Source organism: Anastrepha obliqua, chromosome 1, assembly GCF_027943255.1.
Source record: "Anastrepha obliqua isolate idAnaObli1 chromosome 1, idAnaObli1_1.0, whole genome shotgun sequence".
Lineage (NCBI taxonomy): Eukaryota > Metazoa > Arthropoda > Insecta > Diptera > Tephritidae > Anastrepha > Anastrepha obliqua.
In genome coordinates, this window is record NC_072892.1 from 20,843,222 (window position 1) to 20,979,228 (window position 136,007).

At 37.0% G+C, this 136,007-nt stretch overlaps 10 protein-coding genes across 19 annotated transcripts in view; 3 read left to right on the forward strand and 7 right to left on the reverse strand.

The window, feature by feature from the left end:
* LOC129243128 (probable serine/threonine-protein kinase clkA) overlaps positions 1-1,527 on the reverse strand; it is a 5,461-nt gene extending 3,934 nt beyond the window's left edge. The window contains exon 1 of the mRNA XM_054880318.1: positions 1,003-1,527. Within this exon, the coding sequence (XP_054736293.1) occupies positions 1,003-1,527 (525 nt within the window). The remainder of the gene's footprint in view (positions 1-1,002) is intronic.
* Positions 1,528-20,280: 18,753 nt separating this feature from the next.
* On the reverse strand, positions 20,281-83,435 carry LOC129253464 (HEAT repeat-containing protein 5B). Of its 7 annotated transcripts, none has more exons than XM_054891847.1 (12): positions 53,883-54,007; positions 53,041-53,320; positions 41,344-41,766; positions 41,104-41,251; positions 39,547-41,021; positions 39,197-39,470; positions 34,163-34,195; positions 30,699-31,574; positions 29,647-30,618; positions 27,612-29,577; positions 27,138-27,152; positions 20,281-21,427 (listed from the first exon to the last, which is right to left on the reverse strand). In XM_054891847.1, exons 2-12 carry the CDS (start codon positions 53,106-53,108, stop codon positions 21,099-21,101), a joined length of 6,579 nt encoding a protein of 2,192 aa, XP_054747822.1. In that variant the 5' UTR covers positions 53,109-53,320; positions 53,883-54,007; the 3' UTR covers positions 20,281-21,098. The 7 variants fall into 7 exon arrangements, with proteins under 7 accessions (XP_054747822.1, XP_054747819.1, XP_054747821.1 ...); XM_054891844.1 differs by having other exon boundaries at positions 53,041-53,661; XM_054891846.1 differs by having other exon boundaries at positions 53,406-54,007.
* On the reverse strand, positions 69,654-70,721 carry LOC129243242 (uncharacterized). Its single transcript, XM_054880344.1, has one exon. It carries the CDS (start codon positions 70,719-70,721, stop codon positions 69,654-69,656), a length of 1,068 nt encoding a protein of 355 aa, XP_054736319.1.
* A 4,139-nt stretch (positions 83,436-87,574) lies between the features above and the next one.
* LOC129241209 (vacuolar protein sorting-associated protein 45) lies at positions 87,575-90,336 on the forward strand. Its single transcript, XM_054877433.1, has 4 exons — positions 87,575-87,774; positions 87,851-88,049; positions 88,100-89,181; positions 89,239-90,336. The coding sequence occupies exons 1-4, from the start codon at positions 87,682-87,684 to the stop codon at positions 89,590-89,592; spliced, it is 1,728 nt and encodes a 575-aa protein (XP_054733408.1). The 5' UTR covers positions 87,575-87,681; the 3' UTR covers positions 89,593-90,336.
* On the reverse strand, positions 90,124-95,392 carry LOC129241195 (mucin-5AC). 2 transcript variants are annotated; one of them, XM_054877420.1, is made up of 6 exons: positions 95,014-95,392; positions 94,798-94,950; positions 94,302-94,504; positions 94,036-94,235; positions 91,365-93,969; positions 90,124-91,331 (listed from the first exon to the last, which is right to left on the reverse strand). In XM_054877420.1, the coding sequence occupies exons 1-6, from the start codon at positions 95,142-95,144 to the stop codon at positions 90,397-90,399; spliced, it is 4,227 nt and encodes a 1,408-aa protein (XP_054733395.1). In that variant the 5' UTR covers positions 95,145-95,392; the 3' UTR covers positions 90,124-90,396. The 2 variants fall into 2 exon arrangements, with proteins under 2 accessions (XP_054733395.1, XP_054733387.1); XM_054877412.1 differs by having other exon boundaries at positions 90,124-93,969.
* A 1,455-nt stretch (positions 95,393-96,847) lies between these two features.
* On the reverse strand, positions 96,848-98,642 carry LOC129235662 (3-ketodihydrosphingosine reductase). 2 transcript variants are annotated; one of them, XM_054869624.1, is made up of 4 exons: positions 98,458-98,642; positions 98,100-98,321; positions 97,459-98,027; positions 96,848-97,393 (listed from the first exon to the last, which is right to left on the reverse strand). In XM_054869624.1, exons 2-4 carry the CDS (start codon positions 98,314-98,316, stop codon positions 97,196-97,198), a joined length of 984 nt encoding a protein of 327 aa, XP_054725599.1. In that variant the 5' UTR covers positions 98,317-98,321; positions 98,458-98,642; the 3' UTR covers positions 96,848-97,195. The 2 variants fall into 2 exon arrangements, with proteins under 2 accessions (XP_054725599.1, XP_054725598.1); XM_054869623.1 differs by having other exon boundaries at positions 98,424-98,642.
* A 9,369-nt stretch (positions 98,643-108,011) lies between these two features.
* LOC129235771 (methyl-CpG-binding domain protein 2) lies at positions 108,012-111,472 on the forward strand. Of its 2 annotated transcripts, none has more exons than XM_054869803.1 (2): positions 108,012-108,243; positions 110,820-111,472. In XM_054869803.1, exons 1-2 carry the CDS (start codon positions 108,116-108,118, stop codon positions 111,307-111,309), a joined length of 618 nt encoding a protein of 205 aa, XP_054725778.1. In that variant the 5' UTR covers positions 108,012-108,115; the 3' UTR covers positions 111,310-111,472. The 2 variants fall into 2 exon arrangements, with proteins under 2 accessions (XP_054725778.1, XP_054725777.1); XM_054869802.1 differs by lacking the exon at positions 108,012-108,243 and adding an exon at positions 108,250-109,027.
* Positions 111,473-112,041: 569 nt separating this feature from the next.
* LOC129235487 (metaxin-1 homolog) lies at positions 112,042-114,862 on the reverse strand. The gene is made up of 5 exons (XM_054869354.1): positions 114,611-114,862; positions 114,248-114,394; positions 113,304-113,579; positions 112,833-113,228; positions 112,042-112,328 (listed from the first exon to the last, which is right to left on the reverse strand). The coding sequence occupies exons 1-5, from the start codon at positions 114,689-114,691 to the stop codon at positions 112,251-112,253; spliced, it is 978 nt and encodes a 325-aa protein (XP_054725329.1). The 5' UTR covers positions 114,692-114,862; the 3' UTR covers positions 112,042-112,250.
* Positions 114,863-115,882: 1,020 nt separating this feature from the next.
* On the forward strand, positions 115,883-117,275 carry LOC129248073 (U6 snRNA phosphodiesterase 1). Its single transcript, XM_054887509.1, has 6 exons — positions 115,883-116,082; positions 116,141-116,290; positions 116,347-116,498; positions 116,559-116,739; positions 116,820-116,982; positions 117,044-117,275. The coding sequence occupies exons 2-6, from the start codon at positions 116,142-116,144 to the stop codon at positions 117,227-117,229; spliced, it is 831 nt and encodes a 276-aa protein (XP_054743484.1). The 5' UTR covers positions 115,883-116,082; position 116,141; the 3' UTR covers positions 117,230-117,275.
* LOC129248066 (dynein regulatory complex protein 11) lies at positions 117,271-120,601 on the reverse strand. Its single transcript, XM_054887497.1, has 7 exons — positions 119,777-120,601; positions 119,484-119,700; positions 119,218-119,401; positions 118,626-118,779; positions 117,745-118,499; positions 117,512-117,682; positions 117,271-117,443 (listed from the first exon to the last, which is right to left on the reverse strand). The coding sequence occupies exons 1-7, from the start codon at positions 120,599-120,601 to the stop codon at positions 117,278-117,280; spliced, it is 2,472 nt and encodes an 823-aa protein (XP_054743472.1). The 3' UTR covers positions 117,271-117,277.
* Between the last annotated feature and the right edge of the window lie 15,406 nt (positions 120,602-136,007).

Below are 136,007 nucleotides of genomic sequence, written 5' to 3' on the forward strand. Positions count from 1 at the left end.
TTTTTTAGTCCGAACGGCATTCTGACTCATAGTGACCTGACGGTGTTGAAAATGCCGTTTTTGGTCTGTCTTCCTCTCTTACGAGAATTTGGTGAAAACCCTTCGCCAGATCGAGGGTTGTGAAATATTGGGATCTACCTAATTTTTCCAATAGAGAGTTTAGATTAGGGATTGGAAATCTGTCATCGACCGTGAATTCGTTTAATTTACGGTAATCGATGACGATTCTGAACTTTTTTGACCCTGAATTATCGAGTTTTTTCTCGACGATCCATAAGGGACTGTTGTAGGGTGAGTTACTCTTTTTTATTATGTTCTGCTCAAGCATTTCCTTTATCTGTCTATTTATTTCTTTTTCATGTATTTGGGGATATCTATATATTTTAGAATATAAAGGCCTATCCACTGTGGTAATTATTTCGTGGGAAATCTGGTTTGTTGCTGACAAAACGTCCCCCTCTTGAAAAAATAAGTCGTCAGATTCCGCGAATAGGGTTTCGACGGCTCGACGTTCCTCGTCATTTAAATGAGCGAGGTTGAAGCGATCTCGTATTTCTTCTCTGTTCACGGGTTGCAGAGCACAAGCATTGTTCATTGCTTCTGGGTATTCGTAATCCAAAAAATAAAATTTTCTATCGAGTAATTGTACATATCGCTCTGTGTTGTTGATTTGAGCATTGAAGGCTTTTAAGAAATTTTGGCGTATTATTGCCGAGAAATTTTTGTTTGAGAAATCTATAAGTTTCCACTGTAGTGTCCCCGAGTAGGGTATCTCTTTTGGAAGTGGTGTTGTTACGGTGTATTTCACGACATTAATGCCGTTAAGAGTTTTATAAGAGCATGGTTTGGTGAGTTCTGTTTTGGGGTATTGAAATTCGAGAATTCTTGATTTTAAGATGCTTGTCGTCGCACCAGTGTCGACTAAGCATTTAATTTTTTCTTTTCCTATTGTCCACACTATTATGGGTAAGGTTGCTCTAGGCAAGGAATCAAAAAATTTACCTGTTCTTTCTCTTCTTCTTCTGCCTGATTTTCTTCTAAAGTCCCAATCTCCATGGGTGTGGGATCATTCTTTTGAGTGTCAACGCTCATATGAGACATTCTTGTCTGTTTTGAGCTGTTACCCTTGTTGTTATAGTTAGGTTTAAAATTTGGGTTTTGGGTGGGTTGTGACCTATTATACGACTGTTGGTTGACTTGGTCACTCTGAGGTGGGCCGGCGTTATTATTGGTGTTTGGCCGGCCACCCTGATTCTGTTTGGTATTGTTATTATTACTAGCAAACTGATTATTCTGGGTTGCGTTTTTATGAGTGGTGCTAGTGTTAGTGTTAGCGTTAGTGTTGGTGTTAGCGTTAGTGTTACCCTGTTTGTTATAGGTATTGTTCGAATTTTTTCTATACCTCTGTAAAATAGCTCTGGGGTCGTCCAGTGCTTTAATATTTGAATATTTCGTTTGTAAAGCATGCATAGATATGCCCTGATCGACATGAATCCTGAATGGAGTGTCTATTTTATTCGTTAGCATGTTTAACAAATCTCTATCTACTTTATCATTTTCATACATGACTGGTTTGGATTCGTCGAACATATATATTTTATTTATTTCGCACTTTGCTTTCTCAAACTCCTGGAACAAATCTCTTAAACTACTCACTTTGATGAATCTGCATCTATCGAATACGTCCTCGTAGGTCATCCTGGGTCGCATTTGCTCCATCAGTTTGGTCTTCATTTGGTCCCAGCTAGGCTCCATCCCCAATTGTCTGATGAAATTTGCTGCTGTTCCCGACACCTTTTCATTAGCGACGATGCTAGTGCCAAACTGGATCAGCAATGCGTTTCCCTGGCATAATGTCATGAGGAACTCCACAGATTTTATAAAAGCTAACACATCATGTTGGTCGTCGAGCTGCCTTAGCTGGCGAAACTGCTGGATGATATCTTTGTTTGACAGCCACTGGATTGGTTGTTGTTGTTGTTGCTCTTGATATTGTGGTTGTTGTTGTTGCTGCTGTTGTTGTTGCAGTTGTTGTTGTTGATTTTGTTGCCTTAATAGGTTCAACTCTCCTTCCTGTTGAAGCAATACTGCTCTTAATTTATCCATCTCTGCTTCCATTGTGGTTTAAATTAAAAATTTTCTCGCGGATTAACTTTGGTTAATTCTGAACGTATTTGTCCGATTTCGACTGCGCCAATTATATTTTGTTGAAAGAACGAATTTTATTCACTAGATATCTTTAGATATCGTGAGTTTCTTTATTAGTTTTAGAACTTGGACTTCTGTCCGGTTACAATTGAATCTTAAGACTAAAAATATAATTTGCTTTGGCATAGGCAAATGCCCATTTCGTTTTTTCCATAAATTGTTGATCGAGCAACGGGAGCGACGGCGACGCTTCCGTTGTTAATGCTTTTGAAATTTGATCTTGGTTCAAGTACCTCTGCATGATTATGCTGATCTCGTCGTTATCAACATTTCCATGCATAAGCTTATTTATTTGTCCAGCTTTGGCTTTTTGTACAATTATGTTATTTGTTTGTGCGACTTTAATTGGTTGCATAACTCGCGCGATGGCGGATGGACTCATTCGGGTCTTCTTCGATACTCTGCTCCACAGCAGCAATACCGTCTTCGGTGCGCACTGTACGACGTCTCTGAGGATGCGTATTATCCACTAGAGCAAACGTGGTGCGAAACCGATCCATGGTTAATCGAATTAGTGACTCTGATGGACGATTATGTCGACCGAATATTGGACGCAGCGCGCGATGCGTCGCGCGAACCGAACCATTATTTTCGTAATAAATTTGCACGATTTGCAAACGTTGTTCAGGTGTAAGTCTATTCATTATGAAATGGCAAACCAAACTGAGCATAAATCAAGTGACAGCTGTCAAAAAGACCATCTACGAAAAAAGTAGTGCCAACTTGAAAACCTAACCTCTAAAAAAAACACGCTGTATGTAACTCAGTTGATTTGAAAATCTATGTTGAATGACGCCTGTTGCTTTTTTGTTTTTTTTTTTTAATCACTGCTTTCGTTGATGCCAAAAATCCTCATCAGTTTGGGCCATTCGGACGACAAAATTGGCATATTCCAAGCGACGAGGCTTATCGGCCGGCAACAGTGGTTGATTTAGTTGTATTTTGTACGGGAATATCCCCAAATCCAAACGAATGATACGTCGTAGAGTGGTCCGAGGGATGTCCAACTGAGCAGAACGACGATTACCTGACGTTCGCGGCGATGACTCGATACTGGCTCGTACGGCCGCGATATTTTCGTTAGATCGTCTTGGCCGCTTTTTATTTGGACGTCGGGTATTAGCCACAGTGCCGGAAGACAAAAATCTTTTGTGCATTTGCTTGATTGCGTTCTTTGACGGCGCACTTTTCACTTTATTTTTTTTTTCTCCACGCACGTTGCGTTTTTACAATCGAGAAGGAATTTTGAATGTACAGCTGAACAATTTCAGCGCGTTCTATTGGGGTGTACTGTTTCATGGTATAAATCTCCTTCGACTGACGCTTCCAACGCGGTATGTCATTAGCTGATCTGAAATTACAGTAAAAAGTTATAGGGTTACTCAATGGGTCAGTTTAATATGGCCAACCGTGTACATATATATACTATATGTTCTCCGATGTTGTTGTTGCTGCTTTCTCGCTGTTTTGTTGGTTTTGGAGTTGTAGTTGCCTTTGTTATTTCCTTTAAGCGTTGGTTTTGTTAGTACTGGAAAGAAGTTTTTTCACTTATTTCAAGGTGACCTGGTTCTAATTGGCTCGAGAGTAATTGTTGTTGTAAATTCTTTACTTCTGTCTACTGCTAGTAATTGGCATTATTTTAGTACACATGGACTTCCAGTCTCTCAGTTTGAATTGACTTCAAGGTGACCTTTAATTGACTTGAAGGTTATTTGAGCTTTGGAATTCAAAATGTTTTTTTTTTTTTTATTTTTTATGAATTTCTCATTTTTGTCAAATTTCTTCACACTTTGTATTCGAGTTTTCCTCGATTTCTTTTTTTTTATAAAACTGTTCCTTCAATTAATTTCGCGTTCAAAAATTTTCTTCTCCAACTGTTGTTTTATTTTTCCCCAACTGGTTTTGTTGTTTTTATTTTTTTGTAAAAATGTTCTTTCTGAACAATGTTTTTCCTTGTTTTTAATCCGGTTTGCAAAAAGAATTTGTAAAAATGCCCTTTTCGAACTATTTTCCCATTTTCTTTTAAATTCTGAATTAATTTTTAATTTTGCCGTGCCTTTTAGGCTTTTGACCGACTGCGCCAATAATGATCCGTTCCTTTTGACGGTAACTTTATTAATTAATTCAAATATTGCACAATTCTTACAACTAAGTTAACAAGGAAGAGCTTTAAAACTAATGGTGGGAGAGGGTGCGAAATGTTGTTGTTGTTACGTAAGAAGAGATTGGTTTAGATAATGTTAAAGATCAGTTAATAAGGGAGCAAATTAAGAAACGTGAAGAAGAGATGTGAGAATATAAGTACGAGAGGTAAGGAGAGAATGAGTAAAGAAGTGTGTGTTGTTGGTAGTGGGAGCATTAGTAAGTAACTATATGATATCTCTCAAATGGCCGCCTTGAGCCTGTACGGCGATTGTGGTGCGAGTTGTGTGTGGTGGAGCGCCGTCTTGTTGAAACCAGAATTGCCTCATACACTTTCGACGAATAATTGGCATCGCAAAAGTGGTTATCATATCGCATAACGCTCCTGATTGACGGTAACAGCTTGACCATCTTCATTTTCGGAGAAAAACGGCCCAATAATCGTTTTCGCACTAACGCCGCACCAAACAGTGACTTTTTCGTCGTAAAGAGGTACCTCTTGAATTTCGTGAGGATTTTCAGTGGCGTAAATACGGCAATTTTGCTTGCTTACCGTCCCATTCAATAAGAAAAGAGCTTCATCGGACATGATGATTTCGTTCTTCTTCTTCTTTTGACTTCTTTTGTTGAATGTAAATTTCAACAATTTGGGTGCGCTCGCGTGGCGTGTACTGCTCCATGGTAAAAATCTGCTTGGACTGACGCTTCCAACGCGGTATGTCATTAAGCGATCTGACGTCTCTGTCAAAAGATACAGCGTTGCCAGATGGGTCCGTCGAATATGGACAACCCGGTATATGTTCTTGGCTCGATTGTCTCGATATAGCGAGAAAATACGGCATCTATCGTTGTTCCTGATTTTGTTGTTGAAATATATAGCGGTCATTACTCATTTGTAAATTCAGTTGATGTTCTAAAAATTCTATTAATTTCATGGAAGTGTCCGATGCAAAATTTACATTGAAATCTCCAGTTAATGTGAGAGGTTTCAGATCGTCGCGTTGAGCAAGAAGTTGGCCACCATCATGACTGTGTCTTAATAACAAACCATGTACAAATGCGATAATGTCATTTATATGTGAATTCGGAGTTATGTAGACACCCCCAATTACTACGGTTTTTCTTGTTTCGACAATTTTTTCCGAGCTCTGTATTCTCGTGCACGTTCAGCAGGCGTTTTTGGCATATTGAAGTCTATAACAAATAGTAATACTTTTTATGGTCATCCATTACAATAATATAACTATTATAAAATTATACTTAGAAATACTCAAATTAGTGATATCAAATCGGGTTTAGTAAGGCACAGCATTTTTTCCTCAACAGTACCTGTAAACTGTGTAAGATAGATCTTTCATAATCACAATATACTGATATTTAATTTCTTCGTATAGATACTAAATTTGACATAGTACAGTGTATTAGTGGATTGCTTTGTATAGCTGCAGCTACAGCAGCGATCGTTTCCTCCGTCCGAACTGGTGGGTTTCGATGATAAGGCCTTCTTGCGACTGTTCCTTGCTCAGCAAAATTATTCACCAGTCTCATTATAGTCCATCTGCTCGGGGGATCGCCGCCAAACATCCGCCTGTACTCTCTCTGTAGCAAATCTACGGACTCCAGTGCGTGATAGCGGCGGACTATCCAAATTCTTGTTTGCGTGTCCCAGTTATCCATTTTAATAAATTTTAAAGATCAATCTGCAAATTAAAACAAAAATGGAACAGATAACTTAAAAAGAAAAAAAAGTTATTCAATTTTTTTTTGGTAGCGGCTTTCATCAGCCACCCTGTATATTTATAAAAATTTATCAATATATACCTGTTCTAACTGGAAATTAATTTGCAAATTTTAACTTCACTTTCACTGAATATATATTTAAATATTAAATATTATTTAATAATAATTTTGATGAACACGTGGACTACTCAAATCCGCGTCGTTTTCTACGTGTCTAGGTGTTTGCGTTTCCTCGCCTCTGTAATATCACGCGAAATATGTGTGTCCTTAGGGAGCACATTAAAAAAATGCAAATAAGGTTTTCGCAAATCCAAAGAACAATCTCATACATTATTTTAAAGTACTTATATTTATAGTTCCTTATTGCTGATGCATAATTATTTTCTACTACGGCATCGCCAACGTTCTCACATATCAGAATACTTATTGCCAAAGTGTTATCGCAATACTTGCTAAGTGTCGTTGCACTCATATTGAGTTACTTCGACAATGCATTGCGATGATACTTTGATGAGTAGGGTAAATTTATGCTGACCAATTAACTTCGACTTTGTCGATTAAATGTTTTCGGCGGAATGGTTGAGTGACGTAACTCGCGCATGCGCGTTTATCCGGATGTAACCATATGACATAGGCCGTAGGCTTCAGTAATTGGCATAAAATTAGTGTATATTGTCTGTGTATACTCTGTAATACGTATCTACAGAGTGGGGAGACTACGAAGCACCGCACAAAGCGGCGAAAGAGAATAGCTTGTATAGGCTTATATCAGGTCAGTCCATAAGTTCGTGCGTTTTTTAAAGGTGGCTTTAAAATTAATAAAAAAGATGTTTAAAGTATTTATTAATCAATAATATATTTTCCTTCATTATTAACAATGTCTTCCCAACGTTTAGGTAAATTTTTAACTAACTGCTCAAAAAAATTTTTGTCTTTGGAGCCAAAATACGCTTCGATATCCCTTTTTACAGCTTCTTTTGAGGAGTAGTTCTTGTTACTCATATGGGATTGAAGTCCACGGAAAAGGTGATAATCACAAGGTGCAATATCCGGAGAGTATGGTGGATGCGGCATTAGCTCCCATCCGAGCTAATGAGGTCGTGGTGAAACAAAACTTTGCGTCTATTCACTAAAGATGGTCGATTTTTGTTAAGTGCCTCATTAAGGTTTGATAGATGATGGGAATAATAATTATTAATGATTATAATCAGCAGTTATCGTCTGGTTTGGTTCCAGAAGTTCATAATAAACAATAGCGGTCATATCCCAAATAGACAGGAGAATCTTCTTGGGGCGAAGGCCATCTCTAGGGGTCGGTTCTGGTGTTTCTTCTTAATCTAACCATTGGCGTTTGCGAGCAGGATTATTGTAAAGACCCATTTTTCATCATCAGTAACGATACGGTTGAAAAAACTTTCATTTTCAAGCCGTTGCAGCAGCTGAGAACACACATTCACTCTCTGCTGAAGGTTGGCGACAAAAAGTCTATGCGGAACCCATTTTCCTAGCTTTGAAACCTTTCCCAACTGAACCAGGTGCCTGTGAACTGTTCCATGCAATGAATTTAACTTCTGAGCTATCATATCGACTGTCAAATTTGTCTCAGCTTCCACGAGTTCGAGCAAGGCGTCGGAGTTAAAAACTTGAGGACGAACAGCGCGCGACAAACGGAATATGTTTTAAATATTCCGCACAAAGTATACTTAAAAAAAAAAGTATTTTTTTTTATATTCGATTAATTATTACACGTCTTTATTAGTCGCTAATAAAACCAACTGTTTTAACAGATGTGTCTACTAAAACTAAAAACTTAAGAGCTAATATTTCAATTTTGATGTTACAAATTAACACACTTACAGCTAGAGTAATCTTTAAGCTTAACAGCGGAAGTTCTCTTAATAATGCTCTTACTCTTAGAAGTAAGAGAGTATGTAACTCGCGGGGCATCCTCTACGTCGCAGTTACCACTTCGACATTTTGAAAACCACTTTTACCCAGTCCTTACACTCACGGTATCCTCTCCGTGAACAGTATTTCTTTCTGCAGCAACAGTTGTTGCATTTTTACCACTTTTATAAAAGAAATACAAAAGGTGCCTCTTATATGCGTTCGAAGATTCCATTTTATTTTTTAACAACACGTGCTTCTATCCGCGATTAAAATCACTTGTTGAATGCACAATAATCAAAGAAAATATAAATAGTTCCATTATATTCCACGAATAATTTACATTAATACATTTACTTAATACATTTCGTGACGGTTTTTCGTAACGGTAGCTCGTGTGTCGCGGCCTTAAAATTATATTCTGACGCGCGAGTTATGGTTGTTTACCGACTGCGCCAGTTATGGTTTCTTATTTAGGAAACCTTGAGTTGCGGTTATTCCTTTTGGAGTTCCTCTCCTTTATTGATTAATAACAATTTTTTTTGACTTGTTGTTTTTCAAAATTTTTATTTATTTTAAATTAATAAAGGAGTTTCAGCGACTACTGCTAGTCGCCCTCGCTGTTCGGCCACAACTGCCTTTACTTAAATTTTTAGGTCTTAAATATAGCCTCAGAACATACATATTTAGATCGTAAATATGTGTGTTCGTGATGCTACTCAGCACCATCCAAATAATCTACTTTTTGTTTAGACTTGCAGCATAGTTGCAATTGTTTTACTGTGTTCTCTTATTTCACTCAAGTATGTTTTGCATATTTGAGTGTTGACACCAGTATGTTTGTTTATCTGCATATATGTATGACTTCACGTCATTCGTATATGCAATGAACGGATTACACTTAAGCATATACATACATATGTATATTTATTGGGAGGTTGAATTAGTTTTAAAGGTATTTTTCGAAGATTTGGGGCTTTATTGTGAAAAAACGGTACAAAATATTTTATTCGAAGTATTGGCCATCGCTAGCTACAACTTTCGCCCATCTTTCGGGCAATTTCCGGATGCCGTTTCTCCAAAATTCTGGCCGCTGCTTGGCTATCCATGACTCAACCCATATTTTGGTAGCCTCGTACGAGGAGAACCGCTGGTCCGCCAAATCGAGACTCATATGCCGGAATAAATGATAATCGGAGGGAGCTATGTCTGGACTATACGGCGGGTGGGGTAACACTTCCCAACCAAGCGTTCCAAGGTATTTTTTGACAGGTTGAGCAACATGCGGCCGAGCGTTGTCATGTTGCAAAATAACCTTGTCGTGCCTTTTTACCGTTTCCGGCCGTTTTTCTTTCAATGCCCGGCTTAAACGCATCAATTGCAGTCGGTAACGATCCCCCGTGATTGTTTCGCCCGGTTGGAGCAGCTCAAAATATACGACGCCGACCTGATCCCACCAAATGCAGAGCATGATTTTCTTGCCGTGAATATTCTGCTTGGCCGTCGACGTTGATGCGTGGCCGGGCAAACCCCATGATTTTTTGCGTTTTGGTTTATCGTAGTGGATCCATTTTTCGTCGCCAGTCACCACCCGATGCAAAAAACCCTTCCGATTTTGTCGCTCGATCAGCAATTCGCACGTAAAAAATCGCCGTTCGACGTCGCGCAGCTTCAACTCGTACGGGATCCAATGTCCTTGCTTTTGGATCATTCCCATCGCTTTTAGACGCTTGCAAACGGTTGATTTATCAACGCCCAATGATTCAGCAAGCTCTTCTTGGGTTTGGCACGAGTCCTCGTTTACCAATTCCCCCAATTCCGCGTCCTCGAACTTTTTGGGCTGGCCAAGACGCCCCTTGTCTTCGGTGTGAAAATCACCACTTTTGAATCGTCGAAACCAGTACTCACATGTTGAAATCGACGGAGTATGGTCTGGGTAGGCCTCCTGCAGCAATTCACGGGCTTGGGCTGTATTTTTTTTTCAAATTGAAGCAGAAAAGCAAAACTTCCCGCAAATTGCGTTTCGACGGCACGAAAGTTGACATACTCGGAGCACGAAAACACTGCGTTGTTTATACTTCAGCGAAATGACAGATACTGATAAACAAAGCCTAGGGATGAGGCTTTGTCATGAATATATATTCAGTATTGCCAACGCGATAAAGTGATAAATAGCGCCGTCTGTGTGTCACCTTTAAAACTAATTCAACCTCCCAATATATTTCTAACTCTAAAGTGCTGAGTGGCATTCCTAAGGTTCATTTTACAATCATAAATTTCTATTAAAATATGGTTGTTTTCTTTTTCATAATTTTATGTGTGGGAGCGGGGCCATTCCACATAACTCCCCCATCGTTAGAGTTAGAACTCTCCTAAGTTCTTTCATTTACAAGTACATTTTGTTTGGGGTTAGTTTCCACTAACATAATTCCCCCTTCATTATAATTTCTTTTATTAACAATTTTTACTTTTATATTCTTCCTTTTCCAATATACAAATATTATAATCAATAAGAGCAATAAACATATTGCTACTGTTACATTCATACCATATGAAACATTTTTATGGTATTTTAATTCTTTAATTTCTTTAATGTTTTCCATTTTTTTTTTCTTCAATCATTTCTATACTATCATTAAAATGATTATTTATTGCTATTTGCTTATTAACAGTTTCAATAATATTATGGTCATTTTCTTTTTCAAAATTCGATTCTTTATTATTATTTTCATTTATATCCTTAGATGCCATTAAAATTTGGTAACCTTTTGCAAGATCAATAGTGCTAAAGTATTGTGCTTTGCCCAACTTGTCTAAGATTCCATGAATATTTGGCAAGGGATACTTATCGTCAATGGTTATTTGATTAAGCCTACGATAATCAACCACTAAACGAAACTTTTTATTTCTTGATTTTTCTTCTTTTTTTTTGTTTTTTGAAACTGTTATAATAGGAGAGCTATACCTACTCCTGCTTTTTTGAATTATTTCATGGACCACTGATTTTGTATTACTCAGTGTGTCCCCATCTTTAAAAAATTATTTTTTCATATTTTTTTTAGCAATTTTTCAACTCCTTTACGATCATCTGATTTTTAGATGATCGAGTTGAATATTTTGCAATTTCCCAGACTCCAATGCATAAACCTGCTCTTGGATGGTATTTTTACACCATTAAGGAGTTCAATTTCCTCCTTTTCTATATTTATCTTTTTTTTTTTTTTTTTGACACTGTTATAATAGGAGAGCTATACCTACTCCTGCTTTTTTTTGATTACCTTTATTATGTGTGGGACAGTTACGTCTGCACCAGTTATGTTTGGATCAGTTACGTCTGAGCCAGTTATGTTTGGGTCAGTTACGTCTGAGCCAGTTATGTTTGGGTCAGTAACGTCTGAGCCAATTATGTTTCTTATGGTGCAAGCAAACGTACCTGCTTGATTTATTTTATTCTTTGAATGAGCATTCCCGTGAATATCTCCTTCATCGCATCACCATTTTCACTTAAAACACTAAATTCGGTGATATTATCAATTATATCCCTAGCTTTTCTATTAAGTTCACTTAAACTTCCTATTTTTAAATGTGTAATGTCGTTCGTTATCGACATTTGGCCTTTAGTTGACCGAAAATGTTGCTTTAACTTTGTTTTACACTCCTCCCAATTTTCTAGTGGGGTCAGAGAAAGAAAATTTTTTGCTGATCCTGATATCTTAAGATCGAAAACTACTCTATACACCAGATCCTGTTGCTCTGGATAGTCCCTCAAAATCCTATCAATTGTTTGAATAAAATAGGGCAACTTCTTTGTGTTGCCTTCAAAAGGATGTAGATATTTTAAGTCTTTCTCCACCTTTTGTCTTAAGGTGGTTCTTTGATATATAGCATTTTGCTGCAATAGTTGCGTTATCGTTACTAAACAAGCTTCCATATTTTGGGCCATTTTCTTTTCGAATCAACAAAGGAGCGAGAAAAAATATATATTTTATAATTCAATTTTTTATTATTAGCGATTTGCTTTTACCGAACTGGCATACATCACATGCCTGATTATTAGTTTTTGCTTACTTGCTTCGAGAAAATTTCTTAATTGAGCTCTAGGCTAAGTGTACTTAGTGTGCCCAAGCATTAAGTACACTTGCTCTGTTTTTCCCCTGCATCGGGGTTCTTTCCACATTATTAAAAACGTTAAACCTATTTCTATTTATACGAAGGTTATAGCCCGCATATCGATTCATCATACAAAATATTTAATAACTTGTAAGTTAAAACAAAATGAATTTCAATACTAAGGAAAAGTTACTAGACATCAGATAATATACGTACTTGAGAGCTCGTCTAGAGACATTGTACGACACATCATTAATATACTAATACTATTGTTTATTGTAGTACTTAATAATATTAATTGATAATAAATAAACAAATATAAAAAAAAATCGATTCATCATCATCCTGAATCTTGTGGCACTAGGATCTACCTCCGTGAGGGTTGGATATTGAATCATACTCTTATCTTGGCGTAAATTACTGTATGTCATTTTTTTTTTTAATTAATTATAAAACTCTTTTTTTTCACATTTTCTTCAAATTTGCCACATTTTTCTATACTTTCTTCATATATCTCGTATTTCCCAATTTTTTGTTTCTTTTCCTTTTACTTCTGCATTTTCTTCGTATTTCTTATATGTTTCATATTTTCTCCTTATATTAAATTAATTTTTTCACAAAATTTTTTTTTTTCACTGTCATTTTCAATTAAAGTATCATAACTTTTTGCAAAATGTTAAGAATAACTTATTATATTCTATATATGTATAACCAGCTACTTACACCGACTACGAATACCTTTTCGTCAATGGATGGATCAAAACTTCCGGAATCTCCGCTCTGCTTGGTTTTCACTTATTTGCTGTGGTTTGGTAAATGTTTCCGGAGTGCTCACTGGTGCTTGTTGAAATAGTTATTCTGCTGCTGTTGTTTTGCTGCTGATGTTGCTGCTGTAGCTTCCTGTATTGGTTTTTCTTGGCCTCACTAACGTATTCTTTAATTGTTGCTTTCTGCTTCTTTCACTGCTATTTCATTTACAGTGCAGCTTAGATGGTTTCTTATTTAGGAAACCTTGAGTTGCGGCTATTCCTTTTGGAGTTCCTCTCCTTTATTGATTAATAACAATTTTTTTTTGACTTGATGTTTTTCAAAATTTTTATTTATTTTAAATTAATAAAGGAGTTTCAGCGACTACTGCTAGTCGCCCTCGCTGTTCGGCCACAACTGCCTTTACTTAAATTTTTAGGTCTTAAATATAGCCTCAGAACATACATATTTAGATCGTAAATATGTGTGTTCGTGATGCTACTCAGCACCATCCAAATAATCTACTTTTTGTTTAGACTTGCAGCATAGTTGCAATTGTTTTACTGTGTTCTCTTATTTCACTCAAATATGTTTTGCATACTTGAGTGTTGACACCAGTATGTTTGTTTATCTGCATATATGTATGACTTCACGTCATTCGTATATGCAATGAACGGATTACACTTAAGCATATACATACATATGTATATTTATATTTCTAACTCTAAAGTGCTGAGTGGCATTCCTAAGGTTCATTTTACAATCATAAATTTCTATTGAAATATGATTGTTTTCTTTTTCATAACTTTATACTCATTTTACAATCATAAATTTCTATTAAAATATGATTGTTTTCTTTTTCATAATTTTATGTGTGGGAGCGGGGCCATTCCACATAACTCGCGCGTAAAAAAGTATAACATTTTTTCTCGAACACACTTGGAAGTAACTTTCCTAATGAATTCATAAACATAAATAAGCTGATAATTGATCACACTTGATGTATACATTCTGTCAAAAGAGTATTGTTCAATAAAACGCAAAATAATTGTTCAATCATCTAAATTTATTTTGTCGCCTTCAAAATAGGCTCCATTCGAAGCAAGACACATATGCCAATGATTAGTCCAGCCATCAAATCACCTTTTAAGCGCGTTTGAAGAGATCTTCTTCAGCTCCTTCAGCGAATTCTCCTTAATGGTCGATGTTATTTTTCGAGTTTTTGGTCAAAAATATCCAAATGGACTTAGAGTTTCTGTTGATAGTATTAATATGTGAAACACAGAAACTTTGAAATATTTGAATTACGTCAATAGATGCTTTTTCGATCATTTTTGATGCCTCAAGTATCTATTCTATCCAGATCCATGAGTTTTCTTTCCACAAATTGGGCCGTTTCCTACGCACATTATCTCTTAAACGTGACATAACTTCCAAATAATATTCTTTATTTACCGTATAATCATTTGGAACGAATTCCGAGTGCACAACACCATCAACATCAAAGAAAAGGAGTAGCGTGACTTTCACTTTTGGCCGACATTGGCGTGGTTTTTTGAATTTCGGCTCATGCGGATAGCGCCATTCAGCCGCCTGTTGACTGGTTTGCATGTCAAACTCATATACCCACGTCTCATCACCTGTTATGATGCGCTGGATAAACGTTGGGTCCGAATTCACTTGCTCAAGCATGTCTTGTTCTTCTGATGAATTTTTTTAAAGAAATTCAAATCTCTTGGAACGAGTCGAGCAGCACCGCGTCTCATGCCCAATTGATGGTGTAAAATGTTGCGAATTGATTCGTGAGAGAAGCTAAGGTCAAGAGGTATCTAACTCAAACTTAAATGATTGTTTTCCAGCACCATATCCCTGACTTTGTCGAAGTTTTCATCCGTTGGATTTGGCACACGAAATCCCTTTCAAAACACAAAATTTAAGACAAATTCTTTGTTCGCTATTTTTATCCATAGTGAAAATCGCAGAGCACACCTGCGGTTGACTCATATAATTAAAAGCTAAAAACAGGCTAATTGACAGATCACGCTCAAAATTATAATCTCAGATGATAAATGGATCTAAAAGTAGCATGAACATATTTAGATAACACAACAGAAGAAATATTAACAATTTGAAAAGTCAGAAATTTCATAACAAAAGAATTAAACGGTCATCAATCTAAGTATCGCTGCGAAAAAGAAAATTCTCTTCGCCGGTTCCCAAGAAGTTTCTCAGCGTTTGCATAGATGGCACTCAAACAGGTGCATCGCTAGAGAGCGCTTTACAGAAATTTTCTCGCGCCTCGGAAAGCTAAGAATGTTTTTTTTTTTTTTATTTTTTTTTTTGCGCAAGCAATGTGTGATGACTTGGCATGTTGGAGTAGAAGCCTGCATTACTTAAGCACAATTAGTCATTGTTGCGACTAAACAAGAGCAATCGATTTGAGAAAATGCTCCCTTCTTCTTAGCGGAGGTGAACTTGGCCATAATCGGAGCGTCACTCTTTGTTTTGGTAGATTTTCGCATTCGGAAAATGCTCTTGACCCGACGTAGAAGTAGGGACCTTAAATCTTCACGCTTTTGTGTTTTTAATTAAGCATTCTTATTACAGAAAAAAACGTGTGTCCAAAGACGCTTTGGCCTATTATAGGGGGATTCTGCTGTTTCCGTGACGCCGCAATCTGATGACGGATTCTTATAGAACTCGACAAAAGAAAACGAAATGAAGGAGTAAAATTTTTTGATATCTCGCTTAGTTTTCGAGGTATTGAATAAAAAAGGTCTCAAAATGCCCTTTGGAACTTCACTATAATTTGTCACATTACACTATATATTTTTTAACACCTCACTAAAATTCACGAAATATACACTCACACGCGTGTTTGTACTTATTTTTATCCTTATATTCGAATTATTTTTATTAAAATAAAATGCAAATGCATTTGTCCTGTCCATACAGTCACTTTCCAATTTTAAACGCGAATAAGAAGAAGATTGGAATGACAACAGTATGGTGTTGCCGGATGCCTGCAAATGAAACGAAAATATGAACAAAAATTAAGTATTTAAGTTTATTGTTAATGTTGGGGATGGGGGTTATTGTGCCTCCTTACTATATACACGCACATGATGTTTTAATTTTGGGTTCAATGGTTTTAACACGGAAAGAAGTTCTACGCAAAAATACTGTGGATTGCGTAGCCGGAGTTGGACTGATGAGGGTTATTGTTTTGAAGCGCCCACGCGATAAGGAATTCTACGCAAAAATACTGTGTTAATTCATTTAATTTTAATTACTTTATTATTTTTTGAGATAGCCTTAATTAAATTAGAGAACTTTAACATTAAATTACTTAAAAACTAAGCGATATATAAAAAAATTTTACTCTTTCATTTCGTTTTCTTTTGTCAAGTTCTATAAGAATCCGCCATTAAATTGTGGCGCCACGGAAACAGCAGTATTGCCTATTATAGCTTAAAATGTAATATCGAACTCCGCATGCCTATTGTTGCTACCCACCTTGGTAACCCGCAAAGGAGTAGAGGTCGCAGTCGCCCAAAAAACACTTGGAGAAGGTCGATGCTGCGCGAACTAGCAGATGCCGACATCTCGTGGGACGGTGCAAAAACAACAGTACAGAACCGTGTGCGATGGAAAAGTCTTGTCGAGGCCCTATGCTCCCGACAGGAGTGAACAAGGGAAAAAAATAAAAAATTGTTGCTATAATTTTTTGGTAACTCAGTAAACGTCGTGTATGGATTTGCTCCAACTATCTCTTACTAGCAGACCTTCACCCACCCTTTCCTCTTTCAGCAAATTGCGCAATTAAATTAGCTATTGCGCTTCTCTTTGCCCTTTCTTCATATCTATACTAATATTATAAAGAGGAAAACTTTGTTTGTTTGTTTGTTACGAATAGGCTCAAAAACTACTGGACCGATTTTAAAAATTCTTTCACCATTCGAAAGCTACATCATCCACGAGTAACATGGATCATATTTTATTTTGGAAATAGGGCTCGAGATATAGGTCAAAACGTGGACCCGGGTAACCTTCGGATGTGTATGTACAATATGGGTATCAAATGGAAGCTGTTTTTGAATGCATTAGTCCAGAGTATCTTTCATGCCGCTCCGTGACTAGGGTCTCGAGATAGAGACCAAAACGTGGACCCTAGAATGTGTTTGTACAATATGGATATCAAATTGAAGCTGTTGGTGAATGCTTTAGTACAGAGTATTTTTCATGCCGCTCCGTGACTAGGGTCTCGAGATATAGGTCAAAACGTGGACCCGGGTAACCTTTGGTTGTGTATGTACAATATGGGTATCAAATGAAAGCTGTTGATAAGTGCTTTATTACGCGGTAATTTTCATACCTATTGATGACTAGGGTCTCGAAATATATGCCAAAACGTGGACCCGCCGTGTCTTTGCACCGAATTAAACCAAATTTACACACATTGTTAAGGAGGTATTGAAGATGGTTTCCGTATAGTTTGGATACCTATTGGTAGATAGGGTCTCGAGATATAGGTCAAAACGTGGTCCCGGGTAACCTTCGGATGTGTATGTACAATATGGGTATCAAATGGAAGCTGTTGGTGAATGCTTTAGTTCAGAGTATTTCCATCCGCTCCGTGACTAGGGTCTCGAGATAGAGACCAAAACGTGGACCCTAGAATGTGTTTGTACAATATGGATATCAAATGAAAGCTGTTGATAAGTGCTTTAATACGGGGTAATTTTCATACCTATTGATGACTAGGGTCTCGAAATATATGCCAAAACGTGGACCCGCCGTGTCTTTGCACCGAATTAAACCAAACTTACACACATTGTTAAGTAAGTATTGAAAATGGGTTTCGTAAAGTTTGGTTGTAATTCGGAGCAGTGGCAACGGGTACATCGTTCTTTTGAGCCAGCCATAATGTCGCTTACTTTTCTAACGCTTGGGGCGGAACTGAACTGTCAAATTGACAGTGTGAGTTACAATGTGTCAATATTTCTTTCTGATTTGGATGCCATAAGGAAAAAACGTAAGTGCAACATGTAAAAATTGTTTGTGAATTTTTTTGGAGTGGATTTTGGAACAGTGAATAATTTCTTATGAAATTTGAGAATTTAATGTGAAATCCGAATGAAATTATGTGTTCGTGGAAAAAACAATTTTTTTCGTTTTTTTTTGTTGAAAAATATAAATGGTTAATGGTTAAAAAAGCTCCAATGCTTAATAAAACATATAAATTGAAACGAAAAATTCATGGATGATCAGGAAAAAAGACGATTGTTTATTCATATGCGTTGATTTGAAATTTAAAAACAATCTTCTTTTTTCCTGATTTTCAATTTATATTTTATATTTACTCAAAAACAAATAGAAAAACAAAAAATATTGTTTATGCCAAAGCGCTTGAATAAAGAATAAAGAAATAAATAATATGAAAACCGTATATTTTCTGTTCTAAACCATATCTATTCTATTTTAGTGTGCCCAGCGAAGGGGGCCGGGTTTGCTAGTCGTTAATAATAATTAAACAAACAAAAAATATCGCACCAAACCAATTTCTGTGAAGAAAACCCTCTCCAAACAATCTTGACAGCTGATTGTCAATTTTGCAGCTAATTTGCCATATGTGAACGGATAGATTAATTTTTTTGAATTTATTGCTCATCACTGCATATGTGAACACACTTTTATATTAGTTCCTTTTTCTTAAGTTCCAGTAACTACAGAGTGCGATTCTGTTCGAACAGCTTTAAAATTACTTGCTCCCAAGGTGATAGCGGTAGTACCGTCTTTTTTCCGAAAATAAGACACTTACTTACTTTCTTTTTTGGCCCAAATACGCGCTAGGGTTTATTTCCGGGGGAGGGTAAAAATAAATTTATATTTATATATTTTTATTCAATATTTATTTTTACACTGAATTTTATTCTGATTTTCTTCCAAATCCATTTCCTGTTGAATCATTGATCCGAATCTCTCATGTGTTGCGATATAGCAAACCTTAAATGAATACTTCTTGTCTAAGTGGCCTGTTCGTAGTGCATTGTAAGCCTGGCTTTACAAAATTATCTCGATGATTTCTCACCATTCTGTTTTCAATATATTTATTGATTTCCATCCGCAAATGATCCTTGAATGGCGATAGGGCTTATTTTCGGAGGATGTCTTACTTTCGGAAAAAGGCGGTACGAAATCAAAAGGAAAAAACTCGAACTAGCTGTTCTACTGGCATCCTTATGTATGAATTCGCTTTAATTTGTCGTACGAAGTATGTAGATGCGGCGTTTGAATCCCTTCAGTTCTTTATTTTTTTTATACCATCCATTGTTTTTGTGTAAAATTTTTGCGCAAATGGTTTAACACCGTTTTATGGCGGATCTTTTGCTTCTGGGCGATGCTACGACCACTAACCGGTCAACTTGGATTATTTCTGTGATTTTATCGACATTTTCTCTAACATCAAAAATGCCTGAACGGAATCGAAGAAATCAAAATTGCCGGTGATTTTCTAGGCTTTTTTGAGCTTCAATCACAACCGCAGTGTTGCATGATTTGTGAAAGTATCACGTTCGATGTAAAATTCTGGCAACATTGTCAAAAGCATTACGTTCTAAGCAAGGCGAATTTATTACAGGTGACAGCAAACACATATAAGTATGTATGGTATCGCCTACATGTATGGTATTTGTTGTTGCGTTTGGTGCAACCATCACGTCAAAATCAGCAAGCAAATGTAAACATACGAATGTAAACATACCAATACATACAAACAAAGCATATCATTTTGACGTAAGCCATACCTACGGTGAAAAATTCAGCTGGGTGAATGCTGTCACCTTAATAAATCCACCTTGGTTCTAAGTGTCAAAAATTCGGCAAATGCTGCGCGCGAATACAAATAAATCGGCATCAAAAATTTTTTGCTTGCCAAACATCAGAAAAGTATCAGTTGAGCAATTGCAACAGTGTTGCAAATTGTCATCAGTGCAGCAGTATTGCCGTTTTATTACGTGCCTCGAACAAGCCCTCTGTTAGAGTATCGGCACAATAAACACCATTTACAATTTCAGCGGCCTGGCTTGCATTTTCGCCTTTGTTATATGTACCGAATTTTCTCTTTGTTGACTTCCATTCCTAACACCCTGCAGCTCACAACTAAATGGAACAAACAAAAATAATATTTTTAGTGTAAAATGTCACCTTGACAACAGCCATAATCTCTAAATTGTTTGATCGATGCTTTACGAGATATCGAATTATAGCCATCTACTGAGAAAATATTGGATTTCTTCTTCCCCAACTTAATATTTAAACATTCACTGCAAGTATACATTTTAACATTTAAATGAACCTTTGAATCGACGCATTCACTCATTTCGAGTCTATTCTTCCAAAATGCAAACAAAAAAGTAAACCAATTTAAGTCATTGTATATTTAAATATGTGTATATAGGTCGCGTAATGCGCTTTATTTAATTGTTCACTTGTTAATAATGGTTAATTAAATACTCAAATACATACATACCTACACTTTGAATTTGTAATTCTAAATGCTTTGCCTTCCTTAATGACCCATAACGTACGTGGGTTCTTTCCCATTTCTCTTTATACAATAATTTTCCGTTATTTGATTTAATATTAATTAAAGATTATTGAATTTTAAACAAAAACAAAAAACACAAATTAAAATCATTAAAAATAGTAAGTAATTACTTATTTGGTATTGTATACTTCAGGGCACACATACATACATATCTTTCGAACGAATATTTGTCTAGTACATTTTAAGTGCATATTTCTTCATGTATTGTAAGTTAGGATTGTAAAACTTTTTTATTAGGTCATCAAGTGTACATACATATTTAAAATTAATATCTTTTAGGTTGACGATGTGGCATAACGTCCAAATGATGATAAATAGATTGCTAAGATAAATCAATAAATGCATTTTGCAAAATTATAAGGAAGTCAAAATATGCCGTTGTTTTATTTCATTATGTGCTATTTTTTTATCGTGCTAATGCAAATGCCTATAAAAAAATTATATATTTCAACATTTAATAGTTAAATCTTTTTAGTATATTTTTACAGTTGAATTGTGAGCTCCGTTATAATATGCATACGTATTTCTCCGACAGTATTTAATTTCGTTGGAAGATGCGTGAAATGTACTTATCATAGCAATTCCATGTAGACCCACTTGCATTACCATGACAAATCATTCAATCCATCAATCAATCAATCAGTGATTCATTCTTTTACTGGAAATTGCTGAAGTCCGTCTTCAATTTAATGGTTGGCTTCTGCGGCTTGGCCATACCGCCGCGTGCCTGTAATTCGCTTGCTTTATTGGCGATATTAATTGACTGCTGTTGATTGCGTATGGCCGTTTCGAGTTTCTGACGCAGCTCCAGCGTTTGGCCCATTAATGCCTTGAACTCTTGCGGATATTTGGGACCGATCTTCATTAACCACTGGAGGGATTGCTCATGCAACTGGCGCTGGTATTTCGGTAATGTTCGCAGCTTTGTTGGTTCGGCCAAATAGTTTATGAGTACAGGAACAAGTAGTGTTAACATTTGTATGCCTGTAAAATGGGATGATAAAGGATTAAAAGAGCATAAAAAAACAAAACAAAAAAAAAACACATATACCATAAGTGCATAAGTAAGTATTTTGTACAAAATGAATTGCGATATTACTTCAGGTGAGTTGTGTAAAGTTACGAAGTGTATACACGCATGCGCAGAAAATGTGGGGTGCGGAAGTAGGTTAATATGCTATCAGGTGCACAGGTGCTAAGTATTTCCCATACTAGTATATAAAATACAAATACAAAATACGATTGAAATACAAGGATGATAGATTTACTAGGTGTGGCCAATAACTATGGTGAAAAACAAAATTGTGAGGGGAACTTTGGCTGCCACGTCACTTTGGAGATTCTGTAGCCGCATCCTGCTCCAGCATTTCACATGCATTCGGACACTCATTCAATCAGTCGTTGTTCGTTCTTTTTCGTATATCACTAACACAATCTTACATAAGTAATTGTATGGGAGTACCTCTCGCAACTTGTAAGCTTCTTATTAAGGACACACTAATCAGTTTGGTGAAGTTGCTAGGCAAACATGGCCAAGTCTAAGTCTACGTCTGTCCAAGTAAATATATTATAGCGTTTTTCAATAGGTGCGCTTCAACTTTTTTCCGATAGGGACGGCGAACGACGCAATATTTTTTATTTTTCGCTTGTCATTTGTAAACTTCATTAGTATACATTTCATCATGGAACGCTACACACTTGAGCAACGATTACAAATCGTGCAAATTTTTTATGAAAATAATCGTTCTGTTGCTGCTACTTTAATCCAGATTTTTTCCAAAAAATCATCTTCAGTGATGAAGCTCACTTTTGGCTCAATGGCTTTGTCAACAAGCAAAATATGCGTTACTTGGCAGAAAGCAATCCACACGTGATTCATGAGGCACCGTTGCATCCCGAAAAAATCACTGTTTGGTGCAGTTTACATGCCGGCGGCGTAATTGGCCCATATTTTTTCGTTGACGAGAACGATCGCCACGTTACTGTGAATGGAAATCGATACCGCGACATAATAAACGATTATTTTTGGCCGCAATTGAATGGTATGGACTTAGACGACATGTGGTTTCAACAGGACGTGGCCACAAGCCACACAGCACACGCTACAATTGATTTGTTGAAGAGTAAGTTCGATGAGCGCATTATTTCCAGAAATGGACCGGTCGAATGGCCGCCGCGCTCGTGTGATTTGACGCCTCTAGACTATTTTCTTTGGGGTTATGTGAAGTCATTGGTCTGCAGTAACAAGCCGGCGACGATTTGTGAGCTCAGAGCCAATATTGAACGCAAAATTGCTGGAATTTTGGCCGATTTATGCAAAAGAGTGGTCGAAAATTGGGTTCAACGATTGGACTTCGTAAACGTGCACGCAGTGGTCATGCAAAAGAAATCGAATTTCATACTTAAATGTATATGTTCAAACTCGATAATAAAAAAAAATTAGTTAAAAAAATCAAACCGTTTGTGTTTTATTCAACAAAAAAGTTGAAGCGCTCTTACTGAAAAACGCTTTATAAAATTGAGTTGACTTCAAATTAGGACCTTAGTAGGGGCCCTCACAGGACATTGAAAATTATGCAAGAAGATTAGGCGTTTACATGCATGATTTCTGTCGTAGCTGCAGGAATGAGGAGGAGTTGGAAACAATTCAACACTTTTTTTTTGCACATGCCCGGCTCTAGCCAGAAGTAGGATATTTAAGATATATTTAAGATCCTACTTCTTAATGAATATAGATAATCTATACACTTTAGGTATCAACAACCTTTTACGCTTTGTCAAAAATTCAGGATGGTTCAATATGGAAAGGGATATGTAGTCCAGCCCGTGCGGCTCACTACGGACCCATTTCGTGGTCTAAGTAGCATCGCTGTCTCTATGTGCGATGCGGCTGCCAAACCTAATCTAAACTAACACGATCTAATTGCCAGCCGAAATTTGCACGATCAATTCACATGTATTCACAAATTCGTCCAATCAGTCGTGGTGCAGATAGCAACGCAGTGTTGTCATTTGTTGATATTTTTCGTATATAACTAACACAAGCTATATTTTGTTAAACACATCCCAAGTGACGTCTGCCCACTTTGGTGGAAATAATTGTCCGAATGAGTCGACAAGGTTGGTGAAAAATTTTCAAGAAACTGGCTCCGTCAAGGATAGAAAAAGAACTGGCAGACCAAAAACTGGACTTTGATATTTAACCCTTTCAGTACCAACGGGACACATACGTCCCAATGAGTGTTTTCGTTTTACTAAATGCCAAATATTTCTTTGCATCGCTGTGTATTTTCTTCCCATCAGTTTTTTACGAGATATACCATCAATTATGCTCCGTATGACCCGTTATACTTTGTATTTTTCTCTATACATGTTTTGCAGTCGTAGTTAAATCGTAGCACGTGCTAGGTCAGTAAGTGGAAAAACGACAATTATAGATCTACTGAGTGTTCATTACGGGTGGGACAATGTTTTCCCAGGACATTTTCTCAATTCCTAGAAATAATTTCTTTATTTATACAAGAGGACATACTATTTAGATCACTAGTAATAACTTTTCATGGTTAAATATTTTTCCCCTTAAAAAAAATCCGTATTGAAAGGGTTAAAGAAAGTTGTGATTTTACACCACATCAACAAATTAGTCCATATCTACTTGAAGCCTGCATAACTGAATTTTCAATGTAATTTTCAATTTATTTATTTTGTTTTTTGTTTTTGTGCTATTTTTAATCGAAAATATTTGGAAGTCGTCAGCATATAACAGAAAATTTGCGAATGAGAAGCCACTTCTAACGTCGTTGATAAATAACACAAGAACAATAACAACACGTAGAGGATATAAAACACTTTTCTGAGCTACGCCAAAGCAGACAATGAATGTTTCAGAAGATATACCATCAATTGTGGTCACACAACGCCTTCCACATAAATATGATTTCACTCACTGCGGGTAAGCATCGTGAAATCGAAGCGAAGATAATTTCGTTTTTATTTTGCTGTTTTATGCACGGAGATTCGAACCTACGACTCTGTCGAAAGCTTTGGAAAAATCCGTGCAAATGCAGGCGACTTCCTGCCCTACAGAGAATGGCTTTAATGTAATATACAACAACAAACGGCGAGATTAGGCACTGTGGAGTGTTCAGTGACGAATCCGTGCTGATTGCACGAAATTAGGCTTTTTGTGGCAAAGGATGTTTTTTCTTTGACAGTGATTTCAAAAAATTGAAAGACTGTCGAGAGTTTTAAAATTGGTTGATAATTACCAAGGCAGTATAAAGGCGGTTAAAGGTGGTATCGGCAAATCAGCTGATTTGTTTTTTTCTTTCGCCGTGTCCATGTGGCTGTCAGACCAGAATGAATCAAGGCAGGAAAGGAAATATATAAAATTTTTTTAGGGCTATTAATTATTTTTCTTAATTTTTTTTAAATACTCAACCCCCTTCTTCCCTCAACCTTTACTCTCTCACCTTTCATCCTATTGGTTTCCTTCACCTTATTGCCCTTGCAATGGTATCACGAAGAGTGAATTTGATTTTTCGTGCACATGTGTCACTCTCTGGGCAACCGCCATTCTGACCTAACCTAATTTTCTTTAAATAAATGGGTAATTGAAAAAAAAACTGAAGTGGTAAAAAATGTATTTTAAATTATGGAAGACGCATGAAAAATCTATTTAACAAACTCTCCAACGATCCGGGCTCGAGGGCGTCCAAGGTTAACCTGGCTTGGCCAAGTCATAGCCGACCCGAAAAAGCTACGAGTTAGGAGCTGGAAGTCTATTGCTATGAACCGTGCAGATTAGAAGAGGATTGAGGACGAAGCTAAAGCTCACCCTGAGCTGTAATCGCTACTTGCTGATGATGATTTTAAATTATATTTGTTTGTATTTTCCAATTACTTAATTTGTATTTCAATAATTTTTTGTAAAAGTATTTTGTATATGTATTTCAAATACTTTTTATAAAAGATATTTGTTCTATGATGAAGTTTTTATTTTTTTAGCATTCAGTGAGATGTAACGAGAAACTCATTTTGTTGGGCAACATTGGAGGGTTGGAGTTCATGCAATCCAATTAAAATTACGAAAATATCTTAGAACATACATACAAATGTGTGCACAACTCAAAATACAATTTAATTAAAAATATCGCATTAAAAACCAGATAAGCTTTGAAAATTTATTTATTGAATCTTTTTTTTAAATATGGCATTTTTGGGTAGATACGTGTATATTTAGCGATCTTCACGCCTAACAAGGTGAAGTAGTTTACACTTGTCGTGTCAGATGCACGCTTTCATTCTAATTACACCTACGGTCATTGAAATAGAAACGAATGACTAACGCGTTGGTTCTATCGTGAAAAATTTTACACCTCTCTACTTGACAAATGTCAAAGATGACATAAAAGAAACGTAATGTCTGTGAATTATTCACTACTGACATTTAGGCGTCACTTTCGAAAGACCCTTTAATAAGGATGTTTGTTTTACTTTTTCTTACTATTATCATTATTTTTTTTTGTTTACACACGATTACGCACGATGCTCAAGGGTAATTATTGTTTCGTTCTTATTTTTTGCTCAATGCAAATTTGCATTTTTTAGTTCTTAAGTTTCATTTCTAACTAAAAAAGAAACTACTTTTATCACATAAAAATAACTATAATATCAACTGGAAGATTTTGTTAAAACAATTAAAAATAACTATATATACTTGGCACATACAGCCTTTCTGGGTGTTTGGTCGAGCTCCTCCCCTATTAGTGGTATGCGTCTTGATGTTGTTCCACAAATGGAGGGGCCTACAGTTTTAAGCCGACTCCGAACGGCAGATATTTTTATGAGGAGTTTTTTCATGGCAGAATACACTCGGAGGTTTGCCAGTGCCTGCCGAGGGGCGACCGCTATTAGAAAACACTTTTTCTTCATTTTGGTGTTTCACCCAGATTCGAACCTAAGTTCTCGCTGAATTCCGAATCGTAGTCATTTTCCAACCCATTCAGCTACGGGGGCCGCCAATTAGAAGGCAAAATTTATGAGTGCGAGTGAAACCATGTTTCTATTTGTTTGTCTTCATATCAAAGCGAGCACAACTTTTGGGCAACCTGTAGTAGCGTCGTCTTTTAACTTTGAATTTCCTTTTCAGCAGTGTTTTGTTTAGTCAAAGCAGCTCAGTGGCTTCTCCTTTCACGTTGAGTAGAAAATATACTATTTACTGAAATTAGGTCTGTTCATGTAAAAATTATCCAGTAAAATCTGCCAACTTCCCCTCAAAATGAAATGCCATTTTGCTCTCTCTCTCTTTCCCCCTACTAGTCTTTTCAACTTATCGGCGAATAAGGCGAAAAGAGTAGTGTCGTTATTATTTACATACGTATACAAACATATAAAAACTAACTACTGACAATTAGGAGTTCGTAATTAAAACATAAAATAAAATAATGCACATCAAGGAAATGCTATGCTTCGCGCAAGTGCCGAAGGATAGTGTGATAGAGCGATATACATGAATGTTTGAAGCGGGTAGCCAATTTAGTTTTGATGGTGCGGATACAAGAAGTTTGCAGTGTGGTGATAGTTGTGTTTTCATTGTATATGTATGTGTAGCTTTAGCCATACGAGTAAATATACAAGACAATTTGAGCGGTGGTTGCATTGTTTTATTGAACTTTTGATTTATGGTAATTACCTTGCATCAAGTTTCCTATAGATTTTTAAACAAAAGTTACAACGTGATAACGGGAATTTGTTTTTTTTTTTTTTTAATTTTTTTTCAGTTTCAATGGGATATGGTTGTGTAATTTTGGAACGCGTTTGTAGAGAGAAAAAAAAGAGATAAATAGAAAATAAGAAACACATATATTTTCTTAATATAATGAAAACGTTTTGATAAGACATTATATTGGTTGGCGCAGTGGTTAAATGATGGATGTTTCGGGAGAGGATTCAATATAATATTGTAATTGTAAAAAAGTGGGCAGGTTTAATTGAACAGAAAAAGTAGGTGTGTTCAAAAGCCAAAAATTAAATTACCAAAAAGAACAAACTAGTTGTTTAGTCATGGCTTGTTATAAATACACAAACATCTTTGAAATGTTCGCTAATTGACGCAAACTAAACACAATAATCAAAACAAGTCCACATTGCTTGCCAATTTACTTACGATTTTGCGGTTCCGCCAATTCTATCAACGTCTCCACAGTTAGTATACTTTCGAGAGTTATCTGCAGCTCCATGTCGGTGCGTGGCGTTTTTGCCGTTTCTGCATACAAACCCTCGATGATGCGTGGCGCAAGCGCGTGTATGTACGGTGTGGATATCTTAAGATCAGCTTTGGCGAAAATCGAACGCGTAGTTTGTATGCATTTCAGTTTCACAGACAAATGCTCCGACTGCATGCACTGTCGGAAGTGATTAATACATGGATATTGTAGTGATGGTGCAGAAACCACCGACGCAGGTGTATGCAGTATGAAGACGGCTATGGCCAATAACATGGTCACCTCATCCACCTTGCGCTCTTCCTCATCACCCGCAGTTTTTGTCATATCGATAATAGTGGCTAAAGCGCTTTGCAGTATTTCCATCCACTCAGCGGAAACTGTCTCGTGCTTCGCCAAGCGATCGGTGCACACTGATTTGAGCGTATGCAGAGACGCCTGTACAGCGCCCGTGCTTGCGAGTATTGTGGTGTCGATGGCCGATTTGTTGGCGATTTCGCGCATTATCGATGTGGTCATGAAGACGATGGTTGGCAAAATTGTTAGTGCACCTTTTGGTGAGCACAGCGCTGTTAGTTCTTCGACACATTGCAAGCCACTGGCGACTAGCATGCCATTATCCTCGGCCAATATGGAGAAGAAGGATTGCGATGTGCTGCTTTTGGCGGCCAGTTCCTGCTTGAATTGAATTGTGCTGAGCTTGCTGGCCACACTCGGATTCATCGAGGGTATTTGTCGCACAAATACGCAAAGACACACCTCCAGTACGGCATAGACGTGTGAGGTGCCGGGCACAATCTCACCTCCCTCACCGCCTTCTCCCAAATTCTCGATTTCTGTCTGCAGATGCGCATTGTCGGTGTTGTCATTATTCTTATTTTGAGCAAGATGCTGTTCACGTTTTATCTGTAAATCTTCTTTGGCCGCTTGTATTGACTGTTTCAGTATTTCCATGCAGAGTAGCTGTACCAGCAGCTCATCACGTGTCAAAATCTGACGGTGCAAAACGTTGCACAGTTCAATAATCAACGTTTTGTTCTTAATCAACTGTTTGCGCGCCCAGTCGGAATCAAAAATCGTGTAAAGTGATTGTAAGCAACTAATGACATTCTTCGGTTTTTCCGAGGTACGTGTGCTACACAACGCCTCCATGCAAATGCCGAAAACCATGTGAAAACGATCGGCCGAGAGTGAACCGTGTGAAATGTTATTATTGGTTTCGTAGGCGGCACCATCAGTACCTGTTGCGCTTGTATTTGCGTACGCAGCAAATCCTTCGTCCTTCAGCCACAACGAAGCTGCATACAGAATGGGCGGCCACGATGACAAATAATGTGGTTTAGACGAGTTGATTGTATCTGTGGTATAAAAGGCGCCACCATCATGCGGCAATTGGCTTTGGAATTCCGCAGGCAATAGCAAAAGCGCGTGATCTTTCATTGCCGCTAGCCAATGTGTGGACAAATTGCCCAACTCTGGTTTAACCAAATTAAGTAGACTTTCTCCGCGGCTTTCAAAATCGCCAAAATCCCCGCCGGCCGCTTCTGCGCCATCCAAATCCAGACCACTTGTAAGAGGTGTTATAGCGTTCGACGATGTGAGTTTTTTTTGCAGCAAGGAAGCAGGCGCAGAACCATTGCCGATCATTGCAACAATGTATACCTCAGCCCAAGCTTTTAGAATACTCAACTTTTCCAACGTTGCCATGGATTCATTGTATAATTGGGTGCTGTTAGTTTTTGTGTGCAGTTTGTCTAGGGAAGATACCAGTAAATGGTGTACACGACGGAGATCGTTGAGGTCTCGTGCAACACCAGAACCAATCCAAGCAGAACAAACTTCACAAGCGGCCGCAGTAACATGGGAAGGAGTGTCCGGTGAGAAAGCGGGACGTAGTGCGGCGCCAACCTGGCATAAGTAAATAAGCAATACAACATATGGAAAAAGAAATTGATTTCTTATGTAATCACGACTCACCTGCGCCTGAAACTGTTCTAGCAGCAAATGGCCTGGGAATTCTGGTTCTGGCACATTCGCGAATCGATCGATTATCTCTTGCAAAGTGCGTAACCCCTCCAATCTCAGTTGATCAGAGTCCGATGTGGCTGCCATGAATGACATGCGTATTAACTCTGAGAGATGTAGTATCAGATAGTCGCCACGCGATTTTATCATTTGCATCTCCTTAGCCTGTATCAAGTCCAGATGTATTGGATTGGCCGCTTCACAAGTGGCTATGATTTTACGGACGCACTGCGCTGCAAAAACGCGCGTCGGCCAACGCGGCTGTACTGCCGGATGTGTAGAGGTATTCTCTTCAGCATGGTACTCGGTTACGTCATCGTAATCTTCTTCCTCATCGTCATCATCATCGCGTTCACCTTTATTTGCGTTGTCATTACTACCGCTGGACTTGCTATTAATAGCATCGTTTTTCATGCCGCCCGTCTCGTCCTGTAGTGAGGTACCCTCAACGGCTACTGTTAGTACATTTTTACATAAACTCAACCACGAGCTTAAATTATCGGAAGCCAACATCTGTAGCATGGACGTTAATGTGTCATGTATATTCTTCAACATTTCCGCATCGGTTTCGGTATCTAGCATTGCAAAGAGTACGCCCGGAAGCCCATACTCAGTGATTGTAATGCCAGGACATTGCTCCGGCGTCATGGTAAGCGCCAGTTCGCACACTTCTTTAGCCTCGCGCTGCGACAACTGGCGCAGACAAGATACAGCTGCTTTACGCAGCATTAAGTAGTTACTCGAGAGCGTTTTGACCAAGGTTGGCACCAGTGAACTCAAATTAACATATTTCGGACCGAAGAGATGCAACTGCTGCAAACAACCGGTTGCCTCGGCCTGCACAAGTGGATCGGTATGTGCTTGCATAATGGCAGACGCACACAGGAAAGATGAACGCATGGCTCCAACGACGCCGTTGTTGCTCTGATAAGAAGATTTAAGCAAAGCATTTAATAATTACTCCCAATTGATATTCGTATGCATACTTTTATCCTTGCACTTACCTGCAATTCTGGGCCCACGGTTGTAATGAGTGCATTCAAAACACGTCCGATGCACTGGTGCACGTCGACATTGGACTGCGGCACAGCGAGCAATAACTTCAAACACAATGATAATGTTGCCTCCACATAACCACGAAACATTGGCCCGCCAGAGTCAGCGATGAGCGCCAATGCGTACAGCGACCAAACCTGCACCACCGGTGACGAAATATCTTGCGCTAATGCCAACAGTATCGAAACGCTGGTGTTCAAATGATGTGACGAGCCCATGCCGCCGACGTAGCGATGCAAGCAGCCCAAAGCAAGTGAGTGGCCAGTGCGCGTAACAACATCACGTGCCGACTTCAGTTTGTCAAATGAATTTTGCGCCAATTCGGCGGTAAAGCGGGAGTCACCTACAACTTGCGCCATTCGACCAATTGCTTCACCGGCGGCGCAACGTAGTGTGGAATTGGTGCTTACCAAAGCGGCCACAACCAAATTCGTAGCACTCTTCTTCACATCCTCCTGACCAATGCCGCTCTTGCTGTCGGTAAGACCCTTTAAGCCGCTCAGCAATGCAGTAAAAATATTCATCTGTACTGCTTCTTGACGGCTACTCTTCGCTTGACGTATACACTCGGCGAAATGTTCCAGCATTTGCAGGCGATGTTTATTAGCCACTTTCGGAAAAATTAGACCAAACAGCGTGACGGACATGTCGATGACAGCAACGCCCAATGGCAAGGGTCCAGGACATTGATCGACCTTGTTTACGTGTGTATTGGAGACAGCCACGATAGCGGCAGTGCCCACCAAGCCACCGATTGGTGGACGATATAAGCAGCAATGATCATGCTCAAGCGCACCCGACCCGGCAGCACTGTTCGGCTGCAGCTGTAGAAAAACAATGAAAGAATCAAAAACGTGGAAATCATTTAATAGCAAATAAAAATATCATTTTTTTCTACGAAGCGAGCGGCTTAAAGTTTTCTTATATTAATTGTTTTGAGATATTTTTAGGGAACAGAAAAACTCGTTCGGCAATCGAACTACACAAGGCGCATTCATTGAAGGTGGTGGCACTAAACCAACAACAATATTTTTTACGTTTGATTGTCACGGCAAACGATTGGCAAAATAGACAACAAATAATGAATTCGCCTTGTTTCACTCTGTGCCGACAGGCACCGTGTTCATGGCGAAAAAAAAACAAATCAGCTGTTTTACCGATACCACCTTTAATAGATTCGCCTTGGAATTTCATATTTAATTCAAATGTGGCCGAGGAGAAAAAATTTTTACACGAGAGATTGAATGTAGCCGAGAAAGCTCAGTATATTGAAATATAAATCTGTGCATTTTGAGCAAATGTACTTGTTTAACAATGTAATTTTTTTTTTTTTTTTTGCTCAAAGGTAAGATTTTTGAGCTTTCTTAACAGCATTTACCAATTTTATTCAACTTTGTTTAAATGGATTTTTAGAAGAGATATAAAAAACTAGTTCGAAATAAAGTATTTTGCTAACACTCTACAGATTTTCATACACATATTTCAAAAAATAACATGTGGTGAGAAATTCTTCGTTTTAAAACTAATTTACCAGGTCATCGTTTACTTGAATAAATTTTATCTCTTTCGACTCAATAACTATTAACGAACTAATAACGAAAGCATTCAAACAAAGAAAGAAAGCATTCAAACAAAGAAAGAAATACGAACTTAGATAAAAAATATACATATATATTAAGGGTGATCAGATTGGTGGTACTTCTCCCAATAGGGTTTTTATTGACAGATCACGCGTGACTACGTCAAACTAAATACATACATAATTTTTTGAGTATTCATTGAGATTTCTTCATGGAAAGTTTTACGTCTCAACAACGTTTACAAAGAGTAACCTGAAGCCATTCAAGAACACCCATGATATCCATTGAAAACAACCGTTCAGTGCGGCCTATGGGCTGGAGGAATCATTGTGAGTGGAGTGAATGGCGATTGCTATCGCGCCATGATAAACGACTTTTTGATGCCGGAAATTGAAGCCTGTAAATCTCCACAACATTTGGTTCCAACAAGACGGTGGACGGCGCTACTTGCCATACAGCCGTGAAACAATGGATTTACTGCATCGTCGTTTCGGTGAGTAATTTATTTCTCGTCTCGGACCAGTGGATCGGCCATCAAAATCGAGTGATATCACGCCTTTGGACTTTTATTTGTGTAGGTATGTAAAGTCTAAATGCTTTGTGGATAAACCAACTACGATTGCGGCATTGGAAGCCAGCATTACTAAAGTTATTCACGAGATACCGACCGAAGTCCTCCAGCGAGTAATTCAAAGTTGGTCCTTACGGATGGCCGAAGTACGGCTAACACTTGAAAGGAATTATCTTTAAGAAATAAATGGTTCATGGTTCTACACAAAAATAATAAAGATTTGCATAAAATTCCGTTACCTCTAAATTGATCACCCTTTATATTAGGCCGGGTCGATTTGTGGGGAGGCAAAAAAATCGCCCATTTACTCTGTAAAAATCATATTCTAGGGATCAAAATAAGAAACTTTGCCAAAGGAACCATACCTCTAAAACGAATTCTGATGTCCCCCAATTTGGGTTGAACTTTTTAGTGTCTTTTCTCATGTAAAGGCCAAAAATGGTGATATTTTTAAATGGTTGTATGGGGAACCCCCCAGGGGAGTTCCAGGGGGTGTGCCACTGGCATGGGTGGATCGGCTGTCCAAAGTTAGTGGGGGTCGGTCATACATTTAGACTCGATTGGAGCACTCTAAATGGGTCAAAGTGGGATTTTTCGTTCGACCCAAATTGGGCGACATCAGAATTCGTTTTAGAGGTATGGTTCCTTCTGCAAAGTTTCTTATTTTGATCCCTAGAATACGATTTTCACAGAGCAATGAGCGATTTTTAAATCGACCCGCCCTACTTTATATGGAAAATTAAAAAGTTCAGAAAAATCACATGCTTCCATGATAAAACAACAACAAAACTACACGAAAAATTTAACAAAAGGCTGCAAACGAAAAAAAGTACAATAGTTTCAAATTAAACGGAAGTGACTTTGGCAGAAAGAAAAAAGAAAATGGCATTCCTTGGCAAAAACTCTTGGCTGCACAAAAGGAACAAAAGACAATGAAACAAAGGTTGAGCATTGCTGGAGCGAGTGCGGAACAAAAAGCAAAAACAAATACACACAACCTTTATAAAAAAGTATAAGAAGTGATAAATTTTACACACACATACTTATGTATGTATGTATGCATGTAACAAGACCACTTTTCGCGTTGAGGTCGTGCCAAAAATAGAAAATAGACGGCATATCTAAAGCATGAAAAATCAAGAAGGTGCCAATAAAAAATATACAAAATTCAACAACGCATTTTACATACATACATGAAAAGAAAATAAATCGTACAACAGCAAAAGCAACATGAACGTTTAACAACAATAACAACACTTACATGCTCGCCATCGGATCTACGATTAGGTTCCATCTATTTTCCGAGATTAGCACAGAAATTATGGCGCACAGAGGCAGTTGTTGTTGGTAGCAGTTGCATTGATATTGGCATTGGTGGTTGCGACGGGAATGTTAAGTTGGTTTTTTGTTTGATTGTTTATACGGTAGTGGTAGCAGTGTAGTGGGGAAGTAGTTATTTGTAGTTAGATACATTTTTACGATTATTTAACAAGTAAATTTCACGATATTTACACATCCATGAATAAGAAGTTATTGGGATTTATTTTGATTTTTAAATAAGGTCAACAGGTTTTTTTCTTGTTTTGTTAGACGTAGTTGTTGATTATCTTGTTCAGTATACGCTAAATATTGTTTGGGGAAAAAGAAATGCATTATTTTTTGCGCGAATGGTTTAAAACTGTTTTATGGTCGATCTTTAGCTCCTGGGCGATGCTACGACTACTAACATGCCGCTGAACTTCGATTACTTCCATGATTTTATCGACATTTTCGATATTTGCGACATTTTCTTTAACATCAAAAATGACCGGTAGCGACAAAACCAAAATTGGACGTAATTAGCTGTTAGAGTATCGACACCATAAACACCTTTCACAATTTCAGCGGTCTGACTTGCATTTTCGCCTTTTTTAAATGTACCGAATTTTCTCTTTATTGACTTCTATTGTTAACACCCTGTAGCTCACAACAGGTTTTCACTTTGCTTGTCACCTTGACAACGAGCATAAATTTTAAATTGTTTGATCGATCACTACAGCCACCTACCGAGAAAATAATGGATTTCTTTTTCCCTAAACTAATATATCCATATACTTAAAGTTATCAAGCAAAGACCCACACCCACACAAACAAACCGTGATAATTTATTTCTGTGCCCCAAACTACGCCCATATTATATTTACAGGGTCCGGCACTCGAAGGGTAACCAACGTCAGATCGCTCGCGCATCAGCTGTCTGTTAGTTGGCTAAATGGCAGTCCAGAGTACTGTTTACATGCGCGCGGAAGCATTTTGCCCAGAGTAAACGCGAAAAAAGAAAATCAGTAACGGATTTCAAACGTGTGATTGCATTATATTTGGCTGGAAAATCACAACCCGCAATTGTTCGTGAGCTCGAGCACCTTAAAGTAAATAAAGTTTTTGTTTACCGCACCATTACTCGTTACAATGGTACAAACTGCAACGTCACGTGAAATGGTTCAAAAAGTGAAGAAGCGAAAGAACTGAAAATCGCTGACCGTAGCATCCGCCGCATATTGAAAAATAATCTCAAAGTCAAGCCTTACAAGATCCGAAAGGCGCATGATCTCGCACCAAAGCAGCAACAGATCAACCTTGAGAGAGCGAAGGAGTTGCTTCGCTTGGCCGAAAACGGTCAATTTCCGAACATTGTGTTTTCTGAACATGTGTTTTTCAAATTAATCAATTCGTAAACTCCCCAAACGATAAGGTTAATTTGGCCGCCGTTCATACGACAATTTGAGTCATCGATTGGCCACCAGGAGGCAGCTCGCGATTCGTTTCTGGACCATCTCAAGGCCATAGTCAAGGCAAAAGGTGGTCATATCGAGCAAAGGTAAATTGATTCTTAATTTAGTATTATTTTCAAACAATTTTTAATTTGAATTGAATAAAAGTAATTTTCCAAACTTAATTTATGGCCTTTTAAATTGGTTACACTTCGATGTCGAACCCTGTATGTATATATACAGTATTGGCCAAAACTAAAGCACCCCCTAATGGCATTTCAAATAATGTCAAATAACTCAATAAAACAACATCGAATATTACTTACTTTTACACCTTGTTTCTTATTATTATCTTGTTGATTAATAAACATAACAAAAAATTTTCAACATTTCTTATATTAAAAATTAAATTAAAAAATATTAATATTATTCAAAACTTGTCTGGACAACACTAAAGCACCCCGCATTAAAAGCGAAAATAATTGTTTTTATTCTTCAGTATTTTGTACTAAACCCATTATTTTTGATAACTTCAGAACATCTTTTTGGCATAGAAGATATTAGGTTACTAATAATTTCCGCAGAAATGTTGTTTAACCGCTTCAAACAGGGCTTCCTTTGTGCTGCAATTTTCCCTATTAATTTTCGAATTTACAATCTCCCACAAATTCTCAATGGGATTGAGATTGGGAGATTGAGCTGGCCAGTCTAAGACCTCTATAGCATTTTGCTGTAACCACGTTTTACAGTGCCTAGAGGTATGCTTCGGATCATTATCCTGCTGGGACCTCCATTTCAGTGGCATTTCCTCCTCAGCGTGTGGTAGCATTACATCTTTAAGGATGTTTGCGTACATGAAACGGTCCACAATTCCCTCTATTCGATGAATAGGCCCGATACCCTGGCGAGAGAAACAACCCCAGACCAAAATGTTCCCCCAACCATACTTGGTAGTTCCGATACAATACTTCGGATTTAGTCGCTGTTGCTTTGGCCTTCTTACTCGCCTTATTCCATCTGAATGTTTCAAATTATATTTGGATTCATCAGAGAATAATACAGTTTTCCATTTTTAAATTGTCCAATTAATATGCAATTTTGCAAACTCGAGTCTCGCTTTTTTGTTTTTGGCGGAAATAAATGGCTTTCTAGCAGGTCGTCGACTGAAAAGTCCGGCCTCCACTGCTCGTCTTCTGAACGTTCTAGAACTTACCGGAAAACTTAAATACATTTTTATTTGTTCAGAAGAGACTGTGGGATCACTCTGAATTTTTCTTTTAGTCCTGGAGTCGTTGTTGTAACAGCATGTTGTTGTAACAGCATAAACATTCCCCATACTTACATACGGGGAATGCTGCTGGAGTGACAGTCCTTGACCGGATATAAATCCGGGTCGTTTCGGTAACGTAGAACCGACTGTCGTGGAGTCGTCTTGTCGTGTAGTCTTTCGTGGCCTTCCTCCACTATGGATTGCAGAAATAGATCCCATTTGTTCAAATTTTTTATAAGTACTAATTTTGTGTCGCGATAAACCACTTTGCCAATCACTTATTGTTTTATTTTTAAATTCATTTGAATACGCATTTCTGGTCATATTTGCTGATTTCCCGTATGAAATGTTTTGTAAGTCCGCACGTGTTTTGCACAAATTATTCTAACGAACTTTGACTCAGCTTTAAATACCGTTAGGAAGAGAAATTAACTTAAAAACAACAAAACAAAGCCGTAGTTAAGAAAAAAAAATGTGGGGTGCTTTAGTTTTGACCATTCAGTTTTTAAATAATATGAACATTTCAATTTTTTTTCAGTATAACCAAAACGCTGTATATTTGGTATTATATTTTATAAATACTTAAGTAACAAGAAAACACATGACATATGTATATGCCATATTTCAAGATGTTTGATTGAGAGATTTAGCATTATTTGAAATGCCATTAGGGGGGTGCTTTAGTTTTGGCCAATACTGTATATATTTAACACCCTTTATTGGGTGTTTGGCCAGAACTCCTTCTCTTATTTGTGGTGTGCGTCTTGATGTTGTTGTCGTTTTTTATGAGCTTTTTTCATGGCAGAATACACTCAGAGGTTTGCCATTGTTTGCCGAGGGGCGACCGCTATTAGAAAAAACTTTTTCTATCATTTGATATTTCATGCACGGCGATTCGTGGCCAAACACCTAATACAGAATATAAGTGCGATTTCACATGTATCTACAGGAAAGTCTTCGTTTATCTTGAAAGCAGCATTAACACCGACAACAATGTCAACCTTGAAATCCAACGGGGAATGTCTCTTGCAACTTTGGGCTAAGTAGGCAAGGCTCCAGAAGGCTCGCATCATGTCCGTCCTAAGCTTGGACGATGACAATATCCGATGAGGCGTCCCTTGGAGTGTTTGAGAGAAAGATTCTGAGGAAAATTTTTTGGCCTTTGAACGCTGACGACGGCGAGTTTCGCAGGCGATGGAAAGATGAACTGTATGAGCTCTACGACGACATAGCGCAGCGAATAAAGATCCGTTGGCTGGGTCATGTCATCCGAATGGATACAAACGCTCCGGCTCTGAAAGTAATAGATGCCATAGCAGCTGGTGGTAACAGCGGAAGAGGAAGACCTCCTTTGCGTTGGGAAAGATCAGGTGCAGAAGGACTTGCTTCACTTTATTAATATAGACTACGAATATAAATTAAATCACGTCATAAATACGACTTTTAAAAATATCTCCCTAGCGGGTCCAAAACAAGTCATAAGTCTTCTGATGCTTGCTTACAACTCTCCAAGATAAGGTATAGGGTATAAACAAGCAAACAACCTGCCATATAGTTTTGGAGCTAATATCGCCCTTAAAGAGGAAGCCATAGACGTGAGTATGGTTGTAGACTCAAATTTGCCCCTTTCTATGCCGTGTTTAACAACTCGACCTCTCTCTGAACTCAGGTGCAGAATTGAATGTAAATAGACTGAACATCAACTGGAGCTTGACTCGTAATTATACCGAGAAATCATCTTGAGAGATGAGCATCATTTCAAGATTATATGAATAAGCCAATTACCGCATCTAAAGTCAGAACCATCCTCACAAGGCTCTTGGAGGTGTCATTATATCGAGAAAAAAATCACCGTTTAGACCTGTTTGTAAACCGGAGCCAATTTTGTACTCTATGGTGATTAAATGGCCCCCGCCTTTTGTCAGTTTAAGGAAACATGAAAATTTCCAAATCATTTAACAGCATAACTAAATCTTTATATTGAAGCTGTAAACCGTTTAAAAAATAACTTCTGCTCTCTATATATATCTCTCTCTCTCTTGCTCCCACTCTCTCTCTCTTTCTTTCTCCAACTCTTTCTCTCTCTCTCTCTCTTGCTCCCTCTCTCTCTCTCTTTCTTTCTCCAACTCTCTCTCTCTCCCTCTCTAAATATTTATGAATATCATTTCGTCATTAAACGTTTATAACAACAATTAACTGGATAATATCAACAAAATTAATATCCAAGCATAAAGAAATTCAAAAATTTATATTTCAACAATACAAACGTAATTACCTGGTCCTCAATAGTTCGATGATCTGTCTCTTGCAGCCAAGTGCCCAAAATAATAGAATCATCTCCATGACAAAGTGCACGTAACAAAGAGTTCGTTGTGTTAGCTGGATTTTCAGAGAGTGTGAATTCGGCTACAAGCATGCGCAGCAGATGTGTATACGATGACTCCAATACGTTCGGTGGCAGCAGAGAAAGCGTCTCATATAGCCGTAAACGCACCATAGCTGCGGGCGCCTTCAATTGCGTGCCATAACTTTTCAAAACCGATGAGAGGCTAAATGTGTCACAATAGAAACGTAGTTTTATAAATTCGCAATTCTATGATTGAAATGATTCTCAATTTTACTCACTTCACCAGCATGGCGAGCGCACTCTCGATGGGAGTGAGCAGGCGCCGTGTTATATCCTCTGTCACCAGATCTGGACAATTTAGCAGGAAACTGTGCATCACAGAGAGTGCACCAGCACGTCCCTCCAAAGTTACCTGCCAGGTAAAAGCATCACCGCGCGCTTTCTCCGATTCAAGCTCCTTATTGGAACGCGGAAAAGAGTTGCGCCATAACAATAGCATACGTGGTAACAAGCCTTTAACAACTGGCGAACCAAGCGTCATTATGGCACCGATTAGCAGCCAACCCGCTTGTGTACGATTCAGGGACATGCGACTATTTTGGGATGCGGAGCGCAATAGTTCCTCAGCCGTATTGAATACTACTTTGCCTTTGGTATGCGGAATGCCGAGCGGAGAGTAACGTACGCTGCCCAAAATTGACGCCAAAGCTGCACTGTAACCAGCTATTGCCTCAGGTGATGAACGCATCTGCTCGATTGCGTCGACGAAACGATCGATTAGTGGCGTGATTTGGCTCGGCACCGCCACACAGAAACAACGCAAACACCAGGCAGCAGCTAAACGTGCTGCGGCGCATGGATGCACGAGCACTGCGCAAGTCGCATCAATAGAGTTCAGGGTGTGATCATGCAACAAACTCTGGGCTGTGGTGCCCAAACCGAGCACAAGCGAACCCAATTCTTGTAGAGCGCATACCAATAGGTGTTGACTGAAAAGCGTTTCTTGATTAGAATCCTTCGCATTCTCCGGATTGAAATCGATCGAATTCATTTGCTTAGCTACAATGTGTATGAGCTCCTTGCAGGCTGATGTCTGTGCTTTTTCGCCAAGCATTTTACCAATAATCGAACGAAGTATGAAGTTGATACATTTACGTGAATACACAGCATCGACGTGTGAGGAGGCAGCTTTTGGATTTGCTACCAAATCAAGTACATGCATTAGAAAAGTGCTTAAATTTCGCTCCAGCCAGACGCTGCCCATAAATTGTACGAACACCACGTACGAATGTGTGACGCCAACACGCACTTCACGATTTACGCTCGAACTACCTTTGATAATCTCGCCGGTACCCTTTAAAAATGAAACACCCCCACGTAAAAAGCCAGACATTAATATGCCCAAAGCTTCGTCCAATGAAACAGTGCGCGCTTGATTCTTTGTAGATATGGATTGACCTGGTTTCTTGTTTGAGCCCTCTGGCGGTTGTTGCGTAAAGGCTAGTAGCGTGCCAAGCAATTTGGCCACCGCACACCGCACCTCATAATTGCTGCCGTCAAAAGCGCGAAAACAAAGTGAAGCCAAACTCTCGAGCTCTGTTTGATAGAGGAAAGGCGCGTGATTGATCATCTCAAGCACGCATTTGGCAGCCGCGACACGTACCGCCATCACGCGATCTGTGAGACAATGTTTTGTCGCTTTGTAAATATCCTTGTGCACGTTCGAGATGGCGGTCCCCATGCCAGCGCAAACCTACATTTCAGAAAAAGTTTTGGTAAAAGCAGGACGCGGCGAGCAAATATTGCAAAACTAGGTATCTGATTGTGATGCATACCTTTTCCAGTGTAATCATGATTTCGGCACGTGCCTGTGATTCGGCGTTGCGCAAAGTGCGTATAAGAATTTGGACCGTTTCCTCATAGGAGCGACCCATCATACGACCGAGTTTTTCATACATCGAACCTAATACACAAATAGCGGCACTAAAGGAAAATATTATCGATTTTTAATGAGGCACATTACCGGAGAAAGGTTAAAATATATGTTACTATTTGATACACAAGTAATAACTCACAGTTTTGTTGGTAAATAGCTTGGTGAATCATCCTTGTTCTTCAGTATGTCATTACAAGCATTCACCGTATCGAACAGCATAAAAGTATCACCAACCGAGAAAAGTGTAGCCAAGCAGCTGGCTATTAATTTGCGTGTCGGCGGACCTGGTGATCCGTGAATATGTTCGGTCAATTGTTGGACCAACTTCTTTTGACAACCCTTTATGTCCGATTTCTGTGCAACCGGCAGCACTTTTTCCAAGTAGCGCAGCCATTCGAAGACGAAGACCGGCCGTTTTTGTTCCGGCAATTGTTTTAGCGCCCCCTCGTTAAGAGTTAGGCTATGAGATAGTTCCATTTCATCGATATACGGCTCGGCGCCGTTTTCTGTGTCCGCTTCGTCGATGTGGCTCGTATCGTGATCGTCGTTCCGAATAAAAGATCTGCAAAAAAAAAATAATAATTAAATCAACCTCAATTAATTACAATGAGCAAAGTGAATTTGATGAGCGAATGCGCTAAAGTTAACCATAAATGGCGATAAGTAAACATACAGGGCGGTATGGCGGTGTTAGGGTGATCAAGTTTTAAAAATGTAACACACACGGTTTTATCAATTTGAGGAAAAACGCTTCTTCCGATCCGTTAAGTTTGTCTAGACCTTTGCCAACAAATTCGGGAGCCTACACTATTATATTGTCTCTTAAGTGCAGGAAGCCTTCAAACACATATAGAGGTACTTCACAAGTTGTCATAAGTGTCACATTCCTAAAGCCCATAAGTCCTAAAGTCGTTAAGGGTTAAATAAATGTTTAGAGGACTCGAAACCACAATCGATTATTCTTTAGCGGTGTGAAAATTCATAATAAGACTCCATTTGGGAACCTTCTAAATATAAAGGGTGGTTAAATTTCAAGGGCCGATGTTGAATGTGAACCACACCTAAACGTCAACGACACCGTTGGACTTCTTTCTTTGGGGTTATTTGAAAGAAAAGGTGTACGTCGATAAGTCAGCAACAATCCAAGAGCTAAAGGATGAGATAATTCGGCACATTAACGGCATAGAACCTCAATTGCCTCGGCGTCATCGAAAATTTGGACCATCGGATGGAGTTGTGCCGCCGAGGCCGCGGCGGCCATTTGGCCGATATTTTGTTCCATACATAATTGAGCCATACCAATCTATACTAAATATAAAGATGAATGTCTGTACGTTGTCCGCGCATCACTACGAAACGATAACACCAAATGACGTAAAAATTTTTATACATTCATATTTTCACCCAATGAAGGTTATAGGCATGTTTTTATGATAGAACTCCCTTCCCACAGCCCCCAGGCGGCGCCACCACTCTCATTCGTCACTAATAATCGAATATTTGCTTAAATTTAAACTAAAAAATCTTAGTTTTTCCTATTTCCCACTATTTATAGCACACTCTAGACTTCATAATCCGCATAAGCGGTTCAACTATGACCCAAATGCAAAGTTCAAAAACGGTTTGAAATAGAAAAAATAATATTATATTAATAATAAAAAATTATTTTCTATGAAACTATTGTTTGTAATTCTTTTATATACATATCCTAAATCCCTCAAAACTACTCCTACGCGAGCAGGGCCGCGGGTTAAAGCTAGTATTATCATAATAAAGAGAAATTACAATAATTTCTTAAAAATCTTGTATTTTATTCAAAATCAAAACCGGCCCTTGAAACTTAATCACCCTTTATTTTTAACCATTTAAAGTTTATGACATCCAACAATACAGCACTTACGACAACCGGTTATCTTAATAATGTATAAGCAACTTTAAAAAAAAAATAAATAATTGGCGCGTACACTTCTGTTAGGTGTTTGGCCGAGGTCCTCCTCCTATTTGTGGCGTGCATCTTGATGTCGTTCCACCAATGCAGAGGCCCACAGTTTTAAGCTGACCCCGAAAGCCAAATTGTTTCTTTATGAGGAGCTTTTTCATGGAGCAATTGGAGGCAATGGCAATGCCTACCGAGGGGTGACCGAAACTTTTTCGTTCATTTTTGCTTGCATCCATGGAGATTCAAACCTACATGCTCCCGAATGGTAGTCACGCACCAACCCATTCGGCTACGGCTGCCGCAACGAATAAGAAGTTTTAACTTGCCCCAAATAGCACTAGAACTCCACAACTATCAGCCGATATGTTTCACACAAGCACATTCGGTTACGATGATCGCTTTACCAGATGTACACCTGCAAAGGAACTGGAATTCTCACATATAGTATGCATAAGGTGATATCTGCACCTTTATTTATTTCCGAGGTCCATCATCCTCATGATTTTTGAAGGTTTTGATCTCAGCTCATGAAATAACGATCTAACACCTCATTTTTATTGTAATAAATATTTTAAGTTTTTGTCTTTTTGGAGAGAATTTATATGTATTTAACTCTTACAAAACCCTCTAAGCTCTTCGTTTTGATCCCAGTGTAACAAGGTGGGTCAGTCTTCAGTCAGAGGCCTTCTTGCTCTTTCTCTATAACCACCAACAGGAACCGCATCGAATATCTCTCTGATCCACTACCACTCCATAGTGCTCGGTGCATGTTAATAAATCTGGGGTCCCTTGACAATAGACGTACCCTTCAGTCTTTGATGTTATTTATGATTCTGTTGATTGTCCCGAAGTTCTTGTACAGATTGGCTTCAATGTTCCTCACGAAATTTTACGATTTACTATTCATTTAACGTCAAAACAGTCAAATCAAGCTACTATAATTTTTCCTTTATTACGAGGGTCCATAGTGAGTTATATAGTATATACAGACTACTCGATCTAGATTTTGCTGTGCCATGATTTCTTTCCCATTCGAGAATTGCTTCCCACTATTCATAATAGCTCTCTTTTGTTTCAGCATGTAAGATTTAAATAAATATATGTATCGAGTCGGTAAGACTTTTGTAATCATAGACTCAAATAAATTAATAAATGTAAAAAAATTAAATGAAGTGAAATATTTTCAGAGCTGGATCGTTTGAATTCATTCGGACGACATGAACTAGCCAGTGAAGTCGCTGGATCTTTATTCGCTGCAAATATATTTGTCATTGAAAAACGCATAAAATTCATCTTTTTTGTGATATTTCCCGTCCTCTATGCGCCAAGATCTATAAATCTTCAAGAGATTCTTTCTCACGAACACTTCAAGCGCAGCTTCAGCGAACGTTGTCATCATCCAAGCTTCTGCGCCATACAGTAGGATGGGCATAACGAGAGGCCTATAAAATTTGATTTGTCGAAGTTCACCGAGAGTGGCTTTACTACTCAATTACCTTATTATTCACCTTTTCTGAGCGAAGTTTTTTTGAAGTTTCGCGTTGGTTTGGACCAAAATGCTATTTTTGTGGGATCAAGGGGATCAACTTTATTTCGAAAACCTTACGTGAAGGAAGGAAATTTTCTACCCAGGTGTTCATTATACTACATTCCTTCGGGAACATTATGCAGGGTTATGAACCAAACCTTGACTATACGAGAAAATACGTATGAATTGGTAGTTATATCGTATCAATTTTGAATTCTTATTGCGTCTAATTTACATCTTTTCGCATTTGTCATTTGATCACCCTAGTAAATACATCACATACTGATTAGTACATATTCGCACTCTAATAATTATATTTATTTAGTAAGTAAAGCGGCCGCGATGATCTGTGCGCTATGGTTTTCGCAATGCCAAGGCTGATTTATCTGCGCCGCTAAAAGCATTACGCACACCAAACACAATGCGATATGTCATAGACTACTTACTTGTACGCTCAATTTAAATTTCGATGCCAATTAAATGTGCTCATACATTTGTATTTATGTCTGTCGTTTGGTCGGTCATCCAGCTGCATAAGTGAGTCATAGGATGTGCGAATGAAATGAGAGCACCGCGGAACAATAATGAATTTTTTCTAATAAAATGATATACAGTGGTGGTCAAAATAAGAGCAGCGCAACATATTATATCGCTCCAAATTAATTTTAGATAATAATAAAAATATAATTTATTAATTAAAAAATAGTTTAGATGATGTCAAAGACTATATAACTTTCAAACTGTGTACGAAAATTTAAAAAATTAAAAAGTTCTCATCAACATTTTGACTTCTTAGTCAGAACCTTTAGAAAAATTCTGGGCATGCAGTTTGCAACTTTGTGCAAGTTTACCTTTACTTGGTGTTTGGCCAAGCTCCATCTACTATTTGTGGAGTGCGTCTTGATATTTTCCCACAAATGGAGGGAGCTTCAGTTTTGTGCCGACTACGAACGGCAGATGGTTTTTCAGGAGGAGCTTCTTCATGGCAGAAATATGCTCGGAGGTTTGCTATTGTCCGCCGACTATGAGGCGCTATTAGAAAAAAAACTTTTTTCTATCATTTAGTGTTTCGTACTTGGAATTTCGCACAGTATTACGAGTAACGAAGATTGAACGGCTATAAAACCGCACACCCAGAATTTTTTTCTAAACTAACATTTTTCCACTTTCGCTTGCCTGATCATTGCAGCGTATTCCCTGCCGAAATCTTGGTAATCTCTGAAAGCCTTTTAGTGCTAAATAAAAGCGTAGTCACAGTTAGAGAAATCTTCATTTACTCCGATAGTCAGGCAGCTCTGAAATAGCTCCTATCATGTAAAAACTCGTCTAAGACCGTAAAAGAGTGTTAAAAATTATTAAAAATACTTGCAAAGTATTTTTCTAGTAACCAACTCTCGGTGCCAGGAGTAACATTAAAGGTAACTGTAAGGCAGATGACTTAGCTAGATTGGACTCCTCGCTCTAAATTAGTCAGTACAAGGTCGACATACCCATGCTCTAGCAACTTGTAAACTTTTAATAGACAGACGCATCATTGCTGTTGTAAATTCCAACTGGAAACAGTTCAACACCTGCGCTATCAGTAAACAAACGTGGCCCGAATGGAACAAGGGTCGCACGCACTAAGAGTCTACTTAAATTAAGTAGAAAGGATCTAAGAATCGTAGTAGGTGTGCTATCTGGGCACTGTCTAATAGGAAGACATGCCAGTAGATTAGAGGCACCCTCCATGACTATTGTATAAGCTGTCAGGCAATAGAAAAGGAAGATACAGTCGAACACCTTCTATGCGGGTTCTATGGCTCTGTGTAGAAGACAATTGAGATTCCTAGGTCTCGCTTTTCTGGATAACATTGCGGATGTGGCGAATCTTAAACTAGTTTAACTAATCTTAAAACAGTTTTTTCAAGGCCACACAATGATTTAGAGAGGACCAAGTAGAGTAAGGATAGGATAGTTCCGGTTGTATCACAAGCGGCCTCTAACTGGTCTAGCCACTTCACCTAACCTAGCCTAAAATTTGTCCGACTAAAAAGTTTGAAAATTTGATGAACATTTTTTGGACTTTTTAAAATGTTTTACAAAGTTTGAAAGTTATATAGTATTTATTGCAGCGCGAACTGTATTTTTATATAAAAACAATTAAATAAAAAATAATTAAGCAGACAAGGCTTTGCAGTATTATGACATGCTGCTATTATTTTGACCGCCAGGGTGCACATGTGTGTATATCAGCAGCAGTTTTTAAAATTTATATAAACAATTTTAAATTAATCATACGCTCGAAAGAAATTTAATACTCTAGACATAGTGATCTTCAAAATAGCCGCTTCTACCTCTACAGTATACCGATCCCAGGCAATTGTAACGACTTCTGCTTAGAGCAGGGTAGTGGCAAAGCAGAGGTCGCATAAGTTAAACGTGTCGTTCTGGGCCAATCCCATTTCAGGTGCATGATATGGAGGGAGACAATGTTCGTAGCATTATTTTGGTCTTCCTGTGGGGGGTTGAGGCTTCCCATATAGTCTGTGCTTCCAGAGTCATTTTTCGTCTACTTGGGGAGTGCCAGAATAGAGCTTCAACTATTTTACCTAACTACACCTATTTTACCGCTTACACCTGCTAATATTCTAAAACTTTATCGACATTAAGTGAATTCAGATAAATGGCTTTTTAAAGGCTCTGTATAGAGCTTTGTATAAAATACTATAATAATAACCAAAGATTTTTCTTAGGTATAGAAGCTTTTATTCGCGCTTAATATACAAATTTTAAGCTTTAACGCAAATAACGGTAACGATGTAATTACAAAATATAAATACAGACAAACTCTAAATGTTACTCGTTATTTAATTTGAATTACACAAGCAAAAACTACTTTGATATAAATACTCAAGTATCTCATTAGACACGTGCCGTCATTAAATATGTTTGTATGTATTTTTATGTACATAAGTACTGATAATCGCATAAAAAGCTGTAAAATAATGCTTGCATATCCTTTTCTCGCTTACAACATCACACAAACTCATTTGTAGCCTCGTAAATTGCACCCACAAGTCAAAAGCAGACAAGATAAGCAAGCGGAGGGTAACAAATGTGAAGGTGCTTGCATGTGCCTACGTACTAAATACACAAATACCCAAGTATGTAGATACACATGTATGTGTGCTAAACTAGAAACAAAAATCCACCACAATTTATCACAAAATCTTACTTCTAATAGCAATACAGAAAAAAAAACAAGAACAACAACACTGAAACTCTTATGCGCTTTATGATGTGTTAATATGCGTGTAAATGTGTTTACGGCTTTGTATAATTATGAAAAAAATCTTCAAAATGAAATTATGCCACTCACTTAGAAATGCTGATAGGAATTTTGAACTAGAAACCTTTTACAAAAATGTCCTACTTATGTTAGAACAAGTGTGAGTATTTATTATGTAGTAGTTGTACCTACTCAACATAAAATGTTGACCTTTGGCATGAGTATGTGTACAGTTGAAAGTATATGTATGTATATGTAAGTAGACACGTATACTCACATGCACTATGCGTCAGGCAGCGATTCATGCGAAAAGTAACAACGCCTACATAAGGAATCACAATGCAGTGTCAAAAGCAGCACTGCCACCACCCACCCCACAGAATTTTAACTGAGGACAATATAAAATATAAAAATGAAAATAAAGTGGGAGCCAACGTCAAGCGAATAGTTAAGAAGCAGAGTGGGTGCTAAAACGATCAGGTCAAGTCAACGCACAAGCACTTGCAACGAAACCTAAGGATATGCGTGCTTGTAATATTATAAGCTGGCACATATTTGCTTGATTACTCCAAAAAACGTATCTTTGTGTAGGAGAGGTAAGGTATTAAACGCCTTTTCGTTAAAAAAATTGTATTTAAGTTTTTATTAAAATTAATATCTTAAGGGGGGGGGGTAGGGTCACAAAATCGAAATTTTTTTTCTTCACTCATCTTATAGTAAATCATTTCAAGAATGTTGTGTCAAAATTTTAAATGGATCGGAGCAGAACTCTCAAAGTTATAGCCTTTGTAGGCACTCTACCTCGAATGCGGAGCATCGATAATTTCTCAAAGTCATTTTTTCAAACGCGTTTTTCCCGAAACGACTTCTTAAAAGTCGGTGCCAATCACAACTCCGAAACTATTCAACCGATTCTTTTCAAATTTGGCACACGTTTTCTAAATCAAAAATACCTCCCCCCTACACTGTTTTTTTTTATTTTTTGTTTTTTAAGGTTGTTTTTCACTTACAAATATGGCGAAATTTTTCGCCAAAAATGCTCGTTTTACGTTTTTTTGCCACCAAAACTACAAAAATGAAAAAAAAAAATTTTATTAATGTAGGGGGGAGCATTACGTCATACTTTAACTGAAAAATTCGACTTTTTTAGTTTCAGATGATTCTACGACGAATGCCGATTGGCACCGCAGAGCACCTCTCGAAAAACATATCTCCAAAAAAACTCTGTCATGGGCTTATTTGTCAATATTTTATTATTAATTTTTTTTTAAAAACTTATTGAAAAGATGTACAATAACATGCAACTGATTTTATTAAAGTATCTTAAGCCATATTTCTGTAAAAAATTCACAAAAAAAGTGGTTTTTAGCGCTAAACCCTACCTCCCCCTTAAGAATATTCTGTCAAAATTTCAAGTCGATCGGAAAAAAATGGCTGAAGTTATGAGTACTTCAGCCTGGTGAAAGGAATTCAGAAAGTGTAGCCTAAAAAGATAGAAACAAGATTGCGCCCATCAGAGAGTGCGTGACGCCACATTGGCTGAGTTGTGCAGTGTTGCCAACCAATTGTTCTTCGCAATAAATTTAGTGGCTTTTTCATATAACAAAATGCGAAAATTTTTAAATTTGGTGTTTGCTTCTTATTTTTAATTTAAAGCTACCGAAACTGCAAGTTAAAAAAAAACTTTATTATTAAACAAAAGAAGGTTAAAAAAGGTCACTCAAGGTCACTCTGAGATTTTAGTGCTAATGAAAATTTGTTGATTCTTATCAAATTTGATATTTTCAAATTCTAAATTTAATCTTTTGCTCCTTTTAAGGTATGCAAGAATATTAAATGGCCTTCTCTCAACTCTTCTTAACATTGAAAACCTTTTTACACATTTTCAAAAGCGTTTGAATTTACTGAATGCGAATTAAAACCATAAAGGTGTAATCGTTTCCTCCGGTCCACAATCCGTAGTGGGACATAGGGCATCAAAAGGTATATTTATAGTAAAATTAAGCAACAAATACTACTGAAAAACTATAACGGCATTTGTACAAAAAGAGTACCTTATCTTGATGCATAACCTAAAATATAGCAAAAAGTCTTTCTCTTAACAAAAAACTCATAAATTAAATTGTACACATTTTAAAGACAATTTGCAACGCATACAAAGTTCTTTTAGTAGATCAATAAATATTTGGTATTTTATTTTCTTTAAATGGGCTTTTTAGTGCGTTTTTATATCCAAATCTAGGCAACACTGCAGTAGCGAGAGAGAAATTTGACTGCTGAAAGTAGAAGAACACCAACAATAACCGCAATCGCGGACAATGCGTAAAAAGTAAAGCTAAATAAAACTGTGTGAATTATTGAACTAATTTTTAAAAAATGTACATTTTTCAAAATTATAAACATTACTTTTTAATTAAAACAGGTTAGAAAAATGTCATGAAGAAAGAACGAAAACTCCGAGACTAAATAACAAAACAAATGCTAAATCAAGTTACGAAAATGGTAATCTGGCCATACTGGTGCTAATACGACGTCACTCTTTGTCAAATTCGCTGAGAGCAAAGTAACGGTACCATGATAGGCGCCATCTCATTATGCTTTCCATCAGACTGTTAAGCGGCTCCCAGCGAATTTAAGGAATCAGCTATTCGCTCGAGGAGGATGTGACAGCGATTTCTTTGCGACGTGTGAACATAAGCGGACACAATTCTGCTGCCGAATTCCCTGTGACGTGGCAGCAGAAGTTACTCTCACAATTTTGTTTGTAATCTATCATCCTTGGTATTTAAGCGTCCATTGCGCCAAGCCGAGTTTCTTGACCGGCTCGATTTCAAAGTGTTTTTCTACAACTTCTTATTCAAAATCTACTGGAGCAATATTTTTGAAATTTTGTACAGGACTTTCTCAACTAATTATTGTTAATATTAATCTTGTTATTATTAATCTTACAATAACAAATTAGCCGATTTTTTGTTTTAACGTAAATTGATTTTTTGCTTCCAAGTGCACCGGAAAATTTTTAAATCAAAAACAAGAGTCTTCCCATGGATGCATCGAGAAATACATCTCTTAATAAATACGCTTACATTTTTTTTGGTTTAGATTATTATGTTGCGAGTTAAGGTTAGTGCTAAGTTCACAGTCGTAAAATTTAGCCAGCAACAGCATTTGGCTTGCCATGAAATGTTGCTAGCAACATTGATTGTCAAATGAGAGGAAGCGTCAAATTTATGGACATCGCCCCAGAAGCAGTTGGCGAATTTTGGAAAGAAAAGTGTTTTTAACCAATTTAAAACACAAAAAATATGAAGAAAATTTACTTACACTGTTTTCGAAGACGTTTTGCCTTAAAGTGTCATATCCTCGGGATATTCGAACTCAAGCATAACTGTCAATTTTAAATGGCATGTGCATTTTAAACATTGCCGAGAGGTACCCACAAAATTTTACGCATATTTCACGGCAATCCTAATTGTAGACATTTTGACAGCCATTTCATGTGAAACACGAACTTAGTACTATACTTTATGAAGTACAACGGAAACTGCTTTTTTCAAGGTACCTCCGGAGATTCACTGTTACTCGCTCAATGTCCAATATTTTTCAATGAAAATTAAAAAAAAAATTTGCTGAAATGTTGCATTATTATATGGAATTTGACTAAGTAAACTAACACTATCTGTATCGGCAAAAAAAACTTTACAGCATGCATTTTTTCGGCAAATTAACATTATGAGCGCTAGCTGAAATTTTTGGTCAGTAGTCTTACCCGTGGCGGGATAATAGCGCGAAATTAAAATCCTACACTATGTAGATTGTTCCGTTGCCAAACGTTGTGTTGAAAATGACGCGGAACACTTTGCGCAAGCCACTCACATAAATCAAGTAGACTTAAGAACTCCAGCTAATTAACCGCACAAAGTGCAGTACATTTTCAGATTTGGCTCTGGATATGCTCGAAAAGTTATCTCAAGCGAAATGAAAATAAAGAAATGGAAACAGAAAAAAAAAAACAAGACAATAAAATATTAAAACACAGTATATATTTCTCAAATCGGCCGCCGTAGCCATATGGGGTTGTGCATTACTACCATACCGTAGAGTACGAGATCCGGGAACTGTGGTTATGAAATACCAAATGATAGAAAAGCTTTTCCTAATAGCGGTCGATCCTCAGGCAATGGGAAACCTCTGAGTGTGTTTCTGCTATGGAAAAATTCCTCATAAAAACCATTTGCCATTGAGAAATGACATAAAAACGTAGCCCCTTTCATTTGTGGAAAAAAAATTCTCAAAAATTAACGCGATTTTTGAGCGATTACATACTTACACTATATTATACTAAAATTTATTGGGATAAAAATCTGCATACCTTCAAGTTTGCCAAAGATTCTGATTAAAAATTTAAAAAATTTTGAAGAAAGTTCTTTGAAGTTTGTTAAATTTTTGAACTTTGATTTATACGATTTTTGTTATTCAATGAACTATTTTTTATGTGAGAAGTGTGAGAAATTAAAAAAAAATACCACAAAAAATATTACAAATATTCTAAAAAGATAAAGTGACTTAATTATGTGAGCACAAACTTTAGAAATACTGGATATGAAGTTTTTTCGCACTTTAAATTTTGTAAAAGTGGTTGATTTTTGATATTTTTTGTTCACGGTGTCATGCATTTTCTTTTATTAAAAGAATGCTTGTTTTTTTCATTTTGGATTATGCCACTTTTGAAGAGCATATCAATCGTTTGCTGGACGTCATAACACAAAAAAACAAAAATTTGAGAAAAAAAACCCTAGCTAAGTAAATGCCCAGGTAAATACACATTTTCATCTAATAAGATACAGTTAGTAGAAATCGCCGTGAATTTTTCACACAGAAAAAAGAAGAGCTGCTGGTGATTTCTGCATATTTATTTACATTTTTTTTTTTTGTTTTTTGGATTATGGCATTTTTGCAGCAAACGGGCAAAATGTGTTATGTTTGTATGCACCCCGTTTGTCTATGGTTTATAATAAACAAACTATTTATAGAGTTAAAAGTTACTTAAAACTGATGCATATTTAAAATGTGCATATGTATGTATGTACTTATGTACCTTCTCGCTTCGGTGATGACTTTACGCAAAAACTGTGGTGTGCGTGCAAAATTCGGCAAATTCTCCATTTTTGTTCAAAGACAGGTGTTGACCAGGTGTTTCACAAAATTCTGACACTAGTTATTGGATTTTTTATAATTATATCATATATTATTTCACTATACCACAAAAATGTTCACTCACACAATAATAGTTGTGTGTTTGATTCAATTCAAAATTTTTTAGTTTTACATATTTATTTACGATCTCTACATTCTGTGATTTATGTCGTTCCGTTTCTCTATTCAATAACAGTATTTGAAATATTTAAGCAAATATATTTATTGTTTGCCCAAATCACCAAACAAATCTAATTCACGACTCACCAACTGCCTCTGCTTGAACGCAAACAAAACACACACACAAAAACACGACGGGACATACGGCAATGACCACAACAACAATGACTGGTACGATGTTTGCGTTGATATTCTTTTGGCCGCAATCTCTTTGCCATTTGCCTTCAATTCTTTATATTTTCTTTTCAAAAGTTTCCGAAGAAATCAATAATTAACGAACCGATGGTGTCGATGCAGATGAATAAAAGAAAAGTCGGTTCGAGCAAAAAACAAACACATTGAACTGTAACAATTAATGATAAATTATTATGCTTAATATGATTTTTTCACATTTGTATCTTCAAGATTCTTTGAGCATTTTAATTACGTGCAGCGCACCAACAGATACCCTTTCATAAATTTTTAAGCAGTAACACAGATAAATATACATATACATAAGCTATTGATACTGGTACACATGCACAGATGTAAGGTTGGTATAAGCATAGGAAAATAAATTCTCACATTATTTTTCACAAAGAAAAAAATGTTAATGGTTTTTCACATTTCACTATTTCACTCAGTATTCTTCTATTCTAGACTGACGCACATCGTGCGCATTCACAATTCCGATTAGAGCATCCGCTGCCTCTTGCAGCGAAAAATTGACTGGCTCGTGCTGTTTGCCTGTTTGACTGAGCTGCCTCGTTGACGTTGCACACTTGCTCACCGACAATAGGTTTGTTCTTATACTTTTCCAGTCAAAGTGAGGACTTATTTCATTTTGTATGACAAAAACAAAAAAATAATAATATATTACAAATAATATGAGCTCGGTTTTTGCACATACAGATGTTTTTACAATACATAAAAAAAGAATCTTAATAGAATAATTGGGATTTCTTCTTTTTTGACTAGCAAACTTTTACAATTCAGGAAACAACAAACTTAAACTTTTGCGAAGAAATCGATCATTGGGAGGAATATATAAAACAGAAATGTAGTTGGATATTATTATTTTTTTATTACAATCTGGTAGATAATTTCATGGCATTTATTTTTGGAATATGATATCCTGCATATGTCCGCTACGGCTACAAGTTACATGGTCCATTCGATCAGTCCAATAGCGCTCACCATTCACCCTAATGGCAGCGCTTTCCTCATTTCGAAAGAAATAAGAATAATAATGCCGCCAGTGTGTCAACCACACGTAAAATGGGCGAAGTGCCCTATAAACCTGTTAATTTTTTCAAAGTAAATTTCCACCATTTGGAAGCATTGTTCCGACATTTCATGACGATTCATGAAGACTTGTCAAACTGAACAGAAATGCCACCACAGTTTGCCATTCTCAGCTGTCAAACCAAAACCTCGATAGTTCTCATGCAGCTAAAAAACACCCTACAGGATGCTTTCCATTTCAATTCAACCGGGCTATTCGGGTCATGTTCTCGATTTCGATGTTACTCAAATATGTTGCTCTCTGGTCAAAATAATGAGACACGTATTTTTTTTTTCGCCTGAAAAAACTTTTTTTCAAGATTTATCGGCAATTTTGTTTTTCGGGTCAAAATCGATTTTTTTTAATTATATAAGAAAACAGTTTTTTTAAATGCTCATAACTTAGTCAAAAATGAACCGATTTTAATGATTCTGGGTTCAAAATGATCGTCATTACTTGCACGAGCGACTTCATGTAGAAACAATTGCAGTAGTTGAACATTTTTTATTTTGCAAAAACATGCACTTAAAGCATGCGTTTTTATGCTTTTTAGAGTCTGTTTCTCTTTGATTGTGAATACTGTCAAATCTTCAGATATTTTTACTGCTGGGTACCACAGAAGGCTTAGAATTTTAAACACTTTTTAAGCAAAACAATTTTATTCTTTCTGTGGTACTAAACATTAGAATGATGCAGGAAAAGTATCTTCCTAAGTCAATTTACTGAAAAAACTTATTTGTGTACCATATAACTTGAATTTCAAAATTCTTAAATTAAATTTTTTTTTATTTGTCTAAATCGCAATCAGCTGATTTTTGCCAGCTGTTTCTGCACTTGCAAATACTTACAAGAAAATATTTTTCCAGCACTTTCTAAAATGTCAACAATAAAACTCCATAGTTGCAAATAATTGCTACAAATTATTCGGTACAAAAACACACCTAATACGAGCAGCGACAAGAAAATACAAGTGACGCTACGACACCATTCCATTCCGGAGCGATAGCTGCGGCGCAGCGATCCCCATCAAGCATATACACATGTATGTATGTATAAACATATATTGTTGTTGCCCAAAAAGTCGCATGTTCGGTGGTGCCTGCGTCCGCAAAGAGTCAACCAACAAAAACACAAACATCAACGTCTTATTGTGCTACAAACAGAACAACTCAAATACATGAGTGTTTTAGGAGGCGGTGGGTGGTGCAGAATGGTGGCCCAGTTTGTTATTGCTATGTAATGGTGGTGGTGGTAATGAGCGAGTTGAGTACATTTATTTGGCTCTCATGTGCTGGCATAGTGCTGTAGGGCATGGAAAATGGCAAAGTAAGAATACGAGTATAAGGTTTGAGGCCGCACAACAATGTGACTGCGACAACCGAAGAAAGCATACAGGAAAGAAAAAAAATTTTGTACAAAATCATGCGAACAAAATGCATAAATGTTATTTATATGTACACACATAGGCATGTATATATGTGTACCTATGGGTGTTCTAGCCTTTCAGAATTTTCTCATTTTATTCATCAAGAATATACTAACTAATGTATGCTCATTAGGGTGACAGTTATTTTTCTCCATGACTGCTTCTGTTCATGATTCACACAATTTGCGAAGTTTGTAGCATTATACAAAAAAAATTATTTGGACATTATATATTTTAGGCAAAGCAAATATAATAATAAATATTTAATAAAAAATTAAATTTTTTTTTTTTAATTTTTCATCTATTACTATTTGATAACACCACAAATGTTATTTAACGATTGGAATAATTACAGAATGAAAAATTAAATAACATTTTTTTTAAATTATTCAAATTGTTTACCATGACCCGAAATGAACTCATTTGTATAGTTTCACAAACTTCGAAAAATTTTGACGACACATTATTTTTCCCCATAATGAGGCTGCCACCCTAGCTTACATACATAATTCATATACCCTTGGTTTTGTATGTACTGACGCCGGGTCTCAACTTTCATTGCAATTTTCCATGTTTTCATTTATTCTCACATTTGCCAATTCTTCTGCGTTGTGGCTGCACAATTTCATCTCCAGTGTTTATTTCATGTTTTTGTTTTTTTGTTTGCTTTCATCTCTTGCTACTTTTTCTACAGCAAAGTGCTTTATAAAGTGTAAAGGCAAAATTTTATTTGCATTTCCTTGCTGCCGACTGGAGACAATGGGACTGAGCTAAAATATTTGTGTGCAAATATTTTACAATAGAAATTTTCATATAAACGCACAATACATATAAAAAAATAAATTAATTTAAATTTAATTTATGTGTTTGGTTATTTTTATTTGCATACACATAAACGGACAAAGATTGATAAATTTGAACTTAGTTATTTTTATTGATTTACAATATAATTTAGTTTCAGATTTTATATTGCGTATAGGAATAAGTTTCCACCCTCGTAAAAGAGGTGTCACTGGTGATATTTTTTTGTGTTTACTCCATATTACTAGAGTGATGGTGATTTGAAGGTGTAAGAGGTGAAGGAGACCTCAGATAAGGCCTCGATCGCAGTGGTTGACATTCGTTTGAAGCGTAAAGATTATTTTTTATCTGACGTCAAAAATGTCTACGTTCGTCCCGAAAAAAACAGCATTGCGGGAAGTTTCGATGCTTCCAAAGTGGTAATTTCGATACGATAAGGATCGAACGAACGAAGGGGCACCGAAGATACTCAACTACAATAATTATCGGATGAAAACGCATTCCGAACTCTTGCTGATATGTCTAAAGAATTGGATGTTGACAGATCAGCCGTCGGTAAACGTTTGCACGCGATGGGAATGGTCCAGAAAGCAGGTAAGTGGGTGCCACATCAATTGAAGAATAGGGATATCGACAGACGTTTGGTGACGTGTGAGATGCTTCTTGAACGGCAGAAAAGAAAAGGTTTCCTGTATCGCAATGCCACTGGCGATGAAAAATGGATCTATTATGATAACCCTAAGCGTCGAAAATGCCTCCCAGTTGAACCAGGTCCATTGACAGCGAAAAAAATATTCATGCTTCAAAGAAGGTTGTCATCTATTATGAACTCCTTAATGTATTTGAAACCATCACTGGCGATCGTTACTGACTGCAGCTAATGCATTTGAATCGAGCACTCAAAGAAAAGCGGCTGGAATGGGACGGTGGACATGACAAACTGATTTTACTGCATGACAACGCCAGGCCACACGTTGCTAATTCGGTCCGGAAATATTAAGAGGGACTGAAATGGGAAATCTTGCCCCACCCGCTCTATTCCCCAGACATTGCACCTTTGAATTACCATCTGTTCCGATCAATGCCGACAGCCCTTATTGGAGAGAGATTGACTTCTTACGAGAGCATCGCAAATTGGCTCAATAATGGATCAAGTCAAAAGAACTCCAAATTTTTGTCAAAGGAAACCGTATAAGGCCTGAAAGATGGATTAAAGTTTTAGCTTCCAATGGCACATACTTCATATAATATCATGTATTATTTAATAGTTCAAATAATTCGTAACTCTGGCTAAGAAAGGACGGAACTTGGCAACTTACTCCCATACCCAATATAAAAACTAATTTATTTACAAAAGATTTGAGGCATTAACCAAAAACTTCACAAATAATGCAAAAACGATGAAATTATTCCAGTTAGTTGTTAATCTAAAATCGGTTATTTATTTTGCTTTTTCTTTTCTTTGCTCTCTTATGAGGAACCAACAATAATAGCTCATAATTTCTTCACACCACCCTTGGTAACGTTGCTCTATTACCTTCATTTGTTGGTAGAATCTTTCCCCGTGCTCATCACTTTTAGCTCCGAAAGTACCTTCTACTCAAATATGAACGAGACGGTATCAATAAAACGGTCCGCGGATGACATATGGCAAAAATAAATTTTTTATTTTTTAGTAAGACTGTTATAAGCTTACATGGCAAATTTCAGCGTGATATGTCACATAGTTTGTTTTCTGTGCTACTGTGAACAAGTCAAGCTCGAGTGTGTTCTTCGAATTCTCTTTTATGACTTCAATTGTCTCAAAATGTTTTCCACGGAGCGGCAACTTGAGCTTTGGAAACAGGAAAAAGTCACATGGAGCCATATTAGGCGAATACGGTGCTTGCGGAACGATATTAACATTATTTTTGTTCAAATAATCGCGAACAAGACGTGATGTGTGAGCTGGTGCATTATCGTGATGCAAGAACCATGACTTGTTGTCCCACAATTCCTTCTTTTTAAGACGAATGTTCTCGCGCAAACGCTTTAAAACGTCTAAATAATATTCAGCGTTAACTGATTTTGCGATTTGTGCGATTTTCAAGCACAATTTCCTTTACTTTTCCGATGTTTTCGTCGTTTACTGATGTCGCTGGACGACGTTCATGAGGCAAGTTTTCAACCGATGTACGGCCCTCTTTGAACGATTTGTACCACTGGAAAACACGTGCACGCGATAGAGCAGAGTCCCCATAGGTTGTCTGCAACATTTTTAAGGCGTCTGAAGCCGAAATTTTGATGGAATAACAAAATTTCAAACAAATTCTTTGTTCAACTTGAATTTCCATCGTTAAATTCGAAGAACACACTCGAGCTTGACTTGTTTACAGTAGCACAGAAAACAAACTATGTGACATATCACGCTGAAATTTGCCATGTAAGCTTATAACAGTCCTACCATCCAACAAAAAATTTATTTTTGCCATATGTCATCCGCGGACCGTTTTATTGATACCGTCTCGTTCATATTTGAGTAGAAGGTATGTGGAAAGAAATTCAAATCCGAAGATAAGAGGTGAATTTCTAAAGACATATTTACTCCCACAAGCCGCAGTAATATCGAATCGAACTAATTTCTTTTAATCTAAGTTTCGGCGTCCAAGTAAGTTAAACGTCTCAAAGAATGCAAGAATTTTTTAAATATTTAACTGGAAACAAAAGACTCAAGCAGCAAACTGATTATCAACTAATTTTACGTTTCTTTTCACGTAGTTGTTTTTCATTATAAAAATCCAGACGCACACCACAAACTAAAAAAAAAGCATGTGCATCACTAAGCTCTTATACACAAAATTCTCATGCGGAATCAATAGATTTGTTCGTCAAGAGAACTTTCCCTTTCAAATGATCACTTAGTCAAATATGGTACTGGGCTGATGCTATTTTCGGTATCAAATCTGATTTCTAAATACATACTCGTATGATACATGAAGTCCGTTAAACATAAAGCCGTGTTCCTTGACTTAATTGCGGCCCGGGTAGCAGCAATTTTGGCTGCAACGTTTGCAGGTACATTCGTTGACGTTACGTTTAGTGCAAAAGGCGAGGCGGCTCAGAGTGGCCCACTCACTTGAAGAAGCCCAGCTCCTTGTTATGCACCTTTTCAGCCCTTCTTCACTGATTTAACCAGACAACAACCCACGCGTTTAAAACTAGGCCACCCATTTAATTATGGCCCTATAAATGAAACGAGTTATTTATTTTAATTATTCCTGGAAAGCTTAGATCAACTCAAGTACATAGCCCTATCAGTCTTACTCACCACCGATTCAGGGAAAATCAGGTACAGAATAAAAAACTACTCCACATCTACACCACTTAATGACCAAACCTTACAGTGTATGCGAACAGAAAACTGTTAAACTTTCTTCTGAAACTTGGTGGAAAAAACGTTCCGTTAACGTTCTATTACTACAGCACACAACCCATGGAGTCAGCATATGACCACCATTGACATCATTGATGATCCGATTTGCCTTTCTTGCCTAAAGGAGCCGGATAGCACTGAGCATTTTCTCTGTAAGTGTCCTGCCTTTCCTAGAGCAAGGCTACGAATTTTTGATTCCGAGTGAAATTCATTCTCTCAAGCTGAAGCATATTTTCAGATTTGCCAAAGAATCTGGAAAATACTCACAGGACTAGCTATCTCTGTCCCTGTGCGAGAACACGGAACAAATCCTTAAAAACCAGTATTGCGATTGAATATGATTTGAAATTGTACACAGTAGTTCAAGTACTACATGTGGCACATACATTACATACATACATATAGGCATGCATGCATGTATGTGTAGTGGAAACATTCTGCGTTCATCCAACACTCATTTCGTTTGCGTTCATTTGGCACAAGCCCTGAAAAAGACCTGAAATGCAAAGATGTGTCACAGCACATTGCATTATTCTCGCTGGCGAAAGTCAAAATTTCTGTCAAGTTGCTTCTCGTAAACAACAACAAAGCAATTGTGTACTTGCATTATCTGAGGTTACTTGATTGTGAAAGGCATGCGTGTATGTGTGCGTGTACAGGCTGCAGCCATCCATAGTATAAGAATGTATATAAACGGATTCTTAGCTGATGCGCACAGCGATAACAGTAAAAAATGCACTGGGAAATAAGGAATGCAAAAAAGCCTTTGAAGTATATGTATGTGAGTAACTAAACACACTAAAAGGTGTCTCGTTAAGGGCGACTCATTTGAAATTTTGCAACAAATCGTTCCCTTAGTATTAAAATAGCCTATAAATTTTTTGATGTTTTGAGAAAATGAATTTCAAACTTTTTGTCGAAAGTAGCTCTCAGGAAAAACTTATGGTCACGCTAGTCTATTATCGCGACAAACTCAGTTAACCTCGGTGAGGACTGACTACATCGTCCCGATGGTAACGTTCAACAGGAATTTTGCCACACTCTTTCCATCTAAAAAATAATGGAAGAAGGGATTCTCTCTAAACAACTTCGATACCACAGTCTATTCAGATGGCAGTAAAATGGATTGTGGTGTTGGAGGTGGTATATATTCTCATAGACTCGGAATTGAAAAATCTGTGCGTCTCCCTAATACCAGCAGCGTCTTCCAAGCGGAAGTACTAGCAATTGGGAATGCATGTAGGTTACTAATCGCAGATTTCTCTTTTAAGGGCAATATCGCTATTCTTTCGGATAGCCAAGCCGCAATCCAGGCGCTGGACGCGACTATAACAACCTCTAAAGTGGTGGAGCAAAGTAGGAATAGCCTCACCAACTTGAGTGAAAACCATAGAGTAACCTTAATTTGGGTCCCGGGACACCGGAACATAGAAGGTGACGAAAAAGCTGATGAACTGGCAAGAGGGGGATCTGCCATGAATAGCGCTCTTGCAGTACCAGTATTCACTCCACTAGGTGCGGTCAAGAACGCAATTTCCCTAAAATACCTTCGAATTGCAGATTGTAGATGGAGAGACCAGACGAAATGCAAAATCAGCAGAACGTTATGGCCCACCTACAACCTCAAGCAATCGTCGACATTAATAAACATGAAACGACGGGACACCTGTAGACTTACAGCAGCCATAACTGGCTTCTGGTCTATCGGAGAACAAGCCGCCAAAATGGGCATCCCTCACAACACATACTGTCACAGTTGTAAACAACCGGAGAAAAAAGAAACAATCTTCCATTTCCTCTGTGAATGCCCTGCCCTATGGAGGGACAGAATGTTAACCCTGGGCAAACCGCTGTTCGAGAGTCTCCAGCAACTGTCTGGCTTAGACGTCAACAACCTAATAAGGTGCAAATAACTGTTAAACAATTTGGTAACGAGGATGTGGCAACAAAATGGTGCGGAAGCGCTAGTTGGATTCTGGCTGAATCACCACTCTAACCAACCAACCAACCAAGCTCTCACTCAAATCTCGTTATGTCTGTAAATATTTATTATTTTTTGACTGACGTTTTGACCCACTTTGTGGAACTAGAATTTGACAAAATTTTGACCACATATAAAATCGACGATGGAGAAAAAATTCGATAAAAAAATAATAGCCTATGAGCACATAGGCTATTGTTATACTAAGGTGACGAAATCACTTATTGTAACAAATTCTGTGCAGCAACAGAAATAGGAAACACACCATTCAATAAGTTACCGCCTGCCTTGTGACGTGGGTCATTTTGTCACCGCAGAAACTCGCACTAAATTCAAAATAGGCGATCTTAATGGGACACTCGCTATATGCTAATGCGTATGGATGGCTTTGAAAGCATCCAAGTAATGCGGACAAACTCGCATAGGACTATGGAGAGTAATGCAATTTTTTTGCAACAACAGTCACACATTCCGCTTGACATATGACACCATTTAACACACCCACGCACACAATTACCACATTGTTGCCATTGTTATTAAAGCAAGCTGATTGTTTCTTCTTTAAATTCGGCCGGCGATGCGAAATTCGGGCCACCATCAAAGAAGTTTACAACAAACCGGAACGCGAATATCCGCATTTGAGTTTTACTTTGGACGTATTGGGGCGTTCAATACGCTCGTGACCTTTTGAATTTCAGATTTACTTGATACTTGGTAATTTCGTAAAACAAAAAAAAAATCTCCAATTCCATTCCTCAACCCCAAAAACTTATCCTTTCCATCCTTCCTCTCGCACAAAAGTCTGCGCATTATTTTCATTATGGCTGTTAAAACAAGCAAAAACAAAGAAAAACACACAGTTACACATTGCATCAGTGGCGCCAGCAAGAGGAAGCAAGCGCCCGCGGTAATAGCGCAGACACACGAAATTTAGCGAAGACCTCAACCATCTGTGCGATCCTTCTGCCACAAAAATGTGAGACACAGATGGTGCTCCAAGCAGTAATAAGGTGTTGTTCCTAAGCAACGACAGGTGGGCATTCCCACTACTTAGGACTGGTAGCGGCAGGCAAATCACCCTACCCTGTCAGAAAACAATACAGATTAACGAAACCAACGCAAGACTGAGTCTTGTCGAGGCGACATGCTCCCGAGAGGAGTGAACAAGGAAAAAAACAAAAAAATATTTGTCATGGCAGAAATACACTCGGAGGTTTGCCATTGCTTGCCGAGGGACGACCGCTATTGGAAATAACTTTTTCTTCATTTTGATGTTTACCGAGATTCGAACCTACGTTCTCTCTGAGTTCTGAATGGTAGTCACGCACCAACCCATTCGGCTGCGGCGGCCGATATATTAATAAATTCTTTAAAAACAGCTAACCTTAATTTAATTAACATATTTTATTGCTTTTTATCCCAAGAGAATAACACTGTGGTACAAAAAAAAAGTTGCAAAAAAACTTTGGATCGGACATGGTGAGGGTTGTAGCTTATGAAAAACTGAAAAGAATGGTATGTATTAAATTTTGAATACACCCTCAAAATCTCGTTTTAGAGTCAAAAAACCGTTTTTAGGCATATTCATGTACAAAATAAATCGTATCTTTGTCATTTTTTGACGAAATTAAAATTTTTTTTTTCATTTTCCAGCTAAAAGTTTAACCTTTCCAACCGTGAAAGAATTTTTTTATTATCTTTTGAATTCATGGAGATAGAGACCAAAAACTTTCAAAAAATTTGATTTTTTTACTTATTTTTCAACTTTGAGACTAGTTGGTAGCTTTAATTTTATACAAAACATCTATTTTCTCTTACTACATCAAAAGTGTATTTAATTTTGCTTTTAATGACCCCTAATTCAAAAGAATTCGTTAGAAATTATCCAAGGAATTGCGTTTATAAGATTATAGTCACTTTACTAGTTTTACAAGTAATGTGATATTTTTTCTATTCTTACTTCCTCGTATTTTTTTTTTTTTGTAATTTATGCACTTTTCTATACTTTTTCCACAAAATTATCAATGTGTAGAGTTTAATAATAAATAGCATAGGACTCCTTCATCAATCAATAAAACGGAACTGTCATGTCGTTTATGTGCTAAAGATACAAAAAACGTGTGATCAGAAATGATTTGCGAAAATCGAAATAGCTTTTGCTACATTTGCGGCTGGTTTATAGATAAGAAGCATCGTTTAAAATTTGAAAACAGTAAAGCAATGGTTCTAGTGTATAATGAAATTTTTAACCGCGCATACGTAACTAGTAAATGGTATGAACCAGAGTATATTTGTGTGGCTTATTCTTCAAAATTAAAACTAGCAAAATCAAAAAAGAATAACAATCATCTACAACTTTTGAGTCCAATGATATGGAAAATCAAACTTATCATAAAGAAGAAGATTGCTATTTTTGCCAAACAAATGTTACTGGCCACCATTGCAAAACACGTTGTAATATAAAATATGCTGATGTTCTGACCGTAACAAAACCTGTGCCAGTAGCCGTTGACAATTTGCACACAATGCTTGTAAATGATCAATTAAATTGTAATGAAGATCACCAATCTGTAAATATATTAGATTGTGAAGACAGTGATACAGAAAGTGTTCCTTCTACATCACATTCACCTAAACGCCATCTAATAACTAATGCAGATTACAAAGATATTGTACGTGATTTTAAATTTTCTCGAAGACAAAGCGAAGGTCTTGCTTCACGATTAAAGCAGTGGAATGTGGTAGATAGTGACTTCAAGATCACCTCCGGTCGCAAAGATTTAGATCGAATGTTCTTCAAACTACTTTTTGAAGAAGATAAAAACCAATCTATTGTTTATTGTACAGATGTTAATGGATTGTTTATTGCCTTGGATCACACCTATGTAGCGCATGAATGGCGCCTGTTCATTGACGGATCGTGTAGAAGTAAGAACACTCTAATTTAACTTTAGATTGACAAATATATTTTTTAAAAATTAATGATAATAATGTATTTTTTAAGGTCTGAAAGCTGTGTTATTACACAATGAAAATTCATTTCCGTCAGTTCCTGTAGCGTACGGAACAAACATGAAGGAGTCCTATGCTACAATGGAGAAAATACTTCAAATGATAAAATATAATGAGCATAAGTGGCAAATTGTTGCAGATTTAAAAGTTTTAACAATTTTGTTCGGCATGCAAGATGGATATACCAAAAATCTATACTATTTTTGTGAGTGGGATAGTCGAGCACCGAATAAGTATGAAAAAACAGAGATGCCCTCAATGCATTTCCCTCAATAAGATTGAGGGAATATTTATTATTATTCTATAGTATCAGATAAACATATTATTAAACTCTACACACTGATAATTTTGTGGAAAAAGTATAGAAAAGTGCATAAAATGCAAAAAAAAAAAAATACGAGGAAGTAAGAATAGAAAAAATATCACATTACTTGTAAAACTAGTAAAGTGACTATAATCTTATAAACGCAATTCCTTGGATAATTTCTAACGAATTCTTTTGAATTAGGGGTCATTAAAAGCAAAATTAAATACACTTTTGATGTAGTAAGAGAAAATAGATGTTTTATATAAAATTAAAGCTACCAACTAGTCTCAAAGTTGAAAAATAAGTAAAAAAATCAAATTTTTTGAAAGTTTTTGGTCTCTATCTCCATGAATTCAAAAGATAATAAAAAAATTCTTTCACGGTTGGAAAGGTTAAATTTTTAGCTGGAAAATGAAAAAAAAAATTTTAATTTCGTCAAAAAATGACAAAGATACGATGTATTTTGTACATGAATATGCCTAAAAACGGTTTTTTGGCTCTAAAACGAGATTTTGAGGGTGTATTCAAAATTTAATACATACCATTCTTTTCAGTTTTTCATAAGCTACAACCCTCACCATGTCCGATCCAAAGTTTTTTTGCAACTTTTTTTTTTTGTACCACAGTGTAATTAGAAGTTATAAAAACATGTTTTTATTAAAGTTGGAGGTGTCAAAATTGCCTAAGCATTGTATCATATATTATAAAAAATATGTTTTTTGATTTTCTCAAAAAATTAGTTTTTGAATTTTCGGCTATATGGGCTCGGTCAGAATAACTTGTGTATCGTACTCATAAACTCACGTATCGTCTGTCTGCAGCCGTCGGATTCAGGTTTGGAAATCATCACTTTATTGATGATTTCATCAGTTTTCGATATCGAAAGCCTGCCACTACGTTCGATATCCTCAATCCTTACGATCTCTTCTAAAGCGTTCATGCCATTCGTAAACGGCTGTTTTCTTTAGAATATCATTACATTTCTAAGGTTTTCGCATGGTAAATTATTTACTCAGATGTTATCTCGACATGGCTATTTTCGAGAATATCTAAACAAAATAGGGAAAACGGAAACCACTGAATGCATCCACGGAGATGCGCCGACGATGCGGATCATACATTCTTCAAATGTGAGAGATGGAAATTAGATCGCAAAGCAGACAACATCACCGAACAAAGTGATAGAAAACGCGGAAAATTGGCAACTTATTGAACAGAGATGCTTAACAAACATGCTAACCTTAACCTACCTATCCAATCAGAAGATATAAGCCGACAGCATGATGCTGGCTCCAAAACTGGCGACCCTGGACGTAGAGAGAGTAGAAGAGGCAGTACTTATCAGAACGCCTACTTGGATCTTCGATGAAATGCTACCGCATCCAGAAGAGGAAGATGAGAGATTGTTTTAGTGGTTGCTGTAAGTGCGAAGGCATTTGAAACCCTACCTCACCGCCACAAAAAAATTATATTTGTTTGTGCACATCCACAATTGCAAGCATACCAACAGTTTCATTCTACAGAATTATTGTCGGGACATTTACATAAAAGCGCAGTTACGGTAGATCATATCGCTTCATTTGGTGCCATGTAAAGTAGGGAAAAGGAAAGACTAAAAATCTTTTCATACAAATATTTAACTGTTTTCTGCATCTTCCTGTTGAACACTTTGGAAAAGTAGGTGACGCGATAGCAATGGGAAATTCAGGTACAGTTGGTTGCATCCTGTACTTGCCTTGTTGAATGAATTCAAGAATATTTAATGAATGGAAATTCTTACACCAAAAGAAATGAATGGTTTTTCTCTTTTTATGGGTATTCGTAACACCCGGCGTAGTTGCACTAAAATTAAAAAGAGCATCTTGCCAACAGCGTACAACATATTGTACTTATAAATGATGATTTTTTATGAAATGAAATTTTTATTTAAACCGATAGTACAGTCCATATAATTTAATGTTTGAAGATTATTTCATGCAAATGTTGACCGCGATTGCGCTTCAAATGGTCCATCCGCTTAGTCCAATTTTGGCATACTCTTTCCATTGTTTCGGCCGGTTTCTCACATGCATATAAATGCTTTAATGTTGTCTTCCAATGCGTTAATTGAAGCAGACTTGTCTGAATAGACATGAGCTTTAACATAGCCCCACAAAAAATAATCTAAAGGCGTTATATCGCACGATCTGGTTGGCCAATTGACAGGTCCCGAACATGAAATGAAATGTTCACCGAACTCGCCTTTCAACAAGTCCATTGTTACGCGGGCTGTGTGGCATGTGGCACCGTCTTGCTGAAACCACATGTCATGCAAGTCAAGCTCTTGCATTTTGGGAAAAAAAAGTTGGATATCATTTCACGGTAGCAGCAGTTCGCAGCATCTTTGAGAAGTACGGTCCAATGATACCTCCAGCCTATAAACCGCACCAAACTGTGACCTTTTCTGGATACCTTGGTAGCTCTTGCAATTCTTCTGGCTAATCTTCACTCCAAAATCGACAATTCTGCTTATTTACGTACCCATTGATCCAAAGATGCGCTTCGTCGCTGAACACAATTTTTCGATAAAAAAGTGGATCCAAGAGCCCATTCACCAAAAATTCTGCGTTGCGGTAGGTCGTTCGGCTTCAATTCTTGCACCAGCTGTATTTTGAAAGGCTTCACACCTAAATCCTTTCGCAAAATTCTCCACGTTGTTGAGTAATAGAGGCCCAATTGCTGCGAACGGCGACGAATCGATAATTGATGGTCATCATTAACACTGGCCGATACAGCTGCGATATTTTCTTCAGTTCGCACTCTACGTAAGTGGGAGTGGTGTTGGTGGTTTGATGTTCAATAATGTAAATTTGGTTCTAAATTTAGTCACTAAAGCTCGAATAGCCGCTTCAGTGGGTCGATTAAACTGACCATAAAATGGAAGAAGCGCGCGATAAACTTTCTTAACAGAACACGCATTTTTATAATAAAATTCAATGATTTGCAAGCGTTGTTCGTTTGTACGACGATTCATGGTTAAATTATAGACCAAACTGAAGATGTTTGACAGTGAAACTGTTATGAAATAATTTCTTGAAACTGTGGATACCGGATATGCCAGCAAGAGATGTAATGAATTTAAAATCGTTAACCTTTCCCAAAATTTGGCTATGTGTAGTATATGTATGTATGTACATATGTGCATGCATACCAACCTGATGCAAAAGTTGCCGGAACAACCGCCACATGACGTTCTAAGTCAACTGATTTGAACTGTGATTTTGAAAAGAAAAACGAAGTACCCTGTAGCGGAGAGGGTATCGCATTGCAATATAATTATATTCATGTGGCCCGAACGGAACATGACATGACACAGAAACTTCTCCAGCTTGACGGAACGGAATTATGCATAGCCATGGAACTGCTAACAGGATATTCAGACCAAGAATCCTCCACAGCAGTTTCGGCAGGAACGCAGAAGAGCCAGAAAACTGAATGCAGCTGCTTTGTGTATACGTCGCACTCTTGAGGAAGACACGGGAATTCATTGGTTTATAATTTTTTAAGGATCTGAGTGATACAACACAAAGTCAAAGAACTACTAGGAAGACCTGCACTCTCTCAAACCGATTATGAAACCTGTTTGGCAGGGCCTTCAGTTCAAAAAATAACAAAAGTAATGCCTCAATCTTTAATTTCATTAACCGATTTTTCATGTTTCAATACAAAAAAAAATATTTGAAAGCAGAGCCCGCAATAATATGCGAAGTAGTAGTAAAGTACGAATAGATTAAGCAACCGTTACTTGAGAGAGCATTTGTTAATGTTTTGCGATAAACAATTAAGCAGCACCAATTGTGGACATCATTTTAAACAAACGTTAGCAGGCCCGATATCGTTGACTCAGCTAGGAGAATTATTTCACAGAATATAGGTAAAATACCTTCATGCCTTGTCCATGAAACGCTTAGTATTGCACGCACTTTTTTGAACCTGATTTAAATAGGCAAAATTTAATAAGTGCACAAGCCAATGCACAATTCCAAGAAGCAACTATTTTGCATATTTTTTTGTCATTTATTTATTGAAACCGATTTAATTTTTTTCTGTTTTATTGCATTAAATATTAATTTTACACACTTGACACAATTAATCATAGCTCAAATGGCATAGCTGGAATGTAGCGCAACTCCTTTACAGTAGCACTCTTCGGATTGGCTAGGTCCTTCATTATACCCTGGATGCGAGAGACTACGTCGCTACGTTGTACATCACCGCGATCTAACATACGCTTGAAAAGCGTATACAGTTGGCGTTCCGCCGAAGCACTGGACAGTTCGTGCAAATCTCTCAACAGCTCCTCCGAATAGCCCTCGTATTTGCTAAGGTTAGCCGCTTTAGCGTCACGTTTCAACAGATCATAGACAAGTAGAAATTCCACATACGGTTTTGTGGGTGGTACACGTTTTTTACCTGCTGTCGATGTGCTGGACCAACGATCCAACGTATTGTCGGTATCAAATGCAGCACGACCATAGTTGTCATCGTAAAGGCGCAAAAAATTATCCAAGGACTCCACATCGTTGGTGAATTCGTCGTGTTCTGTCTCAGTTTGAATGTCACGTATTAGCGCTAATGTCAACTTATCAAAGCCCTCTGTATTATCGCCAATTTCATCGAAAACCTCTTGGCCTACACGTTGCTGCGGTTGAGTTTTGATTGGTGGCGACTTTACTGGCGCATAAAGACCTGGTTTGTGTGTGGGTGTTGGCGGCGCTGTAGGCTTCTTGGTAGTTGTTGTGGTGGAATGCCACCAAATGGGTGGTTGCCACCAGCTAGACGTTGTGGTGCTTTGATTTGGTGATGGTCGTGTTGGTGGTGGTCGTGTTGTTGGAGGCTTGGTAGACGTACTACCCCATAGTGAACCACTAGAGATCCACGATGAGGGTTTACTTGTAGAGAATGGTGACGGTGTTGTCGTTGGTGAAGCATTAAATGTATTAGTCAATTCGTCATCGCTTACACTAAACGGTGGCTCGACTGTGGTAGTCGATATTGGCTCGTATTGCAAATAGTCGATGTAATAGGCGAGCGCTTGCATGGAAGCAGGCAAATAACTAGTCAGTAAATTGGGAGCTGCTCCTGTGCCTGGCACAACAATGACGTAGGTGGCAAAAAACAAGCACAACACTTGACCGGAACGAAGCTTTTGCAAATACATTTTCAGTGTACGTATTATTATTTATTTATTTTTGTTTTTTTTTGTTTTTTTGTATACTAAGTGGCAATTTCGTTCATCTTTGATGAAATCGGAAAAAGTTTTATGCGGCGACGTAAACGAAATTTGAATATTGAAACTTGCGATTTTATATACAGCGCATTCGAAAAGTTCTTGTATTCCAACGCAGTTTACTAACCAGACTGAGCTCTGATCTTGCCATTTGACGCACAAACGTAGGTAAATTGCGACGACGACCTCTTCTGAGACAACTACTTGTGTTAAGGTGAGTGGGTTATACAGTTATACACACATACATACATGTGTATATATAAGTATGCAGTATAATTTCGTGTAAGTTAGGCGCAGATGAGAAAGGTGAATTTTTGATAATTTTGTTGTATTGTTTTGCGCTGTTTCTCTTAGAAAGTTCACTAAATGCCGCTACATTAAGTTTATTGATGTGTTTCTTAGTTCGATGAAAGACTAGTTTTTTAAAGGCGTTGCTTAATTTATGAAACACGGGTGTAAAAACTATTATTTTTTATAATTTTATTTATTATTAAAATTGTATTTATAATTTATTATTAATATTTTATTTATAATTTATTATTATTTTTTTATTTATTATTATTATTTTTTTTATTATTATTATTTTATTTATTATTATTATTTTATTTATTATTATTTTATTTCTTATTGTTATTTGATTTAGTAATTTCATTCATTCTCTTTTTTATCATACTTATTGGAAGTGGTAAATTTTTTAGAATAAAGCCATTGAATATAGGAGAATGAGATAATATAATATATAATCGAACATTTTCAGAGAAAATAATATTATGAATATACAGATGCTATTTATTGGAATATGGTTTTAACACTCCATTAAAAATATATTTCCGGTGAAATTTAAATGTATGCCAAATTAGCAATTCCAAGAAGTTTAGACCTTATAATAAGAATTTTTTACACAATAATTGTAACAACTTTTTTGCAGGGCTGCTACATTCCGTACTTGCGGAGGCAGCGAAGTACATAAAGGCTATTTTTCTTTCTAAATTCTCGACAATAACTCGTTAAAGGCAATTTTTAAGTAACCTTTCACGCATATCAATTAGTCATCATCATCATCTTGGCATTACAGTCCGGGGTGGACCATTGCCTCCTCTACAATGCGCCTCCATTCTTCTCGACAGTTCGCTTTCGCTCTATGTTGTGAGATTTTCATCTTTCGTATATCGTCTTCTACGTCTTGGAACCATCATCTCCTCTCCTTCTGAGCCCTGAAGGAGCAGGGTTTGCTTCAAACACTTTTTTGGTCGTTCTTTCGCCGTGTCGTTCTTAAACGTGTCCATACCACCGTAATCTTTGGGACTTTATAAACCGCGTTACATTTCCTCCCGCGATTAAGGGGGGGTAGGGTCACAAAATCGAAATTTTTTTTCTTCACTCATCTTATAGTAAATCATTTCAAGAATGTTGTGTCAAAATTTTAAGTGGATCGGAGCAGAACTCTCAAAGTTATAGCCTTTGTAGGCACTCTACCTCGAATGCGGAGCATCGATAATTTCTCAGAGTCATTTTTTCAAACGCGTTTTTCCCGAAACGACTTTTTAAAAGTCGGTGCCAATCACAACTCCGAAACTATTCAACCGATTCTTTTCAAATTTGGCACACGTTTTCTAAATCAAAAATACCTCCCCCCTACACTGTTTTTTTTCATTTTTTTTTTTTAAGGTTGTTTTTCACTTACAAATATGGCGAAATTTTTCGCCAAAAATGCTCGTTTTACGTTTTTTTGCCACCAAAACTACAAAAATGAAAAAAAAAAATTTTATTAATGTAGGGGGGAGCATTACGTCATACTTTAACTGAAAAATTCGACTTTTTTAGTTTCAGATGATTCTACGACGAATGCCGATTGGCACCGCAGAGCACCTCTCGAAAAACATATCTCCAAAAAAACTCTGTCATGGGCTTATTTGTCAATATTTTATTATTAATATTTTTTAAAAACTTATTGAAAAGATGTACAATAACATGCAACTGATTTTATTAAAGTATCTTAAGCCATATTTCTGTAAAAAATTCAAAAAAAAAGTGTTTTTTTTTTTAGCGCTAAACCCTACCCCCGCCCCCCCCTTAAAACACTGAGCTCGTGGTTATACCGTAGACGGTATGTACTGTCTTCTAATTGTATAGAGCCGAATATTCTTCTAAGAATTTTTCTTTCAAATCGCACCAGAAAATTCACGTCATTAACTTAAGGACCCATGTTTCACAGTCTCCTATGACTAGGAGCCGAAGGAGAACCGGTCTTATCATAGTTTTGTACATCTGGAGTTTGTATTCTTTTTATATCAATAAAGAGTTCATAAGTTTGATATGGGCAAAGTATGCTCTGTTAGCTGCCTGAATACGCTTTTGTATAGGTAAGGACATAGCCTTATTTATGCTGATTACTACGCTTAAGTATTTAAACTCTTGCATAACTCAAAAACATATCAATTAGTACTGAGACAAATTCGCATTCAATATCGATGTACAGTAAATGTAACCTCTCCGAACTGTAATAATATGCCGCAAATGTCAAGTTCATGCAAAGGAGGACAAAAAATAACGTTAGGTGGTTCTGTAGTGGACGTCATTCACCTTTACACACTGCTCATTACTTCCAAAAGTAAAATATGACCAAATAACCCAGTGTGGCGTGAAAGAGAGATAAGTCCAAAAAAATGCGTCTCATAGCGGTTTGAGCGATTACAAACCCACACGAGCTCCGTGGAATCAGTTGAATCGGGCCAGATCTACAAGTATGTGCAGTTCTAAATCTACTGATTCAAGTATATGCTGTTTACTCTGCGCTAGTATTGATATTTCGAAAAACTGTTTGCACATTTGACCTTGAAGCCAGAAGAATCCTCAATTGTATTCCCCGCACTGTGCAAATACAAGTCCGGGAATTTGAAACCATATGTTGTCTCAAACAACAGAAAAACGAAAATGTTTTTTTTTTTTTTTTTTTTTTTTTTTTTTTTTTTTTTTAATATTGGCACCAATTTAGAGTGCTGAACTCAAGTCATGTACTAAAGTACATTTTCAAATTTCGTTACAGTCTTAGTAGAACTTGTCATTGAACTATAAAAAGTGAAATATGCGGATTCTGGAGGCGGCAAAGGTTAATTTTTCATTTTTAACCGGATATTTGCACTCAACATTCAGATCATAGATCATTGTACAGAAATACAAGTAAAAACACTCTTCTTCTTATTTTTTTTTTTGTGACAGTCACCCTAGGTGTGAGTTTGACAGGCACCTGGGCGGAGTTGCTATGCCTAATTAGAATTTTTATGGCAACATTAAAAGCAATAGAATATCGACAAAAAAAAAATACAAAATATCTTTTTCTTGGAAGATTTACAATAACAAATATTTTTAATATATTTCTTAGCTATAATAATGTTTTTGAAAAATATCTAAATTTGTACGAAATTGTTAAGACTTTTTGATACGATTTTCTATGCAATTTAATCATTTTTATGCATTCATTTTACATAAAAGAGCGTTTCGGAATCAGGTGATCTCAGCTGTAGGCATTTTTTGATGACCAACTGAGAGTGTTTTACCTTACGGATCTGCCACTCGCGACAAATAAAATTACGCATAGAATGAAGAATGTATGCCAAATTTCAGTTGAATGTCTTAAGAATATTTTGATAGCCTTAACCTCAAACAATCAAGCAGCCACAAACAAGGAGTTCTTCTGCAACATTACTCATTCCATGTTTCTCAAAACATTTTCTTATATTCAAATTTACGCAAATGGACTCCGTGTTTTAAGCTTTTTACTGGGCATCGGACCCGATATGTCTACAATTAATACTACTAAGCCTAATTTCTCATAATAAATAAAAGCGTGTAACTCATCGCTAATTTGACTATGCCAGCAGTTTATTGATTATCATTCAAAACGTTATTTGGATATTGCCACCAACAACAGAGGCTAACAGACTCTCTCTGCAATACAAATGAAGGTATGCAGGTAGAGAAACCTGCTAACTTTAGAAAGAAAACAAGACACAAAATTCACAAACCATAACCAAACTTTAATGAATATTCAAAAGGAAAGAGGCACGAACAAGAACTCCAGCCCATGTACAACAGCTACGGAGTAGTGATGGTAGGTTTAAATATTAAAACCTGAATTTTAGTTTAAAGTATGTATGTAGATATGTATATAAACAAATTTCAAGCCGAAACAATAAAGGCCAGTATATGAGAAATGCGTATGTACGAGAAAAAGTAAGTCACGAATGAGAGCAAGTTTCCACATATCGCTGAAAGGTGTTTGTATATTTGTATATTCTCTCATCAAGCATGCCAATGTACATATGTACATACATACATGCAATACAAAGTTAAAACCCAGCATACTTGGGTCTTCGAACTTAAAGTCTTAATGAGAATACATAATCACACGTCTATAGGTTTAGCAAAATATTCAGTGATGTTATTATCATACATATATTTTATTCAAACGCATACGATAAATAATTTGTGCAGTCATTACTTCTGGAGTTCTTTGTATAGTCTATTGTGTGGTGTATAATTCTTTCACTTTTATTAGATGACCCAATGTCAGCCGACTGTTGTGTATGTATGTATGTGCATATAAAAACTTATCTAATGGCAAAATTTAACCGGCAACTTGAATTGCAAACACAAATGCGCGGAAAGGCAATCAAGTTAAGCTAAAATATGCATTTGTATGTGAAGGAACCAATGGGGTAGAGGTGCCTGTTAGTTACTCAATACCCAAGTGGTTGGCCTAGGAGCATTACATTCATTCTTATAAATGTAGAATGAACAAATACATGTTGTACCCAAATGGGTAAATAGGTCAGTATACAAATATGCTCGCGCGTAGTGGATAGATAAATGTAAAAAGTAGCGAAATTACATATGGATGTGCATTGTATGTGTGTATGTATGGGTATATATTTGTATATGTTATGTGGAGATTTTTCACTAGGAGTGATTTGTTAAAACGAAATGAAAGTGCCAGTAAGTGCCGTGACTGAGATTTGTTGAATTCTATTTCTGTTGTATTTTCTTAAGCCCACATTAGTTGATATCAGTGTTGATACTACAGTGATGCTCAAAAAGAAAATGAGCTTTGTTCTATACTTAAAAATACTAAGTATTTAATTGATAAAATACCGTCAGCGTTAAAATAAAGTTTACACCACATATGGATAAGTTTTGACTATTTATTTATTTTGTAGTTTCAATTATTTGTTTATAAAAATATAGTTCATACTAGTTTCGAGCTTTATATAAAATTTGTGAAAATTCGCCAAATTTTCACTAATATTTCAAACTTTTTACTCAGAATTTTTAGAAAAATGTCTGGTATGCAATTTTATAGGCCCTTGAATTTTGGTGTAAGTTTCAAGTGGTTCAAAAATAGCGTGCATTTATAACAATTTTATTCTGCTGATGTTGTTTAGAAAAAAATTTAAAGTAGGCTTTAAATGGAGCAACTGAACAACTCTGCATCCAAAAAAAATTCTCAAAAACCAATGTAATTTTTAAACCCAATGAGAATTGGGATTTATTCATAATTTTTTTTTTTAATATCTCCCCTTTATTTATCACAGTCTGTTATATATTAACAATATGTAATTTTTGTACAATCAGGGTCTATTACGTTCTTTTACCAATGTAAGAAGAATCTGTTATTATTATTATTTTTTTTTAATTCATAATAATCTATAAAATTGCATACCCGAATTTGGTCTTAGTTCTCTGGTGGCCTCGGCTTTTTACTTTTTTATAAAAAAAAACTTGATTTTTAAGATGTCATTGCTTGCCTCTGCAAATGTTCGGTTTGGCCTTAAAAATCGTTGTGCCACCCATGATACCAATATCGTAAGGTAGAACCGCTGAGGGGCACTTTTAGAATATTTGACGTTTGCAAACCATTTAGTTTCACACCCATTACCATTATTTGTTTGTTGGTTTTAGTTTTCATGCAAATAAATTAGAAATCAAAAATCTATACTAGAAAGGTGATTGTCTATACGTTGTCCGCGCATCACTACGAAACGACAACAGCAAATGACGTAAAAAATTTTATACATTCATATTTTCACCCAATGAAGGTTATAGGCATGTTTTTATGATGGAATGATAAAAATAATTTTGCTTGATATTTTTCTGATTGGTTGTTTTGATTTTATTCAACGAGGCATAACAACGGGTATTGTAATATTATGAATAATAACCATAATATTATTTTCTATGAAATTATTGTTTGTAATTCTTTTATATACATATCCTAAATCCCTTAAAAACTACTCCTACGCGAGCGGGACCGCGGGTTAAAGCTAGTATTTTTATAAAAAATGAATTCTCCGATGCCATAAAAGGGTTTAGTTTCGAGTAAACGGATGTGTATAATTATGTCGATTTTCTTATACTTTTTTAGATTTCCTGTGTTCCGAGATGTGTTTAATCATCGATCGATGTGTTTTGCCATCGATTGATGTGTTTTATCACCGCGCTTCAAAAAAATAACCCTCATCAGTCCAACTCCGGCTACGCAATCCACAGTATTTTGGCGTAGAGTGTTCCTTAACACCTCACTAACATCTCCACCAAGTTTCATTAAAAAAGACATAATAGTTTGCAAAAAATTGCCCAATATACATTATTTTAAATTCCAGCTTTTTTTTATTCAATATCTCGAAAACTAAGCGAGATATCAAAAAATTTTACTCCTTCATTTCGTTTTCTTTTGTCGAGTTCTATAAGAATCCGCCATAAGATTGCGGCGCCACGAAAGCAGCAGAATCCCCCACAGTTGTAAAAATGATGAAAATATATGTGATAAGTAGACTCATTATATAAAAATTTGTTGAGGATAAAAGGCAAAATTTACAAACAAATAACACAAAAACTATTATTAACTGAATAGTGTTGATGCTAGTTTAAGGGGTTATACGCAGTTATGAAGCAAATAAAAGACGGGTTGTCAAGGATTTATCCTGAAGAAACTTCAGAATATTTTAATTTGAAAATTTTTGGCGGTTATAAAAGCATCCTTCAAGAACGTAACAAAATTTTTTATTTATGAAAATGTTGATTATAGAGCGCGCTGCAGGCGATTTCTGGAACCTCCTTTAAAAAAAGACGATTTACGGTGTACATCGTAACTCAGGATTGGATTATCTGAAATCAAAAAACCAAACAAATTTTGTTAATATATTAGATTATCTAGTAATTAATCGTTCGGCTAATCAAAATAGTGAATTTTCACAAAATGGCAGCTTTTAAAAGAAATGATTTCGATTTTTACGTTAAAATTTGGCCGTAAATTGATTATAAAATGGAAAATAAGTATCAGATTTACAAAAGGAACGATTAATTACTAGAAAATGTATCTTTAAAGATTGAGTTAAAACGGTTGACCGATCAAACAAGCCGTTTTCGAGATATCGTGTACACCGACTTGAAAAATGCCGTTTTGAAAAAAACACGTTTAAAGTTGCAATACCTACCTTAAAACGTGCCGAGGCATCTATCTCTACATATTTAGGTATAACTCCGAAAGTATTGCTTGGATCTACTTCAAATTTCGTGCGTATACTTTTGAATATATGTACATTACAAAAATCATTTTTTTGAAAGTCATAACTGCGTATAACCCCTTAAACAAAATAAAGGCTCAACCAACTTTTGACGTGATAACGTCTCATAATTCGATTTAGCCGGCTGCACGCACGAAAAAATGTGTCGTTACCTTGCTCAATCGCCGTTACCTTGCTTGAACTGGAAGCGAAAGCGCGGAACGAACGACAAAGCAAACGAACGGCAACGTTCGAGATCTTGCTCTCTCCTACTTAAGTGAGCGTATATATGTATGTATATGCGCAAATGTACATATATAAATTCACATAGGCTGTGTTCGTAAATGCAACATGACGCGCAAACTACAATTGCATAACAAACAGAACGTTCAGAAATGCCAATATCGCAGCACTGCAATAATCAAGCGTTCAAAAAGACAACAATTCTATCAGTTGTCACACATAATTTCTATCAAAAAATTGTTTACTGCATTTAACTACGATGTCTGATGAAAAGTAAGCAAAACTGTTTTATTTTAATTTTTGTATTGAAATTTAGTTAAATTATGTTAATAATAATTGTATAAATTACTATTTTTACATTTTTAGTGAAAATCTCAGTAATGCGGAGACACAGTTATTGATGAGAATACGGTTGAATATGGAGGACGAGTTTAAATCGGGTAGAAGGAAAAAAAATGTATTGTGGAAGAAAGTTGTGACCGAAGTTAAAAATGCAAATCCCAATATAAGACTGGACAGTACCACAGCGCAGAGAAAATGCTTAAATCTCTTGGTAACGTACAAGCGCATTAAGAAAAGAAATAATTCTTCCGGTAGAGAAGCTACATCCTGGAGGTATTTTGAGGACTTCGGCGAAGTTTATGGTACAAGGCACTCAATGACTCCTCCAACAGCAAATTATTAAAGTGAAACTATAAATTATTAATTTTCATAAAACTTATAAAACCTTACTTTAAAAGTGGCCCAATTCATTCGGAAATGGGAATAGAAAATGTCCTCGGGAAACGACTTTATTGTTTTCATAAACGATTTGTTTTTAGGTATTTTTTTTTTAAAGACAAACATTTGTACTAAACATTTTTCTCTTTGACTTCAATAGCCTTCTTTTTCTTAAATTTAAAGAAAATCTATCTTTTCTTTGCTCACAAATTTCGTCTAGTGTTGGATTCAGCAAAATTTCCATTTTAGTATTATACGCGTTCAAAAATGCAAACAAACGTATTTGCAAATTGTCAAAAATTGTATAAGAAGTATCAAATGTCAAACTTGCAGTGTTGCCACTGATGCTTATGCTGCAAGTCATGTTGCATTTACGAACACAGCCATATTTGTATTTGCATATCCCTTCTTATTGATTATTATTAATTTGATTTACTTGAAGAATTTAAAATAAAACCAAGTGTATCATCATCATCCTTATCGAATTTATAATTAGTGACGACTAGTTGTTAATAATACCTGTTGTTTTAAGGTTATTATTATTAATTTTTTTATTATATATGAAGGAAAAAATGTATGGTAATATTTACCACATACCTTATAAGATATGTTGTATACTAATATATGTACATATAAGGTTGTCAAAAAAGTCCTGCGGTATTTTTATTGAATTTTCAATTGTTCATAAAATTGGTTCTAATAATGCGATTTAAGTCAAATATGCGCCGTTTTGTTCGATGACGAGTTCCCAAGGAGATGCCAACTTCATAATGCCCCTCTTATAGAAGCTCGCTTCCCTATTGTCAAAAAACTCGGAGAGCCAATTTTCACAGGACTCTCTTCTGGACAACTTCCGACTACCAAGCTCGTTCGCCATGGACAGAAATAGGTGGTAATCACTTGGTGCGAGATCCGGACTATACGGTGGATGCAAAAGAACCTCCCATCCGAGCTCCCGGAGCTTCTGGCGCGTCACCAAAGATGTGTGTGGCCTGGCGTTGTCCTGATGGAAGACAATTCGACCTCTGTTGATCAAAGATGGTCTCTTCTGCATGAGTGCTGCATTCAAGCGGTCCAGTTGTTGGCAGTACAGGTCCGAATTGAGGGTTTGACCATAGGGGAGCAGCTCATAGTGGATGGTTCCCTGCCAATCCCACCAAACACACAGAAGAACCTTCCTAGCCGTCAATCCAGGCTTGGCCACCGTCTGGGCAGCTTCACCGCTTTTCGACCACGACCGTTTGCGCTTCACGTTGTCGTAAGTGACCCACTTTTCATCGCCAGTCACCATCCGCTTCAAAAACGGGTCGATTTTGTTGCGATTCAGAAGCGATTCGCATGTATCCATACGGGCAAAAATGTTTTTTTGCGTCAAGTCGTGTGGCACCCATACATCGAGCTTCTTTTTGAATCCCAGCTTCTTCAAATGGTTTATAACGGTTTGATGACTCATGCCCAGCTCTTGGCCGATGCTACGGCTGCTACTATGCCGGTCTCTTTCGATCAATTCAGTGATTTTATCGCAATTTTCGACGACAGGCCTTCCGGACCGTGGCGCATCTTCGATCACCTCTGCACCAAAGCGAAAACGTTGAAACCATCGTTGTGCGGTGGAAATGGAAACTGTATCGGGTCCATAAACTGCACAAATTTTATTGGCAGCATCAGATGCATTTTTGTCTTAATCGTAGTAGTACTGTAAAATATGCCGTATTTTCTCTTTATTTTCCTCCATGTTTGCGACGCTATAACTCACGAACGACTAAAAGCAAACAACAATTAATCAAACACGTGTTAGCACGTGAAAAGAGCTTTCCAAAAAGCTTTAGCGTGAACCGATGCGACGAATACAACTAGAACTACGCGCTTGCAAAGACAAGCTTGCGGAAATACCGTAAGACTTTTTGGCCAACCTTATATAAACATGCATATAGGTACATATACAATTTCGCGCAATTTTCAAAAAGAACAAATCTATATGTAAAGATGCATACAAATCATATGGACATATCAAATATACGAATCTATTCCGTACGCAAGCAAATGTAAGCTAATGTGCTTGAACTGCAAGCGAGAGCGCGGAACGAACGACAAAGAGCACAATCGGCCCCCGCGTTCGACATCTGGCTCTCTCCTACTTGAGTGAGCATATATAGGTATGTATGTATATGCGCATTTGTATATAAATTCACATACTTGTATTTGCATATGCCTTCTTCCTGTGTGCATGGTAATGAACCATTTCTCTGTTGAGAATAGGACGATGATAGAAAAAGTAGGAAATGAAAGGGAGTGTTTCGAGAGTAAAGTGTCTTGAAAAAGGCAAATCGATGATGTTGCCTCTTAGTGTTGTTGACTTATTAACGTCTGATGCACAATCGAAATTGAACATTCGCACCCTAAATACAAAAGGGTCACAACTCAAAATTTTCCAAAACTGAGTTTTTTGCATAAATTAATTCAGAGTACACATTTCTAACTGCTGCAAATATTTCGTTCACATAACTATCTTCTTTAACTGGAAAAATACAGTTATGTCTATTTTTATGTCAAGTGTGTTGCTTTTGCACGATCCACTAAAGAGAATTATTTTGAGTTGCGTTAATGGGCTCAAGAACAGCTGATTACTTTTATTACACATAAAGAGTTTTATTTTGAGTTCTGCCTCTATAATTGTAAAAAGTGATAAATTTCGTGGTATATTATTTTGCATTGTGCCTCTTTAGTTGTGAAAAGTGGGTTCAATTATAATAGATTAGGAAACTTATAAAATTACAACATTTTATCAGTTAAAAAGGCACTAGTTCACTAGTTAATCGAAAAAATTTCAGTTAAAGAGTCATAAATCTCAATTTTTTTATTTTATTTTCGCAAACATAATATAAAATTGAAAAAAAAATATAGTAGAACCTTCTTCAATGTTGTATATTTTCATGATGGAACAATATTTTCTTTAAATATTACAAAATTTTTACATAAAACGTTTTTCGTCTCTCCTGAAAATCTTAATATTTTGAGTTGTAACCCTTTTGTATTTAGGGTGCGATATGTATCTTTCATGAATTTGATAAATGTTTCGTCATTTTTCACGTTTGTGTAAATGTGACTTGACCTATTCCATTGCGATTCCATTTACCTCCTCCTCTATGTCCATACAAAATATCTATCAAGCAAATAAAATTAAAATTTTGTTTTGAAAATTGCAACCATTCCATCAATATTTTCTTATGACGTTGTCACGTTAAACTATCGTCAGTAAACCGACTTTACAGACAACCTCTTTTTTTTATGTGAGTTTCATTGGAGAATTCCTAATATTTCTCACAAAAAAGCGAACAGGCCATCATATAAACACCTAGTCCAGATTTGATTTTCATCACTAATTTTGTGTTTACACTTTTGTTAGTGAAATATTGAATTAATTAACAATATTAAGCAAACTACCCTTTTTAAAAGTCAATAATACGGTGTAGTTAGTGTACAAGTTGTGTAATTAGCAATTTAGTGCGTTACTGAATGAGTAATTAGTGATACACAATACCAGTTGTACGGAATTGTTTTCGTTAATAACTTTTGAACGGTTTCCAAAAATTACGCTGCTTTAGAGTGTCAATATTGACTATTTTTAGTAGCTGAAAACTCAATAATTACAAAAAATGTATTACAACCCACTATGTAAGGGCACCAATCATAACACTAGTAAACTGCTACAACAACAATAAAAAGAACTATGCATGCGTCGACACCTGTGCGAACTGAAGTGTTTATTAGGTAATACTGGATCGTACTAATTAATAAAATACTTTTATTATTTAGATATTTACATTTAAACACGACTCACCGTTATCCAATGGACGTATGCTTAAATTTAATTTGATATGTTGTGGAAACTTTCACGGGACAATTTGTTGAGCATTCACTATAAAATTGCTAGCATAGGGCTGGCATAATATTGTACATTACATTTATTCTTTTCACTATGAACTAATGACAGTTCACGCACTTGATATTATTATAAAATACGAAGTAAAATGTTAATTTTACCACGACTATCTCCTTACACGAATTTTACATAGTTTTTTCGACATTTATGGTACCTACATAAATAATACTAGATAAACGACAAGCCTATTATTAACGAAGTAAAGTTGGCAGCAATGTTTGTTGACATTTTTGGAAAGGGTTGCAAGTGAGTTATACAAGTTCAATAAATCATTTTCACGTCATAACATTATTTTGAATAAAATAATTCAGGCAGATGAAACAGATCGCAAAAAAGTAAGTGATGTTTTATGCTATTCTAACAACAACAACAGCTAAACGGTAGAAACTTTGAAGAAAAACAAAAAAAAAAAACAGCTATATAGTAGGTACTGGAATACCTTGATCTATAGTTTCATTCGTCTCTAAAAGGCGACATAAGTCACATTTGAAATTTTTCATATGTTTATTTTGTTGATATAACACATTTGTTAATCACTCGCTGAGAAATGTATGATAAAAAATAATATCAAAGCGTTGAAAATATAAAACGGAATCAATTACAAGTACATTGGCCCGTAGTCATAAGAAAGTTAAAAAAAGGTTTTGACAATTAAAATTGTGTTTTATAATAACATAAAATGCATTTACTAACAAAAGCGAGTTTTAATTTTAAAATTAAGAGAATTATAATTTTAAAATATTAAAATAAGGTTCTTAGTTTCTCCTTTGTTGCATTTTGTTTCTCATTTCTAAATGTAAATAAAAATCAGCTGTCACAGGGTGAACTAACTAAAATACTGGTATTTCTTTATATTGCCGAATAAATTTTTCCTTTTCGTATGAATTGGTCTGTTCTCTCTCATTTCAGCTTTAACATATCCATGATTGCCAGAATTTTAAAAACGATTTGAAGTCAGAATTTGATTTTAACTAAGATGTGTTTTAACGTTGAACTATTACATTAAATTTAAGTGTCTTTCAATTATCTAGTTATAGATGTACGAAACTTAAAATGTGTATTTTCAGATTACGTACTATCAAATACAACTCTATCAAGCTATCAGAGGAATAATGCAATGTGTACACGCTCCAACAAATTAAAATGATTTAGGTTGCTTTTTAGTAAACAGGTTGTAACAAGAAAAATATATTGTTCAACTTTAGTATTCGTATATTCATCGTGCTGAACAATTCGAAAAAATCAAGAATTAAGTTAAATTTGTTCTTTAATAATAATTCATGAAATTTTTTTGGTGTGTGACAATCAAGTGTCAATACGTTGTGAAAAGTTTTTCTTCATAGAAATTATTTTGGTGGAATATTTTGATGTTTTTAGTTTCTTTACACTCGTAAAAATAATGATCTTTACACAGAAAACACAGTGTTGTATGTCAAAAAGTATGGTTATTAATTTATTATTATTTAATAATCTCAGATTTTGGGAGAGAAATTTTGTATCCGAAATCTTGCTTTTTAATTAAGGACTAGAAGTTAGGCACGAAAATGGAGGTCATCTACTTATATGTGAACGTATTATTACGGTTCTTTTCTCAAATTGTTAAACTCTCACAAGACAAATGCGTATCATTTTCCACCCATTTTTTAAAAGTAAGGGTAAACGTTATACAGCTTATTTGTGTACACAAATAAAATATTCAATCTTACAAATACCAGACGTGAGTCCATTGTATTCAATCTATATACACATGTTTTATTATAATATAATAATATATAATGTGTGCGAGTGTTGAATTTTCTTGTTATATTTTCATATGAAATACGCAACATTTATTTTCGCAATGTTAATGCAGATGACATTTTTCGCCAAAAAACACTTAAAACACTGATTGGCTGATGTCCCTTGACAAGTGTTTAACAAAATTTAGCCTGTGTTAGTGATATACGAAAAGTATCAAACAATGATACTTTGCCGCCGTCTGAACAATAACTGATTGGACGGGTGTGAAATAATTATGCAAATTTTGGCTCCCGATAAGATTGGTTACTCATATATGAAAACTAATCAACACAATCTCACTCATATAGCTTCGGGGCTATCTAAACAACGATTGATTTACGAGTGTGTAAATGCATGTGAGCTGATATACGGTTCGGTTAGTAATATAACAAAAAATTCAACACAATTTCCGCTCATGTTGCTTCGTTGCTATCTGCATAACGGCTGATTGGACGACTGTGTAAATACATGTGGAATGTTCGTGCAGAATTCGGCTGAATCTCCCAAGTGACGTGACAGCCGAAGTTCACCTCACAATCGTTGATTCTTAATGAGGCTAAGTTGCCGGTAGCATAACCACATGGAAGGTAATGGAGTACCTTAATTATGTTTTACATATAAAAGGAATGTGAATGATTAAAGGTAACATGTCGGCATGGATAAAGATTTGTTTATTTTATATTATTCCAAATTGTTACGTTACTTTTACAGTTGTTTGTTTGACAAAAATTGCAGCCGTCAAAAGCAAACTGAAATTTTAAATTGTAGGGAAAGTAAAATGATGAAACGACGAATTTATTGGTTAATTATTTTTTTTTCCTCGATAAAGTCAAGAGAGGCTTTAAACTGTCTGAAATGAAAGCAGAAGCAAAGCGTGAAACAGCGTCAAAGTTGGGAGAACTTTATTATATACATATCTGCATGCGTAGAAAAAAATATTTAATAAACTATAAATAAATAACCGGTTCTCAGCAAATTTGAAGGAATCAGCTGATTTTCTGACGTAATAAGGGATATGACAGCTATTTGCTTACAACAGAGGTCGTCAAAAAATTAGATCGTGTTTGTGATCTAAAAAAAATCTGCTCAGCCACTACTCATGTTGCTTCGTTACTGTTGGAACGTTATCTTTGAGAATGAGTGTGAAATGAGCTGGAACAATTTTTCCATCATTTCAGTGTAGACGATAAAAAACGACGAGCATTTTTTTTTAATTTTCCTGTTCCATTTTTCAAGCTCTGAACCTCACACAACAACAATTAGTAACTACTGACGAGAAATTGGTGCTCGTACGCATGATGGAAAGAATAATGAGATGGCGCCTATAGTGGTCCCGTTACTTTGCTCTCAGCGAATTTGACAACTAGTTACGTGGTTTTAGCTCCAGTATGGCCAGATTACCATTTTCGTAACTTGATTTAGCATTTTTTTTGTTATTTTTATAATTTTTTGTCTCGGAGTTTTAGTTCTTTCTTCATGATATTTTTCTAGTTGTTCTAATTAAAATGTCATGTTTATAATTTTGTAAAATATACATTTTTTAATAATTATTTAAATAATTCACTCAGTTTTATTTAGCTTTACTTTTTTTAACATCTGGTGGCATTGCCCGCGAGTGCAGGTGTTGTTGGTGTTCTTCTGCTTTCGGCAGTCAAATCTCTCTCTCGCTACTGCGGTGTTGCCTAGCTTTGGATATAAAAACGCATTAAAATGCCCATTCAAAGAAAATAACCCAACAAATTTTTATTGAATCACTTTTGTATGCGTGACAAATTGTCTTTAAAATGTGCGTTTTTTTTTTAAATAAATGTGTCATGCTTATGTTCAATTTAATTTATGAGGTTTTTTTGTTAAGCGAGACTCTTTTGTTAAGGGAACGACTTTTTTGCTATATTTGAAATTATGTAACTAGATAAGGTACTCTTTTTGTAAAAATGTCGTTATGGTTTCTTCGATATTTTCTGGTATTTTGTTGCTTATTTTTACTATGAATCCACCTTATGATGCCTTATGTCCCAGCAAGGATTGAGGACCGGAAGAAACGATTACACTCCTATGGTTTTTATTCGCATTAATTAAATTCAAACGCTTTTTAAAATGTGTAAAAAGGTTTTCAATCTGAAGAAGAGTTGAGAGAGGGGCATTTAATATTTTTGCATAACCTTAAATGGAGCCAAAAATTAAATTTGCACTTTCAAATTATCAAATTTTATAAGAGTAAAAAAATTTTCATTAGCACTAAAATCTTCTCAGAGTGACCTTTTTTAACCTTTTTTTTGTTTAATAATATAGTTTGTTTTTTAACTTAAAGTTTTGGTAGCTTTAAATTAAAAAAAAGAAACAAACACGAAACTTCAAAATTTTCGCATTTTCGGTATAAAAAAGCAGTAAATTTATTGCGAAGAGCAAATGGTTGGCAATACTGCACAACTCAGCAAACGTGACGTCACGTACGCTCTGATGGGCGCAATCTTGTTTCTATCATCATGCTCGTACGTGTAGGGTCCGCCTAAGATCGTGAATATTTTCTGAGAACATATGTTTATTCTTATTTATTTCATAGATAACATTTATTTGATAGGGCTACAAATTCCAGCCAACGAAAGCATTAAAAGTTTTAAATTTGTGTCTAAAATCAATCGAAATGAATTTAATAACAGCCATAAAGTTGTATGTAGAGAAAATGTGTAATGAATCAGGGCCAGGCATGAAGACCATACTGCTGGACAAAGATACGGTACGCACATAACACGCATATCGTTTAAATATTTGAGCAGCAAATTTATTTTAATTAATTCTAATATCACCTGTAGACAAGCATAATATCAATGGCTTTCAGCCAATCGGACATGCTACAACGTGAGGTGTACTTGTTTGAGCGACTCGATTCGGGGCGTTCCAATGAACGCATGAAGAACCTAAAATGCATCGTATTCATTAGACCTACAAAACAAAATGTGCTGCTACTAGCCGATGAACTTCGCAGCCCCAAGTACGGATCTTATTTTATTTGTAAGTAATGATATATATTTCACTGCATATTCATTAATTCTTTTTTGTAGATTTCAGTAACATAATTCCACGTACCGATATTAAATACCTGGCTGAATGCGATGAAAGTGAGTCAGTACGCGAGGTGAAAGAAGTGTACGCTGACTATCTTTGCGTTAATCCGAATTTGTTTTCGCTCAATATAAATTGCAGCATTAATCGACTCAATTGGTTACCTGAGGCACTCGGTCGCACTGTACAGGGCGTATTGGCTGTACTATTATCGCTGAAGCTTAATCCGGTCATACGTTATCGTGCCGGTTCGGCAATGGCGCAAACATTGGCAAAACAAATATATGAGCAAATTTGCAAAGAATCGAGCCTTTTTGATTTTTCACGCACACACGAGAATGGTGCTGCGCCACCGTTACTGCTTATATTAGATCGTCGTGACGATCCTGTCTCGCCATTGTTGCATCAATGGACTTACCAAGCAATGGTTCATGAACTGCTGGGCATACATAACAATCGCGTCGATCTATCCAACATAAACGGCATACCGAAGGATTATAAGGAATTGGTGTTGTCTGGTGATCAGGACGAGTTCTACGGTAAAAATATGTATGCAAATTTCGGTGAAATCGGTTCGACAATAAAAAATCTAATGGAGGAGTTTCAGCGTAAAGCCAAGGATCAAAGGAAGGTGGAAAGTATAGCTGATATGAAGAATTTCATTGAAACCTATCCACAGTTCAAAAAAATGTCCGGCACAGTACAAAAACATCTTTGCATAATGGGTGAATTATCGGCACTCACGTCGAAACGAAATCTTTTCGAGGTATCCGAGCTGGAACAGGAAGTAGCCTGTAAAGCCGAACACTCGGCACAGCTACAACGCATACGAAAAATTATAGCCGATGAACGCATTTCAGTGGATGATGCCATCAAATTGGTGGCACTCTATGCGCTACGATATGAACGTCACGCAAATTGTGATACTTCCAGTCTGTTGCAAATCATTAAAACGCGTGGCGGCCGCACAGCAATTGTGCCCAGTTTAATTGAATATGCGGGTACGCATATGCGGCAGGGAGAGATTTTCAATTTAGTACGCATTTCCGATGCAGTTAAGCTGACGCGTAATTTAATTAAGGTTAAAAAAATAATACGAAAAAGTGTGAATCGATTTTAATAATTTTCTCTTCTGTAGGGCTTAAAAGGCGTGGAGAATGTTTTCACACAGCACTCGCCGCTGATCAAAGAAACATTAGAGGAGGTTTTTAAGGGTCGTGAACTAGATCCAATGTATCCGGCGATTAACTCTGAACTTGTGCCATTCCGTCGCCCACCGCAAGAGGTGGTCGTGTTTATGGTTGGTGGCGCTACGTATGAAGAGGCACTAGCGGTGCATCAGCTTAATAATGTGGGCTACAAAGTAATACTGGGCGGCACTACTATTCACAATTCTGAAAGTTTCATTAATGAAGTGTTGAACGCCACTGAGGGCATACAATTCAAACATACCAAAACAATGTTAAAATACATTTCCAGTGACAATTATTAGATTATGCAGTAATGATCACAAGTGGACGTATTGCATTATGTTTGCCTATATATTCTTGTATATACAGATATTTTTAACATAGAAATCTTCGCATATACCATATTAGGATTTACGACAAAACAACCTGTTATGCACTAATTTGCTGATTTCCAGTGCTATACTTAATGGATTTTAATCATTCATAGCTGCACCTCAGGAATTCATTTTAATCGAAATTTAAAATTTCCTTGCGAAAGATTCATTGTTCCAATAGCAAAACCTGCTAAACTGAGAAGATGGGTTGTTTTGTCGAAAAACTACAAATACCCACATATATATTTATTATATTCTTCGTATTTACATATAAATTTTGTTAATTAAGTATATATGTATTTTATTTATTATACCACCATCGGTATATTGCAGTGCCGCTGCAGTACTTTAAGAAATAATACACAACACCACGTATTTAATTCATAAAAAACATTGCTCACCCACTTCAAATATTCTCCTAGTTTACTATTTGTAGATCATTCCATAATAAAACACTGCTTTAGGTTGCATACATATATATAATCGCCTTTATTGAGTTTATTTGAGGTTTGCAATTGTTTCCATTTTGTCTAAACTAACTTCCTGTAACAAAAATAAGTGTATCTTTTTATTTTTAACTTATGTACCGTAGTCGAGTAACAACAAATGTAAATTTGTCAAAGAAAAATGTATTGTTCCGATATTTAAATAAATTAATGAAATAATAAAATATTTATTTTTACCTATTCTTTTGTCATTTACATACGAAATCGAAGTTGTCCTTGCAATTGTTTAAGTTTTCTGCAGACGACGGGTCGCACGACGTATCGGACGTTCAGCAGCACCACTGCTAATGCCACCAGGTGCTGCAAATATATTTGCAACAGCAGAAGGTGCAGCGCCTGCCGCTGGCGTAGCAGCAGTTGAAGTGCCAGCTGAAAAACTAAATGCAGGAGCAGGAGTTTGTTGTGAGTTACCAACGCCTTGTGCAGCTCCTCCAAATATACTACTTGCGTTCGCACCAAGTGCAGCAGGAATATTACCGCTACTGCCGAACGTGAATGTTTTGTTAGTTGTTGCATCACTATTAGTGCTACCGAAACTAAATGGAGCGGCGCTGGTGGACGCAGCTGAACCGGAGTTAGCAGTACCTCCGAATGCAAACTGTGTGGCATTGGATGCCAATGTTGGGGGTGAAACTACAGCCTTATTCGCCGCTGTAGTGGCGGAGAATGAGAAACCACCGGCTGCCGGTTTACTTGTTGCAGCGGCAAAGGGATTAGGTGCAGCGTTGTTGCTTATGGCCGTGCTGGCGCCAAAACTAAATGATTTATTAGTTTGATTGCTACTGGCGGCTGCAAGTGCACTGAAGGTGTTGTTACCGCTGGTGGTGCTTCCCGCGTTTGTCGTGGCACCACCGAATATAGATTTGCTGGCATCAGTAATGTTTGTGCTGGTACCACCAAAGTTAAATGCAGGTTTGGCCATGCCTGTATTGGATGCGGGCGCTGTCTGATTGGGTAGCGCCGCAGTTGCTGAGCCGAATATATTGCTCGACGGTGTGTTGCTACTGGTGGCTGCACCAGTAGTGGCTGTTCCAAAACTAAAACCGCCTGCGGGAGCGGCGGTGGTAGGTCCTGCAGAAGGCGCTGATGCAGATTTTTGGGCATTGTTGGCAGCGAAGGAGAAAGGCGTTGTAGATGATATACTAGTTACTCCGAATGTAGGTGTTGAAGATGTCACACTAGCACCGAATGCAGGTGTTGAAGATGTCACACTAGCACCGAATGCCGGAGTTGCTCCTTGACCCGCAACTGCACCAAATGTAAAAGTGCCCGGTTGAGTCGTGGTGGGAGCCGCTGCTTGCAAGCTGTTGGTACCTGCACTATTGTTACCAAACAACTTGCTGTCGCTTGCTGCAGGAGCGCTACCAAATGCGAACAGATTTCCGCTTGAAGAGTTTGTCTTAGTTGCACCACCAAGTGGGTTAACACCACTCTCCCCAACACCACCGAAACTGAAGACTGGCTTATTGGTATTTGCGTTTGTTGTGTTCACAGTTGTTGGAGTATTTTGTGTGCCGGCGCTAAAAGAGAAAGGTGTTGCGATTGTAGCTGTTGCAGTGCTAGTTGCTGTGGTTGATTTTTGGCCACCAAAAGAGAAAAGATTGGTTGCAGCTCCAGCAAGGGTTCCTGAATTGGTTGTAGCTGTGGCAACACTACCAAATGAAAACGTAGAGTTTGTGGCGGCCGCAGTAGTCGTTTGAGTTGTCATAGAGGCCGCTCCAAAAGCAATCGGCTTTGTAGCCGATGACGTCGGCGCTGTAAATGCATTATTCGTCGCTCCTCCGCCAAACAAACTTAAAGTTTGAGGAGCAGCTGTTGTCACCTGGCCTGCCGTCGGAGGAGCCGAGGCTGAAGTGGCAGTTGTTGTTTTTGCGGCTGCACCGAAAGTGAAAGTGTTGGAAGCAACAGTAGTTGTGACTGCAGGCGTTGCACTGCCACCAAAATTGAAAGTTGGTTTCACAATCCCTGCGGGTGTGCTAGTGGGAGCAGTGCCGAAAGTGAATATTTGTTTGGGTGCTTCTGTGCTTCCTTGCGACGAAGTTGATGCTACAGTTGCGGCAAAGCTGGCAAATGCAGTTGGAGCAGTTACTGTGGGTGCCCCTGTTGAAAGCTCTGGATTCTTTGTTGCTCCAAATTTAAATCCATCAATGCTGTCTAGTTTTGTAATTGTAGCTGTTGTCATCACTACACTAGTTGACGTCGGTGCAGTAGTTGTTAATGTTGCATTAGTCGCAGTATCGCTAGATGTAGTGCTTTTTATTGGGGCGCCGAATGAAAATCCCTGAAGCTGAGGTACAGCTCCAATACCAGTTGCTATTGTGCCCGCAACTGATTTGGTGCCTTCGGTAGTTGCTGTAGAAGTGGCGTTGAAATTAAAAGTAGGCGCTGCTATGTTTGTATTAGCAAAGTTGAGTGTAGCCTTTTGAGGTGTTAATTTTATGCCAACCAAAGGCGAAGTAGACTTTGCGGTAGCACCTGACGTTGATGGTGACACATTTGTTGTGGCTGCGCTGCTTTGTGTGTTCGCCGAGGGTGTTAATTTGAAACCTCCAAGGGTAGAAGATGCCATTGTTGGGCTGGTAGCAAGAGATGAAGTAGAGCTACTTGCTGTAGCTGAACTAGTCGGTGAGTTTATTGTCTTCACAGTGGTATTGGGCACAAGTTTTGTAGAAACTGTTGCATCTGGTGGTGTAATTACTGATTTATTTGGGGCTTTCATTGTAAAATTAGTAACTGTAGATGTTGTGCTTGTGGTTGCAGTTGAACTGGATGTAGTAGATACTTTACTAGCCGTGTTCTCCTTAGAACCAATAGGTTTGATTTGTTTTGTAGCGTCATCTGGCATCTTATTCAATAGTTTGTCGACTTCATCGTCACCTTCCTCGCCCTGATAAATTTCCCCGCGCAAACCACTCAGCATCATTGCTAATTTCGATTTTTGTGTTCGTTCAATTAATGGATTCTTTTTATTTATTATCGCAGAACTCTTTTTCGGTTTCACGAATTGTATATCAGCGCATTCACCCTCATCTAAATTAGTGCTGTTTTCTACAACTGCTTCATCAGTACGGTTCATTTGATTGGAGTTACCAGATTCATTGTAGTTACGATTGAAAAGAGTTATTTTCGGTTTACTGTAAATTTTGCTAGACACCAGAGGGGGTTCTGACACGGTGCGTTTGAGCACATCTGTTGTTTCCGCAGATATTTCAGACGTTTTTTCTGTATATTTCGAAGGTACCATCATGGTGTCGCTTTGAGATAACGGTATCGTTGATACCGGCACAATTGGCGTACAGCTCAAACTTTTTGCTACCTGCTGGAAACGTAAGTCGCATTGTTGGCGTTGTATCTTTGATTTTTGTGTTTCATACTCTTCAACCCTGGATGGTGATGAGTTCTGGATCGATGAGCGCTGCTGTTCATAAAATTTGCGCTTGTTTGCATGTATGAGGCTTGAGCTAAGTGAACTAGTAATATCATTATTATAGCTACAAAGTCGCTTTTTTGCAGTTTGCTCTGGCGAACGTTGCGTTTGCTTTGGCGAATTTGTGTTCTTAACTGTAGTCCCACTTGTTACACTGTTCTGAGTATAGTGTAGTGGGTACTCTTGTGGGGCTACTATATGCTCCCGTTGTCTTTTATAACTCTGCACGGCAGTAGTCATTGTTGAAGTGACCAAACCGCTATGCATACCCATTTTCATCAGGTCCCCCGTAGGTGCTGGCTGTTCGTAAGGTGAATCGTTACAATCTTGGTTGCAGTATTTCTTATTCGTATCATGGATACCATCTGCATCCTGAACATAATAGATATTGAAAACGTTGCTAATTACATCTAAGAATTTATTTCATTGTACACTTACATCACTGTTTATGCGTTTGCGTGAGATCTCCTTAAGAACGTCGAGTACACTTCGAGTTGGAGCCAATTCATTCTCCGTTGGAGGCGGATGCAAAATAGGTCGATTTTCACATGAGATCTCTTCATCACTCTTCTGTACACTAATCACAGAATTTGAACGCAATAAGCTTGAAAGAGTGTTACCATAGAAAACAGATTTCTCTGAAAATTAAAAAGGATTCAATTAAAAGTATGTAGTTAGCGTTCCAAATGCATTCTTAAACTTACTTGGTGGTGCAATTCGTGTTATCGATACATTTTGCTGTGTTGCTCTATAGGGTAACTCAGTTTTTTGCAATTGCGCTATAGAAGATTGACCAGATTTGCTGTACAGATTACCTGCTGACATACTGCGATTTAAACGTGCGCCATTTTCATGATATTGTACGATACGGGACACCAACCCACGGCTCTGAACATCAGCATATACTCTAAGAAATTTGTATCAAAACAATTTTGATGTCAGAAGAGGCCATGCCAGGGTTATTTATAATATTAATGGCTAAAGCGACATTAAAAATAAGAAAATTTGGCAAATAATGGCACTTAAATATTTTTACAAATTTTAACATTTTTTGAATATTTATTATTTTTGTATAAAAATATAGCAAAAAAAAAAAAATAACAAAAACCATATATACTTTTATACAAAAACAGTGAGCATTCAAAAACTTATAATAATCAAAATGTTTATGTGCTATCATTTTGTCGCAGGTTAGATTACCTAGGATCAATTTTACTGAGGTTCATTCTGGCACGCTGCGTCGCTGTTGATCTACTTTTATGCATCGCACTATTGTTGTTCAAACAAGTTATTGAATTGCTACGATTTTTTGGACTTATGGGGCTACCTCCCCAGCGGAATTGAACAGCACCACTATGAATAATTAAAAATGTAATCATTAAAATAAATATGTTGGCAATGACTCTGATTCCTTACTTGCTTCTTTCACCAATGGCGCCAGTCGTTGCGGTGCCATTCAAATTAACACATGTCGATTCTGCGATAGGATTAGACAAATGCGTCATATTCAAAGTAAAACGTCTATCCATTGTTACATGATTGTCCATGACGCCACTAGCAAACTAGTTTTCTATGCTCCGAGTTCAATACGATGCGCAGCTGTGACCGCAATACGGGACCAGTAAACCCACCAACCACGGTTCAATTGGAAAGTCTTAGTATACCACAAATCACACAATATATAATTTTAAACAGAAATTTGTCAGTTCTGCAAAGATTTCACTAAATTTCAACCTTTTTTGTCTTATTTTCACAATAATTCGAAACTCCGCACGCAACGTGACAGACACTGACAAGACATATACTATATGTGCGATATTGCCAACGGTAGGATTTGAAATACAATAAAGTTGCCACTTGCTTTAATAAAAAGGGACGCCAGTTCGTAGAAATTTTTTTTGTTTATGGGATACGATCATGATTCAATAATAATTGAATCATGGGATGCGATACCACTTTATGCCGTTTAAGATCAGCGCTCAGTTTTTCAGTATATTTTTGGTAATCCATTTGAAAAAAAAACATTTTTTTATTCAATCAATTAATGAAGAGTGTGGTATTTATTTTACAACTCGGGTTCCCGTAAAGTTGGTGTTTTGTATCACTAATTTCTCATTGTATCAATTACTGAAATTGTAGTATTAGTATCACTTGAACACTAATTACATTTCTTTATATTTTCAGCAACATATTTATTTTTAAATATCGTTTATTATTTCACTATTTTAATAACTAAAATGTAAAAATTAATGGACGACGAAAATAAACTTTGACAAATAATGGCTGGTACTGCCACTTTATTGAAATAATATGTTAATTGCATTTTGTTTATTAATAAGTGTCTAGTGATTTAGTAAAACAGTTATTTTCACACAAATCTTTTCCTTTATTTCAGTATTATCAGAAAAAATGTACAAACAATAATAATTCAATATCTATAATTATAAGGAACTCGAAAAACGGAACTGAAATGCAAAAAAAAGTATTATTTGCTTATGTAATTGCTTAACTGATTAGTATTTTGTTGAGTATTCATTCTCTTTTAAAACTGCTACACCCTTACGAAGTAATCTTTCTATTAACTTTTGGCATCTTATCAAAGGAATAGATTTCCACTTTTCCTGTACTCCTTGCTTAGTTCATTAGCATTTTTAAATTTTTTTGCTCAACGTTAATCTTAAAATCGTTCCACAGATTTTCTATGGGGTCAAGTTTGGAACTTTGTGCTGGCCAATCCAGAACTGCAGTTTTTTTTTTTAGAAATCCAATTTTTCACTACTTTTGCTGTATGCCTGTGATCGTTTTCATGCATGAATAATCAGTTTAATGCCATGAACTCGAAGTAATATGGCTCCATCGTATTTTTGAAAATATCAAGATAGGCAAGCTTATCCATATTGCCATTTATTTTCACTATTGGTCAACTTCATTCCAAGAAAATGATCCCCAAACTTTCAAGTTATCCCCACCATGCTTTACGCTCCTTTTTGTGTACTGGGAATTTAACTCTTGGTTATATTCATGATGCACACAAATCTTCCCATCAGGAACAATCATATTAATTTTAGTTTCGTTCGTAAAAGGTATTCTTTTTTAGAATTTTACGCCTTTGCTTCTCCGAAAACCTAGGCCTAAATTAAAGGGTATAAAATACTTGGGTCGTTTTTTAACTTATTTTTAATTAATTTTGAAATAGTGTAACTTAACGGCATTGAGCCCTTAGTTTTAGTTTAGTAAAAAAACTGTTCCGTAAATCTGAGTTATCCAAAATTAAAACTTTATTAAACAATTTCCTCTTCCACCAACATCGACATACTTATAATATTTTATAAGATATAAAAAAGTTTTTTTTTTTACTTTGTAGATGGATTAATCTTTGGCTAATTTTTGATATTTTTATTGTTCTGAAAATTACATTAGTGGAGCACATAAAATTTTTGCGAATTTATGTTTGCTTCAAAATTTCTTAAAAAGGCACCCTAATTGAATACAAGTAATTAAGTGGGTAATTAAGCGTAATTTTAAGTATATAAAATTAATAAATGCGTTTATGAAATAAATAAAAAAAATGTTATGTATCGGTGATATATTCACCACATCACTCCTTCTTTTCCTTTGCACAATTCTTTATGATCCGTTCAAAGTGCAAATGCAAAAAGCAGCCAATTATGCGTAGTGGGCCCAGCAATAATGCATGCAGAATATTTTGAAAGAAACCGCCCCAGCGGAAAAGGCCACCTCCTAGGAGTGTAAGGAACCAACTTTCCACCCCTAATATTGATATAAAGTTACCGCGCTGAAAGAGGTATGTTAAGTTTAAGGAATTACACAGAAAATAAACTCAATATTCTTACAACTTACCAAAGCATCGTGAAGTATACGTTTCGCAACCTGCTGTGGTTCTGCTAAGCCCCCGCCACCGGATATAATTTTTGTTTCCTTTGGCTTTGTTTTCTCTTCGTTTTCGAAACCAGGCGTATCTGTATCCGCTGGCAATGCCAATGTGACTAATATCCCCAGGTGACGTGTTTCCATGGCGATCGTTTCGGCCATGCCACGTACAGCATATTTTGAAGCCGTATATGGTCCATAACCATAAATCCCAAAGAGAGCCGCTAATGATGAGGTAAACACAATTATACCTTCTCTAGCTGCCTTCATTTTGGGCAGTACGTAGCGGGTGCAATTGTAACTTCCCCAATAATTGATATCCATTAGTTTGCGCGCATCTGCCTCAGACACATCTTCATAGACGCCGCAAATCGCCATACCAGCACAATTAACTAGCATATAGATATCTCCTAAAGTCTTTTCTACTTCATTAAGCGCACATGCGACTTCGTCATAGTTAGTACTGATATCAAGGCAACGGTACTGAAATTTTTGATCGGGCACTTGGCGTATAACATCCATGAGCGCTACAGCACCACCTAGTAAGATAAGATAAGAGTTTTTGTAGTACTTTAGCAGCTACACACATTTATAATGTCAATCAAACTTACTAAGTAATTTTTCATTACGTGCAATTACCGTTACATTAGCTCCCTTCATTGCACATTCCACAGCCAGACAAAGTCCAATGCCGCGCGACCCACCAGTAACAACCACATGACGGCCTACCAGCCGTTTTGCTCGCTTATTCATCACGAACACGTATACACCAGCATGAGCCAAAATTACAATTGATATCCACAACCATATTTCTAACGTTAACTCCATAATTACTGAAATGCAATTTACATATTTCATATTAATTTTATACATGAAGATAATACAATATGCAATATAGTTATGTGATCCAAGGAAAGGAAGTGAAAATGCTGTACTTAGAAAGTTGTTGCTTCCGATTCTTGCACCTACTTTGCTTTCGATCGTTGTTACTTAATTAATAATAAAGCGAGGGTATTTATTTCAAATTGGTAATAGAAACACGATTCTCCCTCTTTTAAAAGGGAAAATGTTAGAAATAATTAACTGACAAAAGAGTGAAGTTGTTGGAAAGCAGTAGGAAGTTGTCGTTCTTGTTTTCACTAGAAATGCTTAAGGTTGCCACAGCTAAGTTTTATTGACCACAACTTTATGACCATAAAATTATTAAAATCAATTAAAAAAGCAAATGGTTACCATACTATGCTAATAACGTTCAGTACGGCCAAATTAAAAGCTTATTGTAATCGATTCCATCTTCACTTTTATTATCGCATAATTTTTGTTTAAAGGAAAAACAAGATATTACTGATGTAAAATATATTAAAATATTAAAAAAAAGAGATTGTCTGTAAAGTCGGTTTACTGACGATAGTTTAACGTGATAACGTCATAAGAAAATACTGATTGAATGGTTGCATTTTTCAAAAGAAAATTTTAATTTTATTTGTTTGATAGATATTTTGTATGGATATAAAGAATGAGTTAACATTAACATAACATAACATAACAAAACATAACATAACATAACATAACATAACATAACACAACATAACATAACATAACATAACATAACATAACATAACATAACATAACATAACATAACATAACATAACATAACATAACATAACATAACATAACATAGCATAACATAACATAACATAACATAACATAACATGCTGTTCAAGCAAGGTAACGACGCATGAGTAAGATAACGACGCATTTTTTGGTGCGTGCAGCCGGCTACATAGAATTATAAGATGTTATCACGTCAAAAAATAATAATAACATTAAAACAACAGGTATTTTTAACAAACTTGGTTTTATTTTAAATTCTTCAAGTAAATCAAATTAATAATAATCAATAAGAAGGCATATGCAAATACAAATACGTGAATTTATATATGTACATATGCGCATATACATACATATATACTAAAGTGGTGCACAAATGACTTGCTTATTACAAAGCAACAAGTCACACATTGCATGTGACACTGTTTGTGAAGACAAAAAGCAATGTAGGCACACAACTTGAACAGCAACGAAGAAAAACTGTCTTCAACAAGCAATACTACTTCGGCTCTATCGACAGTGCACGAATTGCACGACGCTGCTTATATGCTTGCATGGCAATGGTAGAAAAACATTCTCATACAAGCTTTGCCGAAAGACATCAAGTACAATGTGTGAATTGGTGTCATATGTATGTATGTACGTAGTGTATATTAGCAGGCAAAGTGTAAGTTACATTCAAATATTAATCAGAATTTAATTTTTATTCTACAAAACCATCATACCAAACATTAACTGCCTATTTGATTTTAAAATATCAGGAATTCATGTAAGTAAATAATCCACATTTGACACAATTCACTTGTTTGAATTGAATTGTTTTTCATTGCCTTTCAGTGTCATTGCTTTTCTTGCTATCTTGCCGAAATATGTGTGTTGTGATAATGCTGAGAGAGAAACAAGTCATACAAAAGCATGATTTGGTTTTCTCTCTAGCTGCTATTGCCTGTTACTGTTAGTTGAGAACAAAACACTGCATTGTTGTGTGAATTTAGCAAATGACTTGAAAGCACATATATGTCGACTTGTGCACCACTTTAATATATACGCTCACTTAAGTAGGAGAGAGCAAGATGTCGAACGTTGCCGTTCGTTTGCTTTGTTTGCTTTGTTCGTTCCGCGCTTTCGCTTGCAGTTCATTCAAGGTAACGGCAATGAGCAAGGTAACGACAAATGAGCAAGGTAACACTAATGAGCAAGGTAACGACACATTTTTTCGTGCATGCAGCCGGCTAAATCGAATTATAAGACGTTATCACGTCAAAAACTACCAAAAAATCAAATTCTAAAAAATAAGGTTGGGCAAAAATACAATGGTTTAAAAAGATAAGGTTATGATGAATTTTCTGAATGTTCGTGAATGAAAAAAGAAACAAAAGAACAGCTGATTACTGTGACGAAATGAGTTTAAATTGTTCTAATTACACCAGATGCACTCTACCAACATCAGAGAGTAAGTTGCATGTGAGAAGAAATAATTTTCACCGTTAAATCACCCCACCGAAGGGGTTTTATCACAACTTCCTCCGGCAATGATGAGAGTCTTCAAGGAATTATTATTGCAGAAACGCGTATCAGCGAAGCAATTAATTTTAATTGAGATGAGACTTGTGTTTTAGAAGTTTTATTGATCGATTTATTAATTTTAATTGAACCTGCAAATGTGTCTTATGAGTGACCGCTTTTACAGAGATGCATTTACTTAAATAATTGGTGCGTACATTTCTGTTAGATTTTTGGCCGACCTCCTCCTCCTATTTGTGGTGTGCGCTTGATGTTGTTCCACAATTAGAGGGACCTACAGTTTTATGCCTACTTCGAACGGCAATGGGTTTTTTATTAGGCGATTTATCATAGCGAAAATACACTCGGAGGCGTTCGGAGAGACGACCGCTATTAGAAGAACTTTTTCTATCATTTGGTGTGTCATATTAAACATAAGATATTAATCCAAAGCACTTAATTGAGTATTTTTAAATTTAAATTTAAATTTCAATTTATTTGATTTGTTTCGTACATAGTAAGACACAGTCTTGTGGTAGTATATCTTCTTATAATTCTAGAATACGAGGATGGTATACATAGAAATGCTACTTAGATTTAAAACTTTTTTAACTATTAAACTTATAGACTAAAACTTAGAGTAGTAAGTGAGAAGAAGAGAAAGATGGTGGGAATGGGAGAAGGAAAGGGGGATTAAAGGTTAGAAGTAGTTAGAAACTGCAGTTTTAAAACACCTTGCTTGTTTTATAAGCTTTATAGTTGTAGTTGTAGTTGGTATAGAATTCCATAGTTTTATGGCACTAACAAAGAACATGCGTTCTGATGCCAAGTAAGTGTAGGTTAGGTTAGGTTAGGTTGAAGCGGTTGTCTTATGGGACACACTCAGGCTCACAGCCCATTGTGATGCCGCGTGGGGGAACTTTCCCTATTTCTCCTAAAACCATTGTGCGCTTTTCAAAAATTTTAGAAGATCTCCTATTTCTGTGGAACAGAGATCTTCCAATTCGTTAAAAAATTGTTTGCCTAGAATAGCAAATCTCCGTCTGGATAGAGCAGGACAATGGCACAGAAGGTGCAAGATTGTCTCCTCCTCTTCCTCATCGAGACAACTTCTACAGAAGTCGTGTGCTTGCACACCCATCCTTTGGGCGTGCCTACCTATTAGGCAATGTCCCGTTATGACTGAAATCAGTGTGCTAAGATTGTGTTTATTTTGGCTTAGCAAAGATTCTGTGCGTTTAGCACTAAGAGTCGGCCACAGTTGATGGGCGATTTTGCAGGTGGCTTCATTGCGCCATCTTTCGTTTGCTTTCCTTACGATTCCTTCGAGGATAAGTAGCTTACATGTTTGTAAGGGAATGCCTATGTCGTTGTCTATGCACTCATCGGTCAACTTGGTGCCGAGTCTCGCTAGTTCATCGGCTCTACAGTTACCCTCAATGTCGCGATGGCCGGGAACCCATATTATCCTTAGGCGAAATGACTCAGCCATCTCGTTAAGAGATGTGCGGCATTTCATGGCTACCTTGGAGGTTGTCGACTGTTTTGTGAGGGATTTTATCGCCGCCTGGCTGTCAGTGAAAATGTAGATGTCCTTTCCAGATATCGCATCACACTGTACCAGTGTCGCGGCTTTCGTTATTGCCATCAGTTCGGCCTGAAAGACACTACAGTAGTCGGGGAGCCGAAAACTGAAGGAGATCCCCAGATGCTCGGAGTATACACCTCCGCCCACCCTTCCCTCGAGCTTTGAGCCATCTGTGTATACATGGATAGACTCGCCCTGTCTTACATCGTCCCGTTCCCACTCTTCCCTTGAGGGTAGGAGGGTAGTGAACGATGTAATGGCAAGTGTGGGCGGGAGTGCATAGTCCACCAATCCGGGAATCTCCGAAGTGCCAGCCAGGATTTTGCCGTGACCGTAGCTCTTATTTGACCACTTGCTTAGAGTGTTCAGCCTTATTGCCGTGCTGCGCGCGATATATTTTGCCTGCAAATCTACTGGCAGGAAGTTTAATGTCGCATATAATGCTTTCGATGGTGTGGTTGACATCGCGCCAGTTATGAGAACCGATGCTAGTCTTTGAACCTTGTCAAGTTTTTTGATGTTCACCCCCTTCTCAAGGGCATTCCACCATATTACAATGCCGTAGTAGAGAATAGGCCTAACCACTGCTGTGTACAGCCAGTGTACCATTCTGGGTTCCAATCCCCATCTCTTCCCAATTAGCCTTCCGCAGGAGTACAACGCCATCATGGATTTGCGTACTCTATCTGCGACTGTGAGCCCCCAATTTAGCTTTCTATCCAGTATAAGTCCTAGATATTTCGCCTTTTCTGTTACTCTAAGTGGTTTCCCTCCTAGGAGTATTTGTTTTAGAGCAGGTGTTTTATGTTTCCTGCTAAATAGTATCAGATCCGTTTTCTCCGGATTTACTTCAAGTCCTCGACTTTTACACCAGAGTGATAGTCTATTGAGGGATCTTTGTTGAAGATCACATAAAGTTGGAAGGTGCTTCCCCGAGATTGCTATAACAATATCGTCGGCATATGAGATTATTTTCCCTCCCATTTTTTCAAGTTCTTGAAGAAGATTATTGACAGTTAAGTTCCACAGAAGTGGAGATATTACTCCACCTTGGGGTGTACCCCTGATCGGGAATTTCTTGACGGATGTGTCACCCAATTTTGCGATTATTGTTCGCCCAGTTAGCATTCGTTCTATAAACGAGACTAGTGCCTTGTTTACACCCATTTCCGTTAGCGAGGTTGTAATAGCCTCCGGGTAAATGTTATTGAAGGCACCCTCGATGTCCAGAAAGGCAGCGAGGGTGTATTCCTTATAGTGGAGTGATTTCTCAATCGTGTCGACCAGCGCGTGGAGCGCTGTTTCCACTGATTTGCCTTTGCTGTATGCATGTTGGGACGGTGATAGCTTATTGCCAATTTCTCCTTTGATATGCATATCTAGTAAACGCTCTAGGGTTTTTAACAGAAAGGATGATAGGCTAATCGGCCTGAAGTCCTTCGGTTTCGTGTGTGTGGTTTTCCCTCCCTTGGGAATGAATACCACCTTTACTTCCGCCCATTTTTTGGGGATATAATTGAGTTGTGTCGCCGCCTTGAAGATTAAGGCGAGTATAGGTGCGATCATATCTCTTGTATGTTGCAGATCAGCGGGGATGATTCCGTCTGGACCTGGCGATTTGTAAGGTCTGAAGCTGCCAATGGCAAAGTTTATGTTATCCTCCGTTATGAAATCTGTTGGGGGATTCCCGTTGTGAACTGTGGTTTGAGTTCTACTGTTTTTGTTGCAGAGACAACCCGGAAAGTGTGTCTGCATTAGTAATTCTAGTGTTTCTGCACTGCTAGCTGTCCAATTGCCGTTCTCTTTTATGAGGTAGCTAGGGTTGCTTGGGCTCGTTGATAGGACTTTCCGGAGCCTGCTAGTCTCCGAAACACTTTCTATCTTTTGACAGAAATCTCTCCAAGACGCTGTTTTTGCTGCCCTTATGGCATACTTAAATCTGCGTTGACATTCTTTGTATCTATCCCACGAGTTAGTTCTCTTCGCTTCGTTATACATAGTTCTACACTCCCTTCTAAGGACCGCTATGTCAGTGGACCACCAAGGGGGTTTCGGTTTGCCTCTTCTTGTTCTCTGAGGACATGCTGCGTTCGCAGCTTGTTGAAATGCTGAGGTTATCTCGTCAACCGCTGTGTCGAGCTGTAGCTCGGAGTCAATTTGGTATGTCGCGCCCGGGAGTTTGCTGGCCAGTGTGGTTTCAAACACGCCCCAGTTTGTGCGTCTGCGGTTTATGACCGGCTTGCACTTCTTAGTTGGTAATGTAATATTGTACATTAGGTACCTATGATCTGAGAAGGAATTGTCTTTAGACACTCTCCATTCTTGTAAGATTTGCGCCCCTTGTTCATTGACACAAGTGATGTCTAGAACTTCCCTTCTTGTAGTAGTTAAAAAGGTAGGGGTATTGCCTATATTGCTAATATAGAGATTGTTGCACATAATGAATTCAAAAATGTACTCACCGCGTGCATTTGTGTCTGAACTACCCCAGACATGATGATGTGCGTTTGCATCTGCTCCCAGTATGAATGGGGTACCGCATCTTGATGCTTGCTCAGTTGCACTTCTTATGAGCGGTGATGGAGGTGGTTGCTCCGCGTCATGTGCCATGTATGAGGAGGCAAGCCATATCGTCCTTCCGCAGGACTCCACCGATATGATGACGTTATCCGCATCGCTAAATTGTATTAGTAAATAAACATTAATACATTTCTTTGCTAGTATACACGACCTGGGTTTACCTTTGTCAGTGACATAGATCAATTTGTATTCTTTATTGCTCAAACCGCAAACCTGATCTTTTATGACCCATGGTTCTTGGATGAGCACTATATCCTCTTCTCTTTCTGCGAGACGGAGGATGAGTGCGGCCGAGGCCGCCTTACTGTGGTGAAGATTGATTTGTACAACCTTCATCGCTTGTATGCGTTATTGAAGGGCAGCCAACCACGGTTTGGTCGGCGTTCTCTTCATCAGATGTGGGGGGGAGAGACTCCTCATCCTCCATAGCGGAGAGGTCGGAGTACTCCCCCATATCCTCTAAGGTAACCCTTTCGAAGAGTTCACCAACCATGCCGGAGTTGGATGCCACCTCGTCGTTGTCTGTGACAACTTCGTTCGCCTCTGCAGATGTGGTCGTATCTTCTGTGGAGGTGTTCTTATTAGCTACATCCTGTCTGTAAACATGGAGAGTTAGTGATTGGAAGCCATAGTTTATCTTCCAATTCCTTTTGGCGAGTGGGTCTAGTGATTCCTCGTTTAGGATTATCACTGCTAATCTTCTTTTGCCGTCCACTTCGCCAATCTTTGCTACCTTCCAGTCGCTGGTAGGTAGCTCAGGGTTGCCTAGTTTGATGTGTTCCAGTACTTCCTCTGTGTCAGTATGGAAGTCTGGTATCCAGGCTCTCGATCTTGGCCGGTTGGGAATGTCTTCTCGAGGAACGACATCAAGTCGAGCCCCCGGCCAAGGTACCTCTATGCGATTAATCGCCAGGGTGTAAAGGTCCACGGATCGCTGATCAGCGCACCTTATCAGTTTGACGCGGGATTGAAACCATCCCGCATCGGAGCAGCTGGGTGGAGGTCCTGGATTCTCTTTCAGGATGTCCCTGTACACCTTCCAAAGACTCCTGTTTACCAGGTCCCAGTTTTCCTGAGAGATCGCACCATCATGGGAACTGCGATCAATCACCGCTCGTATGTAGCTTTCTTTCGCTATATCCGCGAAGGACTTCTTTGCCGTAACATTTATTGTCTGAGTGGCGAGCATCTTAGTTCTTTTGGCTACAGCCGATGCCCCTTCACTCGATCGTTTGCGTTTGCCTTGCGCAGAGTCTATTTTGGCCTTCTCCCGGTGTTCGGTGATGAAAGCTTCAGCCCACGCCTTGGAGTCTGACTGTTCCTCAGTCAGGTCCTCTAGTTTGATGTCCTTCAGTCTCTCCAGGATTCTGAAGGCGGATCGCCTGGTACGATAGTACCTTTCTGAGGCACTTATTTGCTTCCGGGGGTGGGTACTACCCGGGGCAGTGATGGTGTCAGAAGGGCCGGCACCAGGAGCCATTGGCTGAGCCATGTGGTCCGGTGCTGCCGACGTTGCTGTGGGTGTTGCTCCTCCCGAAGCTCCCGTGTCACCTGGAGTGACAGGGACAGCAAGATCCGCTTGTCTTTTGACAGGGCAGATTTTGCTTCCCGAGGGTTGTGTTGCGAGGGGGGGCCTACTGCTGGCACCAGACGTAGATGGAGTGTTGTCCTCAACTTGTCTTATGACAGGGTTGGGGTTGTTGGTATGGAGGCCAGCAGGAGTCCTCGCTGCCGTGGAGGCAGTCCCTGAAGGGACGGAGCGGGAACTAGACCCTGGCTTAGCCAAAGGTTTCGCTCCGCTTGTGTAGCTGGTCTTCTTTGTGGGAAGACCTGACCTTCCCGAGGGGTTAGGTTTTTGTTTGGTTGTGCCTTGGTTTTCCGAGGCTAGGTGTTTTTTATTCATTTTTTCATATTCATAATCGTCCGCGCTGCTCGACGTGGCAAGCGTGGCGGACTAAGTTTTTTAGGGGGGGAAAGGGGAAACGTCGACCATGGCAGTCCCCTCTACCATGGCAAGGTCATTTTACCTCCTGAGGTGACCCAGTTTCAGGAGGGCGCCGTTAGAATACAGCCGGATACCCCTGGCTGCAAACCATCCATTGGGCACGGTGACGCGTAACACCCTGGATTAGGGGGGGACAGGGGAAGGAAATGATAGGATACCAGGCTAAGGAGTGACAGTGGGATCGTCGGTACGGTAATCTCCGCATGGTGATTGAAGGGCCACCACCACCGTTTTAGCGGATGGGTGGCTAGCCAATACCCATAGGGAGCTTCCCTCTTAGTTCGTGGTGGTTTACCCTCCATGAATATGGGAGTTAAACCAACACTTAAGCCTCATCCCCGCGGCAAGGAGACCAACATGATGAGGAAAGTAAGTGTAAGTCGGAACAATTACATTCAATGTCCGGGTGCACTGGCATTGTTTAATGTTTTTATACAGGTACAATGGTTTTTGTGTGTATATTAATTTATGCAGGAACAAAAGAGAGCGTATTTTGAGATACGAGTCGAGGTTATGATCGAGAATCTGTTTTGAGTAGATAGATATATGGTCATATTTCCTTTTTTCAAACACGAAACGCGCTGCATTATTAAGAGCAATTTGCAATTTTTGTTTCAAACTATTAGCAAGCCTGCAATATACTAATTCAGCGTATGATACATGAGGAACAATGAGTGATCTAACAAGTTTTAATTTAGTTTGCCGTGGCAGTAAGTAGCCAGTACAATATAGCTTTCTAAGAATATTATATACCTTGTTTACAAGAAAGTTTACATGGTCAACGCATGATAATCCTGAATTTATTCTGAAACCCATGTGAGTTACTATGGCATCAAAGTTAATATTTACTTCATTAAGTAATATTGGCGGCAAAGAGCTAAGGTCATACTTTGCATGAGAAATAGCAATCGCCTTCGTCTTTGACTCATTTAATTTCAAGTTGTTAGATTTGGACCAGTTAGAAATACGAGTGAGGTCTTCATTAAGCCTTGCTATCAAATCTTCAATTTTTCCCTCAACCTTCAACAGAACACAAATAAAAAAAAAAATTTGATTGGACGAGTTTCGTGCCAGCAGTTATTTTTAACTCAAAGAATTTTTTCGTAACCTTATCTCTTTCAACTATGGACCGTTGCTGTCGGAGGATAATATAAACATGTTAGACACTCTGTGTTTGAGAAACCACAACCAGCTTCACTCAATTTTCGCTCTGTATATTTAATGGGAGAGAACAAAAAAAAAAGTTTGACAACTTGACGGTGGAATTTTCGCAGACAGTTTTCAATCTTTTGACCAGACTTGGAAATTATCATTATAAACATTAAATAGCTGGAATAACAATGAACTCCAGTATAACAATTGAACGTAAGCGTGTTGATTGCAATTCGTTACCAAAGGGCTGGCAGCGGGAGGAAGTGCTACGTAAGTCTGGTATATCAGCTGGTAAAGTCGATGTGTATTATTACAGGTAAGTTTTAAAAGTATGGAATTCAGCTAAAATAGTCTAAAATAATGTATTGTATCTAATTTGTCATGTACATCCAACTCCCATCACCTCACCCTATCGCCCATCTTCACCTGTGCAATGCACTCATTTTCCCACTGCTTCCTCACACTAACACGAAAAATGTTTCCAAATGATACATGAAAAAATAATACGAACCCAAATCCTGCACTTGTTTCGCTATCCACAAATTACCACTTCATCCATGCTAAAATATTTGTTTCATGGCAAATAGTCCAACCGGCAAGAAAATCGAAAGTAAGCCACAATTGGCGCGTTATCTGGGCGATGCAATCGACATTGGTGCATTTGATTTTCATAACGGCAAATTCGTGCGTCACTTGCCACCGCCGTCAATTTCACTATTCCGTTGCAGTAGCTTAACTAACAGCGGCAACGGTGCTAGTGGCAGTGGCAATACATCAATGCCGCCACCACCACCACAGTGTAGTGCCGGAAGTACTTTATCCTTAACTGTATGTTCCTCCCCAAATTCTTCACAATTACCTAATACTACAAATGCCAACATACTACAACCACCAACGCCAACAACATCAAATACGCCAAATTCATTAAAGCGCAAATACAAGGCGCATTCCTTATCCCAACCACAAATTCAGAATCAATCACAGACCCACCAGTTACAAGGCATGCATACGAATGCCACTAGTAGCAGTTGCGCCCCATCAAGCGCATGTGGTGCTGCAACTACATCGACAGCGAGTTCACGGCAGCAATTAGAATTCAGGTAGAGCGGCAAAACCAATTCATTGATTTCATTTGATTTGATGGTGAAAAAAAACAAAAAATAAATAAAAATGCATATTTCCGTTGAAGTTATTGTTAAAAATGTTAGGGGAAAATGTTCATACTTACGATAACCACAATAATCTTGCATGCTTTTGATTTGCATTTTGTTCTTATAAATATGGCTATAGTTTTGAATGCTAAACAAACTGCCGCGGATAGCATAGAGTGGGTGAAAAAAAAAATCAAATTGGAAAATGCTGAGAGATGTGGAGAAATTGGGGCTTATTGGCAAATAATATAAATATTGATGTATGTCTTTGCACTGCAAAGTGTTTTTAGAGTATTTGTATTTGCCTCTGCGAGAATCTGGTATTTTTTGTTTTAAACTTTATTGGTTTTCCTGTTTTTGATGCTTTTCTCACTTGCATGCACAGTGGTGTTCATGAAAATAGTAATTTAAATTGGTATCATATCATTTTCAATAGCAAATTACCGTCAGCTTCAAACTATCAAGTAAAATATTTATAGAAAATTCCATAATTTTTATTTACGTATTGATCCTCACATTTCTCTGCTAGATGAATAAGAGCCGAGCATCAGAAAAGTGTCAGCTTACCATTTGCAACAGGGTGGCTAATGTTTATAGGTGCTGTAATATTGTCGTTTTTATTACGTTCTTCGAATAAACCCTATGGCACTTGCATCTGCGTCCCCGGCTAAGGTTCAACTCCCTTCAATACTCGTTCGTTATTACAGCGCAATCCACATTCATGCCCGCCTGCTTACGCACAAGGGTATTATTGTTGTTGTTGTAACAGCACAAACATTCCCCATACATTCACGGGGAATGCTGCTGGAATGACGGTCCTTGGCCGAATACAAATCCAGTAACGTAGAACCAACTGTCGTGGGAACGAAGGGTATTATAATTTTGTTCACATAACGGTTGTATGTAACAACATTAATTTATTTATTTATTTTTTTATTTATTTAACAAACGCCAATCGGCAATATACATACAAATAAAAAGAGGGTACAGAAACAGAACTTATAGAGGGCTGGTATGTAATACAATGATAAAGAAAATGGGCCGGACGGTTCTTGAGAAAAAATCTATAGGATGATATTTTTGGCATTAATTAATTAATTAAGGAATAGATATACTATAGGTATAGACAAAATGCACAGAATGATGAGAAAATGCGGACAGACCATGTCTGTCTGCCTGGGCGTACGAAACTCGGGCAAAAATATATTTTTATTTTTTTTGTTAATAAATTTCAGTGTAACTTGTTTTTTTTATAAGGTAGATTGGCATTGAAAATGTGCAAAATCGGCATATGATCATGCCCACCTCCCGTATAAGGTTAAATATCAAACCAGAAAAAAAATGACATCTCTGTTATAAACGAAGAAAAATTACTCAAATTTAATACAAAATAAGAAATGCGGCGGAAGCAAAATTTTGAGAAATGGCTGGTGCTTAGACAATGTTTTGAGCAATTAAACTGCATATATTCTTAAAAATAATTAAAAATTTATATTTACATGCGAACTTTTTATGCGATCATCGAAGTTCTCATTTAATTTAATAGTTTAATAATTAAGACCAACCGTTACTAAATTTATATTTTCATGAACACTGCTGTAGTTGTGTCACAATTAGTGTGTTTACATTTACTACTATTTAATTACATTATTTATGTGTGTCTGGATGTTTAAATAAACTAATCATTGAAATTTTTTCAAGATAAACTCCAATACTCATTTCCAATTATTTATTGCTATAGTCGCACACCACGCACAGACGCTTCGTTAGTACCACCTATACGTCAAACTGCATCGATTTTCAAACAACCAGTCACTGTGGTGCGAAATCATGAGTTTACAAAGGTGCGAAACGATAACTCCAAACAGGTAAATGGGCAGGAGAAACCAAAGCAAATGTTCTGGGAGAAACGATTAGAGGGTTTGCGCGCCTGCCACCCCACCGGTGAGGAGTTTGATGATATCGTACTACCGAAGAGTATACGCACGATTGGACCGAATGTTAATGAACAAACTGTGCTGCAATCGTTGGCTACCGCTCTGCATGTGCTTAACGTCCCCGTGATGGGTCAAGCCTCCACAAAGACTGAGATGAATAAGAATGCCACGGCATTTTTGAATCCGGAACAACCGCTGATGCAAGCCGTTCTTGTTTCGGATGACGATATACGGCGTCAGGAAGATCGAGTTAATGTGGCTCGAAAAAAGCTGCAGGACGCTCTTAAAGCTTAGCTTACTACTTTACGAAGTTAATTTTTTATTCTTATTAGTATTAGTGTATAGTTTTATTTATATATTACAATGATCAATCGAAATTTAAGCTGTATCTGCTAGGACATTTAGTCTTGCTAAGATATGCACTTATGCAAAAGTACGAATTATGTTTTCCAATAATCGTAGATTAAAAAAAAAACGATTTTTACAATTCAATTTAATTGTTTTTATTAAGAATCGGGCACGGAGATAAGTGGAAAATAAGCTCTCAAATTTCTTGGGTGTCCTCACAGACCACTATCCGCGACGTATGCTTGCCGTGAGACTTGGAATTATGTCCATTTTGCGTTAGTTGTGTGGAGGATGAGGTGGAATCATCTCATCACCTTCTTCCTAACTGCCCTGCTCTTGCGGAACTAAGATTCAGGCTTTTTGGCTCTCACTTCTTTTCTATATCTGCTGATATAGCAGGCCTTGATATCAAAAATCTGATACACTTCATCAGCATCATAAAGCGGTTAACACAACAGCGGTTAGCCATCGTTCGTAATCCACAAATACGCAACCCCCTTCTCTTTCTTTTCATACTATCGGTGTTCTTCACCTCATTTCCTTTGCAATCGTATCACAAAGTATGAATTTGATTTCTCCGTGCAAGTGTGCCCACTTTCTGGGCAACCATTCTAACCTAACGTAACTTAAGTGAAAAATACCGATTTTGAAACAATGTTTTTAAATCTTATTAATTGCTTTTTAGCATTTATTTTGATTTTTTTTCGATAAACTAAAACTTAGGTGCTAAAACTAAAATTTGCTGGTAGATCAGAGCCTTCCTTGCAGAGAACTTGTAATTTTCCGGCATAAAGAGCTTCTTTGTACTCTAAACACATTATTTTCAAAGCATTTTAGTAGTTCCATAGCTCTTTTGGAAGGCAAACATTTATTTTGTCACATGAAGGTTACTCCATATCATCATCTTCCAACGCATCATCCTCTTCATACTCCAAACCATCGTAATAACGTCTGGAATTGGAAAACTAAAATAGGAAAAATACATAAATATGAATATTTGGCAAAAAGCATAGCCATTTTTGTAACGGCGAGCCGTAAACATCGAAATACTGAAATACGAGTTTTTGATAATAATGAAAAAAAGAAAATTATCTGTCGTAGGATAATACCAAATGCGCGCCACAAATATGGGCGCCTCGGTTTAATAAGTAACAATATATATGTATAAGAATACGCCAATTACGCTTTGCACCCAACAAAATTTCTCAACATTTGATGATTATAACTCAATAAACAGTTTTATAACTGGTAATTTTTACTTATAGTTACCTTAAATTTTACGGAAGAGTTAATAGAGGGATTGATTTATTAAAAAAGTTTTTCGGATGAAATTTTTTGTATGTAATGAACTTAAAACTGGTTTATTAAAATCGTCTAAAATCATGCTTGATTCAAGGACTATAAATTAAAATTTTAGTAGGTACACATCAAATGACACAAAATTAATTTGGAAATGTCCTGCAACATACCTGCTTGTAAACACCACGCCAGGCAGCAAATGTGCCCATCGCGGCAACAGCGCCAATTGCTGCCAAAATTTTTGTCTTCTTCTCAGATTCTAAGAAACGACGTTCTGTAGCCGTTAGTAATGGATCATTGGATGACTGACTTCTTATGGCTTTTATTGAATTAAAGCCCTCGTTTCTAAAAATGTCTTTTGTTATGCGATTGATAAAATTCACTAAGTTCTGACAGCCTTTTATGTGATTTTGTAGCGGATTATTGGGCAGTGTAACTAGAAAAAGTATCGCTAAGTACGAATACACAATGGCATCGAATTCACTGAAGAAATCGCCAAAGAACCAAACTTTTTTCCCCAACTTTTTCGATAGCAGATTGACACATTTTTTTGCATTTATAACGAGCTGGGAACATAAAAAAATAACATTATTTAAATTGCGTTAAAATAAAACCATAATTTACGCATAGTCACGACATACAGAGTCACCGTCATGATTTTCCAGCTTATCACGCGGATCAAAATTACCCATAACCTGAACAATATCACATGCCTCCCGCTGATAACTGCTTGGGTAGAAGAAATTAAACGGGAAGGTGGTACGTTTGGCATACAGACTGCGTGTGGTATCAAAGTTGTTCGGTTCACCATACATAAAATAGTGATAGTACGGATGTAGATTAGTAAATACCCAATTGGTGTAAGCGGGTGAGAGGAGTTTGTGATTTTCCTGCAGATGGGCATCTATTGGGTAGCCCTGTAAAAAAAAAATATATTGGTATTTATTTGGTAAGTTATACAGTTATTACAATTTGGTATATCACATAAAGGTAGGCCTAAAACTTAATGAAGATATTTAAACGGACTTCACTGTAAACAATGCAAATACATTTAAATGGGTGCGCACATTCTATTATTAGCACTCCTTTCAAATATTTAAGTTTTCAGCAGCTGCTCGGGATCATTGAACGCGACGTTAATTATACTGGCGTTGGAATTTTTAAATTAAGAATCATCGCTATATATACTTCAACTTGGTCATTACTTTTAACTTGTATTAACAACATAAATGCTACGTTAATTAAAATTAAAACAATTCGAATTTTGGTATAGAAGAAGAGAAGAGTAATAATTTAAGTAGCAGCATGTTCGATTAACATAAAATATTAAAAAAAATGTTTAAATGTCTTTACCAAATTCATATCAGCAAACATATTCAAAATATGTACATACATACGTATGTGTATCACTTCACATATGCCCACACTGGTTTACAGCTCAAAAGATTGTTTACTTTATATTTTCTTACAATGCTTGGCGCCAGACATTCTAGCATTGCACTCAATGTTAGTGAATATAAAGAAATCCCTCTTACCTTCACATTCCCCCAAATTTTGTTATTGCTTTTATGCACACCCCACTCACCTCTTTATCCAGCAGTTTCTTGATTTGTCTGTAGTCACAGAACGTTTTATTTCCAATCTGGAGGTAGGGTAGTTTTCCCGTGCTTGAGCGCATGGGATTTGCATTTGTGTCTATTTGTAGCGGGCAACGCGTAAATTTAACCAAACACTATAAAAATTTAAAATTTGATTAGAATGATATGAATGAATCAGATCCAGTCAATCGCCGACTCAATTTTAGCTGACACCTACTGGTTGATTGCAAAAAGCAACACGTATTGAAATTTAGCATAACGGCACTAATAAATAGTCAGTGTGATGCAACTTCGTCCAATGTTAAAGCATTTTTCTAATTGCCTATCGGCATCGCTGTCGTTTTTCTTACCAACGCACGCAGGCAATCGAAGTCGATGGACGGCAGCCCCCATTCTCCTTTATAAACATACAAAACTCCACCTAAATGCATATTTCAATTTGTTCTGTGCACGTCACGCCGGAAATGCATTTATAATTGGAAAACCGATATATGTACAATAAATTGATAACTATCAAACACCTGGATAAAAAAAGTTAACACAAATTGCGATTATACGCAATGAATGAGTACTGAAAATTTTGCTAGGTTAAGTAAGAAATTCAATCAGCTGATTGTAGTCAAAATGAAGAGAGAAATCAGTGAGTTCGCTCTGCAGTGAGCACAGTTTTCTAAAAACAGTGCTCGAAAACAAAATATTTGCTATATTTGGACAATCGTCAGGGCGAATCCATACAAGGTGACTTCATTATTGTAACTGATTTACTTTTTTTTGTTTTTTCTGAAGAGGCAGCAGAGAACGTTCTTTGGAAGCAGAGTAACCGAAAGCGTGTGTAAACTGCCAAGCACAAGAAATTAAAGGACTCTTCTTTTCGCTAAGCGTTAGTAAACGGCGAATAAGTGAAACAACTGGCATAAATGAACATATCGCACTTGTTACGTTGAACCGTAACAACTCAAAAAGAAAGGGAAAAGAGTAACCACTCAAAAATTGGTTATTTTAGCGCAACTACTAAACAAATAAGAATGAAACAACCGTTATATTGTTTTTAATGATATTTTCGTGCAATTACATATTTTTTCCCTTGTAATACCTATATTATTAATATTTACGGAAACAGTTTTTCGTCTCTACTGAAAATGTTCAGATTTTGAGTTGTTACGCTTTAACGTAACAAGTGCGATATGTTAAAGTTAGTCGAGCAAATAAATAGCGAGCAGTGAAGTGCCGTTAGAAGAGGCCGTATACATACATTTATATATGCACGGCGTCATCACCAAAAAAAAAGCGTAACAACTGCATTTGCGGGTATTGTTTTAATTCGTACATCACAATTTAACACGCGGCACCTCATTATATTATATTATTTATTTTAAAAATCATGAATCTTAAAACCACATAGTTACTACGAAATTCACTTAATGTTCAAAAACAAATAGCTGCTCTTCCTTTACTTCGTTTACTCACAACATTGACGCCAATGGATGTCGAAATCGTAAAAATAAAGTAGTGAAGTTCGGAAGGCGCGATTCTGCATTCTTTACATTAGTGACACTCATGTAAATGGTGTGGTTGCCCAACCGAAGTCACCCTGTATAATTTCGTCTGGGCCATCGGACTATCTTTTCTTTTGTGCTGCTATTTCGTAAACATGAAATTATTAAAAGGAAATTTCATAAAAAACACAATAATTAGTTTTATAATTAGTGCAATTTTGCAATTAATGAATGATTAAGTTTCCATGTTTCCGATGAAATCAACACAATCTTAAGTACTGAATTCGCAACAAATTTGGGTTTCAACGCGAGCAGGATAAAAAGAAGTAATTGTGAGAAATAAGCGTGCCCAGGATAACGATTTAATATAAGTTTTGCATAAAGTATGGCTTTAGTTAGCTACGGCAGCAGTGGTTCCTCCGATGAAAGCAACGAGCTCGATAAAAGCGCTACCAATCCCACGCCGGTGCCAGATCAAATTGCAGAACCAAAGCAAAAGAAGGCGGGATTAAATGAACGACCAGCATTAAAGAGGTGTTATTTTCTTCAAAAAACGCAAACAATTTTTTATTATTCACTATTCTTTGCAGATCTCTGCCTGATGCGCTTTCATTATTGGGAGGAAAGCGTGCTCCACCCGCGTCAATCGAAACGCATATGGATGATCCAACAGATCATGCTGGACGTGTGCGAAGTTTTAAGCATGAACGTGGCAATTGGGCTACGTATGTGTATATAGCAGGTAATCATTTATGGTGTGACATATGTATAAGATTATTTCATTTAACTGTCGTTATTCCAGTGCGGTTAGACGAATTGGAAGATTTGCAGGAAGTATGCCAAGAAGCATTAGCGGGGACCGTGAGTGATGTACATGCTATAGACGATCTACACATGAGCTTGAGTCGTACAGTTGTGCTACAATATCATCACATCGATTCATTTGTCGAGTCGTTGAGGAATGCAATAGAAGTTAACGCCAGGTATTAAATACAATACTGTGTACATATACATTAATGTGTAGTAAACAAATACAACATTTTATGCAATTTGTATTTTAAAGCTTTTCCATCAGTTTGCGCCACTTACACATTTATACGAATGCAGAGCGAACGCGTACATTTATTGCACTTAAGGTTGATGAGATATACTTCGATAAAATTCTTCAGATCTTGTTAAAAGTTGATAGTGTTATGACGGAATACAGACTACAACGCTTCTACGAAGTATGTACACACACCACTTTCAACAACGAATACAACTTATAACATTGCATTTCGTTCGCAGGACCCATCATTCCACATAAGTTTTTTGTGGTGCCTTGGCGACAAAGTCGCTGTGCTCAATGAAAACCTGGATACCTTGAAGTCTGCTATCAATGTAACGTTGGGTGAAAGCGAAGCATTTAATTTATTTGTTCAAGAAATTAACTGTAAGAGTGGCAATAAGGAATTCACCTTTAAGCTTAATTAAGTTTTAAAAATATGTATCGAATAATAATTGTCTGCGCCTCATAAAAGTTTACTTTTTCTTGCCATTACTGCCTTGTTTAGCATTTTTCTCCTCTTCTTCCAAGCGCGCCTCCTCTTCGATCTCCAGTGCACGTTCATAGCGTCTGCCGAGCGGCGTTTTCGACCACCAGGAGTCAAATGCCTCCTCTTCCTCGCGATAAACTGGATCCCGTGTGCTGAAATATATTAAACATGAATGAGGCATGAAAAGTTCAGCACTTTAGAGTGTTCTAAATGGTATTACCTCAATGCATTTATTAGCTCTGCATGTGACAGAGGCTGTGTGCGTAGCTGTAACTTTCGCTTACAAGTCAATACTTCTTTCAAACAGGAATCAATAGCTCCAATAGTGTAGCCATCTGAAATTTTCGCCATTACACTATAGTCCAAAGTAGATAAACCACCGGTGTATTCGCTGAAATTCGTAAAAAAACTTTTTTTCTCACACTTAAAATCTATAAATTTTTTAACACATACATAGCCAGTGTTTTCCAAGCGCTCGATCGTGCACCATAATCCGGTCTGGGTATATAAATGAAACGATTGTAGGTTTGCTGTAGCAACTTTTGATCCGCTTCCCAGGGTAAGTTTGAAGTACCCACGAAGAGCACGCGGTCCTCTGGTGCAATATTCTTAATCAAACGCGGTAAATCCTTCTTCAAGCGTTTCGGGTCGGTGCGATCAGCCTTTGGCACTTTCTTCATGAATGGCCGCTCTGCGTCGCCCATATAGATAACAGCAGGCTGCAACAAACGCGATACTTTGGATACCAAATGTATCAGCATTATAAGACCGGATTTTCCTGGATATTTCCCCACAATATTTGCGGGTGTTAAGTCAAACAGTACAGCACCAACTTCAGTGCAAATCGCGTGCAACAACGCCTTCTTACCCGAACCGCGTGGACCGGCGAGTAGTAGGGAGCGTATGAGTGGACATGAATTGCGTATGGCCTCGGAACCAAGTGGCAGTATACAGTATTCGATAAGAAGCTGACGTATGTCGCCGGCCGATGGATTAGTACCGGAGCGTTCGCTTAACGCCTTATCGCCTATATATTGGCTAAGTCTTACTTCGGGATACTTGCGTATAATACCATTGGTCACTAGCTCCTCGTACAGTGATTCGGTTGTGCGATCGGGTGTAAGATCTTTTTCTCTCTTCTTCTTACTCTTTTTGCCCGAGCGGCGAGTTTTCTTGCTGCTCTTTTTGATCTTTTTACCAATTGCGGACTGTTTGATAAATTAATTACGCTTTTATTGCATACTTTTAGGTGTACTTTCTTTATTTTTGGTACACTTTAAGGAGCTCCACAAGAGGAAAACAGGTAACTCACTTGTAAATTTTTTTGCACTTACCTGCAGCAATTCTAACTCTTGACGCATTAATTCGTCCACAATGCGACGACTCTCGTGCTCGATCTCCTGATACTTCTCGTTGTATATCATATCATTGTATTGCGCTTGAGCCAGGTTGCCGGCTTCGTCTTTGTTGCGCCATACTTCATTGAATCTGGTGTATTATTTCAAAATTAAAAAAAAAAGTTAAAAACGTTTTAAAAATTACTATACAAAAAAAAAAAACAAATAAAATAAAATTAATAAATAATTGGCGCGTACACTTCTGTTAGGAGTTTGGCCGAGTTCCTACTCCTATTTGTGGCGCGCGCCTTGATATTGTTCCACAAATGGAGTGAGCTACAGTTTTAAGCCGACTCCGAACGGCAAATGATTTTTTATGAGGAGCAGAAAAACTCTCGGTGATTTGCCATTACTTGCTATTGAACGCTATTAGAAAAAACATTTCCATTTTGCTGTTTCGTGCACGGTGATTCGAATCTATGTGTTCCCGAATGGTAGTCACGCGCCAGCCCATTCGGCTACAGCGGCTTTATGTTATATGTCTAGCTAAGTATTTTGAGCGATTATGTTCGCGTTTTTTATAACTTACTCTTCAATTACAGTTTTGATATCCGCGAGAACCACAGATTGTCCAGGATGAAAATTTTCTCCCTCCGCTTGGGTATCGTTAATATTTAAATCTCCGCTACGTGCTGGTGATTTTGATTTGTCTTTGGTTTTGCGTGACTCCTTTGAAGATCGTGCTGAGGAACGGCTCAACTCACTTTCGGTGCCTAGACAAAGAATTAATAAATCGTTCGAAAATAGAAGTTGCGCAAGAAAATTGGTTTTTTTGGTGTATTGAAAATGTCACACCTGGCCGACTAAAAATATGCAGCGAGCCACCCTGCTCTTCGCTTGGAAATTCAGGCAATTTGCCGGTTTTGTCGTAACAATCTTTTATCCAGGCACGTAATTCATCGGTTATGTCTTCGGTTATTGTGGCACCCTGTTTGCACTTGATATCCTCACGCACGGCGACTAGGGATGCCTCGAGCTTCTGCTTGTATGCCGCTTGTGTTGCATAGCGACGCTCGTAAATCTACAAACAAGCAAGAAATTAATTCAAAATTTCACAACTTTTCCCTTAACACATTGCTCATGACTACCTCATTTAACTTTTCCTCTTTTTCAGCGCGCTTCTTTAGCATCGCTGCCGTTGGCGGCACCATTCCAATCAGAATCATCTCTTCTTGCTTGCGCCTACGCGTAATGCGACGTGCCGTATGGCCACGCCATACCTTTTGTATCTTCATTGCGGCTAACAGTCCCATATCACTGCGTTCCTTACCCTTCTCCTCTGCCTTGCCCTTATCTTTTAGCATGCGTATCTCCTTCATGAAATGCGCACGCAGGCGGCCCTGACGCGCTCGCTCATGCATCTGCAGCAGACGTATGGCTTCGATTTCGCTTAGCTTCTCCTCACTGGGATGCTCCTCCAACCAACCCAGCTTGACGAGTATTTCATGCATGATACGATTGCGCTGCTCGATTTCTTGCTGACGTTCGCGTAGGAAGTAACGTGGTATATGCAACTCAGTGTCCATGGGCGTTAGTTGAAGTCGTATCAGCACTGCATCATTGTAATTGAACTCCATTAGGTCAATATTGACTAGGTCGTGTTTGAGTTCAATAACACGCACCAGACAAGCGTCCAGTAGTTTGCGTACCAATAAACGCTTTTGCGGTTGTATCATCTTGTCGTAGACCTCCTCTAAGCGATTTGCGATGCTTATGTAGCTTAAGTAGAACTCATAGACACTAGATTGCATGAGCCTTTTCGGCTCGGTAACGGTATCTACATCTGGCAGAGCTAATGCCAAAGCAGCAAGAGCGGTCTCGAAATTTTGTCCCTGCTGCTCATCGGCGGTCGCCAAAAGATCAACTTCGTGTTGCGTCTGGTGCCAAAGCTCATTGTAGTAGTGATTGGACATTGTAATGTGAGTAAGTGAGAGAAGAATGAAACGTCCAACAGCACAGATAAATGGGAGTGTACTTTTAACGAAACATTGGGACTGTTGAAAAGCAAGTTTAATTATGTATCCAAAATGGTTACAGCCATGACAACGGTGGAAACTAAGGAGATGTGAAGTAAAGCAGATTTCTCAACTGTTTTGAGAAATGGTCAGGCAATACCACTTGCAGACCACTATATAGTAAAACAAAGCTCATAAAAACAGGTAAGGAAGGTTAAATACGGTCCGGACCGAACTTTAAATACACGCGCATATTTTAGCTAAATTTAATTTGGGCTGGTTGTTAATTTAATAGTATTTTTGTCGCATTCAAATGGGGAGGGCATTTGGCGAGTTATACACCTAACTCTATTTTTAACACACTTTTATTAGGACGGGTTGTATGTATGTATGTATGTATGTATGTATGTATGTAACGGAATCTTTGAGCTTAATTTTCACTGGCTTCTAAAAATCTGATCGACACGGAACACACAACATAGATGACTAGATGGGATACTCTTTTTCTCGTGAGAGCGCTGAAAAATGTGCATTTTTTATAACATATGCCAATATTGCCATACCGGTAGAAACATGAATTGGGTATTTTTTTAAACAAAAATTGGGAATTTTTAGTTTCCACACCACCATTGAGGTTAGTATTTAGTGTGCGGTTGTGTAATAGTATATTACTCGTAAACACCTACATATACTAAAAATAAAAAATAGTTAAAAAAAAACTAAAAAACACGCTTTTATTGCTAATCGAACTAAAAAGTAGAAAATAAATTTTAATGACAAAGGGACTTATAATGAAGTAATAGCAAATCGAAGGATCAGTCATAGTCAACTACCTCAGAACAGAATTATAACAAAAATTAAGATACAAATAGAGTAATTCAAATTAGAGTTAAAAGGGGATGCATTTTGCTTCACTTTCATAACCCTCTGTACATAGGTAGTTGCCAATAGAATGATTGTAATATTTACTATATCAAGCATTAGTTTTTTTAAGCTATATTTTATTACACGGTAGATACGTTCTCTAGAAATCCGTGAAAAAAAAAATCGTGTAAAAAAATACATGTGACTTATGGTAAATTTGGGATGTGTTCCACAACTTAAAAAAACGTGAAGAGGAGAAAACTTCAGAAAAAATTGACAAAATAAATGATAAAGAAATCTATATTAAATATATAAATATTTATAAAACAAAAGCTATTAATTTTTATTACAAAAAAAAATTTTTAAATTAGTGTACGGTTAAAATTCAATCCATAAGTACAAATCATATAAAATTTCAGAACAAAAATCAATTTTGCAACTATTCAACTTCATAACAAGCGTGCAAATTTATTAAGAACTGGTCCAAAAATATTTTCATCAACAAAAGCTATGTCAAATATGCCCAGTACATCTCTCGGGTTTTATTCAAGATTAATTACCCTATCGGAAAATTTATACTTTTTGCAAATGGCGTCGTACAAGTGCAATATACAAACAGACAAGCAAAGTCAAATAAAAGTTCCATTACTCAAAATCACTTTTTTTGCATTTGTAAAAACTGATTCAAAAACGAAATTGGATGATTATTTTTGCGCCACATTGTTCTTTGTACTTATTATCCATCTAGACGCTACCTAAAGACTACGTTGAAATTTCAATGCACAGTTGGACTTGATTAGTTCTTAAATGTATTTATTGCCCTTACACGAACTTTTTTTACCTTGATGAGGCATCCTTTTAGGAATTATGTTTTGTTAAAAAAAAAAAAAAACATTTTCTATTTTGAGATTCGTGCAAGAACAAAAGTTTCGTGTAAAAAAATTGATTAGTGAACCGTGTTATTTCAAAATCGTGTAAAAAGAGAGTTGGGTGTATGTATATACCGTCGGCGTCAAAGGAAAGTGTATATACACTACACATTGTTGAAAAGTTTAGACTTTCTATTTATTTATTTTTTTAATTTCAATTCTTTTTTTATAAAAATATAGTTCATATTAAAATCAAAACCGTATAACAAAAATTGGAAAAGATTGTATAAAATCAGCAAAAAAGAAAAAATTATATAAAATCCACGAAATTTTTGAGTTTCAAGTAACTTACGCTTTTATATCAAAATTCAATGGACTATAAAATTGCATACATTACATTTTTCCAAAAATTCTGAAAAAAATTTTGAAATATTTGGTGAACATTTGCCGAATTTTTATACATCTTGCTGAAAGCCTGAAACTTTGCGTTTTATATATTAGTTTTTGTTGAATGATATTAAAAATTATGATGATTATGAATTATATTAAAAAAAAAAAATAATTGAAATAAAAAAATAAATAATCAATACTTGTCAATATGTGGTGTACATTTTCTTTTGACGCTGACTGTTGGTTACGCTAGGTTATGGTGATAGTCGGTCTGTAAGATCAACTCACTGAGAGCTTACAGGTCCGTCGTGATACCTCTATGCGACACGGGAACCACATTTATTTTTCTTCGTGAAAACATTTTGTGGCTCTTATGAAGCGCAGGATTGATCCAACTTACAGGCCGGGCAGTTCTGTAAAATAATTGAAAAAGTATCTACCTAGATACTACTCTGATTTTAGCTAACGCTGGGCAATTGCAAAGACTGGACTGTTTCTGAACAGTATGAACTTTATCCATACTCAGTATATCGCAACCCAATATCCTAAGCCTGATTCTGGAAAACGCCAGACAGCTACAGAGAAAATGCTCTGCAGTGTCGTCATCCTCAAGACAGGATAGTAATATTGGGCTGTCGATGCAGCCATATGCTGACTACAGGCGTTGTGCCCTGTGATCACACCCACCTGCTTTCTGCTGAGTTTTAGGAGAAAGGTCGCTATTTTCCTGTTTGGTTCTTTCACAAAGCACTTGGCTAATCTGCACGACTTCAACCCATACCAACGACCTCTCTGGGTAGACCTCATGAAGTCCTCAATCCATAGTTGAATCGATGCGGAATAGAAAGGGTTCAGGGCCTAGTGGCATACTAGCAGAGTCTTCATTAGCCAATTTATCAGCTAACTCGTTCCCTGTAATATCACAATGTCCAAGCACCCAAATAAGACTAAATTTGTTGTGTTTTGCAACACTGTTCAGTTTTGTCTTACATTCACCGACTAACTTCGAAGAGCAGCGTGGGTTAGCAAGGGCTTTCAGTGCAGCTTGACTATCACTACAAATTCCAATACTGCTACCCCACCACTTTTTTTCAATTAGCCCGTATGCCACATTCAAGATGGCATAGACTTTCGTAAGGAATACCGTGGCCATCTATCCTGTGGCATAGGAGTTGAAATTGAAATTTGAAAAGGTCGAGCCAAGGAGTACCAGGAGATTTGGTGGCTCCTAAAACACTCAGGCTAAAAAGCCCATTGTATTTAAAGCTCTGGAAATGGGGTAGATAGTCAAGGAGGGAAGGAGAAAAGTATCAGAGAAAGAGATAGGAAAGAATTGAGACAGAGATAAAGATAGTTAGTCCTGTGAGAATTTTCCAGACCAATTTTGCCGACCCCATGGGTTGCGTCCTGTAATGAAACTGGCCATCAACCGAACGTCTTTCCTTCTAAGTTTGAGTAGAAAGTTTGACAGTTTTCTGTTCGGACTTGTCACAAAACACTTTGCAGTTCTGCAGCGTTCTAGACCGGACCATCGCTCTTTATGTAGATTGCCTACATAATCACTGATCCACTACATGATTCCTGCGGAACTGATTCCGACTATTGGCATAGAAGTACTTAGTGTCCTCATCTAAGTACCATCCAGATCCACTACCATCACTGGTTTTGGATCCGACGGTGTAGAAAGTGTGCTGATATCCCGTTAATAGATTCTCTGGACTTACCTATTGATCTCTATCTGGGATCAAAACATCATACATACAGGGTGGGCCATGTAAAATTTGATTTTTGAATCGGCTATAAAAAAAAAACTAATTAATATTTTTTCAAACTTTTTGTTTATTTTGAAGATTGAACATTGTCATTTATGAATGAAAAATAATATCGTTTAAATGACTGCCACGACTGGCTTTACAGTAGGCCAATCGATCAACCCAATTTTTAAGCACATTTTCGATTGTTTGGGCTCCAATTTCATGAATGGCAACTTCGATTTCGTGTTTTAAAGCATCAATCGTCTCTGGATGGTTCGCATAGCATTTGTCCTTAACGGCTCCTCACAAAAAATAGTCCAACGGGCTTAAATCAGCTCCGAGGAGGCCAATTGATATCGGATTTTCGGCTGATTATTCGGTTTTCAAAAACGGTAGCCAAAAGTTCGAGTGTAACTTTGGCAGTGTGACAAGTTGCACCGTCCTGCTGAAACCAAATGTCGTCCATGTCATCCTCTTCAATTTTTGGAAACAACTCGTTGAGCATGTCACGGTAACGCTCACCATTTACTGTAACCGCGGCTCCTCGCTCATTTTCGAAAAAAAAATGGCCCGATGATGCCGCCGGACCAAAAAACCGCACCAAACAGTGACTTGTTGTGGATACATTTGCTTCTCTACAGTAACGTGTGGATTTTCTGAGCCCCAAATCCGACAATTTTGCTTATTGACGTAGCCACCGATGTGAAAATCAGAAAAGAAGAAGAAGACTCACCACTTTGGAAATAGGTTTTCAATATTTCCCAATTTTGTTCAAACGTATAGCGTCCTATTTCGTAAATGTCAAACCTTTAAGTAAATTATGAACACATTTAGCATGTCATTTGTGTTACCATTCTCAAAAAAATAGGTGGTTCAAAAAGCAAACGCTATATTGTAGTGACTTCCTACCGCAGCTAACGACAGGCACCCGATTGTCCACTGGCATCGAGGGCATGGTCCAGTGTACACCGCTCCGACAACTATACCACCAGTTCTGACAGTGGCCAGTGCTTTCTTCATTTCTCCAGACTCCGTTTAACTTGAGCCTGTACGCCGCCTTCGTCGCTTCCTTTCGAATTTGAAGATTTAGAGGTTGCAAGTTCAGCATGGCATTAAGGGCATCACCAGATGTCGCACTCGTGGCGCCTGTGATACCCAAGCACACACTTCTCTTTAGCCTGCTTAAGGGTTTTACTCTGGAATTAACTATTGCAGCCTTCCACCATATTACAGAGGCGTATGTAATAAGGAGTCTAATCAGGGTGATGTACAACCAGTGTACTATCACCGGTCTTAGACCTCATGTCTTGCCAAACGTTAGCCTATATGTTACAGAATTACTAAAAGTACTTATTTTCCTCAAAGTTTAGCAAAAAGAGGTTGTCTCTTAAGTCGGTTTACTGACGATAGTTTAACGTGATAACGTCATAAGAAAATACTAATTGAATGGTTGCATTTTTCAAAGAAAATTTTAATTTTATTTGTTTGATAGATATTTTGTATGGATATAGAGAATGAGTTAACATTAACATAACATAATATACTTTAACATAACATAACATAACATAGCATAGCATAGCATAGCATAGCATAGCATAACATAACATAACATAACATAACATAACATAACATAACATAACATAACATAACATAACATAACATAACATAACATAACATAACATAACATAACATGCTGTTCAAGCAAGGTAACGACGCATGAGCAAGATAACGACGCATTTTTTGGTGCGTGCAGCCGGCTACATAGAATTATAAGACGTTATCACGTCAAAAAATAATAATAACATTAAAACAACAGGTATTATTAACAAACTTGGTTTTATTTTAAATTCTTCAAGTAAATCAAATTAATAATAATCAATAAGAAGGCATATGCAAATACAAATACGTGAATTTATATATGTACATATGCGCATATACATACACATATACGCTCACTTAAGTAGGAGAGAGCAAGATGTCGAACGTTGCCGTTCATTTGCTTTGTTTGCTTTGTCGTTCGTTTCGCGCTTTCGCTTGCAGTTCATTCAAGGTAACGGCAATGAGCAAGGTAACGACAAATGAGCAAGGTAACAACAAATGAGCAAGGTAACGACAAATGAGCAAGGTAACGACACATTTTTTCGTGCGTGCAGCCTGTTAAATCGAATTATAAGACGTTATCACGTCAAAACGTAATTTATTGCGGATTATTCCGCTCTTGGTGATAACAGAGAGAGTTTGTGTTTGCGCAGACTATTCCGTCGAATGATGCAAAGGGATTAAAATGATAGCAGTTGCTTGAGTTTTTGCTGTGCGGTCGGTAATCGGATCACCGTTTGCTCGGTGCTATGCGCAACCAACCAACACCCTTTCCCATTAAAAAGCAGCCTTTAATTTCAATTTTTATTTATTTCTTTTAATTAATTTGAATTCTTCACACTGCCACTTCATTATATTGAATATTATTATTACATTATTATTATTGTAGTATTGTATTATATTAGTTTATACGCTAATCAATTAATTTAATATTAATTAAACAGTTAGTGAATTAATTTAATATGTATTTATGTATAGAATATATGTATATGTATGTGTTTATAGATGTATGTACGCCTATGCATGCATGTTTTATCATAATTTATGTATTACACAAATGTTCATTATGCCTTCTTATATATATATTACATGTATGTTTGTATGTTAGTATCTGTATAATGCGTGATTTTCACAAGTGTTTGCTATGTTTGCTATGTTTGTTTTTGTGGTATTTGCTTATTTTTCTTTGCAATGTTTTATGCAGATTCTATCATTTTCACGAGCACACAAAGCATACCTTCAATAGGGGAGTGTAGCTATGTGTGTAATATGAAGGTTTATAAATTTCATCGTTTTTATTTCTCGTATGCGGTTACGCCTATCAAATTCTTTTTTGCTTGCTAAAGCAATTTTGGATTTTCCATTTTTATTTTTGCTAGATCAAAGTGCTAGTGAATAGAGAGATTGTTTTAAAAAGATTTCATTTTGTTTAGAGCAAATGTAACTGACATTGTAACAGCATTTTTCAGAAAATTTTTTTCGTATTCCAAAGTGAAAGTGAAGTAAAAATAAAGTTAGCAACTAAAATATATACAGTTTACTTTAACTTGATCTTTTTAGTACAAATTGGTTGAGAATGATTGATGGCCCAGTCATAGTTTTATAAAAAATTGCTCTTACAATTTTTTTTATTATTTTCAAATGAACGCAATTGCCCTTAGCTCATTATAAAAATATAAAGGGACTTCGATTCCCCAGTGCTCTGGTCGCTTTGCTTCCGCTTTGCTCATTTGATGAGGTTCGCAAATTGCTTTCGTAGTGAAATTAGCAAAATTCTAAAGTCAAACATTCTACAGAGGCGTTTTTCTATCAAGCGTCACACATTATTTGCATCAAAGAAATTTAAGCTGCACTTTTGATGCCTGACGCCACAAATAGGAGGAGGAGCTCGGCCAAACACCCAAAAAGGATGTACGCGCCAATTATATATATATATATTTTGATGCCTGAAAGCTGTCGAATGAAAAGAGAGCAGAAAATAAAAAATGTCTGTTGTGCTTTTTAATGGTGATTATTTTTTAGAAGTCTAAATTTTAAACAACTTCATTTTATATTTTAACAATTTTTAGCGAATGAGGTGCAGGTGCCATTTTCCTTACCACGACGCACACTGGGGATTTTTGTACAGAGATGCGGAAAAAAGTATACATCCCCAAAAATATTTACATTTTTACTACTAACGAAGTTGTATATATTTGTGTATGAAAAGAACATGTATAAAAACTATTTTTTAAAAAAATTAAAAAAATTTTTTTTTTTTAAATTCATAAATTTTTATTTTTTTTTATTAATATAAGCCAGCAAATATTTACGCACATGTAAGTTCATAATTCTGAATTACCCTCAAAATGTCAAAACAAAATTAAAAGTGTTTCGTTATCATTATGCACACACTAAAAAGCGTTTAGTTATTATCATTGCCAGAAAATAATCAGTGGCGCCTGGTGGCACCTGCAATTGATTAAAACTGAAAGAGACGCTATTAAGCAACACGTTGATACTAGTTTCTGACCGTAGGTAAATGTAGCTCAACTTGCAGATCCAAGAATATGAAGGAATATGATTTTTTTTTTTTTTCGTAAAATTAATTATAAATAGATAATCAAATGCTTTACAGCCTTTGTTCTTTCGGCTAAAATATTATATATAAAAATATCGTACCCTAAATGAAAAATAAAAAATTGGAAGTCGGCTCAAGCAAAAAGAAAAAAAACCACCTTGGGCTTTGAAGTTTTTTCTTGGTCAGTTCAATACTATAAAAAAATTATACTTTTGACATATCTATAAAAAAAAAACTGTAAGTCGGAGTTTAGTAATTCTTTTTGATTTTATTGTTGGTTCTATTCTGGAATTTAGAAATACCATTAAACATTGCGTAGGTGGTATGTTGCAAATTTGACTTTTTTCCGCAAAATCCCCAGCGTGCGACGGTCGGTTCTACGTTACATGAACTACCCGGACTCTTCAGCAGCATTCGCCATATATGCATTGGAAATGTTTACGCTGCTACAACAACAACAAAGATCCCCTTCAAGAGTTAGACTCAATATGGAGAAAGTGTTCGCTGCTGGAGTATGAAAAAGAGCGCTTTATAGAGTAAAGTTGTAGAGGAAGTGAAAAAAAATAAACAAATAATATTTTTAAACCCGCTAGTGACAGATAAAAGAATATAAAAGTGTAATAATGGTTGTAAAACGTTTTTTTTAAATCTACAATAAAAACGCATTTCGTTAAAAACTGCATAACTACATTTCCCAAAAAGTTAGAGCAAAACTTACATTAAAAATGGATCAGTTTATTCAAAACAGAGAAATAACATATTTCAGTAGAATACGATTTCATTATTTAAAAAAATCGTTAGTTTTTGTAATTTTTTGTGCTAATTTTAAAAATCAAGCGTTTTCTACTTCAATTTGCGCGTCTTGTTTCTTACATCCAATAAAAAATTAGCACTTCTTACATCGGCCTTCCATCAACTATTAAATTCAATAACATTTCCATAATACTTGCAGCGGCAAAGAACACTGCCTGAAATGCAACCAAAATATAAGCAAAAAGTTACAAATTAACAAGTTTTGGTGTGCATGTAGCCAAAAAACTTGCAAAGTAGGGGAAGTGAGAGAGCAAAATGGCATTCATTTTGAGGGGAAGTTGTAAATTTTTACTGGATAAATTTTTACTTGTAAGAATTTGCGAATTCAGCCAAATTTCTAAATTTAAATAAAAATGGAGAATGTTAGTAATTTCATTTAAGATGAAATTTATAAACTTTGTTTGGGGTCATACATATATTAAATAGAAATCGGTCAACGATGTAGAGGTATGCACTTCTGAACACAAGCTCGAGTCCCCGTTGCCGCAGTTTCCGAAACACAAATCGAAAGCACTGATGGTATCTTTTGTTGTTTTTTGTACTTCTTAAAAAAAAAATAAATAATTGGCGCGTACACTTCTGTTAGGTGTTTGGCCGAGCTCCTCCTCCTATTTGTGGTGTGCGTCTTGATGTTGTTCCACAAATGGAGGGGCCTACAGTTTCAAGCCGACTCCGAACGGCAGATATTTTTATGAGGAGCTTTTTCATGGCAGAAATACACTCGAAGGTTTGCCGTTGCCTGCCGAGGGGCGACCGCTATTAGAAAAATGTTTTTATTAATTTTGCTTTCACCGAGATTCGAACCAACGACCTCTCTGTGAAATCCGAATGGTAATCACGCACCAACCCATTCGGCTACGGCGGCCGCCGTACTTCTTGGTTATTAACTAATTTGGCAATATACCGGTATATACGTACATGCATAGGCGGAAGCAAGTAAAATATGAAGAAAGCTGTGATTACCACAACAATACAGTCGCTAATGGAATGATCTTCACGTGACCGCACAAATTAATGTGAACAAAATAAAATCATATCGTAATCTCGTAATCGTAATTTTGCATTTTATTTGTTTTTTTTGTTTTTAATTTCATACGAGGTAGCTCAACTGAAGATCAAACGGAGAATAACTCTTGCCAACAGGTGTTACTTTGGGCTCAGTACGCAACTGAGAAGTAGAGCTCTCTCTCGAAGAACTAAACTGGCACTCTACAAAACGCTCATCATTCCCGTCCTAATACATGGCGCAGAAACATGGACGATGTCAACAGCGGATGAAAAAGTTTTGGGAGCCTTCAAAAGAAAAATTCTGCGTAAGATTTTTGATCCCCTCCACTTTAGTGAGGAGTACCGCGCACGGTGGGACAGCGAGTTGTATGACCTATATATAGACATGGACATAGTTAAGCGTGTAAAAATACAGCGGCTACCCTGCCTTGGACATGCCACAGCCGTATGAAAGAAGACACTCCAGTAAGGCAAATTTATGACACGGTGCCGCAAAAAGGAAGGCGTGGAAGCGGAAGACCACATCTCCGTTGGAAAGACCAAGTGCTGCAAGACCTGTCTCCACTCGAGATTTCCAACTGGCAACAACGAGCGCAGGACAGACACAGCTGGCGCGTCACGCGACACACGGTTGTAGCGCCACATAAGTAACTAAGTAAGCTCAACTGAATTTTTTTTTACTTTAGATTTTTTTATTTTTCTCGCCAACAATTTCATCAGCTGTTCGTAAAACTTGCAAATTGTTACTGGTTTTGCGTTCATGCCCTTTTTTTGATATTTTTCTATTTGAGAGTTGCGTCATAGCTGTGCGTCAGCTGTTCAGCTGTGTTCGTACTGCAAATCGTGATGCATTTCCCCCAAGAAACCCGTAGATATTATAAAAACGTATTATTTATGGGTTGGTGTCAAAATTCTGTCTGTACAAAATTCTAAAAACAAAATTCTGCTTTTTAAAATTCTGCTTTTTTTAAATTTTGCTTTTTTAAAATTCTGCTTTCTAAAATTCTGCTTTCAACATTCTGTATTACAAAATTCTGTATTAAAATACAATATTAACAATGTTAAAGAGGTAATGTAATTATTTAATTTATTATTATTATTATTTTTTTATTATTATTCGAGATATTAAATAAAAAATAATAATAATAATTTTTTCTTCAGTTTCGATAGAATCCACAGTATTTTTGCGTAGAACTCTTCTAAAAAAAAAAAAACGAACAGCTGCGAAGAATTATTAAAAAAATAAATGAATTAAGTCACACTACATATTTAAAAAGAATTGCAAAAAATATTGTAATTGGCTAAACTAAAATATTGTTATCCCTTAAACATACCTATATGTATATTTATGAATTAAATGTTTATTTTGTTACTTCTTGTATGACGAAAATCACAAAACTTGAATAAAGCAGAATTTTTCGCATTAAACATGCAGAATTTTGAAAAAGCAGAATTTTAGAAAGCAGAATTTTAAAAAGCAGAATTTTAGAAAGCAGAATTTTAAAAAGCAGAATTTTAAAAAAGCAGAATTTTTTTGCAATTTACAGAATTTTGTCATCCAGAATTTTGTAAAACAGAATAATGACACGCTCCCATTATTTATTACATTTCGAAGCATTTTTTTTTATATTATAAGACAATTTTACCTGTTTACCTTTCATAATACCCGCTTTTATTTGCACATAAAATATGCGCCCTTATAATCAGCCTGCATTCAGTGTCTTGATCGCCGACTTGAGAGTATCCCGCACTTGTTTCGTATTTTATCTAGATTTTGATTAGTAGATTTGATTAATTAAATCACATCATCCTAAGAAATAGCTGGATAAACGGTATAGCTAATTTTTATACATACAATGCGCTTTAAACATTTACATTTGCTCTAAACGAAGAAAAATCGGTTGTTGCTACGAACTTATTTAATTAGCATATTTGAAAACTTTTTGTATAGCGCCAAGGTGGGCAAGTGTTTGTGTTGAGTTAAAGTAACAATGTTAAATATGTAGGTAATTAGTTTTACGTTTATTTGTTTCGCACTTTCTTCAATTGTGTATTCCGCTAAGCTTTCGAACGTTTTACAATTTGATGCTTGTTTGTTTCTTTTTCTTTCAAAAATCAATCTTAAGTGAAATAGTAGCTAAGATTTTGTGGTGTTATCGTTTCTTATGTTTATATTCGAGATTTCCTGCTTCATTTAGTTTTTGGCTTATACAAAGGACTTTCTAACTGTTCACATTAAAACTTTTGAACAAAGAAATAAGTTACAAAAATACAAGAGCGCACACAAATGCTGAAATATACATGCGTACTACACGCGCATATATATATAGTATATATAAATATGTTTGTATAAATAATTATTACATTTGCGCTCGCAAGAATAATGATATGAGGATGAGTTTTCGCGTCTTGTTTTTACTTCCTTTTCGAAATTTTTTACATAATTTAATTTACAATTAAAATCCAAATAAATATACAATTTTGTTTTTGTTTTTGGTACATTCAAATCAACTTTATTTATTTATAACAGTTCCTGCATAGTAACATACCAGTAAGTTATTTAAAGTTGTTGTGTGTTGCCTGTTTAACAAGCTGTGCATTTATTTCAGAGAGAGAGAGAGAGAGCGAGAATGAGAGAGTGAGGGCACTTGCATTTAAAAACACAAAATTTATGCACTGGCTTTAAAATATATTTGTTTCTGCTTTAGTTTCAGATGTGTGCCATTTTTTGTTGCTTGAATCAGTATTCATAAAAATTATATTATAAAAAAAAATCAGTTTATATAAGTTTTGCTATTTCATATTTTTCATTGAATTAACTGTGCAGCACTTGGAGTAGAGCTTCGGTATTTGGGTGAGTTGCCGTATTTGAGAGTCCACAGAAATATGAAAGATTTAAAATGCTCTAATTTTAGAACGAATTAAATAAGATAAGATAAAATAAAAAAAAATGAGCACAAGAAATAGTTTGGCAAACTAAGGATTGTTGTTAATGTGAATAATTTTTAGCTCCAAAATTGTCACTAGAACATATTCGTTTGTGGAAAAAGAAATCCATTATTTTCTCGGTACATGGCTGTAGTGATCAATATCGCGTCAAGTATCGATACAATCAGTAATGACACAATTTAAAGTTTACGCGCCGTTGTCAATGTGACATTTCGCATTAAAAAAAAAAAAATCGTTTGCTGTTTTTCGTTTGTTCCATTAAGTTGTGAGTTACAGGGTGTATGCAATCAACAAACTGGCCACTCATAATTAGGTCTCACTGATTTGGCTACCAGGATATGAGGAACATGAAGGAAACGAAAAGCAGACTTTTATGCCAAAAAAAGGGGCAGAAGGGCTATTTATTGGACCAACCACATTTTTCGGTTTTAACAAAAATATAAAACAGTAAAACCAAAAAATGGATCCAAACTAAAATCAGGGAGAACTGGTACGCCACAAGCGGCCTTAAGGGGTTATACGCAGTTATGACTTTCAAAAAAATCGATTTTTTTTATTGCATTTTTGTAATGTACATATATTCAAAAGTATACGCACGAAATTTGAAGTAGATCTAAGCAATACTTTCGGAGTTATACCTAAATATGTAGAGATGCCTCGGCACGTTTTAAGGTAGCTATTGAAACTTTAAACGTGTTTTTTTCAAAACGGCATTTTTCAAGTCGGTGTACACGATATCTCGAAAACGGCTTGTTTGATTGGTCAACCGTTTTAACTCAATCTTTAAAGATACATTTTCTAGTAATTAATCGTTCTTTTTGTAAATCTGATACTTATTTTCCATTTTATAATCAATTTACGGCCAAATTTTAACGCAAAAATCGAAATCATTTCTTTTAAAAGCTGCCATTTTGTGAAAATTCACTATTTTGATTAGCCGAACGATTAATTACTAGATAATCTAATATATTAACAAAATTTGTTTGGTTTTATGATTTCAGATAATCCAATCCTGAGTTACGATGTACACCGTAAATCGTCTTTTTTTTAAGGCGGTTCCAGAAATCAACATTTTCATAAATAAAAAATTTTGTTACGTTCTTGAAGGATGCTTTTATAACCGCCAAAAATTTTCAAATTAAAATATTCTGAAGTTTCTTCAGGATAAATCCTTGACAACCCGTCTTTTATTTGCTTCATAACTGCGTATAACCCCTTAATCACTCCAAAAAGTTTTTGAACTTCAATGCCAACAGAGCAAAATCTGCTCTAACCCTAGACAAAAAGGGCCTCAAATTACTCTCTGGAGCTCTTACAGATCACTTTGCCTGTAATAAACACTTTAACACAATAGGATTATCTATCACAAGAGTATGCAGGTTCTGCTGTGATGAAGAGGAGTCTATGGAACACTTAATCACCAACTGTAAGACTCGTACCTACAAGAGGAGGAAGGCCTACAATTGCTCCCTCCTAAGAAGCTGGTTCGATTCCTCGGTATACTAAATAATTATAATTAAGTAATTAGGGGCGCACAATAGGTGAATCTGGTCGCAGTGCATAATGGCATTAGTCTAACCCAAACAACCATTAGCATTACAGGGAGTTACCAATGGAAACCAACAAAGAGAAAATTCGGTACATTTTACAGTTTTTCTTTGATAAAGGTGAAAATGCAAGCCAGGCCGCTGAAATTGTGAAAGGTGTATATGGTGCCGATACTCTAACAGCTAATTACGTCAAATTTTGATTTTGTCACTACCGATCAGGTATTTTCGATGTTAAAGAAAATGTCGCTAATATCGAAGATGTCTATAATATCGAAAATGTCGATGAAATCTCAGAAGTAATCGAAGTTCAGCGGCCTGTTAGTGGTCATAGCATCGCCCAGGAGCTAAAGATGTACCATAAAACAGTTTTAAATCATTTGCGTAACAATTTTATGCAAAAATAATGGATTTATTTTTCCGCAATCTAATATATTGGGTGTTTAGTCGCGCCCCTTCTCCTATGTATTTGCAGTGTGCGTCTTGATATTTTCCCACAAATGGAGCGACATACAGTTTTGTGCCACCGCCGAATGACAGTTGGTTTTTATGACGAGCTTTTTCATGGCAAAAATACACTCGAAGGTTTGCTATTTCCTGTCGAGGTGCGACCTCCACTCTATTAGAAAAATATTTTCCCATTAATTGTTGTTTCTTGCCCGGTGTTTCGAAACTGTACACTTCCGAATTGTAGTCACGCAAAAACCCATTCGGTTACTAGAACGCAATTAAATAATTATTATGAAACTATTCGTAATTTTTCGAACAAAATTTTTCCAGTTTGCTATACGAAACGCAGTTTTTGTGCTCTAACGAATAGAAACTTCTAGCTTTAAAAAATTGTTTATGATTTAACCCTTTGCATCAACGCTCCAAATGCGCGATGCACTGAAAATATTTTGCGTCGGCAAAACTTTTACTGTTTGTTTTAATGAAAAAATAATGTTACAGGATTACTAAAATTAGGTATTTATTTTCGTCAAACTTTCACAAAAAAATATTTTATTGCGG

Coding starts and splice junctions, on each gene's coding strand:
- LOC129253464 (XM_054891847.1), bottom strand. CDS start 53,108: ATGGAGAATTTGCCGAATTTTGCACGCACACCACAGTTTTTGCGTAAA. Junction 41,022..41,103: donor TCATGATTACACTGGAAAAG/GTATGCATCACA, acceptor TCTGAAATGTAG/GTTTGCGCTGGCATGGGGAC. Junction 30,619..30,698: donor CCGTGGGCCCAGAATTGCAG/GTAAGTGCAAGG, acceptor TCTTCTTATCAG/AGCAACAACGGCGTCGTTGG.
- LOC129243242 (XM_054880344.1), bottom strand. CDS start 70,721: ATGTATTTGCAAAAGCTTCGTTCCGGTCAAGTGTTGTGCTTGTTTTTT.
- LOC129241209 (XM_054877433.1), top strand. CDS start 87,682: ATGAATTTAATAACAGCCATAAAGTTGTATGTAGAGAAAATGTGTAAT. Junction 87,775..87,850: donor TACTGCTGGACAAAGATACG/GTACGCACATAA, acceptor TATCACCTGTAG/ACAAGCATAATATCAATGGC. Junction 88,050..88,099: donor GTACGGATCTTATTTTATTT/GTAAGTAATGAT, acceptor TCTTTTTTGTAG/ATTTCAGTAACATAATTCCA.
- LOC129241195 (XM_054877412.1), bottom strand. CDS start 95,144: ATGGACAATCATGTAACAATGGATAGACGTTTTACTTTGAATATGACG. Junction 94,505..94,797: donor CTCAGTAAAATTGATCCTAG/GTAATCTAACCT, acceptor CAAATTTCTTAG/AGTATATGCTGATGTTCAGA. Junction 94,236..94,301: donor AACACGAATTGCACCACCAA/GTAAGTTTAAGA, acceptor TTTAATTTTCAG/AGAAATCTGTTTTCTATGGT.
- LOC129235662 (XM_054869624.1), bottom strand. CDS start 98,316: ATGGAGTTAACGTTAGAAATATGGTTGTGGATATCAATTGTAATTTTG. Junction 98,028..98,099: donor ACGTAATGAAAAATTACTTA/GTAAGTTTGATT, acceptor TTATCTTACTAG/GTGGTGCTGTAGCGCTCATG. Junction 97,394..97,458: donor GTATACTTCACGATGCTTTG/GTAAGTTGTAAG, acceptor TACCTCTTTCAG/CGCGGTAACTTTATATCAAT.
- LOC129235771 (XM_054869802.1), top strand. CDS start 108,504: ATGGCAAATAGTCCAACCGGCAAGAAAATCGAAAGTAAGCCACAATTG. Junction 109,028..110,819: donor CGGCAGCAATTAGAATTCAG/GTAGAGCGGCAA, acceptor TTATTGCTATAG/TCGCACACCACGCACAGACG.
- LOC129235487 (XM_054869354.1), bottom strand. CDS start 114,691: ATGCATTTAGGTGGAGTTTTGTATGTTTATAAAGGAGAATGGGGGCTG. Junction 113,580..114,247: donor AGAAACTGCTGGATAAAGAG/GTGAGTGGGGTG, acceptor TTTTTTTTACAG/GGCTACCCAATAGATGCCCA. Junction 113,229..113,303: donor AAAATCATGACGGTGACTCT/GTATGTCGTGAC, acceptor TTATGTTCCCAG/CTCGTTATAAATGCAAAAAA.
- LOC129248073 (XM_054887509.1), top strand. CDS start 116,142: ATGGCTTTAGTTAGCTACGGCAGCAGTGGTTCCTCCGATGAAAGCAAC. Junction 116,740..116,819: donor GCAATAGAAGTTAACGCCAG/GTATTAAATACA, acceptor TGTATTTTAAAG/CTTTTCCATCAGTTTGCGCC. Junction 116,983..117,043: donor GACTACAACGCTTCTACGAA/GTATGTACACAC, acceptor TTTCGTTCGCAG/GACCCATCATTCCACATAAG.
- LOC129248066 (XM_054887497.1), bottom strand. CDS start 120,601: ATGTCCAATCACTACTACAATGAGCTTTGGCACCAGACGCAACACGAA. Junction 119,701..119,776: donor AAGAGGAAAAGTTAAATGAG/GTAGTCATGAGC, acceptor TAGATTTACGAG/CGTCGCTATGCAACACAAGC. Junction 119,402..119,483: donor GCATATTTTTAGTCGGCCAG/GTGTGACATTTT, acceptor TTCTTTGTCTAG/GCACCGAAAGTGAGTTGAGC.